This window comes from Channa argus, chromosome 4 (assembly GCF_033026475.1).
Source record: "Channa argus isolate prfri chromosome 4, Channa argus male v1.0, whole genome shotgun sequence".
Lineage (NCBI taxonomy): Eukaryota > Metazoa > Chordata > Actinopteri > Anabantiformes > Channidae > Channa > Channa argus.
Genome location: NC_090200.1, coordinates 22,073,672 through 22,185,521, shown reverse-complemented (window position 1 = coordinate 22,185,521; position 111,850 = coordinate 22,073,672). Strand labels below are relative to the sequence as shown.

Below are 111,850 nucleotides of genomic sequence, written 5' to 3'. Positions count from 1 at the left end.
AGCTATTGGAGCTAACGGGAGGAGCTGACTATAAGATTGTGGGGCGCAACAAGGTAGGGGTGGAAAGTTAAGTGTGGAGGTACACGATTTTTTGCCTTGTTCGGTGGAAATTATTTGTGAACACGTACTGTGGAATTACTACGAGAAACTTGTTCGTGGAATTAATTAAATGTTAAGTGTTTGTCATACGATATCTCTGGAGTGGACAATCTTTGGACCATCGGACACGAGTAAGCCCTTCCTCTACAGTAAATATGATACAACGCTTTGATTATATTGCTGGTATTAATTATTAACAGCCTAGTAAAAAGTAGGTCTATGTGTATTTACGTTACCATTAATAAACTACATAAACAAATGTTTAAATCCGAAGGTTCCACTGCAAATGTGAAAAAATGAACCTATCAATCAGTGCATAAATATATGTTACTGGATTAATGAGACATGCAAGGTGACATTTTGGCCTTAAGGTGGTGCAAGAAGCAAGTTTGAGTAAATTCAATGACAATTACAAACACATACAGAGTAAATTCTGATCTAGTCTTTGTCCTGTCAGTCCACCAGTACATATTTATACACTACACTAGTACTAGTACTGCAGGACAACCGCAAGCAGGATACACCTTACCAAATATTCTACAAACCTTTCTTCCAAAACATGTTGCCTTGTTTAATGTTTTCATGATAGTAATGGCGTACACAATAAGTACACAAACAAGTCTTTTACAGCTAAAGTTAAATCTTGTTTTGCAAATGATGCCTTGCAAATTGTATAAATACAGACCCAAAGACTTTTGGCTACTCTGTTGATTAGACCTTTTTTACAATAAAACTGAAAAAAGTAAAAGTTGTTTCCCCCATTTGTGATATTTCTGTGTGGTACAGTGCATATTAAAAATATTTAACACTTTCAAAGCTTCCACCTTTTTTTTTACATGACTGGATCATGTTTAATTTGACACTGAATGACAGAAAATGTCTCTATGCGTCAAAGTAAAAATAGGTATAAGTATTTAGCCCCTTTATATACATTTGGTGAAGCCTAGTGGTATTAGAAGTCACACCGCTAGTTAAATGGTGATCACGTAAGTGTAGCAGATGTTAAAGCAAATGTAGTATAAAAACCACCAGATGTCAGTTTATAAACTACACCATGCAGGAGGCCACCAACAAACATGTGACTCCCCTGAAGGAGTTCCAAGCTTCTGTGACTGAGATGGGAAACACTACAAATAACAACTATTGACTGAGTGCGTCAGCAATCAAAGCTTTTTGGGAGAGTGGTAAATCTTTTTGGTCATCAGACTAGATGTTATGACAGTGGATCCCAAAAAATGCACATCAAAGAAAAAACGACCATGATTCACAGCAATACCAGCATTTTGCTGTGAGATGAAAGCAAGCCCTGGATACTTTGTAAAGGCACAAGGTAAAATACAGGAAAATACTGAACAAAAACCTGATGCAGTCTGCAAGAGAACTGCAACTTGGATCAGATTTTATTTTCAGAACGGCAATGAGCCAACACAAACTGCCAAAGCTGCACAAAAATGACCAAACATTAATGTTCTGGACTGGCCAAGTCAGATCTCAGACCTCAAGCCAACAGAGAATTTGTAGCTGCATTTGTAAAGGGCTGCTCACTTGACAGAGCTTGAGCCATTATGCAAAGAAGAATAAAGTGAACATTGTAGAGTTTAGTCTGAGACTTATCCACACAGACTTAATGCTATCATTGCTTACATGCATCTACTAAATAGTGATTTGGGCTTGTGAGTATATGCATTCACCAATTTTTTGCTTTATAATCCTTAATGTAGTTTACATTTTAGAGTTGTTCTTACTAAAGGTCATAGTTTTATCTGTGGAAACAAATGTGGGTGCAACATATTGATAGTATATCCTGGTCACAAACAATTTTTATTTTCATTACATCATCTTTAATGAGGTAAATAGTTGATAAGTAAAATTATCACTGACAGTAATTGTTTTTCCATTTACAGCAATAAATACATTGATCAATGGTCATGAAAAAAGAGTTTAGAGGAAATGAGTGGTTGCCTTATAAAAATTACATGCACTTATTGTTGATGTTCTTACATATGTTCTTTCAAATACTTGGCTGTAAAAATGTCCCAAATAGTGAAAATTACCTCGGCAGTAATTGTGAGTCTGCGGCATTCATCGTTAACTGGGGTATTATGTAATACCATAACTGTTAAATGGAGCACTCATTACTGATGGGTAACATTCTTTTTGTGTGTTTCTGTACATCCTGTATATACGTATACTCCTAGAAACAATAGAAACTTAGTTATAATTGTGTTTTCTTGTCTCTGTTGTGTTTGTTGCTTGTGCTGTGGCAGCAGCTCCACATGCCAGAGTTTCTGTCGAGTTGTGTTAGTGCAGAGCTGTGTTGCCAGGGTTGTGTCACACATGGAGTCACCACAAGAGGGAGGGACTTAGGCAGCAGGACAATGCTGGTGTTTGTGCAACGGCCCCTGAGTGGCGGCTGGCTCTCTCAGATCGCTCTCGCTTGACTACCATTGCTGCATGCATTGTTGAAGTGAAAGGAACGTGGACAGCTTGATCCTGCCTGTGGGATGCAATAACAGAGGTAAGTTCACAATTCCCCAGTGCTATGGCTCTGTGTTGGAGGAAAATTAAGTTTTTTGATAACTGTCTCGTGGGGCGTTCTAGTGCAGATTTTGGGGAGGATGAGGTCTGGATACTGGAGAATTGCTTAGGGTGAGGTACCCTTGTCAGTGTTTTGGCAGGGTCACTACTGTGTGTGAATGGAGCTGAGCTGAAAGAAAGTTTCACAGTAAGAGGCTCAGTGAAAGGCATGTGTAGAATGTGACTGGGATATTGCAATGGAAACGGCAGCACTTTAGGAGGGGAACATAAACAGAAATATTTTGAGATGAAAGCCCTTAGACAGGATGTATGAGCTGGGCATCAAAAGCTATGCATGAAGATAAAAAAGATGAACAAAGCACAGAAGACATGAGGCAAGAATCAAGGTTTACTGTGTTAAAAATAGAGGCAGAATGGAGGTGGAGAGATTAGGGGAGAGATTAACTAGGGATCTGAGGAATGAGGAAAGTAAGGAAAGAAAAAGGCAGAAAAACAATGATTGAAATTGAAACCAATGCTGTGAACCCTGGATAAGGTTTCAACTGCACTTTCATTATTTGTTATACACATGAAGGCTAGACTACAAACTATTGTACTTCCAAAAAGAAAAATGTCAAACACATTGTCAAACCTCTATTCAGATCTGCTATTCAGTCCTTTATAAATACTGGATTCCAGTATAAAGAATACCGGGAAGCCTCTTATTTCAGGGTTGCCCTCAATGCTAAATCAAATAGTGTTATCCCATTTAGCAGGCAGATTACAGAGACTCAAGATGTTCTATCTTAGTATGTCAGTCCTGGGATATGCCTCTACATTTATGAATGATTACATCTGTAATTTATAGACCCTGATATATTAAAAATTTCAAGTATTTAAATTTATTTAATTTAATGTTTTTGATTTTCCAGGCAGTGGGGGGGGGGGCATTGAGTTTTGGTTTGAGGTGTAACAAAGAAGAAAGGCTGGTCAGAAGACCCAGAGCCAATATTGGTGGTTTTGGCCACAAGAAAAACCTGCTAAACCAGGGAGAAGAAGAATAAGCCAGTCCACTGCTGCCACATTAAAACAAGCATTGAGCTGCATTTGTGGAACAGGCAGGTGAGGGTTTAGCTCAAGGGTCAAATTTGGCTGTGTGCCAAAGTGTGGAAACGCAGAGGAAAAGGAAGAGGAGGAGTAGTAGCTGGCGAAAGAGGAGGAGGAGAAGAGTAGTGGGCCTGGACCCTAGACATGAGCAGGATGGCAGAGAAGAAATTTAGGTAAGTATCTTTACCTTGCTTATTTAGTACATTAAGTTGTATTTATACAGTAAGTAGAAGTGTTGCTTCTTTATAATGTTGTGTTTCTTTGGTTGGGGGAACTCTCCATGCGCTTGCTCTGTCCATCTTTATTTGTCTACGAATGTAGGTTATATTGCATGGCTTGTGTTGGTGACAATATGTAAATGGGTCTATGCATGCATGTGTGCGTGTCCATGTCGATCCCTTTGCAGCCTTCCTGCTAAGCTGATTAACGGGGGCGTGGCAGGTCTGGTTGGTGTGACATGTGTATTTCCTATTGACCTGGCCAAGACCCGTCTACAGAACCAGCAGGGTGTCCAAGTCTACAAAGGAATGTGAGTAGGTCTTCCCTGGAGTGAGTTAACCCTCAACTGTGTTTTAGCTTCCACATACAAAGAGAGGATGTTCATATTATTGCAATGTTATGAGTTAGTACCACTGAATGATACTTCTAAATGAAATCTTGTTTCTGCATGCAAAGGTGCAAAGCAAAACAATGCCGAAACTGAGAAACTTTAAAAATCGTTTCAACATATCTGTACCCTCCTGCTGATACAGTAAATTATGTTATGTGTGCTCTCTTATTAACAGCACTCTCTAATTTGAGCTATTCACAAGTCACATACTTTTCCACTGAATCTCAGTGGGTGGAGCAATGCACATAAACACACACTTCCCATATTTGGTCCAGTGTTGTTGTTGGTGATGGTGGTAAGATTCTACAAAACGTACTCATGGGATCTCTTTAAGGAAATGTCCATCTATATAGGGTGTGTGTGTGTGTTTTGATGGATTGGACTGCACATTGGGCATCACAATCATGGACTGTCTTCAATTTATATAAAACATAATAAATGTTCAAATAAATGCACAAAATATAGTTGAATCAGTTTTAGTGTGAAACTAAATCACGTTAACCCCGAACTGCACACATCTGGTGGGCATCAATAATGCTGGCTGATTGGGTGTGGCCATCCTGTGTTCAGCAGACTGTTGTTTTCCACTGTGAGTCAGAGTGGAAAAATAGCATAGACAAGTTTCTCTCCTCGAGGCCCAGTCATAAAGTTTGATTTTTTTTTTCTTTTAGAAACAAATAAGAGACTTAACATAACTACTGTTTTGTTACTATTGGGGAGCTGGGTAAAGGCCATTTTGATGATAATAGTTACAAACTAAGAAATACACCAATTGTTTTCATCTGTGTATCCATAGGCTGGACTGTCTGGCAAAAACGATACGGTCTGAGGGGTATTTTGGATGCTACAGAGGTATTGTTTGCATTTCCAATCCCATCACTACAACTGTGGGTTACTATACGTAAGCTTAATCTAGCCTCCTACGCTGTTGTTTACCTCGTGAGCGTTTAATCTTATTATCATAATGACCTGTGTCCACTATCTTTAGCACATGGTAGTAAACCGTAAGATACTCTGTAGGTTTGCTCTAATTGTGTACCCTAATGGAAACTGTTGTGTGCCACTGTCATCATCCTGTTTGCATTTTATTCAGGTGCAGCAGTGAACCTCACGCTTGTTACTCCAGAAAAGGCCATTAAGCTGGCTGCCAATGATGTCTTCAGGCAAAAGCTCTCCAAAGATGGGTAACGTGATTTTAAACTCTCACTGATGTGTCATATGATGTAACTAAATTAACATGAAAAACATCAGTTGGGTCAAGCTGAAACAATGCCTACCGGTAAATACACTGCATTATATAGTAAACACACCTATGGGTTATAGGGAAAATGAGGGTCTAAGGATGCGAATGTTGTTGGTGTTGTACAGACTATAAACCCCACTGAGGCAAATATTGGATTTGGGCTATTTAAATAAAATCTGATTTCATTATTGAGTTGTACACCTTTGCCGAATGCCAGCAGCATGAGATGATGATGTATTAACTTATTTTTTCCTCACACTGTATTTGCAGTCATTTGCCTCTGTGGGGGGAGGTACTGGCAGGGTGTGGGGCTGGGACTTGTCAGGTGATAGTCACCACTCCCATGGAGATGCTTAAGATCCAGCTACAGGATGCAGGAAGACTCGGTGAGTTACTAACTACATTTCAAACTTTTTACAAAATATATAGTAATATTACAAATATTTTTCAATCTTTATAGCATAAAAGTGCCAGATACAACAGTTCTGGCCGTGAATCAAATTGGACTCCCTATATTTGTATAGTACATGATAAAAACTTCATAATTAATGCATTATCCACAATGATTCATTATATATTAACTTTGAATGACAAAGATACTGCTTCTATTTGCTTTTCTGTAACATATAAGGTAAATGCTTCATACATGACCGGAAAGCCAACAGCAGGTCTTCTTTCGTTCATTATTTAAAAGCACACATAATGATGGCTGCACGTTTAGTCTGCATGTGTGTGTCCCCTAGCTGCACAAAGGCATGCCCCGACTCCAGCTCAGGCAGCTGCTCCTGGTCCAGCTTCATCATTGGTGGGCCCCCCACCACAAGCTAAGCCAACCCCTCCAATACGGCGCTCGGCCACTGCCATCACAGTGGAGCTATTGAAGACTCGTGGTGTAGCTGGGCTCTACAGGGGGGCAGGAGCCACCTTAATGAGGTCAGACACATAAAACCTACCAAACATTCGCAATATGTAAAAATTATATTTTACTGTTTGCTTAATGTTGCTGCTGTCCCTCAGTGTATGACATTGTATTTTACACATTGCTGTTATGCAAAACATTATCTATCAAGTACATGACCACCAACTTTGTCCAACTTATTCCACTCTACATTGCTGCTTTAATACGATTGCATAACTGATGCATGGATTTCCCAACACCTCTACCAATCAACACTGATCAATAGATTACTGCAGGTTAATCAAGGCCATAGCTCTCTCTATCTTCCTGTACCTCCCTTGTGACTTCATCAATCACACCCTCTAGTCCTTATTTTTGGTGCTAATACTTAAGATATCCAACTTTTTTCTCCTTGCACTGAAGTTAAACTGCAGTATTTCTCTTGGATTGTTTCTTCTGCATCTAATTTCATTTAACAATTTCTTTGAAAAATGTTTTTTCCAGGGATGTTCCCTTCTCAATGATCTACTTCCCACTGTTTGCCAACCTTAACACACTGGGCCGGAATACAGCAGGTGTCCAATGTGATACACAGGCCCAGGCTCCATTCTGGCAATCCTTTGTGTCAGGCTGCACTGCAGGCTCAGTGGCAGCTGTAGCTGTAACCCCCCTGGATGGTGAGTGGGGAAACAGTAACGTATAGCATAAAAAGATACAAGTAGAGATATTTTTACTTTGTGATCGTCATTCATGGGCACAGTAGTGGGTGTATGCTTTGACTGACACTTGTAGAAATTATCCATAATGAAAGTTCATTTTTTGTTTTAAATTTCTGTACAGTCATAAAGACTCGTCTGCAAACATTACAGAAGGGTGAGGGAGAGGACACATACAGAGGAATTTTTGACTGCACTCGGTAAGGCTACAGCCAGTGAAGGAAAACAATTTGTTGCCTAGACAACAATTGCTTTTTTCAACTTTGTTCCTTCCTGTTTTCTTTGTACTCTTGCAGGCGCGTCATGAAGCGGGAGGGCCCAAAAGCATTCCTAAAAGGTGCAACATGTCGTGCTTTAGTCATTGCACCGCTTTTTGGCATTGCTCAGGGTATCTACTTTCTTGGGGTAGGGGAATCTGTGCTGGGTTTGCTGGGATAGCGGTGCTTGGTATTGTGGTTGCAGTTGTGTTTCCTCTGTACACATAATTTACAGTTTCACTCCACAGTTAAATAATGACACAACTGAGGCAATAGTGAATACAGAGAGAAATGTTCACAATCTGCTAACCAAAGAAGGAAGAATGAATGAGATATGAGGAGGCTCCACTTACTAATATGTGGACCAAAATGTTCAAACTAATCTTATTTCACCATGTCTTTACATGCTGTCAGCAGGGTCCCATGTATTAAACAGGGTCCTGTGTATGTGTATGTGTATGGCTATGACTTGAGGGTGTTTCAAGTTGCCTGGGCTATCTTGGTGTGCTTGCTGCAATATGTCTGGAGCTGTTCCTTTCAATCTGTCTGTGTTGTAAGAAAAGGCTGCTGGATGTTGTTTGTGGCTGCTAATTAAAATGCCTGCCAATCTGACCATTAGTAAGGTGACATTGAAGAACTGTACATCACCAAATGTAAGTGACAAACTCTCCTTTCAATCTTTATCATGGTATTGCTAACATTGCACCTGTAATGTTACAGTCCGAAATTGGTATTTGGGTTCCCTTTATATTGCAATCGTTTAGACATCAGTGTTTGATGTCTTTCTTTGGAAGATCTTGATCTCCTTCCGCTTCCCTGTTTTGCATTCCTTCCACTCCATCCGTGAGGACTGACTCGTAATCTTCCTTCCCTCCCTTGGAATGGGAGGTACCAGAGTCTGAGGACTTTTGATAATCTTAAAGTAATGCTTTAATCCCTGTATTAGTCTACAATATACCTTAACCCACATAGCCTTGACTTCCTCTTCTCTAAAGCTTGGAAGGGTTTAAATAAAACCCATGAGAAGCCTTGGGCTGATTTATTGCTTAGTTACACATGATGCGCACAATAACCATAATGATTCAATTAAAGCCTTATCAATACATTTAGTTTCTAATGTATCAGAATAATAAGTCTTAAGTTAATTCTGTATAAATTGTGTTCAAACATTGTTTGGGTACCTTAGTCTAATTATATTAGTTAGACCCAAAGAGGTAGTAAGGCAACATGTCTTGCCAATTGTTTGCCATTACTAAAGTCCACTGGGTGGCACTAAAAGTTTTTTTGGTTTTTTTTGTACATTTTTATTGAAAGATACACTTTGATGTAGCTAGTGTATCTAGGCTACTACATTATACTCATTGAACATAGCCTTAGATCATTTACAAGCTGTAAATAAAGACCTCTCTTATGTGCTGATTTCTGATAGAAATTTATTTCGTTTTTCTATGCCCATATCCTTTCTCTGCACAAACGCACACACACAGTCAAACTTATGAACATATTAGGAAATCATTCTCATAGGTTGTGGTTTACAAAACAATGCAGGCCATGTACATGTAGAGAAAATGTGCATCTTTGGTAAGCTTTATCTGTAGCTTTGGTAATTTTAATCATGTAGTATGTACAGAAACTGTTCACCTGAAACAACTAAAGGAATACATATGTGCAATACCATTGCAATTTCAAACACCCTTTTAGACAACCTTTGGAATAGAGGGCACTTAAATATAAGTAAAAGTGCAATGAACAATTACTAAGTCCATTGGTAGAAATAGAAAAGTTTTTTTAATGCATCTCTATTATCCAATGAACAAAGCAGGCTTTTCTTTTCACCTAATGACCAGTAAGTTTATTGTACGGACTCTAGCTCACCATCGACTGTGGTCATCTTAAATATTTTACCCATCTCTGAGTCATTTGTATCCGCTGCTAATCCAAGAATTTGCGGTTGGGGTTCGCACCAAACAATTTCTCTCTAATTTTGGGCATCATCTGTCAGAAGCAAAGTTGTGATAGTTATTACAATGCATAACAAACTCAAAAGAAAAACATTGATACATTACTGATGCTTATGAAATTGAAAAGATCCACCTTTTTTATGTGCATGCATTTTGAAAAAGATTTATATTTGGATTCATATAATCTATTAAATTGAGTTATTTGTGGCTATATACAGTGGAAATATAAAATAACCACAGAGGGACAGTGCAAGAAGAGAAACTAGTAAGGGAGGCCCCACAGACACCTATAACTCCTCTGAAGGAGTTACAAGTTTTTGAAAATGTATGCATGTGGCATATTCCGTCTATTTCCTGATAATAAGTTTACTGTACTCCATATAGATTGACTAAATCTATATTGACTAAAAGAGGTTCTTGTATCCATCCTCTGACTTTGCTTTTTCAATAATCTGTTTACAGAGTTGGAGTGTTCTTTGGTCTTCATGGTGTTTTTTGGCCAGGATACTGATTCACTAGTAACTGGACTGGATGCAGGTGTATTTATAATCTAACCTTTTAAGCACATTTACTACACTCAGGCAGTCTCCATTTAAATAACTGTGACTTTGGCAACTCAATGGCTGCACCAGCAATGATTTAGTTGAGTTACAGGGATTGAATCATAATGCACTCTTATTTTTCATTAATTTAGATTCCTTTGTAAAGATCTGTTTTTCTATATCCAATGTGACTAAAACTTTACTTTAATTACCTAAGAAAACAAACCCAATTTAACTATGGTAATGTGCTGACATGACGATTTGGTCTGTCACTTCCAGCTGTCCCGACTTTGGAAATTTTGGCTTGCAGGAAATATCTAGCATATTCTGCTGCTCCCTACAGGCAAGTAGCACAAACTGCTATTATTTTGTTTCGAAAAAAATATTTGGATGTTTAGATATATTGTCAAAGTTACTCTACCTGCTGTGCCAAAAGTTCTAGCCTGCTCTCCAAAGTGTTGGAAACTTTGATTTTGCCATTATCATTATACATTTCCAATCCTCCGCAGCTGCAATTATGAGAGAAAAAAATTGTGCTTAGGTATGTATTTTCTTCACTTTTCTATATTGTAGTCATAAGAAAATGTAGGTAATCTGACAATACACTTTCAAACTTAAAGTGTAAAAGTTTATGTTCAAGTACATTCAATCATCTTACATGGCTGATGGTAGAAAACGTTGCTGGTCAATTCTGACTTCAATGTTTCTTTTCACTGCCTCTTTGTAGATAAGGATACTCTTAATAACTGCAGCCTGTCATTTAATAGAACAAGAAAAGGACCATCAACTATCATGCATGTCACAAAAGATGCAAAATGGTTGCAATGCTCTGTGCTTTTAATAAATAAACTGCTACAATACTATATGGTACAACATTATGGTCAGCTCAGCCTCACCTGAACCAGTTCCACATCCTGCTGTCGGCAGCGAATGAAAACTTTAGGTTCCAGCAGTTGATAGAATCCCTAAAATGATAAAAAGCACAAACTCACAGAACATGGTGAACCGCCAAACCAGGCTGTAGTTGGTTTATCTGTGTTGGTTCAATCCCATTGAGAGCAGGTGAAGAGTTTACCTGAAGCACCAGGCCTTCCAACAGGGTGGCGTATCTAATAGGGTCCTTGACAATCTGTGCAAGTCTTTGATGGGCCTCATTCAACAGATCCTGAGAGAAGTTTACAAGTAGAAAACAGAAAAGATACAATTTTACCGAATAATTTAGATTACTTTAAAGTAATAAATGTCTCTGTGTAAACAGACCCATTTAATAATAAATATAAAGTTGTGCGTCTACTGAATATTATTATTTAATTATCTGAGAACAAAAAGTTAGCCATATTCAACCTCCAGGTGACCTTTGTGAATTCACCTAAAATGCACTATAACCTTTACAGGTGAAATTGATTTGATTTCTCTAAACTTTTGAATGCACACGTCCAACTGTTCAATGTTTCTTACTGCATGACATGCTGTTCTCTAACAAAGTGATTAACCGTGAAATCACAACAAGATCCCTAAATCAATCAGCAAATGTTCTGGTTTATTGAATGAATTTGTATTTAAACAGTCCTCTTCATCATGCTGTTCTCATTTACACATCATGAGACCAAGACAACATCTAACAATTGATCAACGGGATGTTCACAGAGGGAAGTTAACACTGAGCTTAGAGTGTCATCGACATGTTGCAACAGAGATGCAAAGAGACTGGAAGAGTCACAGAAAGGCATAGAAGTGGACGTCCTTTTGCCACACCCTGTGCTGATGACCGCTTCATTGTGAACAGTGCCCTGTTGCAGAACCAGATAATTAATCAACTCCAGAAAGCTTAAGGAGGTGAGAGGCACTTGAGTGTCACGTCAGACCATTCGAAATCTCTTACATCAGCACAACCTTGCTTGACAACCTGCAAACAAACCTGACCACACTACCAGGCACAGGTGTCATCGTCTTGCATGGGCCAGGGAGCATTTGCGCTGGACAAGAAACCAGTGAGCTTCAGTGCTGTTCGCTGATGAAAGTCAATTCACACTGAGCAGAAATGATGGCCTCCAAAGCTGTTGGAGACGTCAAGGAGAGCGCTGTGCATCAGCCACTGTTGTCACCAGACGAGCCTTTGAAGATGTAGGAGTTACAGTCTGGGCAGGTGCGTCTAGTCAATACAGAACTGCCCTACACCTTGTTAATGGTACAGTGACAAGCCAATACTACCTGAATAACATCATCAATCCAGTCATTATGCCTGTGCATGAGTGATACAGGACAGATTTCATCTTCATGGACAAGAAAGCTCTAGGTCATTGAGGTTGCATCATCAGGAAATTCCTGCTGCAGGCTGGGGTACATAATATGGAGTGGCCTTTACTTTCTCCAGACCTGAATTGCATAGAAAACCTATGGGAGCAGATGAGTTGTTGTGTTGAAGTTCGTAACCCCACACCTCAGAACCTCCATGACCTGAGGGGAGCTGTTTAAGAAGAGTGGAATGCCCTGCCTCAGCAGACCATAGGTTGACTTGTAAACAGCATGACGCATCATTGTCAAGTTGTAATTGATGCTCAAGGACACATGACAAGATATTGAGAGAGACATCACTGCTAGCTTTTGTTTTCATAAACTGTTTGAGATGACGATATTACCATTGCATGCTTCTACTTGAATGCCCTACTTTCATGCTTTAATATGACCTTTTTACATTTTCCACAAATTTCACCCGAAACTCGAATATCCTGAACTTTAGTAGTGTATGTGCAAATCCATTGGGTAAGGGTGAGGAAACCGAAATTAGGTTTAATTTGGGAATAAACAAGACTAGACTTATACACCAATGGCAAGTATAATTAAAGCTCCAAATAAGATTTATTAGAAGCATGCATCTGTATCAATATTCTGTGTGTAAATGTCAGAAATGTTTAGGTCAGATGTATAACAACAACAACTGAATTAACACGTGAGCATGTTTTCTAACCATGATCATGTCATCCCGGGCCTTCAACACCTTTAGCCTCGCTTGATTCCTCAGGTTTGACATCTGACTGTATGGAGTGGATGGGAAAAAAAAAACCTTAGTCAAATAGCTGCACACATTAACATGTAAAACAGTTTCACAAGTTATCTCTAAGCATTACATGATTCTTACAACTCACAGATTTTTAATTCTGCCATCAGTACTGGCTTTAAAGAAGCAGAAATGAAAACACTACTTAATTTTTTATGAAAAAAGTTAATGACAGGAGGGTTTTGAGCTGATGTTGTTGGCACATCAAGATTTAAAGGGTACCATGATGGAATCACGAAAAAGCCAACGACTTTGAAACAAATTATACAGTTTTAGATGCAGCTCAGTTATGCTTTTTTCCTTTCGCCTTTGTGAAAGTCGAGGTTGATGAAAGCCTCTATTGCAACATCTGAAGTGAAAACTGCAATTGCCTCGTTGCTATAAATGTTCAGTGTCTCAGTTTATATTAATATAGCATGTGATCCTTTTCTTTTACATCAAGTCTATAAGATGTAGGAAGGCAAATGTTTGTCATTATTTGGTTAAGGTTTGAAAGAGGGAAGGTGCCCATTTTTAAGTATGAATCAGAGGTTGTGATGTAAACATACTGCATTATATTTTCCCTTTTTTTTTAATTTATGTCTATAGAGGTCTTAATTATACTATGATTAATAAACGAATCAACATATGACGAATAGCTCACATTTTCTTATGTTGTTCAATCTGCTTTTCCTTCTTCTCATAATATTCCATGATTTTGACCCTCTGAGTTTGCACCAAACGACCTTTCTCAATGTTGAACTCCTCCTCTGCCTGTAAACAGAGAGGGAATGACAAGTCCCTTTAGTGTTCCCCGAAGAGAAGGTCACATGACTGACAGACAGCTGGACAACTCAATTAACAGTTACCTTAGCATCAATTTCCTCAACTTTTTCACTGGCTTCTTGCTCAATGAAGGCCATCATGTGCTTGATCTGCCAGAAGGAGACAAACCACAAACGGGGCGGATGATCCACAAGATTCAACCGAAATCAATGCGAGAGAAAAACTTAACGTTAAATATGTAGGAGTAAACTCTCGTGCACGGTGTACAATTTACAGACCCTGTAACGTAAACGATATAAGAAAGGCTGTAAAATGTAACAAACACTTTTTTTTCGTCTCTAAACGTGTACCGTAAATGTCAAATGACCGAGATCTGACAGAAAGAGAAAACTTGGCAGTGATGTTAGAAAAGTTAGTGTGAGCCTCGATATGTAACGAAAGCGTGAAAAACAAGTCAGAACGGTGGTTCACGTTTTAGCTTTTCAGCTAACAGTTACAATTGTTATTGAACTAAAGTTACTCAGTGAGATAAACATGGTCACACGAGCCAAACACTTTCAATGTTACCTGTTTCTGAACGTCAGCGTCAGTGAGCGCCATGTCTGTTCTTTAATAAGTTTTCTTAGGGGGGGAAAAAACACCACGTCTTGCCAACCACTTGTAAAGCGACCGTTTTGGAAAGCGGACCATGCAAACTTGTTCTCTTGTTGCTGGATTCGCGTCGAGCACGCGACACAACACGGGAAGGGGACGTCCGGTTCGAACTTTCAAAATAACACATGCACGCGGCTCCTCGGAGTTTGAAAGTAAGCGCATTTCAATTAGCCTATAGACCCCAGTCACTGCAATTTAAAAGAATCGGATTTAACTGCAAGTTTAATGGAATTGACACAAATATTCAAAAATTGCTATATAGAGTGACGTTGTTGCAAGTGCGCAGCATGTGGTGGTGACACCAAGCGCAGGCAAAAGGGCACCGTTACAGTCCATTTCGTGTAAAGGTAATTGTACCGGACACATACGCTTATTTTCAGTGAAAACAAATGGAGCGCCATTCAAATCTCCGCGCTCTTGGAGGCGAGGTTGCTAGGATACGCCCGGCCATTACATGAAATATTTTCACTTTAATATTAGTGTTACTTCAGCCTTTTTGTTGTAACACCGGCAGCCAATTAACGAGAGTGTTATTTTGAAGGTTTTGACAGGAAGGTTGTTGTTACAGTCCCACTAGCTTGTAGCATACTTGTAATGCTAACGTTAGTACTTCTGTCTATGCCAGTGGTGGGCTGCCCTCTCTCCAGCTACTGCTGCAGTTGACTGTGTCGTACATTTATATTTAACCTGTCATTTGTCAGCACCTGATTGCCTTTGGACCAGGACGGTAAGAAATCGACTAGTTATGATCTGTATTCAACTTAAACTAAAGTTATCTAACGTTGAATAGCACATCAAACGCGAAATGTGAAGCTAGCTGTAGCTTGGATGTGTTTGAAATTTAAAAGCAACGAGTCGTTCTGCCAAAAACGACAATTACTTTTTTCTTTGTGCAATTTGACATGCAGATCACTATGCGCGGTTGTTAAATGAATATGACCGTAGTTAGAGCATTAGCTTTATTATAGACTTACGGGGCCGTGCTGTCATTTTGGAAAATGTATGATAATTGTCTTTACTTTTATTCACATTCCGATGCCTTTTATCAAAATGGATTTTAAGAGTAGAACATTGATATATAACAGCTGCGAGGTTCTGTTACCCCATAAAGCAGCAAGAAGTTTTATTTTGACAGTTTAAGGCGGAAGTTTTTCTTTTTTATTAGGCAAACTTGACACTAACCTTACGTTGTTGGTCCGCGTGGTGTCACCTAATCTTTGGAGGGCGATGTGAGCAGATAAGCCTAATTTAAACATTCGCAAGTCAGTTAGTGTCTTCAGAAACCTAAAGTGTAAACAGCAAAGCAATTTGTATCCATAAAACGTGTGTTCCGTAAAGACCATTATTGAAGGATTTTAAACGCCACGTGTATTTTGTAGGTTGAATTTGTTCATGATGTAACGTTAGGTACAAAATATACCCATCTTAGAGTTGGACATATTTTCTGCATTTTAACCTTTGGTTGTCCAGTTTGGAACCGCGTAGGTTCAAAGGCACTTAAAAATAATTTGAGAATTATCAATGTTTAACCTCATCAACCCTTTGCCAGATGGGTTACAACGGGGGGCATAGGACATTGAGTGGGACATCTCGGATGTGACAGAACTACAAGTTACAGATGTTTTACATCTGAGTAGGAAATGAATGAACCCTACACTGCATTGTTTGTCACAGTAGCTGCTTTTTCTCTGGCTGTTATTTTCCTCAGGTAAGACGTCCAGTAATAAGAATGAATGTGCCTGAGAATCTGACAATGGCGACCTCAGGCTCCACCTTTTCTGCCACTGTGCCAGAGGGTTTTCATTATGAAACCAAGTACATTGTGCTCAACTACCTGGGAATGCTGCCTCTTTGTAGATCACAGACTGCAAGTACATCTCAAGGTGAGTGAAAAGTCTGACATATAAGTCAGATCCTCACACTTGTGCCGTCACAAATAGAGTTGTGTGCAAATGCACACACAGCAGTAACAAAATGCATTCAGGGTGTGTAGGCAGGTTACCACCTGTTTACCAGCTGAATAAAGCTGTTTCTATTATTGACACAGAAACACATCCACTGGTGCCTTAAATTAAACATGACATTGATGATGCAGCCAGCATTTAAGGCTCAACTGCAGTCCTTCAAATTTGGTGTCCAGAGTCATTGAAGAATGATTTGGCTTGCACAGGCTTTAATAGTAACCACGTGCAGTTGCCTCAGCATACACCATGCATGCGTTTTATGTTATTCCCTACAGTATGTGCTCGACATACAAAAACACAGAGCATAGTCATTTGTGAAGAGTTTTTGGCCTGTTTTTCACTTATGTCACATTTGTAATTATAAATCTGTGTGTGATATAATCTTAGTAAATTGATTTGTCAACCTAAATCCCACACTAGCCACCAACACGCAAGGGGTCATATTTTCTTCAGTAAAGCCATGGCCAGAGCCCTATAGTGGAGACATAAATTGAATTGACCACAGAGAGAGAGAGACACATTTCAATTGAAAGGTGAGGACCACTTTTTAAGTTAATCGGTCATTCCCTATGTCATAGTATATGAACAGAACTATCTAATAAAATGTGTTTTAAGCAAGACAATCTGAAGGAGAGATGGTTAAAATGAGAGTCAGGGAATGTTTTCTCTATTTCCTGTCCCTTTTATTGTTGTGTGCATACTTTGAATGGGTGGAGAAGGGCAAATGAGCAGCTGATCCCTGCTTTCCGCTTGACCTGGTCCAATTTCTGACAGCTTGTCATGTGTAATCACCATTGGATTACTCAAACGTCAATGGACCAAAGAAAAATAGTTGGCGAGTTAGCTGTCTTGGTGAATGCTGAAACAGCACAAACCCCAGGAAAAATCAGAACGGGTCCTCCAATAGTGTTCATGTATGAGCTACAGAGAGTGAAAAAAGGGTTGCACAAGTGTCTTCTTGTTGACTTATAAGTTGGTTTGCTAGTGTTTCATTTCCCACTTTTCATTTCATTTGTATTTCATTGCTATTGGTCGGTAGTCACCAGTTTAGCTATGTTATTTCAAATGAACAAAACTGAGTCCATATAGAAATGATCGAAGTGTTCAGAGTTTTCCCCTTCTTTATAAGATTACTACTGGACTGGCTACATTTAGAATTTGTTTTGTGTGAATGTGAAAAATCATGGTTATACATCCAACCAGGTTTGTGTTTGCATAGTCTATTATTTCCCCCAATAGTGTAGATTTAATCTTGTAAATAATTAACATCAGTCTGGTGGCTTGTATGCATGTGGTGCATACAAAACTTTTTTCCAGGCTTAGGTGCAGCAAATACTGCACCTAAGCCTGGAAACAAGTTTTTTCCTTCCAGGAAGGTTGGTGTTTATACATGCACAAGAGGTTTGTATTTAGTTATGCCAAGTGTTAAGACGTCATCTGCTCAGCATTGTGCTGAAATCATGGAATGACTCATATTTCCCATTGACTTTTATGTATTTTTTTCATTATAAATAATACATAAGCACTGTGTATACTTATCTTAAACTCTCTGTGAATGATAAATACCATTTTTTTTCAAGTCTCACTGGAGAACTAAACTTTCTTATTAAATCAGACCTTCCCAAAAGGCAACAGAAAAACATAGTTATAATAAATGAATACAAACAAAAAAGAAAACTCACATATTTGATGCATAAACAGAAATTGCACAGGTTGTTTTTGTAATATGTTGTAAAGTGCTGTTTAATATTTTTTTTCTAGGGTTAGGGGCTCAGAATTGCATCATTTCAATTAATGTGCTTACAAAGGTAGCGGTAAAAAAGAAGAGAGATAAGATATTACAGTATGTCACATATTTATCTCTTTCAGGAGATTCCCAGAATGAGAGAGAGAGGACTAGAATGATAAAAGAGCAGATAGAGGAAGAGCTACGAAATTTGGAGGATGAAATTTCTGCCTGTAAGTGCACACAAACACACACTCAGCTCCAGTTTTTACTCTACTTAAAATGTGAATGTTTTGTGTAGGCATTTTAGTTCTGCTGCAGATACACAGTCACTCCAGAAAGAAGTAAAACACTTTTGCACACTTTACAATCATTGTAGATTTTTTGTCAATGTGCAATAATTGTTTTTTTTTTTTGTAATAAATTTCCTTTCATTTCTAAAAACATATTTTTTACTTTGTCATTATATATTATTGAGTGTAGACTGAAAGACAAAATTGCACTTTTCTCAAATTTTACTATGTATTGAAGTGGGCTAAAAGTAAAGCATATGAGATGTTAAAGCAGATCAGACATATAATTGTTTTTGTCCATTCCAAATACTAAATTCTTTTCTGTTAATTAAGAATCTAGAAGTTAGTGTAAGGCCATGTAAATCATAGAAATATGTGCTTTATATGTGGGTTTACAGCCTTTTCCACTATAGGCTTCGACCACCACACTTCACAGGTATTCTGTCCAGCCAACCCAGAGATCTCGATTGAGGATTGCCTTGCTGCGATAGGAGACCAAGTGGTCAGAGAGCTTGACAAACATCTGTCTGCAGCAGTACACACACTCCTCGCAGGGTCAGTTTGCAGAACTGTGACTATGTTTGATACATGATTTCTCAGTGCAGTGCTGATGTACATTAACTTCACATTACCTTTTAATAGTTGCAATGCCAGATTTGCTTCATTGGTAAATGTTGTGAGATAACCGTAAGATATATGTCACATGGATACATTATTTGCACCACATTATTTCCTCTCTAAACCATTTTTGCTATAGTCTAACAGATGAGATGGCTCCCACAGTCTCACGTTGTACGGTCAAGTTAGAAAAAGCATTGAATTTTGCTTTAAGACTGGATGAGTAAATGCTATGATCTGACCAAATGACATGAAACATCTAAAATACTTTAATAATACTGTGTATACAGATATATTCAAGTCCTAGCCATTTACACATCCGGTAAACCCACATTCTAGCCTTATCAACACAATCCCACGTACACAGTTTTATCTTTCATTTGTTTACTTGATGCACATTCTGTCTCACACACACACACAAACATGCATTTAGTCACTTCTGCTGTTCTAAATTAAGTTTAGATCTCCATGAGTCTCAATGAAAGGAATGTTCCCACTGTGTTCATAATCTGGATCCAAATATGCTCACTTTTTGCACTTAATTGGAAATATGTGCTAGCCAATGTCTGCTTTATCTTTCTTGTATTGTTAGTGGACACAGATTTAAAAAATAAAAACTATTGTAGATTTCTACATGCATAAACAACATCTCGTCCACCCTGTGTTTTATACCAGTAATGATGTCTATGCGTGTTTCAGACCTTTGGACTACCAGAGATTCAGAGATGCAACACAGGCTCTCTCCACACACACACAGGGAGCCTGGAGCAAGGTGAATCATGCCATGACTTACTTCTCCCCTTTTTGCAAACTCCTGATGAAGTTAGTCAAGACATGCAAAAAGTGCAGAATTTAAGCTGCTATTTATTGCACTTTGCTAACTTAGTCCTGCCTCTTGCTATTATGTTTCCCCTGCTAGTCTTTATTACTTCTACTCCTGTCTCCCAGGTGCTGGTGCCTTTGGTGCTGCTTCAGGCTTTGCAAAGTGAAGGCCAGTCCATGACAACTCTACTGCATCTGGGGGTGCGCTTACTAGAGGAAGATGAATGTGACTACATCCTCCAGCAAGGGGGTTGGGTGAGTTTTAAGCATGCAATGGAGGAAACCACTGTGTGCATACCAGTACACATTTTTTTGTCAGTCACATGGAAATCAAAAGTAATTTCCTGTTTTTTGTTCTTTAAAATATTTCAAATGGCATATACACACACACACACACCCACACACACATAATGCCATGCAACTACTACCTGGTGCCTATTTATACAATATTGGGCAGAGGTAGATGAAACAGAAAGTTGGCTTACAGTGAACGGGAGAAATGCTTGCACCATACTCAAAACAGATGCATAGAAGGTAAATATCACATTTGGCCAGACGAGGGCATCAGTGACCTACTGGTTAAATAGATTAAATCCCCAGCTTCCGGGTCCCTTTTTGGGATCTACAACATCCACATGAGCACACAAATTAAATCCACATAATACTGGAATAATTATGTGTGATAAAATATAAAGTATAAATAAATATAAATTTTTATGAAAATTCCACAAGAGATTGTCAAAAATAAACTGACCATATTTCCATATAATCAATATAACTCTTTATTAAGGTTGTTAAACTCTAACTTTATTGATCGGTTTTACTTATTAGTATGTTTTTTATTAAATACACTAATTAATAGTTTAATAATAATAAACTAAACCAGCATCCCCTGTTTCAATCAGGAGTCTTAAGGCTGCAACTTGATGTAAATTTGTACGTCAGTTATTATTCTGTTAACAACATTCAGTCACAGTTTCGAAAATATATTTGATTGTATTCTGTTGTTGTGTCTTGCACATTTAATAAGGTAATATGCTTCCTCACCTATCTAGTTTTGAACTTGCAGTTCAGCTTTGCATGTTGTGACTTATCTGTCCTTAGGTGAGAACACTCTGATATAAAGCAACTCTAATGTGGTTCACAAGCACTGATGAAGGGATAACCAGAATGTCTCTATTCACTATGCCTACACTTGCCATGTTTTATATGTAACTTCTCTTATGATTTAGATTAGATTTTTTCTGCAGTGTCAGTGATGATATTGGTGAGGCATAAGCTCTCCATGTTCTAATAAGTGGAACACTGCATCACAGTTTTTGAACCAGGTCACGCTGATGAACGGTCACATTACCTAACGTGCAGGTCAACAGTACCTCATTGCCATAAAGCTCGGCTTGCTTTTCATGTAATATAACATGAACACACTACACGGCTCCAAACAGAGCTACATTCTTGCTCTGTGTTATGTCACAAGAGATGGTTGGATGATTGTATGGGGCAGGGTCAGTAATGGAGGGATAGAGAAAGAGAGAGAGAGAAGGGAGCACATGAAGAGAATGGCGCAAGGAAGGGAGGGAATACGAAGGAGGGGACAGGAGAACGAGATGAGAGAGAAAGGGGTGGGCATGGTGAGCCAGAGAGAGCAAAGTGAAACCTTCATTAGTTTGACAGCTCCCTGCATGCGCACTTCTCTCTAACTGGCTTTGTACCTCCACTCCATCTCTGCAGCTCCCATCTTTTAACTATCTATTCAACCGTACACCAGTGGATTTTAAGACTTTGCATTAAGGTAGGATGTTTTCTTTGTGACAACAACGGGAGAGTTAGCTTATTGGCTTTGAGATACGTGTGTGTTTTCTGAGAGAGTGAAAAACTCATAGCTGAATAAATCTTTCCTAACAGTCTTACCAGCCTTTGGTTGTTTAATATGTTCATGTAAATGATAAACTATACAAATTAACATCATAAGAGTCTGTCAAATAGTAAATGACACATGGCAAATGATATAAAAAAGATATTAAACTGCTTTAATATACTGCTACTGCTTGTTATATTTATCCGATTTATTTTTTCATTCTTTAAAAGTAAACATAAATTTAAAGTCTTAAATGCACAGATTAGTGATGGTTACTTTTTATTTTACACTATTTAAAAGTAGCCTGTCCTCCTCGAGGACATTGTTGTGTCTATAGTACAAGTGTTGTACCATGCAAGATTTTGGTGGCTCTCATAATCGTTGTATGACAAACACTGAACATTTATTGCGTCACACATTCCAATTGAGCGAATAACAAAGTAATTTCACACATTTCTCAAATTAATTCCTAAATCCACAGAACACGGTAAGAAACTGTGTAGTAACTACCTTGTAGCTCCAATACCTTTTATAGTCCAATCAGTCAACCAAACATATTTTCCTTAACAACTGGTTAGGCAAACTCAAAGGTAAACCTCAAAGGCAAACGCTTCAAAGGCAGCCATGAAATGTCATTGATTGCATCAACATACATCTTAATCTAACTAACCTTAAATAAGTGTACAAAAAACCCTGCAAACCTGTTTCGGCTCATACAGCCTTCGGGAGATACTTTTGAATACAATAAGGATCATAATGACCCCAATGTGATGTTCATTTCATTTGACAGGAACAAAACAAGCAGCCCCTCATGCACAGGCAGGGGGTTGGGTAAGAGGAGGACATGATGGGGAGGGGTCAGGGGAGAGATTAGCAAAAACATGGCCTCTATAGTGACAGATTCTAGTCTATGCTTGCGTGCATGCTGTTGTTGGCAGTTGGGTAATGCTGTCTATTTGACAGTAAAATCCTCTATGAGATCTTAGTGTGCACATCTGTCAACTCAAATTACAGTCCTTGTGAGTGTAATGTGAGTTGTAAAAGTGGCACACTGACAAGTGCATATGACCTCTAAATAAAAGACATACACTATTTTACTGCATTGGCTCTGCTGTGGTGGAGATGTTAGTGCTTCTGCCTCACAGCTAGAAGGTCCCTGGTTTAAATATACCTGTTGGCTACAGTGGCTTTTTGTGTGGGGTTAGCATGTGGGTACCCCGGTACAACCTGACCCGAGTGGACCCTGCCTCTTGTCCAATGAAAGCTACGAGCTCCAGCTCCCTACAACGCTGGACTGAATAAGTGGTTAGGATAATGGATGGATGGAAAAATGTATGATTTTACTGCGTACTTGATAGTGAATGATAGTCAAAGCAGCAATAAAGCAACTTCCATAAACTGTCAGTTTTACTGTACATTAGTAATAGCTGCTGCTGCTGCTGCTGCTACTTAGAAACAGTGATGTTGATGATATTTTAAGGACAAGGGGCTTTAAATGTTCCAGCCTGGGCTAAGTCAGGGCAAGTTACAATAATACAGTCACCCTATACAGTGCAACAGTGCTTTGCCATATTATATAAGCACCCTTTCATCAGCTTCAGGGTCCAATAATGTGCATCACTGTTCCACCCCACTAATGTGAGACTGGACTAAATTGAATTGCTTGTACAAGCTGACGAGGAAGCCCCCAAAATAACTCATAATCCTTTAAAAACGTCATCACCAGGGGCTTGACTGGCCCATGTGTAGCTCACTAAAAACTTGCTGCAGCAGTAATACACTGGAGGACCGCCAAGGTTTACTCAGGGCACCCATCCATTTCTCTGACCCTCTGTGTTCCCATGAGTTTCACTGTTGTTCCAACACTCTTAATGGTGACTGGCTAAAAACCAATATTTAGTTATGCAAATCCCATAGCTGCACACAAAAATGGCCCATTGCTTCATTTAAAGGGTTTATAGTGCAATATATTGTATCTGTGATGAATGTCTTTGGAACTTAAGGTGATAAGAGTGTCATAAAAAATAAATTAATTAAAAGAATATTTGCTTCCTCGTTACTTGTTCAAAAGATATGGCTGCACAAAGAGAACTTAATTGAGGATAAAATAATATAATTGTTTATATTATAATCAGCAACTTTTCTCTCTGGATGTTTACTACATGGTAACCCTCTCCTAGTGCATCCTGAGGGTAGGGTTTTCTGAAACTCTTGCACTCCCACATGCAAATCAGCTTATGGGGAAAGAAAATGTTGGATAAGGTTGGAACGCTGTAAATGTAATCTTTTTACTGCATCCTAGTTTGCAGCTGCTCTGCACAATGAGTGTCCTTGTAAGGGGAACAACCATCACAGCATGAGCATGTCAACAAAACACAAAAATCATGTTTACATCAGTCAGTACTAATTTACATACTGTATAAAATAAAGTATGTGGAGCAAAGGCAAATTCCTAACAGAGACACTGTTGAGAATGTGATGATAAATTATGTTTTCAAATGAGCAACCTTTCTTTCTTACACACCCTTCGATTTTAGACCAACATCTCTGATCCTGTCTGTTTAAATTTCATCTCTTCAAGTTACGTTAAATAAACGCATTGCAAGACAACAGATGACCCTGCTAAATTATTTGTAACCCTAAACTAGTTCATACACTGATCCTTGACTCAGCAATTTGTCTATCTACAAATCTACTAAATGTACCTTCTAAGGCATGTGACAGTTTCAGCTATACAGACGACCTGCCTATCAGTCAACCACATTCAGACTGATAAATCTCCCAAAGAGCAGTTCCTGAGGCTGACTCTTAGGCATTTCAGAATAAAGAAAGGGAGGGAACAACCCAAACGTAGGGATTTAGTGTTCCAGATCCCAATAGGTGGATTTGATGCCAGTCCAATCAGAGAAAGGAATATATAGTAAAACAGCACAGAACAGCCCAAGTGGGAAGAAATGGTGGATAGGCATAATGCATGGCACTTAAAATAAAAGAAAAAATCCATTTAATTTGACCGTTTTAATATTTTCAAATGTGTGTTGTCACATTAGCAAAGCCTTCTTTTTACTTAAATGAATTTTGTTCAAACAAGCTGTACTCTTGTGTGAGACACCCACTAGTCAAATGACATAACTCTTACATAACAGGAGAGAGCGGCTTGCTTCAATGCTAGGTAGCAGCTTCTTGCCACTATGTGGCGTAAGAGGCTTACTGAGGGAATAAACTACATTGTGCCTCAACTCTTTTACTTTTTTTGCAGCATTTGTCTATACCTAGCATTCTGATTTGTTAAAGGTAGTTTAGATTTTGAGAATGTTCTAACCGCTTTCCTAAATTTCTAAGTTGTTGTTAATAGTTTTTTAATTTGGGGGGATTTTTGGGGGGTAAAATAATCTTCCATAATGTCTCACGTAAAGAGCAAACAACAATAATTCTTACAGTATCACCACCAGTAGAGCCTATAGAATGTATTAATCTCTGTTCCTGTCTGTCTACCACAGGGTGAAATATTCCGGCTTGTGCCAGAGGACAAACAAAGTCTGACCATCGCTGAAGACAGCAACGACATTTACATTCTCTCAGGGGAGCAGCATTCGGACCAGCTCAGCACTCCTTCATCGCTGCTCTGCACTGGAGACACCAGCAGTGAGCAGAGCTCCTGGCAGACAGAAAGCTTGCCTGTGTCTTTGGTTGGCCACGAGTCTTGGGCACAGGTTAGTGCAATGGACCCTGAAGAAGTCAAGAGCCTGGACAGCAATGAGGGCGTGGCCATGGCTGAAGAGCGCAGCGAAAACAACTCCTCAAACTCTGATATTGTCCATGTGGAGCGCGAAGAGGCTGAGCTGCTGGAGGAGGGCTGTGAAGTCGCAGCAATAGGGGAGAGCATGATGAGTGTTTTAGGTACAGAGACTGAGCTGGCTGAGCTCAGGGAGGAATTTAGGGACCAGACTCCACCTGTTTCAACATCAGCTGCAGCAGATTCCACAGGTTCAGCCTCTTTGATTTCATTAGAGGAGCCGGTTATAATAGCGACACCTGAAACCTTGTCAGCAGAGCCTTCTCTCATCTCTACAGAAACAGAGTTGCCACCCTTGGACCTAGGAAGTGCAGTTCTCCCTCCTGCTGAGCCAGAGCCTGCAGCACCGTCACCTGTTCCTGTAGTAGAACCTGATCATGAGCCAGAAATAGCTGCTGCCACTGCCCCAGTGCCTGCTGCGATGCAACCCCCATCTTTAGCCAATGATGCTCTGACAGCACCATCAGAGATTGTAGCCACATCAGAACCAGGTCTTGAAGCTGAAGCTGAGCCGGTCACCGTGCCTCCCCAGCCAGGACCAGAGACTGTGGCAGGGCCAACTGAGGCTCCCCAGGTTACACCTCTAATCTTAAAGCCTGTAGAGGCCTCTGTAGAAGCACCAGGTGGGGATCCTTCAGTCCAGCCAAATCCATCATCAGAGCTTCCTCCACTCCTTTATGGAGGGGCTGTGTTGGTGGCCCTGGCTGCTGTAATGGTAGCGGTCCTAAGGTATGTGAGGAAGTAGAAGTGCATCAGGGGGCAAGTTATAAAATGTTAAAGGTAGAAATAAATGTCATAGCTCACACATGGTGAGAGTCTTTGCAAACTATATTGGATTTAACCAACAAGGTAGATTTTTTTTTTTCGGGTTGTTTTTAAGTTTTTTATGCTATTGAAGTTTTAAAGTCATCGAATTTGTCATCCTGGATTTCACAATCCCATCCTCAACCTTCCTGCTGGGAGCCCTGACTGCTTCACTTAAACGTGTACAAACACAAAAGGGGAAACAATGCTCTCCTCTGTACACATTGTTTTTTCTTTACCTTATTCCCTTTGGGTTTACTTAGACCCTTATATTTAAATTCTTAGGACTTCAGCCGTTTATCTGCTAAACAGTTTAGATTTTTTCTAACCATTTGAGTCAGTGTTACTCACATGGAAACCATAGTGTCGGAGGTTGATGTGTTGGTGTGTCCCTGGGCAAGACACTGAACAGCCCCCCCTCGACAGCACATTCCCTCCCTTATTTGCACAGTGCTGGTCCCAAACCCGGTACAAATTGGGGAGGTTTGCGTCAGGAGGCACATCTGGTGTAACAACTGCCAAATGATCCGCTGTGGTGACCTTGAACTCACAGGATAAGTCGAAATGACACATTTCGCCTTCTGGTACATGATTTCTTTTTCAGCTCTCGTCCTATGCAACTAAGCTGCATTTATTTTCCCTTTTAACTGTGGTGAGCTATTCTGAAACTTCTTCTAATGTATGATGATATGGAAATGAAACCAGTAACTTTGTTTTATTTAATGTAAAACCACATCTGCCACAAAACAATCATTAGTTTAAATTTGTGCAGAATATTTTTGAACTGCATGAAGGATCTGTATTACTTTACATGCAATCTTGTTAACTAAAAACATTTAAATACACTAACTGTGCATTGCACTTCAGGGTTGCAAGAAATTATTTTACCAGAGTAAATCTGACTACACTGTAGTCACATAATATTGAGTGTTGCAATTGTTTTTTTCCTATTTGATTCTTAAGGTTTCTTGAAGTTCTTTTTAAAAGATACTTGATTGTTGAATTGGCTACACCAAAGTCATTGTCTAAACTACATTCTGTTAGTTAAGCAGGAAAATGTCAGCCACTGCTAACAGTTACCATCTCAATGTGAGTACTATTATTCCAGACAAGAACACAAGTAGGAATGTGACTACAGCACATGATTTCAGTCCTTCCTTTCAATGAGAATGTATTTCATAGCTGAATTTGGCCAGTTGAAAAAACAAACAAAAAAACAACACACTTATGCAGGTAAATTATTTTCTTAAACAGTCTCGATGCCTTTAGTCCTCTGTATTTTGCATTTTATGCATTACTCTTAAGTCCCTAATTATTTCTGCCGTACTTGACTCATGCCACAACTTTCTAGACCAACAAGAGTTTACAAGTTCCACACCTTCAAGTAGAATGAGACAAAGGCAACAAGTTTTTCAGTAACTGTCAAAACATCAAGCAGTTTTAATGTTTCCCTCATGCATAGGAAATGCTGTTTTAAAATTTTGGTTTCAAAAGTATCTAAAACAAATGGTTATTTAGACACACTTTTGCTATGAAATTGTTTTTCCACGGATGTGTCGCCAAGCTAAGTTAACTTTCTTCAGTCTCTGGTCAGCCAATAAATTATACCAAAAAAGTTCATAAACAGGAAATATGGAATGCCCCCTGGCCTACCTCAAATTCAACCTCATGTCTTGTGACAGTATAAGGAAGACCATTATAAATATATTCAATTTCAGTTTTTCTCTTGCAAATAAAGTTGAACTAATAAATCAGGAATGTTGTCAGGACATTGCACGGGACAGATACAATACCATACAGAAAACATGTTTCCCTACATGTCTAGCATACAAGGGTATCAAACAATGACTGCTTTCACGGATAATGTTTGAGAATGAAGGAGAAGTCAGAAGTCCCAAACATGACACATGACCTTGGGTTTCCTACAACCCTGTTCAAAATGAGAATAATAAAGAGACATTTATAAAGGAAAGTCTGTGGTGGTTTTTGAAACTGCAAATCTCAATTATGCATTTCAAAAAGTAATATTTTTGGAAATCATTTATTTCAAGATTACATCTTAACTTCTAGGAAATATGCATGTTATGTATCTTCCAAAAGCAAAATTAGTTGAATACACAAGTTCATTTATTTTAGGTATAAAATAGTTTCAAGCAAGCAAGAAAAAATACAAAACAATTCAAACAAAGAAATGAATAACATTCAAGTGTCAAACTAATCGTTTAATTTTCCCTTTTTTAAATAAGACAGTAAACTCATTTGTCACTTTTCTTTACTTGGAATTTTTTTTTTTTGCTACTACTGGCAAGTCAATCGTTCTTTCACAGTTGACTGGTCAGGAAGAGCAGATGCCAGTTTCAGACTTGACTGTATTCCACCGTGCATTTCTGTTATTTCCTCCTGATCTGCAGCTCTAAAATCACCTAGCCCATGAAGAGGAGGTGATGTACTGCAGTGCAGTGTAGAAGAGGTTTCTCAGCAGCCGTGGGGTGTGTTCACACACCCCCTTCACTAGGGTGAGAGTAAGGGCCATAATGACTCGCTCCTGGGGTAATTGCTCGAGACCCACACAGAACTTCATCAACTTCTCCACCTCCTTGGCTAGGTAGGATTTCCATTGCTGAAAGTAAAATAATAGGAATGAACACATGAAGACAGTGGTTTCTACTATTTTAATATTCAGACTATTAGGTGTGAAGCTACTGTTCTGATTAGAGCATCATCACTAGCACAATTTGGTGCATGGCATTACTAGAGCATTTGTCATTTCTTTTTAGGTTTTGATTCTCCTTGATTGCCCAACTAGTGGATAATTCAACTTAAATTATTAATGCAGAAATGTTCACAGAAATGTGAAATGTTTTGCTTCATTGTGCAGTGCTATTGATTTACTATAGACTACTGCACATGTGGACAAATTGATCAAATATGCAGAGCCCTAAATAAATGCAAGGTTGTCTATAATTTTAAATCCCTTTACCTGAAACCTACTATTTTAAAATAAAATAGTTCACTAAAAGTGAACTTTAATACTAAAAGCAGAGGCACCATTTAAAAACAAAGTTGTGTGCCTTATTTAGGCCAAATTATTCACAGACTTCATTCATTTTAACTAAAGTTGCACGTGAAAAAAGTTTTGACTTTGCAAATATGAAGAAAAATATTCTATTTCACAGGTAATGACCATAATGTCAAATCAAAAATTCCTATGCTATTAGCAGACTCACAGTAACTGGAGAAGCTATTAAGTTCCTTCTCAGGTTTTGAGTAGCCTGAGCCACGATGTTGTGTTCAAGCTGGGCGGCAATTTCTCTGAGCCCCTCTGCAACCTGCTGAAGGGCTTCTGCTTCATGGTGTCCTTCAGGAAAACAAGATTGCCAAAATATCAGCCCACTGCAGTCTGTCAACTTTGTTTCTGGATTTAAGAGGGCAGCGGAGCAGTTTTCCATAAAACAAACAGCATAAAACCCCGTTCAAAACGTACACATAGCTCTAAATTTTTCACAGCAGTCGCTTCCTGTTTTCACTTTGAGTCAGATGTTTTGCTTTAGTAAGTGACATTTACTAAATAGGATAATTTTATGGGTTAACAGATGTGTTAACTTACAAATTTATCTGAGCAAGATCAATGTTTACAATTATTTTTGATACAGCCACCAAAACCTGTTTAAACAATACCCCACAACCTGTAACAAGCGTAAATAAGCACACCTGATAAGAGTAAAATGTTGTATTTTAAGGTAATTTAGTAACTCACTTTGCAGGCCCACTGAAGGCAGAAGATCGTCGACCTGAGAGACAATGTTGGCGCTCGCCAAGTGTCCATCAGTTTCAAGGTCTCCATCTTCCCCAGCATTTATCCAGGGCCCATTGCAGTTTGTGTCTTGGGCAATGTACTTGCTTAGAGAGATGAGCTCAGTGCTGTACTCTACATTTCTCGTGTTCGAGTCCGTTTGAAGAAATGCAAAAATAACCAGGACTGCGTTTTGGCCACTGGTCCGACGCTCCAGGTTTTCCATCGGTAATGACTCTTGGTCTATGTCAACATGGATAAACTAGTTAAAGATCCTCTAAACAAGAGTCCACACTAGCGTTACAAGAAACTCCTTATTTCAATTAAATCATTCCTGACATTAACCTAATCGAGAATACAATTTAAAAGATCCATATAATATAAAGCTGACATCTGTGAAGCGAAACAATCGTTAGCGGAGTTTACGTTTGCTTAGCCGCTAAAGTTGCGGTTAACTGTTAAGAAGTAGCTTTAACGTTATTGCTGATGTTCTGTCTACATTAACTAAAGCTGGTACTGTAATTAGAAAGGCTAAACTGGCGCTAGCTAAATACGTTATGATACAACAGTTCGCTTAACTCACATTAGATTTTTGCGCCAGGAGCGCTGGCTTTTGTCCGCACACAAAACTCTGCAACTGGCACCGACAACCGAGGAAAATAAAGATGTTGAGGGTCTTACATACAGTTGAGGATTCTTTAGGGGGAGGAGAGGGGGGTCACGTGGTTCAGTTGCCTTAAGATACCGTCGGAAATCCCAATTCCGTCAGATAATTTTACCGCCCTGGTAGGATATTCGCATTATATTTTTATTTCAAATTTGCCACCAACTGCAATTAAAAAAACAAAAAACAAAATTAAAACCAAGTTTGTAAGTTATATAGTTGAACGTGCATTTAAACTCCTTCACCTACGTAGTGTATCTTTGATTTGTCTTTTTATGCTTAAATTTAATATATGAACAGTTTACTTACTAATATTATAAAAACTAAAAAAAAAACCTAATAACTGAGCCACTTTCGGGTAAAGTAATGTTAAACGTGACCTTAGTGTGTCCAAACTACTACAGGAACATGACCTACAAAGTCGGAGTGAGTAAAAGTGGCCTGTAGGGTAACAAAACAGTTAAAATTAACTCACTTTTACTTCCTAAATCCGTTCCTAGTCGCAGACGACACACACAAACAAACACATACGTCTGCAATCAAAGATAACAGCAAAGCGCTCTCTGCTGGAAAGTCCCTTGTTCAGCTCCGATTGATTTTTAAAGCTGCTTTTGAGACACCAAAATATGATCGACTGAGGTTAGAGACAACACTTGCAGAGATGAATGAAGTTAGAAAAAGTCCATCTGATAAAATGGTTAAAACGTTTATTTAAAAAAAAAAAAAAAAAAAAAACTAAAAACAATTCCAAAGCACTCAAGCCTTTCAGTTATATTAGTTCACATAGAGGGCCATCCCAAAATTGTCCAACATTTCCAGTACTGGCGCTGTATAGGAACCTTGTAATACTTCTAATTTGGACATGTTGGCATCTTTACTTAAACATCATTGCAGGGAAAGTCACACTGTGCAGGGAAAAGATCAGGCATGTGGGTCTCACATTGTCCCTTCACGGTCCATATCCAGAGCAACCAAAGCTCATGGATCGTGCCATCTTCCTACCAACAAGCAGCTTTCCTGCTTTGGGCAAAGACCCTAGCTTAGCAGGGGGTTTAACTCCAACAGTGCGGTTCTGTTTCGGTGACAAAGCTGCCTGACGGGCCTCCTGGAGCTCTCTGAAGATAAAAAAATTAGTTAACGCAGGCATCAATGTGCAAGTAATAATACATAAAAGGTACAATTTGTAAAGGTTAAAAATCAGAAAGAGGACAGACAGACTACTTATACATTGTCATAAGAAGTTTTCAATTAAATATAAACTGCACCACCTGCTGTGTGTGTGTGTGTGTGTCTAGCTATAATGTAATAACAGCTTCAGAAATTGTATTTTCCTTTAGATGACTTTGTATTTTAAGTAACAATACTGCCATACCCTTTATTATCCACTCTTACTTTTCAAGCATGGCTGTCCTGAACTTCTCCACATTGAGCTCTCTGCGTAGCTGAGCAGCCAGCCTCCCAGCCCTCCCTTCCCTTAAGACTGTGTGCCTGCACAGCTCCCTGGCAGATGGCCGCTTTGTTGGGTCTGGATCCAGAAACAACTGATTAAAAACAAACAAAAAACAATTTGAACAACCAATATACAAGAAAAGCATTCAAATACTTTGGTTATTGCATAAAAATTGCTAGCAAGCCAAATTAATATCAGCCCAAAGAAACGTCTTTATATCTTAACACCTGAAGCAGGTTTCTGAAAGGAAGAGAGAGGTCCTGTGGCAGCTTGGGGAGCTTCCCCTCTCTAAGGCTGTGCCACTCATCTCCGTTTTGAGGCAGCGGAGGAGCCCCAGCTGCCAGTAGCATTGTAAGGCCTAGAGCAAAGATGTCTGCCTTGGGGAGGTGGCTGTAATCCTGGGGAGCAGAGAACACTTGAAATGAACACTTAAAACAATGCAAACACATTTCCCCCCCTTAAAAGGTGCAACCAACACTAATGGTTGCATAATTTTTTTTACCTCATGCAGAACTTCACTGGCCAGAAAGCGGCTGTCCCCTTCCTCAACTTGAGGACTGTGGGTTGAGGTCACATGACCGAGATCCCCTGTAGAACACAGCAAAAATCAGAATTGACAGCAAACAAAAATGTGAGGTGATAATTTAACATTGCATGTAATACCAATTTTGTAAATGACTCCTGCTGAAGTTCCACCATAATCGTCTTCATCACTGTCTCCCTCTCCAACAGCACTCGCGTTGGGACGCTGACAAATGAATATATTACCTATAGAGAATCAAGGCTGAGGTCACTTTGAAGGTTTGACTGGAGAAAATAAGAAATGCAAAGTGAAAAGTGCACAGGGACACCTACTTGGTTTGATGTCCAGGTGAACAAGGCCTGAGCTGTGAATGTACTTAAGACCCATTGACACTTGTAAGAGCAGATCTTTTAATTCTGGCTCTGTGAACAGCTCACCTTGCACCTTTCTCTGTACAATGGCATCACTGAGACTTCCACCTGTGACACACAAACACACGATGACAGTATGAAAACCCCGGTTGAGTGTCTCAGCTAGTTTCTCGTTTTATACTCAACTTTTGATGTGAATATGAAGCTTACCATCACAGTATTCATTCTGAATAATCATGTGATCATCCTCTGCCCAGGCCGAATAATAGCGAACAACATGAGGGTGGTGCCCGAGTACAGCATGTGCATACACTTCCTTTAGGGCCACCTGCCTGGGAGGATATAGAAATGGTCATGGACAAATTTCATCAATTCATGCATTTCAGTCACAAAATATGGACAGATCAGTGTCTGGAAGAGAGAAATAATGTCGACTCACTCATTGGCAGAACCTGCGAGGGGCCTCCGAGAGCGCTTTATGGCGTACAGGCAGCCATCCAGCCTCTTCACACATTTGTAAACTGCCCCAAACTCGCCCACACCAATGCACTCCAGCTCCAGGAACTCACTCTCATAGCGTGACAGCATGAAGGCTTGGACAGCTCGCCTCTGCCAGATAAACAGATGGAGGCCTTGAGGTACAATCAGACATTTCTAAAGGAGGAACACACGTCACAAGCTCAGACTTGATTTTCATTACAGCCTGTAGAACATGTTTGGTTTTTTGATATGTCACCAAATATGGAAGTGCTTCCACCAGGAAAGTGTTTTGTGAGAAATCTGACAGCTCTCGTCTCTTATTGGAGATTCCTTTAAGACATCCCTACGTAGGACTGGCAGCATGTAATTTTGGACAGAACACGAAGTGAGGAGGCAGCTAAAGATGACAAAGCCTGATAATTACATCATATCAGAATTATCTGAGAGGAAGAGTTCTAGTCACCATAAAGCCTGATAAAAATAGCTATACCTTTGGTGGGAGAAATGCATCATCATCCTCCTCAGATGATGTTAGGCTATGTTTCAACCTGAAAGATAAAAAGGGGCCTTTAGACCTGTACTCTGAGCTGTGCTGCTTTAAAAAACTAAAAAGGCAGGCCTACATTGTGTGTCCGGTAAATGAAAACAAAAAAGTAGAACTCAAACTATCAGTCCTCATAAGCAATTCGGCCTTTTGTGGACTGTGTGTGGGGGGTCAGCAATCACTTTGTTGTTTAAAAAAAAAATAAAAGTCTGTTTGATGTGAGAGAACATTTAAAATCTTATTAAACCTTTTAGTATTTCATGACAACAAACAGTAGTTACCTGTGACCATGTTCATCATCATCATCGCTCCTCCAAGTGTTTCTCCACTGCTGCTCGCTGTTCCTGCGCACAGTGTCAGGGGTGAAAGGATTCACATTGACAGAAGGTGCCTGGATGAGGTTTGCAGCCACGGAGGCAAAACGTAGGGTCTTCTTATGCCGGCTTATCTTAGTGCTGGAGAAAGGCTGGGATGACTTAGACAGCAGACTCTACAGGGGAATAGAAAAGAATCAAGTGGCCTTTTATGTTAAATCGCTTTGATTTACTTAGATAAATCCTCCGAACACATCAGGGGCGCACCAAGGACAACCACTAACATTATTCCCCACCTTGGGCGTGCTTGGTGAATCACAGAGCCGGAGTTTCCTCCAGGAAGCGTAAGGTATAGGGCTGTTGCAGTGTAAAGGAGACGACAGGGCGTTGCTTCTGCCGTGATGGCGTTGCACTTTGGGCGTCCTCCACGCAGAGCTCGATCTGCTGATCCTGGAGGTGCAGTCATCTGAGCTGTTGTCGCTGCTGCTCCCCTCCTCTCCACAGCTAGAGAAGTCCAGCTGCTGGCTGATCTCGTCAAACAACATGCTTGGGGCCTGAGGGTTAGCAGAGCTTTGCATTAAAATGTTCGATCCTGCATTGAATTAGCCCCGAGTCAGGCTGTGCTGTGATTTGCAGAGTGATCTTAAAGTGTACCAGATGCTTCACATGGGGGTAATAAATGCAGGCACCACGGTGTGATTTAACTTTGAGTAATGTTGCATGGTTCTCGTGTATACTCACGATCAAGCCGCCTTCAGCCTCAAGAATTTAATTTCGTGCTTTATAGTTAAGTTAAATAACTTCCTGTTTAAATAAACTAGCCACCGTGTTAACCTATAACACCACGGCAAATACGGCTCTCTGATTGGCTGAACTGTTCATAAACCACACACCTGAGTTCTAAGTGGCCGTTAATTGTATACAGCACTAGTACAACAACAATATGATTTTATATTAATGAAAGGGAAAATTACAAATTTACATACAAATGAATAACATGAAATCTGATTAATGTATGACTTTTTGAATAGTATGTATGAATAAAGCTAATAGCCCATGACCAAAATTAGGCCACTGTATGGCCGAATGGAGCTGGAGGCCGAATAGTAATATAGACACGTGGGCGGAAGTAATCGGCGTCATCAAAACAGTGAGACAGGCGGAGGAAAAGCAGTCGTCAGTGGATGTGACACGCTTACAAATACACAGAAAACAACCCAGCGAACAGCAGGAAAATATGATCCGGTTCCAGCCTCGCTTTTAGTCTGCTCGATTCACCTGGCCCTTGGACTTTCTTTGCTAGTTTCTTTCCATTGCGTGTCCACTGAGGCAGCTGCGACATGGTGGAGCAGTCGGATCGAGCCCCGCTGCTGGACTGGGAGGAGATCCCAACGCCCGATCCGAACCAGGCGGCCCCGCCGCCGCCTCCACCGCCGTCGGAGGAAGACGCACCGCCACAGAAAAGTTCGCAAACAGGAGGGCGGCGCACAGGGACAGGCATTGCGGCTGGTACAGGGTGGAGCAGCAGCTCCACCACCACCACCTGCAGCCCTACGAGGAGTGTAACAGCTGTTGTTGCCAGCGGGGACGGAAGCTCAGGCCGTCCGCGAACTGAGCTCTTAGGGCCCGCTTGGATTCGTCCAGAACCCCTGGGTTCTGATCGTAATGTTCCCTTTTCCGGACTCTCGGTGAGGGATCAGTGGGAGGAAAAAGACCAGATTGTGGCTGTGTTTGTGGTTACCTTTGATACTAGATCAGGTAGGACTAATTAACCAAATGACATCACATGATAATATTGTTCCACTTTACCACCTAATATCAATCACCTCCGTCCGATTTGATTTAATGTATTAATGTAATGGGAATTATTGTGCTGTGAGCCAAGCTGCGACTGTCAAACATTTTTAACTTAAAGACCCATCTAAACTGACACTTGACGCTCACAATTGGTGAAATATCCAAATTTTGATGGCGAAACCCTAACAAAACAAGTCATTTCCGTTTTTGCAATCTGTCAAGAGCAACAGCTGAACAACTGAAGATCAGGTTCATTAGTGTAGAATTACATTAAGTGTATTGTATCATTTGCATCACCACAGTTAAAATATGCACAATACAAAATGAATAGATGATCAAACAGGGCACAAGCCCAGGATGCCAGTTCAAATATGGAAGGAATTTCCACTGTCCCTGACTTCCACAGGAAAACACATACAAATTTAGAGGAAGTGGTCAGAATGAAAGTAGACTTATGGGAAGTAACTTCCTGTTTTATTTTGTTTGTTTGTGTGTGTGTGTTTGTGAATGGCAGGGAATATGTTAGAGTGGTGCCTGCCTCATGACATCAACCTAGATGGAGTTGAATTCAAGTCAATGGCCAGCGGTTCCCATCGCATCACCAGCGATTTTATGTATGTACTTCTGCCAGCCCATGAAAACCAGTTTTAGAGGGGTGGGAGTGGGGGTCTTTTCAGTCCTTGCCAGAAATCTGTCACTCTTTGAATAACTCCTATTCTTTGGCTTTGCTTAGATATTTCCGTAAAGGCTCTTACTTCGGCCTGGCTTGTTTTGCCAACATGGCCGTGGAGAGTGTGCTGGAACGAGGAGCAAGGATGAAGTCTGTGGGAATTCTGTCTCCCTCCTACACTCTGCTTTACCGTTACATGCACTTCCTGGAGAACCAAGTCAGGTAACACATGCACTACGTGTGTGTTTGTGTGTTTATTTTTATCCCTTCTGTCTTTTTGTTATCTTTGCCTCAGACTATTTGTATGCCAATAACCTTATTAAATCTTTAGCAAGCTGTGTTTACCAATTTCTCTTCATGTGCCTTGTCTTTTGTCTTTGCTTCTTTGTTTGAATTTTTCTCATCTATTAAATATGAACCAAGAGTCCCAGTCACAGCCACTGTCACAGGAGCCCATTTACATGCAGTTTTTGTATGAAGTCTACGGAAGGAAAGTGGAAGAAACCTTGGTGACCGCTCTCTCCTCCTCTTTAACTCTGCTCTTCTGCTTCAGTTGTCTCACGAAAGCTTATCTCCTCATTGACTATGTGTAAATGAAATGACACAGTATACAGCTTGCAGTTTATGTGTGGTTACTGTGGCTTCACATCACTCTGCAGCATCACACAGATGTCTCAGACTGAAGTTGTTAAAACAAATTGAAAACGGGGCATTTATGTAATGTGAGTAGCCTCAGATCCCACAACGCAAATAAGAACATGCTAACCAAGCACCGTCAATACTGAATTCACAGTTCTTGTATGTATACTCCCCTTTGCAGTGTACAGCAGCCTCTAAGACTCTGACTACCTGTGCCTTCAAGGCCCCAATGAACACATAAAAAACCCCTTCATCCTGGGGCTACACCTGTTACCTGCTGTTCCCTACTGGGTGTAATTATACAAATCTCCTGAACAGCTCCTCAGTCTTCTTTCTTTCCTTTCATTGCCTTGCAGACACCAGTTGCATTGTCCCGGCCAGTATTCTCCACTCGAAGCCTTCTATGAGGATAAGAAAGCTGTTCTTCCTCCCACAGGAAACGGACTGGTCACAGCTTGTCCCACCTGGAGTGTGACCACTATCAACCGCTGCATGCACCCAGAAATGAAGGTCTAAAAGCAGCAGAATGCACTCATATTGATGGTTATAGCATGTGTACTAATTCTTAACTGCCATAAAATGCACAAACATACACACACATAAATAAACAAGTATGTGTGCCACTGTTTGCTTTCTTCAGATCACCCACCCAGCTGGCTGCATGTCCCAGTTCATTCAGTTTTTCGGGGAGCAGATAATGGTGCTGTGGAAGTTTGCACTGCTTAGAAAGCGACTCCTCATCTTCTCTCCTCCACCTGTAGGTGTGGTCTGCTACAGGGGTGAGTTTTCACACAATCACAGTCTGTAATTTAATCTGCTAGTTGTAAAACAGATTGCACCTTTGTTTTTCTTTGGCTTAGGTAGTAATAAATATGCTAAATGTCACAACCAAAGTGTGGCTCTGTTTTTTATCTCCATGGAGACGCTTCATTCAGTATGCACTTGTGTTCCCTCAGTGTACTGCTGTTGCTGCCTGGCTAATGTGTCTCTACCTGGGTTTGGAGTCTCTGTGCCTGAATTACGGCCTTTCTTCTATATCAACATAGCTGACATCACTGCCCTGGAAACAGAGCTGTCCTATGTGGCCTGTGAGTAAATCTTTTATGTAACCGGTTGACTGACCAGTAATATGTGCAAAGGAATTTTTAACATCCTCTTCATGTGTTTCAAGGCACCACAGAGAAGATTTTCCAGGAAAAGAAGGAGCTGTATGACGTCTATGTTGATAACCAGAATGTGAAAACACACAGAAGCCATTTGCAGCCTCTACTCCGGCTGAATGCGGCAGATAAGGAGAAATACAGGAAGCTGACTGAACAGAGGTACACTTACATTCTTATCTTCTTTTTGGATGCACTAAAGACAGTTATATACAAACTGAAATTGTCCACTCAAAAAATAACAATGGACTCAGGTTGTGTTGGGCTGCAAGGAAAATCAGTGACTTTTACCAGCAAAACTACAGGTTTGAGCCTCATGGTTTTCAGATTTCACTAAGCCATATGATGGCTTTCTTTGCAGGCAACAGTTGCTGTACTCTCAGGAGGTGGATGGAGACTGTACCTCAAATGAAGAGGATCTTTTCATTCTGTGAGTCCTTGACAAATATATTCATAGCTGCTAATGTACCACTGCTTATTATTTGGCGATGACAGGATAATTCATTATTTTAATGCATACACTGATGTCTTTAATCTTGTCATAGGTTCTTCATGGAGCTGAATAACCGCATCTTCCAGACCCTGTCAGAAGTAGCAGCAAGCACCGATCCCACCCTCACTGCTGAGCACGTGAGAGCCATGGGGCTGGATCCTCAGGCCGATCGCTCTTTTCTGGTCCATTTGCTGGAGGTGTACGGGATTGACATCACGGTTGTCATAGACAACCTCTGTTGCTCTTGAGCCTGAATCACTAGATGTCACTGGATTATATGTGCCTTCAAGGCCCACACAAACGCATACACACACACGCACTCACAAACACAAGACACTGACGACACTGCCTCCTCTCTGGGGTTTCATCTGTTGCCTGCTGTCCCCACGTTGGTGTTTGTCTCCCTTCTGTGCATCTCATCTGACCTGTTGAGACTGTTTGCAGACAGTGTGGGTGATATGGACACCCTACGTTGGAGCCCCTGTTCACGGTAGCTGAGGAACCACACTCTTGCACGTAGTGCCACTTGGCAGCTGGAAGCTCCTACAGCCATTCACATTTTGTGTCACTTAGTACTGTTTTGTTTTGTGTGTGTACTTTTGTCAGACTTTGATTCTGGCCTTAGTGTCTAGACTAAATGGGAACTGGATAAAAATGTAAAGTCTTGGTTGGGTCTAGTCATCAAAGCAGGTTGGTCGCTCATCCAATACTTTGAAACGTTAACAGTCCTGCAGCTCACTTGTGTTTTTTCTGCAGAGAAACTTTGAAGGATTCCAACTAAATTTGTATGTTTCAGACAACTTTCAGTGGAAATTCTCTTTAATGTCTAAGTAATTAAAAAACTTTAAAACCTCTGCAGCAATACCATACAAAGATGTTCAAAAGAAAAATGAATTATTTATCACAACTTCATTTGCCTTTCAGAAAGAAAGAAATAGAAGCCTCTTGAAATTATCAGCCTTTATCATGTTTATCCAACCTGACAGTCATATGTATTTTTCAGTTTTTTACTATTACACATGACTGCAAGCAAGAGGCGAGGTGACCCTAAAATATATTTGTTTATGAGTCTGATATTCTCTTTTTATAATAGGGATGGTTAATTATTATGAGACTGACTCACATGACCAGGAAAAAACTATTTGTTCACTTTTATACACCTTCAACATGAGGTCGATCTGATAATGTGTCTCTGTTTGATCACAGAAAGTGCAGAGGACCTGCGTTCTGGAAAGTTTTTGTCGTGTGATACGTGCAATTGGTTGTAACCTGCATAGGGATTATGAATGTGACTCTGACACTAACTAATCATGATGGGTGCACCTTGTCCAACACTGGACTCTTTCCCTAATGCACACGATGTTCTTTATGCCATGTTAATGACTTGCAGTCTGAGCCAGCAAGTGGTTATGAAAGTTGGGGAGTTGGGGGTGGTTGTGCATATGTGTATGTGTGTTGCAATACTGTACACTGGCTTTTATTATTATTATTATTATTTTTTAACTCAAACCAGAGGGTGGTTCAATAGCAGAAGCTAATTAATATATTTCATTCGATCCTATTGAATGAAGAGTCCTTAATGAAGCTGTTTGTAGTTTACTTGCTGATCAGCTTCAAAGCTATTTTTTTCTGTTTGTTTGCATGACAAAGATCTCTTTGTGTTTATGGAGATCTGGTTGTGACACACTGGGCTGAGCAGAGGCTTCTGCTCATCCTCTAAGGTCTGTGCCAGTCTTTTCATCACAGTCCCATTCAGAGAATCCAGCTCTAGAAATGGGCCAACTGTGTGTCTTTTGACAGACTGGTTTAGTTCGTCCATGGAGTCGCCAGTCAGAATGATAATTTGTTTCACGTTGGAACACATGGGGCTGATGTTTGAATTGTATAAATTTAAAGTATTGGTTCTCAACCATTTCATGCCCCTGCCCACTATGAAGCAAACTAAAACTAACCTCTGTCTTTACACTTTGATTTTCATTGTCATGTTGAAAAAAAAAGCTCTTTCTGGGTGTGCTCCCCAGGTTGTGAACTGCTGGTTTTATAGCTTGTATTGTACTTTGACTTGAGCACCCACTCACCCCCAAAATGTTTCTGGGTTTGTTAAAACACTCACGTGGTTTATATGAAAAAAAGGGGGCACTTAAGCTTTGTTGTTTAAATGGGGCCTTATGAAAATGTAACTTTCTCAAATTCTTCTGCACAGTGACCAACTCATCACTGTACGTCAACACTGTGTACTGAAAGATTGAGTACATTGTCCTTAGCACTTTTGAATGTCTCCACTGCAAAACTGTTGACTCGATTTACTTGTCAGCATATCTATTACTTTGCCTCTAACGGTGTTTGCTTTACAGGTGTATGTGAAATTCAGAAGAGAATGTACCCAACACACACCACTGTATAAAATGCCTTCTTTGTGAATTTCACAGATATGTACCAGCATTAACTAAATACGGTTTCTGTACAGCCTGTCATTCTAGTGAATGAACAACAGCAAACGTATTGCAGCAACACATCTACTTGGTGTAACCGTTTCCTTCTTGGTTGTAATGTAAGGTTATTCACTTAATAACAAATGTCTCCACTTTTACTAATGTGAAACACTGTAGGAGATGTCAGTAATGTACACATAAGTTCAAAAGCATGAACAACTGTTAATTTCACTGTACTGCCATTGTAAAACTATAAAATATTGATACAGGTTAAATTATATATAATGTGCTGCTTCTGTGCCTCTCTTTTAACCTTCTGATTACGATCACTCCTTCTATTGCTTCCTCAGTTAAGGTCTAGGTCAAAATGAAGTCAAGATATACTGTCTTCTATTGTGCCAGATTTTTCTAAATTGTATAAATTCCCCAACTATATGGAAATGCAATACGAAGTTGTTTTAATGCCCGTATTGTAAATACAGTATATTTATAATTCAGTTGAAAGGTTGGGGTTTATATGTGAAATAAGAATAAAGAAAGCAACTACTCACTCTAGCTGTCAGAAAAGAGAAGTATTAAACAGCATACAATACGTACTGTAGCTCAACTGTACTGATTACATTAGTTGCCTGTTGCCTAAACAGCCTAAATATGATAGGAGCCCTGAAATATACCCACCAAGTTAATCCTGCAGATTTGTTGCACCATCTGTCAGATCTGACTGTTCCATGCTATAGCACATACTAAATATCCCACTGGTATAATAACACCACTTTACAGTGAAATGGACTTAAAATGTTTTTATTGACGAAGTTCAAATTAGTCAGTAAAGTCCATTTAATAGGACAATCTGTGCATAAGGAACCTGACTTTAAAATGGAAAGCCCTGGTCCTATCAAATACAATGTCTTGTGATCCAATCCTCCTAACTGTTAAAATTACATACAACTCAATATTTTGTGTTTACATGCAGTACAACAGACAGCTCGGTAAGCACTTGACCACTTAATACAGCATCTAAAGCAGATGTGTTTTGAAAATGAACATGAGTTTAGGGCATCTGGTCCTTCTGTTTTTCCTTTCTCTTGAAATCAGTTTTGTCCCGCTTCTTCCTTCTGGTTTCATAGTTTTGTCCTCACTCTGTCTGTGAGATAAGCTGCTCTCTACGCTCTGCACTGATGAAGAAGCTTAGTTTCCGTGGCAACAGCCTCACCTCTACTGGCATGGCCTCATACTCCTCATTGTCAATGTTGTAGAAGCCACTGGTGCCCTGGGGGGTTAAATATAAAGACAGAAACTAGTACAGAGAGATTTAGAAAGCAAAATGATTGATGTAATCTCCACAGGTCAGATTTGCTTTAAGGTAACAGCATAATAAGGATCAAATAACTTGACAATCTGACCTCTGGCAGCTCCAGTCGGCAAACACTGGCCTCCAGTTTTGTGGAGTTTTTAGTGAAAACAGTTGGGTCCTCTTCTTTTTTTTTGCTAAAAAAAAAAAAAAAAAAAAAAAAAAAAGAGAGAGAATATGGACATTCTTTGACTTTCACCTAAAATAAACAGGAATTGTGTAAAGCTGTTCTTTGTTTACTGCAAACTGTTAAAAAAACTGAAACTACAGACCCAACGGTGATGAATTCGCCCACAGTTAAGTTGTCAGGCTCTGTGCAGATCATCAGGGAGTCATTTAAGCGCTGAACATTCAAATTGAAAAAAGGTATATAAATATATATAAAAGAAATCAAAGAGGCAACCAGCATGTTGTTTATTTGGCTCATGTGTTACAAATATTATTATTTTTGGACTGACCCTCTCCACTGGGTTTTTATTGTGCGTTTGAATAAACAGCTCTACTGTCGACAGCTGCTTTTCTTCCCACCTCTCCGGCTCTTCTACTTTTGGAGGCTCTAAGCAAACACACAAACACAACCTAAAAATATAACCGTAAAACTCACAATATTTTGGGGATTTATTTGGGATCATGTTGCCATGCTGTGATCCAAGTAGCATCACAGTCAAACACATACTCACCTTCAACAGGGGGGTTCCAGTAGTTTTTGAGTCTATAGATGATGCGGTAGAGCAGATTTGGTCTTGGGGGCTTATGAAGGGGCAGATCAGGGGGCCGAAGGGTTGGAGCCAAGTACGACACTGAAATGTCCTGGACCAGAGGCCATTCCTAAAGGTGAGATTTTGTATCAATGTGGGAAAAAAACAACACATCAGTAGCTACAGAATTAGCTTTGTCTTGGGTGACAAGAAAAATGCAACAATAATCTGATGTTTGTTAGAACTAATTTATCGTTTCATGTTTGCATAAAAGGAGCTGATATTGTTTGTGTAAAACCTTTAAAAGAAAAAATACAGCCTTACCTTTAGAGTTCTAAACCAATGTGCTGCATTTGTTTTCAGTGGTCCAAGGTACCAATATCTATGTGCAAATATGGCTGATTAGGCTTTTGTATGGGGATTACATCATTTTAATCCTTCTTACCCATAGTTAAAAAATAAGGATAATTTTTACTTGCTGATTGTTGCAGCCACATCTCTAAAAGCACCCCAACGCAGTCCCATCAGAGCAAAGACTGGCTGCTCTTTCTCACCCTAGAAACATGCACATACGCAATAATCAGCACATATAAAAAGTTTATTACCTTCATGCATTCTAAAGTAGACAGAACCAGTTTCTCACTTTGATTTGTAACACATCCAGAGGTACTGTGTCTCCCTTCAGAATGGACAGTGTCGCTGATGTGATGTCTCTGGAGAATGAACAGAATGAAAACAAGATTAAGTTAAATATGAGGTAACTCGTGTGTATTCACTCTGTTGAACTTAACAGACTTATAGTGCATCACAGGATTGAGTGATGAGAGTGTGCTATTAGTATGACACTAATCAGATACTTACTTGACCTTGTTATCACTTAGAAGATGTAGACTTGGACTCAGGGAGTTGCGAGAGCCCAGTGGAATAAACCCAATCGGTACATTACTGAATTTATCCTGTAGTCAAAACGCATTTATAAGTTAGATTATTAACAGAGGTCCAAGTTTAGTTAATCAACCATAAACCAGTGACAAATCCACATAACTGTGTGACACCTACGTGATCTTGCCTTCGCAGTAAGCCTGTGATAACCTCCTGCACAGTGCCATCGCCCCCAGCCACAATCAGCATGTCTGTCTGTTCCATAAGCTCTATCAGCTTTTTTGCCTGGCCTTCGTAGTCCGTCTGTAGAGAAAAATGCAATAGATCAGTGGTTTTTAATCCTGGTCCTCAAGGACCCCTACTCTGCTTGTTTTCCCACTAAACCCGCACTGCCCTCTGCCGATTACCTAGATCCTGTGTTTTTAGGCAATCATAAGCTGAAAAATACCAATTAACGTTGTCTTCCAGCAGTCCACCCTCATCACAGTTGACTATACACACCTGATCCAGGTGATCAGCAGTGGGTGTGCAAGATTATTTGACAGGCAAGATTCAGAATCACTGTAAAAGATAACTATTACCCAAGACAGAAGAATGTCTACTTAAGCCACACATAACTGACTGAGCCAAGGAGAAAAAATTAAATCATACCTTTACTACTGTAATCTCTACACCAGCCAGGTGTAAAATAGGAGCAGCATTCTTTTCAAACAGGTTGTTAGCTTTCCTGGGAACGTTTTAGACATAGAGTTGAAAATTACCACAGAAAGAGATTATGTCTGAAGCAAAGACTGTCAGTGAGTGGTTTCAGATTTCTGTTTCCTTACCCTTTACAAGCTGCAGGGTTTAAGATCACAGTTGCTTTCTTTAAACGCTCCCCTGGAGAGATCTGTTGACGCCCAAATTCCTAAAAAATATTGCTGACAATTAGGTTTAGAAAGGCTGAGCTAGGGTGGGGTGTGTAGGATGTCTTCAGTTGATTATTTAGGAGAAAAAATAAGTGACATCTTACCCTGGCTACTAGACAAGCCTCTCTCCGCAGAACATTGTCACTAAAACGGAACAAGACAAACATTTTAAAATACAAACAGACAAATAAAAATAGAATGTATTTTTAATACAATCTATTTAATTCGTGGAAATAATGTAACTTGAGAAACCCACCAGTGTTTACCATACAGCCAGTACCCCCCATAAGACAAGACGCAGACAGCAAATGTAGACTTCTTCCAGTGATTTCGCAAAGTCCGAAACACTTTCACCACTCGAGCCATGGTTCTGGTTAAAATATTACTAAACCCTCTACTTTGTTAGTGGCTACATTTGTATTTTTCTATCACAGCGGTCATAATTCCACAATTGTCAGACTAGCATGGAGGATTTAGTGTCACGTCAAATCACTACGGACTGAAACAACCCCATGCGGAACCAATATTGGTTCCGCATGAACCACTTTTCTTGTTTTATGAAACTATAATAGAAATTAAATTTGAAAGAGTCGCTAAAATATGAACTAAACCAAAAAACAACAAGGCCATTTAAATACTTCTTGAACTAGTCTGCACAGGTAAACTACAATTCCCATTGTGGGCACAAGCGGTTCGAGGACCTCGCCTGAATAATTTATACATAATACCGGCAATTTGTAAAGTATGTAACTCAGTCTAATTGTCAAGTATAAAAATACTATTAGAATTTGCTAGTTTTTGCTAAGAAATTACAACCGACGCTTGTTTACACAAATGATCATTTTAAATTTTACACCGGCATCAGCTCAGAAGCTTCTGTCCAGTTTTCCAAGAGTATCATGGCGGCGCAGATGGCGGTAAATTCAGGTATGAACTATAAATCTTTAATTAAGTAACTTAAATGTCCTTTCTCACCATGAATAACTGTTTATTATTATTTTAAAGATAAGCACATACATGCTTGTGTTTTAGCGGTAGTTTTGTCTCCCGTTAAATGTTTTGACCACATGGTGCTGGATCGCTCCGGACTCGGGCTGCTATGCTAATTGAACGTTAGCCTGCAAGTGAACGTTAGGGGTGTTTAAGGACTGACAAGCTGGTAAAACAGATTTTAACGTTCATAATTCCTTTCCACATCAAAACTGAATCCATACATCTAGAATCGTTTCTCTGAAACTGCAGCCGCAAAAGTGTCAGGTGGTCTAGTGTACGTACGTGGAAATAAAACTGAAACAAACTAGGAGCAAGCAAGAAATGTTTTGCATCATTGCGTAGTATATTTTAACGTTATTTGGTTTGTTTTGTTGTGCTACGCCTAATAACAGCTCATGTCTAGGTTGAAAACATACTATAAATTAAATGAGTCTGGTTTGTTATGACGTTCCTCCCGTCGTTGTCGGCTGGTGGTATTTGGTCGCATTAAAGCTGTACATATTCTACACATTTTGTCCTCCTACGGGCTTGTTATGCAATTATAAATGAATAGAGAGTGCAATGTAATAATGGACCGGAATAGTAAATATATATGTGTATATCTCTGTGTTGGCCCAGAGATAGTCTGGAGACCTGTCCAGGCTGTACCCCGCCTCTCGTCCAAAGTTTTTTAAATGAGTTCTACAATACACGATTATTGATTGCATAGGAGATAATTTATCTGCCATATATTGTCAAACTAGAAAGAGACCCTTGACAAAATTCAGTCTGAGTATGACATTGTCATATATAGGATAGATAACAATTTCAAGTACGGTTATAATAAATTACGACTGTCGAGGTGATAGAAGTAATTTCTGTGCATGCATGTATAATGAAAAAAAGGCTCTTTTTAAAAGTCATGTTTACACCTAGGAGCCAGTCTGTGGGGGCCGCTGAAGGAGCTGTGGGAGACAGTGGATGGGGCTGTGTTGAGGAGACAGCCAGAGAGTGTCCACCTCCTTGACCTGCAGCTGAAGAAACACAAACCACATTTTCTCTCACTCTTTAAGAACCCGGTGAGAGAAGCACACCTTATAATCACTTAGATAACGAATGTAACTTGAGATTACATTTTAATGTACCAGAAAGTTTGTAGTTTGTACCAATCTTAATTTCAAGACGAACTCAAAAAAGGAATCAATATAAAAAATGCCTTTCAACATAAGCTTTTTTACTCCATTCTAGCAAAAAGAACAGGACAGACGCTTCAAATCATAACAATGCATTGGTGTTTGTTAAACACAAAACAATATGGTGCTAAATTAAAAAAAGAAATGATATACCACAATTAAAAGGGGTTTCCCTTTTAATTCTGGTATATAATTTCTACTGCTGTCATTATCATAGTTTCTGTGCCTGAGAAAAGCGTACGATATAGTTAGGTGTGTGTTTCTCTAGTTAATGTCTATCTCTCCTGCTCAACATCCTCTTCCTTATGCTGAAAAGAAAGGATGAAAAGATGATAAGAAAATTTCAAAAAAATCATCAGGTATAGCTTAAAGAAATCCAATGAGGCTGCTGCACATACAGTATTCTCACATTCACATACACCTGAGAGTTGATAACTTCTTAATGATCATTTCACTCACATGCAAAAACTCTTCATGTGCAAATTTTGGTATTTTTATTTATTGTTTTACACCACAGATTCTGGCAGAGTTCTTTTGTTTTTTTAATGTCAAACTATGTGTCTAGGACGGCCTCTTATTGGCACATTCCCTAGTGCCTAATATGGTCCCTTCTGTACTAATGGTGTCATATAATTTTGGTGTTGACTACTTATTTAAGTATTGAAAGAAAACCTTCTTGGTGCAGACAGCAAAGTTTGGTTATACAATGTGTGCTTAGACAGTAGTATCAGTAGTGTCTGGTTACTTCATTTTCAGCCAAAGAGTGCTGAACAGAGAGAGAAGGTTCGTAAGGCAAGCACGGAAGGCATCGCCATTCAAGGTCAACAGGGATCAAGACTCCTTCCAGAGCAGCTTCTGACAGAGGCCTTCATCCTGAGTGATCTGTTTGATATTGGAGAGCTGGCAGCTTTGGAGCTTCTGTTGGCAGGTAAAGTGGACAGTGAAAGATTTTATTTTATTTTTTTAAGAAAAGCTTTCACAAAATCAGGCATTTTAGGCTGCAACATTAACAAAAAGGTCAGTTAAATCTTGGAGGGATGGATTATGGTCTATTTTGTGTGACAAAGTCAGTATGCAGATTAGTTTATAGTAGCTATTTTGATTTAGTTTGCTAAATGTCTGCTAAATGACTAAATGTAGTTTTGTTGGACCAAAAGTGTAATTTTCAGATAAAGGTTTGCTCAATTTCTATTACTACACACATTATCATTTCACACAATTTCATCTATGCTCCAGGTGAGCACCAGCAGCCCCACTTTCAAGGTCTGACAAGAGGATTAGTAGCTGTGCTGCTCTACTGGGATGGAAAGCTTTGTATAGCCAACTCTTTGCGCACACTGATCCAGTCACGCCATGGCAAGACCTTCACCCTGGATCTAAGGTAAAAATTGCACATTCTCTGCTCTAAAAGGTTGATTTTATGAGGTTACTATTGTCGGGTTTTGATTTCTTTTTTAATTTATTTATTTTTCTTCATATGTTCTGTTCTGTCTTTTCTTACTCAGTGGAGAACTGGTGGCTTTGACAACACGTTTTACAGATGAACTGATGAGCCAAGGTCTGACCAGACGTATCTTAACCTTAGTGTCAGAGATCAGTGTGACACGTGAATTTGAACGGCTGCAGAAGGAACGGGGTCTGGGTAATGAAAAGCACAGGAAGGAGGTGGGAGTAAATCTTTAGTTACTTTGCAACACACATTTTACTGGACTAGTGCACTGTCTGAAGCTTTTTGGATGAAAATCATCTACAGATATGCAGTGTAGGAATATACTCAGAGGAATTCTGACAAGTTTTTAAGTCCTTTTTTTGTTTGTTTTGTTTTAACTCCAGGTCTCCGATCTCATCAAAGAATGCCGACAGGCACTGGCAGACAGCTTGTTTTCATGGACCTGCCAGTCACCATTGACTAAAGATGATACCCTGGCTCTTATTGGCCACTTGGAGACAGTGACCGCTCAAGCTGATGGCTCATTAGATAGTGTGAACATGGCTCTCGTCATGGCACTTCTCTACTGCTTAGATGTCAGCTTTATAGAGCAGGGGACTGAAGATAGAGAGGGTGAGAACATGTTGCATAGTTATGTCAGTATTTTTTTGGTTCGATTGAAGTTACCAATTCAATTGCGTAAGAAGTACATGTACAAGTAGATGTAACTATATATAAGAGTGTTGTTAGTTTTAGTATTTTGCTTTTACTTGTAAAGGGTAAAGGGTTGTATTTGTGTGTCTGCAGATCTTCTCCAGGTGCTGCCATTGCTCACAGAGAGACAGTATGTATCTGCAGTGCACAGTCGTCTGATGGATGGCCAGCCATGGAAGCTTCCGGGCCTGCAGGCTTTGTGTCGGATGGCTTGGGCTCTGTCACTGAGGGTCCTTTCCCAGCTACCGCAGGGATCAGGTAAGACCTGTTTATTGGAATGCAATAACATGGTCTTCAACCTGTTTGAAGTAAAGCTTATCTAAAAGAGTTATCAAAGATAACATTTGTTTCAATGTTTGTACATTTGGATGTGTGTGTATGTGCAGCCCTGGTTGAGTTCACTGAGGCAGATGAGGCTCTGGCTGACCAGGCTATACTGGGAGATGTCTTCCTGTTTATCAAGGAGGGCATGCTGGCATGTGAGAGTTTCACCCAAGAAGAGTTTTACATCCGCCGTGTTCACTCGCTTATTACAGACTTCCTGGCACTCATGCCAATGAAGGTGAGAGAAGTCATAGATGTCAACTTCCAAGGTTTTCATTTAAGTAAAGTATTTATTGCTATGGGATATCTGGGTTAGTTTCAGGCTATCACCAATAGATATGTTGTTGCATGTATTTTCAGGTGAAGCAGCTGCGGAACCGTGCTGATGAGGATGCCCGACTGGTCCACATGTCTCTACAGATGGACAGTGAGCTTCCATCATCACTACGCAAGGACTTAGACAACCTCATGATCCTTGTTAGTGATTTTTAAAAATCCATGCACTTATACAAACAACAGTAAGAAATTAGCTGATGACATTATCAAGAATTGAGAAACTGAGAGCAGAAGAGAATAAAATTGTCGTGTGTCAGAGATAACTTTTCTACCCAGCCAGTTCAAGGGCTGGTTTGCAGGCAATGCCTACTTTGGAGCCAGTTCTTTGCATTTCCTAACAATGTAGACTCTTAAAGCCAGGAGCAGAATTTGTAAAGATGCACTGTAGTATTATGCCTGTTGTTATATCTAATGTTATTGTTGCTGGGGAAACGACCATGTATACGGTGATGATATGGTTTGATGATGGCTCTCCAGCCAGTTGAAAACCAATCTCATTCTTGAAAAGTTGAAGCACCTCTGAGCTGGCTCTAGCATCAGTTCAGCACTAGCATCTAGTTCAAAAAGATATTAATGTATTAATTTCTGCTTTGCCTTTGCAGATAGGAGAGTTTTACAGTAAGGACACATTTGGGCTTGAGCTGGGTCTGGAGTTCTGGTGTCCCACAGAGTCTCTCCAACACACATCTCTGCAGGGATCCTATCTGGGTATGGCATTGCAAAGGCCTCCACATAAACAGGTATGGACGATATTTTCTGCAGTCTTGTCATCAATTTTTAAACGAAGAAGCTGGATCAATTTGAACTTGGCGGTCTTGAGAAAAGCAATTCTTTCCTCACTTTTTTCTTATTCTAAATTTCCTTTAATGTGATGCAGGTAGTTCTGTCCAAGTTTGTGCGTCAGATGGGAGATCTTCTGCCCTCCACTCTCTATATCTCCTATCTTCGTATGCTAAAAGGTCTTGCCAGTGGGCCTCAGTGTGCCCACTACTGCTTCAGTCTGCTTAAAACCAATGGAGCCACACACAGTAAGATCAAATGGTTTCCACATCTTAAGCAACTTTAGGAATACATTTGGGCAGTTTTGCCTTTATGGAGGAGTGATTAATCAGATTTTGGGGTGATCTTGAAATTTTGGCCACTAGAATATTGACTATTTTTGTTTTTAAGTGTTTAAGTGTTTTTTTTCTTTAAGTATGTATATCTAGAAATGTTCACATCCTAATTAATTACTAGAAACCTCAGTGGAAAAGCTTTTAGTTTAGTTTAACAAATGAGGACCAACTAATAATAAGTACTTGTATGCAGGTGACAACATTCAGGGAGTTTCAGGCAGCCCTGTGTCCTGGGAACATTTCTTTCATTCTCTCATGCTCTACCATGAGAACCTGCGAAGAGATCTTCCAAATCCAGATGCCGCACACTACCGCCATCCACCACTAAGGGGAATCACCCAAAGGGAACTGGAAGGACTGACTTCATTTTTGCAGTTACTCACTACCATAATTACATGGGTATGCAACAACATTCACTAAAAGGGATAGGAATATCGACTAATGTATTCTAATATCCAGGAGCTGTAACTCTGTTTTTTTCTTTTTTTCCCTTCTCTCTAGAGTGAAAATGCTCGTCTGGCATTGTGCGAGCATCCCCAATGGACTCCAGTTGTGGTAATGTTAGGGTTGCTGCAGTGCAGCGTTCCTCCTGTCCTGAAGGCTGAGGTCCTGAACTGCTTGGCAGCATTTGGGAGGTCACCAGAGATTGCTGCATCACTCTGGCAGTCACTGGAGTACACACAGGTTAGGCTTTCAAAATAACTACAGCTGATATTTTGCATTTGTCGTCACCTGATCTATTACCTAGACCTGCATGATATGGGGAAAATCTGCGACGTGTGATAACATTGACCTCAAATTATTCCAAATAGAAGAAATGTTATAAAAAATAGACATTAATCACTGGGGGAATGTAAAAAGACTAAAATATATAGCCTCTTGTGATATTATTCATGACTAGACAGGTACAGCTGGTACAGGGAGGGGGCTGAAGTGTTGGAGCTGCTGTCAGAGAGAGAGAGAGAGAGAGAGAGAGAGTGTCCTTCAGAACTTCTTTAAACAACTTGTACTGTTGTTTTACTTGCCAACTTTTATTGAGCGTAATATAGAGTGTAGACTTTGTCAGCTCCAGAAATGGTTCACCTTGGCTGGAATGTCTCACTGCCTGCTGTTCTGCCCTGCCCCACAGAGACAGACAGGAGGGAGAAACTGCACTGTCAGTGCCTATGCATACTGTAAGATCTGCTAATGTCACTTGCCACTTGGTCCGATACTGCCCTTGTGTATTCATACTCATAAGACTTCTCCCACACAACACCTTATAGCCTGTTAACCTCACGTTGGTTGAGCGGGTTGGTAGAGATGGAAGCTGTTTCTGGTTTGAAGCTGTTTAAAGATAAGTCTGCTAAAGTCTTACAATTTACTCAATAACAGCCATTCTGATATTTTTCAAGCTTATTTTAAACATGTTTAATACATGTTTAAAACATCAGCCACAACCAAGGGAGATCTACAGTAACTCGATCACTTTATTTTACAAGGATATTTTATCTCTATATTGCACAGAAGAATCTACACTATGTTTTGTCATTGAATTTTTTTATAATTATCAACTTGTTGTTTTGAAAATCTTTTTGTGTCACACCTTCTGAATCTTTGTAACGTGCTTTTCTACCAGATACTTCAGACCGTCCGAGCCCCTGGACAGAGACAGGCAGCTGGAATCGAGGTAAGTGAATGTGGAGCTGGATTCTCCTTTTTGCACCCTGTCAGTTCTAAGATAGGCAAAGAAGATCATTAGTTGGTAAATAGATGTCGAGATGACTTTGCGTGCAACAATACACTTAAATATCTCCCTTTGGGCATTAGATTGGTTGAATTTTTTAGAAATGAACATCATGTTTTGATACAAAATAATATAAACATAATGGGAGTGAGTTTGCAAGATTCTGTTGATTCTCTTAAGTGAGTTTTCAGACACAAAAAACTGACTTTAATCGGTTATTCCTGTGGAAATGACTAATTCAAAAGTAATTTTACTTTAAGACTGGTGAGAGATGGACATTTAGGCGGCAAAGTATCTGATGTTCTCCCAACTTGCAGGTGGAGCTGAATGAGATTGAGTCGAGCTGTGAGGAGTACCCTCTGACACGAAGCTTCTGCCACCTGATCAGCACATTGGTTGAGAGCAACCTGCCCATTAACTTGGGTGCAGGGCTACGTGTGCCAGGCTTCCAGCCCTACCTGAACTTCTTGCGTGACTCTGTGTTTCTCCCCTTCCCCACCAGAGCATATCGCCGCCCTGCTGAGAAGGTAATAGACTGCGTAGTGCTCTACTGTTGTTTTTACAAGGTCAAGAGATTTAGTTACAGCATCTATTCTCTTTGAACTACACATGCAACTCTTCATTTTTATTTAGACTTTTTTTTTCTTCTTTTTTTTTTCTTTCAGTGGGAGGTTGCTGACTCTGTCCTGGAAGTGTTCCACAAGCTGTTGCGGGACTATGAGCCCCAGCCCTCAGACTTCTTGCCGGAGATGGTGGAGTTGCAGGGTGAGCAGGTCCCAGCCCACAAGCCCCCTGGCCACAGCATTATGTTTCATTTGCTCAACGACTCACCCGTGCTGGCACTCTGCCTCAGTCTGCTGGAGGAGGGTGTACGCCAGCTCGACACCTATGCACCTTTCCCTGGTGAGAGAACGTACACTGCTGCTATTAGAGGAAGAAAGACTGCTTGTGTGTGTATGTGCTTCTTCTAAAGCCACATTGGATGACTTCTCCTCCCACACAGGCAAGAAGCACTTGGAGTCTGCGGTCCAGCACTGCCTCTGCCTGCTGGACCTGGCTCTGCAGAAAGAGGTGGTTTTCATGGATCTCCTCAGGGAGAGCCAAGCCTCCCTGCTGGTTTCACCTTTAGAGCAGCTGCTCCAGGGGGTCAGCCCTCAAACCCGAAGAGCAGATCACATTGTCAGTATTGCCAGGTAAGAACATCCAATTGATAGCACAAACTGTGGTTTGGATTTTTGTATCTCAAGTAATAACATTTTTTTTAAGGGCCTTTGGTCACAGAATGGTTGTAACTAAGTAGGGAACTGTGTTTACCCTGGCAGGTATCTCTACCACAGCAGCTCCAACCCAGAGGCTGCTTTCCAAAGTGCCAAGATCTTGCGACGTATTGCCAACTACCCCAACATTCAGATTAGGCTGGTTGGAGATTTTACACATGACCAGGTATATGCTGATCTGAGGTTTTTAATATTTTTACAAATGCATTTACCACAAAGATGAATAACATTTCACAAGCAGATTATTCATTTAGACACCTGCATGTGAAATATACTTTTTTTTTTTTAAATTAAAGCTTATTTATATTGCTAAATTATGCCACCGTGTAATACTGAAATCCAAATGCTTTGGAAGGAATTTTAAGAAATAACTAAAGTATGATAGTGAACTTCACTGTTGTGATGAGTTGAAACTTGGCTACAGTTATGTGTGTGTTCCTCAGGCTGTGAGTGACAAACTGATGGCTGGCTTTGTGGAGTGTTTGGACAATGAAGAGGCAGAGGAGGGAACTGAAAAAGGCGACGGTGAGAGAGACATTCGTTATTTGTTCCTTGATGTCTGTACGTATTTGACTTAACTTCTGTGGTTTCTGTGGCTGTTAAAGCTAAACATGTGCAATAACATCATGCTGAAACTCAACTTCTTTGTAACTGTTCATTTCTAGACTCTGAGTCTCAAAAGAAGGTGTCGAGAATTCGACATGAAACCCAGATCCATATCCTGAACCTGCTCATCACCTCCTTGGAGCTGAAGGCACCGAATCTGGCCCTTTATCTTCTGGGCTATGAAGTTAAGAAGCCTGTGTCTTCTACTAACCTCCAGGACCCAGGTCAGGATCTGGCCTTAGCAGTTGAGATGAATTGTGTGGCTGTTCTGATGCTGGCATCATTTGTGGGGTTAAGATAAGTTAGAAAACTTTTCAGATTGCCAGAGTGTTACCAGTTTGTGTACTTCACAGGTGTGTTGGGATGCCCGAGGAGCTGCCTGCATGCCATTCTGAGTCTGCTTCAGAGAGGCACTGAGAAGAGATCAGGACCTGTACTTACACAACAGGCACCACACCTAGCTGAACTATGCTACCAGGTGCTGTGCATACTGTACTCCAGAAATGAGGGGCTTGGACACAGGCGCCTGTCTATATATTGAGACATGCAGCATTGTAACACATTCACTTTTGCAATTGTCTTGTTAGATGGATTTAACCTAACGAGTCTTTTGACTGTTTATTTATGTCTTTCTTTCATTGTCATCCTTTCTCAGGTAATCTACCAGCTGTGTGCCTGCCCAGACACATCTGGTCCTACCATGCGTTATTTGAGGACCAGCCAAGACTTCCTGTTCTCTCATCTTCGGCATCTGCCATTCATCCTGCCCGGTGATTATAGGATGGCCATTCATGTCTTTGACCCTAAATTAATAATAGCAAAACCCTTACAGATGTGATGAGTGATATGCATGAAACAAAGAGGCAGGAAATTCTGGAATATTAATAGAAATTTGTGGTTCTATTGTATCCTCACTGAAAGGAAATGATGAATGAAAAAATTATATTCTGGGGAGATCACTATGCGGATATGAAATAGAATGACAGACGTCTTTAATTTAGTATAGCTTAATTTCACTGATAAAGTGTGTTAATTGTTGACATAAATGCAATTTATTTCTTTTTTCTTTATTGCCTCAGACAACCAGATCGCTGCTCTTTCCCAGATGTCTTGGCTTATGAAAACAGCTGCAATTGAGCTGAGAGTCACCTCACTGAATCGTCAACGTTCACATACCCAACGTCTCGTGAACCTCCTGCTTGATGATCAACCACACACACAGCATACAGGTATGGAATGCATTATCAAACTTGTTCATAGCTGGTTCAGGTGTCTTCAATTCTACCCTGATATGGTCACAATATTATTTTCACTGAACAGGTACTGTACGTGTTAACAGCTTTTAGGTTTAAAAGTCAGTTTAAATTCAAAGAAGCTAATTTTACAAGAGCCTTTAGGTACAACAGTAATGATCACACACGTAACACCCATACTTCTCAAACCTGCATTTACCATGATAACATAATAAAGTTTAAAGTATAAACCAAAGAATTGTTTTTCTTCAGCTGATGGTGAATCAGGTATGGAGGAAGACACCAGATCAGTCAGCGGCTTCCTGCATTTTGACACTGTTTCTAAAGGTTTGTAGCATTTTAATACATATTTTGTCAGCAAAATGTAATTTTCATTGCAGCCCACTTCACAAATTGTGCTCTCAGATCTGTTATAAAACCTGTGATTTAAGGCTCTTTTCTTCTTCTTCTTTTTTTAGTAATACCAGATTGTTTATGACTTTCCTTGTTTGATGTCTTCAGTTCGCAGGAAGTTGCTAAGTGTGCTGGATGCCATTGATTTCAGTCAGGACATGCCTGAGCTGCTACAGCTGGACTTCTTTGAGCGCACTCAGATTGAGCAGGTGATCTCTAACTGCGAGCATGTCAATGAGCAAGGACACACTGTGTGCAATGTTAAGGTGGGTTTGCAGGTGTAATGTTCTATCTCTGAAGTGTTGTTTGAACTTTTTTTGGTCTTCCATTGATTGCTATGCTATAATACACTTTTTTTGCACAGCTTCTTCATAGAGTGCTGGTTGCTGAGGTAAATGCCCTGCAAGGAATGGCAGCCATTGGGCAGAGGCCCTTGTTAATGGAGGTGAGTGACCTTAATTATTTCTAATATAACAACAAATTGTGTGAAGTGAAAAATCAAGGGGAGCTTAATGCCTGTTTAAAATGCCACAGGGTTTTCATTACTAGTGATTAGAATTGTATGTAGATGCTTGAGATGTTTTTCATAATGTATTTTTCCAGGAGGTGAATTCCATACTGCAACAGGTGGTGGAACGTAACCGCATCCGTCGAAGTCTGAGTGCAAAGCGACATGCGCTGCAGTCCTGGAGGAGCCTGGTTGAGACACTGCTGACTGCCTGCCCTGCTGACCTTATACCTGCTGATGACAGACAACTTATCATCAGAGACCTTCTGCTAGATCTGCATGATAAGGTCAGTGAGGACATTTGTCCCATTGAAGGTGAAATTATTGCATATATTATATCCAAAAAGCCATTATGCTCTTTAAATACACTAAATTATTGAAAGGGTCTGATAGGCAAAATTAAAAATTCCCCATTATCATAGTAAGAATAATTTGAAGGGTATTGCAGCTTCATTCAGTGCTCATTAATATACGTGTATTGAATCATTCAAATCAGTGAAAACATAACTGCTAATGACTTCCTGCAAATGTGGATTTAATAAATGGATTTATTAAACTTGTTAAAACAACTGTTGCCCTGCACTGTGTAGGTGTTGTCAGAGGATGCAGCAGGAGAATTGATGCCCATTGTTGCCGGAGCAGTCTTCACTCTGACAGCTCACCTCAGCCAATCAGTGCTGTCTGAGCAGCAGCAGGGAGTGGGGCTAGAAACATCCTCAGGTTTTGCTTCCATCGCCAACTCTGCCCTGCACCTGATTCTCCGGAAGTTGCTGGATTTCATCCTTTGTACTGGTTAGTGATGACCTATCTCTATAACAAATTGTTATTTCTCACACTGGGTGTGTTGCTAGGATCAATTTTGGTTGTGTTACATTTAATAAGGTGGTGGATACCAGCGACTGCGTGCTCACCTGTATGGCTCTCTGCTGTACTACCTTCAAATCGCTCAGAAACCTGAAGAACCAGACACTCTGCAGACAGGTACAGAAAAAAAATCCTAATTGAACAAAAGTCAGATCAGTTTGTTGTAAAATTGTTACAGATATTGTTTAAAAACTTCCTCTGCATCTGGCAGGGAAAGCAATGTGGGAGCGTCTCACAGCGCCTGAAGATGGCTTCTCCAAACTGCAGCGCGAGAACCTGGCTATAATTGAGAGTTACGGCAAGGCCCTCATGGAGGTTGTGTGCAGGGATGCCTGTGATGGCCATGAAATTAGCAGGGTAAGAGCCAAACCCAACGCTTTCTATAAGCATATGACTTATGTGCTTTTCCAAAACCGGATAAATTCTTATATTTTACCAGCTGTAACATTTTGAGTTACCAGCAAAGATTCAGCAAATGTTTAAAATGTAAATACAGTATTATATAAAATAAAAGATCACGTAGATCGTTTATTCACATAGATCTTTTATTTTGATGTCTAGTTATGATGGTACGACTTGTCACTTACTTTGTGATCAGATTGTTATACTGACTTTTTGGTTTTTAATCCTGAACAGAAATTCTTGCTGTACATTTGCGCATTTTTTCTGCTGCTGTAACGGAAAATTCCACACTGTGGGACGAATAAGGGTTTATCTTGTCTTGTCTTAATTTTGCAATTGCTCTTGCATTTGCATTAAACCCTAATAATTTGTCTGACTCACACAGTCATGTTGGCTGATGTGCCCTCATCTGTTCTGACACGGCTCTTAAAACTCAAACAGATCGTTGGGTCGATCTCTGTTCTGAACAACAACAACAGCACTTTAGAGATGTGGTCAGTGTAAATAGTGCGTGTGTGTGTCATTTATGTATTGGCGGTTTATTGAAGCTATTTTCTGGGAAACTTGTAGGGTCTAACATTGAGGAGCAGAATTTAACTCACCAGGTGTCAATTCCCATAAAAAACACCATGGCAAAAGTAAGTTAGAAAAGGTTTTGTAGAATTGAATTTGTTCGGTCATTCGCTCATTAACACTACATGGTAAGATGTCAATATTTCCTCAAATGTGAAAATGGCAATGGACAATGTTTGTCTGAGTTTCTGTTGTTCTCTGTGCTGTTTTGAGTTTGTAGAAAGTTGCGTTAATCAAACTAATGTTAGCTTTGTTACATGTAAAAATGCAAAATCTGTAATAATCTAGTAATATTACTCCAAGCCTTGTTATGTGGGAGGGGGGTGTGTAATATTTAGCACAATGAATTAGCTATACTAAAACTCAAAGTCTGTAAATCCTTCACATATTGTTCACATAAGACATTTTAAAACTGATGTTCGTGCTAATTCAGCTTTACTAAATTATTCATTATTGTCTATATATGTTTTGATACTTTTAGTTAACTACCAAGTTATTTGGCGTCAATGCAGTTCTACACTGTAAGTGACCTTCATTAGAATAATTTAGCAAAAACTGAAAGGTGCAATAAGAATCTGTTATGTTTATTTTCACTTTCCTGGTGCTACAAGTGATGCTGTGGTCATGCTGCTCCTCAGGATGCCAGAACATTGAGAATTGTAATATAAATGCACCTATTGCAGAGATTCTTTTCCCCTTTTTCATAGACTAGGCATGAAGACAAGCAGCTGAACTGCTACAATGTGCCAGTTTGTCTCTTGTCCTCATCTAGTCCATAGACATGTAGTCCTCTGACTGTAGATTTCTTCTAATTACACATTTTGTCTGTTCTTTTGATCATCCTTCTCGCCTCTCCTGGTCTTTTAGATGTTAGCACTGGCGGTCCTGGACCGGATCCTATCCATAGACCGTCAGAATCAGTGGCTACTTTATGTCTGCAATAGTGGCTATCTGCGGTCAGTGGTGGAGAGCCTGAGACAGGATGACGCAGCCCTGCAGACCCTGCTCACACCTCAGGCACCCCTCCTCAAACCACTTTACATCTATGAGAGCAAGATGGTGAGAAAATAATTAGATGCTGTTCAAGGCCCTAAAACCCCCATATAATCAGTGGTCTATCTAACTCTTTTGTAAGCACAGTATTTTAAAAGTTACAAACTGAAAAATCTGCCTTGTTTTTTCAGGCTTTTCTGACTCGTGTGGCTAAGACGGGGCAGGGAGCTGTGGAGCTGCTGCGCTGTGGGCTTGTGGCACAGCTGAGTGAATGTCAGGTCTTTGATATGGTACCTGACAGTGACACAACCAGGTATGGGTGTGTAAAATTAAGGAGACTGTCTTGGTAATTTATTATTTGCTTATTATATTTAAATTTTAAAACTGATTCCACCTTACTGCTCTGTGTAAATTCTATTGTTTAAATTTATTTTTATATGGTTCCCTTCATTTGTGTCTGCGTCCTTGTAATATACAGCTCAATGAGGGACCCATCAGGCTTTATCCCCAGCCCTAAGGACCGCTACAGGCAGATTCTTTTACCAACGTTGAGGCTCTTTCAGGTGATTCTGACCTCTACCACCATGAATCACCAGCAGGGAGCAGCACAGGTCAGCAGAGTTCTTACATTTATAAAATCACTCACGAGTGTCAAATAAGTATATGATGGACAACTTGAACTTGCATTGTGTCTTAGTTCGGTCTGTGTTTTCCTGTGTCTGTGTGTGTGCATGCGTGCGTGCAGGTTCTCCAGTGGCTAATAGTCCATGCAGACACCATTCAGTCCCTTTTGCGCTGTCAGGAGCTCACTATGGGAGCTCTGCAGGAGCTCTCTTTGCTTACTGGCATAATCAGCAAGACAGCTCTTCCAGGTATAGAAGAGTCTGTAATCATTTAAATCACTTTAGTATGTGCTAAATACTGTTTTCACATATTTTCACAAATCAGTGACTGCAAATGGTGTCGTTCATGTAACTGCTTGGTGTTTCAGGTGCTCTTGAGATGGGTGGAGAAATCAACAGTGCTGCTCTTATGGAGTTCCAAGGTCACATCAACAGATTTCAGGTAAGAATTAATTAAATTTTTTGTTGTGTTCTGGATGTCTGCGATGTTTAATTTCCGTTAGTAATGTGTCTCTCCTTTTTTAGCGTCTGTGTCTGTCACTGCTTGGCCGCCTGGCAGGGAGTGAGCGGGAGAGGTTGCTAAAGCAGGCGGAGATCACTGCACCCGGAGAAACAGCAGAAAGGCGAGAGGAGATGGAAGTGGCCATGCAGCAGGTTTGACAAGAAGTGTTAATTCAGAGACATGCCAGCTTGTACACATTTTACATATAATAGCAGCTATGTATTTTTAATATCAAAGTATGCTGGTACAATTTGTCATTTTAAAATACACAAATCTATAAGTGGCATCAGAGTGGAATTTAACTCATTGTTTGTAATCTGATATCTGCGGTGGATGTTGAGGTTTCTTCAAAACGTACTTTTTAAACAAAAGTACGTTCTGAAAGTTTTTCTGACTGTTCAGTACATTGATCCTTGTGAAAAGTGCTTGTAAAAGTGAATATTTCTGCACTGCTGCCAGTGCTATTTAGTGTATATATGTCCAGGATGCTTCCACTGCAACTCTCCACATCAAGATAAGTGTTAAGCTAATTTAAAATTGTATCAAATATGCACACTGTGACTTCAGGTCAATGCCAACAAGCACATAAATATAGGTCTTTCTTTTTTCACATGCATGTTCCGTTTCCTCTAAGCCATGACTTGTTGTTTTTAGGTAGTGTACATATTCAGTTTGAAGTTAGCTATACAAATTGAGGCTACAGTGTTATGTCTCCTCTTAACTGCACAGATACAGGATTCTTTTTCAGCTTACAATTTCTTCAAGGTTGCCAGGTCTGCTTGCAGTAGTTTGGTTTGTTACAAGATATTCTCAGTGCGTTCCTTTAAACAGGAGGAAGTTGCCAGGTTCTCCAAGAGTATAATGATTGTCACTCGACTAACATTTGGAAGAAAGTTATGAAAGGCTCACTGAAACAATGTGTGTGGAATCAACCATTGTGCATTGTCATGAAGAGGTGGTGTCCTCTGTTCCCAGGTGTGTGCTAACATCATGGAGTACTGCCAGACCCTGCTGCTGCAGAGCTCAGCCCAGGCCCAGTTTAGCATCTGCCTCTTCAGCCCATCAGGCAGCGAGCCAGCTGGCAGGGATGGAGGGCGCACAGGTCAGTGATGTTCTGCCCCATACGAAAGGAGAAAAACAACACCCAACATATTTAAGTATAAGCGCTGTGTTGATTCTGAAAGTCTTTATCAGTGTCTCAAAGCTGATATATAACTAATCAAAATCCAGAATCTATCAATCTGTGTACCTAGAGGTTATTTTGCTCAAATATTTGTCTCTGGAAACATTTATTGGCCTTTTTAAATGGTTTTAATGGTTTTACCTGTGACTATCATAAAATTTATATAGACAATAATAAAAAACAAATGTAACTTGACAGGTAAATATTCGTGAGACTGTTGGTAGGGCCAGCATCAACACATTGCAAACACAAAGCTCCAGCATCAAGGATGGCTGCATAAGGGTTCAGAGAGGAAGAAGCACAACCGCAGGGGAAAGCAGACATAAAGTTAATGACATTCAGTGGTGACATATACTGTGAATGCAAGGAGAGGAGACTAAACAGTTGCTCCACTTTTTTTAAAGATCTTTCATCCACTTTGCCCTCTATGGCGTACTCCCGGGCCCCCAGCCTGGGTCTAGTCCTGTACCTGCTAAAAACCAGTGCTGCAGAGTTCTTCCGATTCCACCAGAGTCACAGACAGAGCCTGGGCAAGCTGCAAAACCTGGATCAGCTTCCCCCTGAGGAGCTCAAGGAGGTAATATTGGACCAATACACTAATTCACTCCGCCTCACATTCAGTTCTAATGACAGACCTTCTCTCTGTAGCTGTGCCAAGGGCTGGTGTCAGGCCCAGGAGGGGTGGAGAAAATCTCGTCAGTCCAGAGGAGCTTATTGGCCAAGAGACGGCTTGTCCAGCTTATCAACAACAGAGCCAAACTCCTGGCCCTGTGCTCCTGTATCCTTTTGCCATTTGATGGCTCAATTTTGCCTACTACAACTGTGTAACAAGATGATATTGAAAAATGTTGTTTCTCCAGTCCAGAATCAAATAACTACTTTCCTCTTGTATGACATTTGATTTCAGGTTTGCTTTGCCTGCAGTAGTGTACAGTATGTTTTCTTTAGGGAGTCAATCCTATCAAAAAGTGCTGTGAAATCCCTTAACTTGCCTCTTTCTCAGATATTATCGAGACCTGTTTATTCTTACTGTGGCGCCACCTAGAGTACTACTTGTTACATTGTACACCCACAGACCCTAAAGACTCCTTGATGCCTGGAATCAGTTTGTACAGATCACGCCTTACAGATGGTAAGAAAATGAAAAATTTCTAAGAATGAATTGCAAATAATTTTAAAATTGGTAGACATGGTAGAACTTAGCAGGTAAAGTAAGATCAGACTAAAAGGTTGTTGATGTATTTGTTACAGGCTGTGAAAAGGAAGTGTCTAACTTGATTGTTATAATCCGTTGTTTTAGACTCATTTGGGGGACTGCAGACAAGCGGAAGTCGTGGTGTTGGCCTTTCTCGAGTCAGCCAGCAGGACTTAGACCTGGTAAGAAATGGTTACAATCTGTTACAATGAATGTTTTGACAAACATTTTGTGTCAGTATCGATATACTGACATAAATATACATTGTGTGTACCACCCACGTTCTTCTCAATCCATTTGTTTCTTCTTCTGTTTGTGTGGGTGCAGCTGAAGAGCGACATGGCTGCGGGTTTCGGAGAGGCTCTTCAGAGGAAGCTGCTCGAGGTGGAGGGCTTGTACAGCCAAGTTCGCTCGCGATACACATTTATCCAGGCCCTGGTTCGCAGGATCCGTGGCCTGCTCCGCCAGCACAAAAGCTGAGGCAGACACATACAAAGACTGGCCTAGGCCCTAAATCTCAGTTTCTTATTGAATTAAAACTTCTGCTCAGCACAGTTATTAGCAACTGCAGAAAACTACCAAGGACTTCAATTATTCAGTTGTTCCGACTCGTCTCCTGGTTATCGTTGGATGTTTATACCATTGATGAATTCTGTGTTACCAGTCCCAATTATGATTGACTAAAAGTCTGCAAGGAGCATTTCCCAGAAGCATGGGAGGCTTGTAGAACACCATTTTTTTCCTTCTGTACAATTTAATATTCTTTTGTTTGCTTTTTAAAATTTCTTTAGTAAAAATAAACATTTTCTAAATCTCTAATTCTTGTGTAATTCATTGACAACACACACCAGAACATCTGGACTACAATAATTCTTTGTTCTCCATTGACATATAAAAAGGTACTTTATTACTATTTGATGTCACAAGATTTAAGGGCTTTCCTGCAGAAGGTTGACAACTTCTCACAAACAGCAACTACAGCCTTCGCCAATTTTATTTTTATGTGTCTGTCTTGAGTGACTCATTGTGAAAATCTTATCACAAGAAGCAAAACAAGGAACCAAAACAAGGTGTTTGTCATGTTACTTTCATAAGCAAAGAGACAAGAAGTGTTAGGCGACACTGACAAGCTTAACTAGACAATAAGCCAAACTATCACTAAAACAGGATTACAAACAGGCTTGAAGCACATAATATTTAATCGTGCTTTATTTTCTTTGAAGATACACTTTATAAGACTAAAGTGCGTAGCTCCTCCAACCTTTGAGAAGGGGAGGACACATAAATATCTGGATATACATTCAGATCTTATAGACAGATTTTGTGCTCTTGATTATTTTTATTTAAATACTGAAGAGGGGAGAGGGTCCAAACAGGTGACACTCAGTTAAGCACCAGCAAAGAGCACAGGGAACAGTCTCAAATGGGACCATGTGAAAGAACACATTGAAAAATATAGGCACATTCCCCTCAAATGCACACAAACACACACACACACATACAGTCTGTTCAGCGGTGTAACTGGTCACTGTCACACTGAAGACCCCGAGGTGACATGTTTGATGAGTTAGTGGAAAAAATATCTCAAAAAATAAGTTCTGCTCACTGCACTTCTTAGCGGACAATAGGGAAAGAAATTTGTGCTACTTTTTAACAGATCATGCTTGTGATTCTCTATAAATTACTTTTAAATAATAAAATTAATTACAGCTATAAAAACAAATTTACACATCATTATCACCAGCTTGCTGAATATGCGATTGTGCTGCATTTGCATCTAAAAAGAAAACTTTCCTACAAATATAATATGGATCCCTGCTCATCTCTTTTCACACGAACTATGATCTATGACTGCCCTGTAGTTAGACAACCACTTATTGTCGCTTTTGCATACGCACTGATCAAAACCTGGTGGTTTTAAATTGGGGAACAGTGGTCAGCATATTCAATGCCGACCGTGTTTGATCAGCACGGTGCCCGTTCTGACCACTTTGGCCACAACATTAAAAACACCAAATTAGTGCCATCATCCATTATTTATGATGCTATATGTAAATCCACAATGTCTGGGGCCAGATTTGAAAAAACACACCAAACATACAAACTGAAGATGATCACCTTCCTATACTGCTTCTACCGAGGTAACCATACCTTTATAGGGTCAATACACTACTTTTACAATTGTTTTTGGAAATTATTGCCAAACACAGTAACGCAACTGTATGATTATACTAAAATTTCTTCTGTGGGGTTTTTTCTTCTATCAGTGTTATCTTGAGTTAGGCTTGAGATTAGGATTGAAGTTGAGGAGTTTAGAATATAAAATAGGTATAACAAGCAGGGTGGTCTAATAAAAGGAACAACTGAGTTGCATTATGAGAATTGTATGATCCAGCACTTAGTACATTTAAATGTACTAAGTGTTAAACATTAAGTTCTGCTAGTTTGTTTTGATATGAAAAAAAAAACATCTTTAAGTTTTAACACACTCAAAAACAAGTCTAAAATAAAGACCACCACTTATACGTGTTTATTATTAACCTCTGGCTGCTATGAGCAGGGTCAACCTACTGTAGTATTGGATTTATAAAAGAAATACTACATTAATGTAACCAAGCATGTTCCTTTGTCAGCGATTGGATTGATTAGCCATAAACAGATATTAATGCTGCGGTATTTGGAAACTGAAGAGGCTAATCAATTATATTTCTGAATGAAATTACTGTATCTTAATATGCAATGCTTTTGTAAATACAAAATAACACACACATAGAAGATTATATCCTACCCTTGCGTCCATTGTGACCATTTTTGGATGGTCAGTCGTCTGTGCATTTACCTGGGAAAACTACAGGGCAGGTGCATCGAATTGCAACGTTAACACATTAGAAAACGTGCATTGAAAGTTTGTTTACACATTTCAGACATTTTCACGAAGGGATGAGAGAGGAAGAAAAAAAGATTATCAATTAATCATCTTTTCAAATGAAGAAAAGCCAACTTAAAATTATATTTAGATGTTTTTATATGTTATAGAAAAAAAATGGGGCTGATTTCTGTACATTTAAAAACAACAGTTTCTTTGTGAAAAGAAAAAAAACATTTATACTGTACGTGTACACACCAAATGTCCTCACATCGTTTACAATGCGATGTGTACATACTGAATAATCCACTGGCTCAAGAGGAACTGACAGAGGTCCATAAAGACTGAATTTGCACTGTCCTTAATAGTGCCTGTTTAAAAAGCTCATCAGTCCTGAGTGGCCCTTGTGCTCTAGTGTTGACTGCTCCGAACATGTCCTTAGAAATCCAGCATGGCTCTAGCAATGAAGCCAAAGTTCTCCTGTGGTGGTATGAGAAAATCCGGGAGACAACTGGGCAACAATGACAAGAAAAGGCAGCTAATCCAGCACTGATTTTTCCCCCCATTTCTGTCTTAAAGATTCCAAGTAAAGGACAGCAATGATAAAGTTTCTGTTCTGTATGCTTGTGACATACATTTCTTCACAGGCCATCTGATTACAAGCTCTTATGTGCAATCAGTCCCCATTTCTTGTGTGTTATTGTTGTCCGTCACATTTGCATTGCTCCCGTTGGTCTGGGGACATTCTGGCACCTCTCCTGTCACCGCCACTCGAATGACTTTCAGCCAGCGCTTCTTTAGTTCCTCACTTTCAGCAGCAAAGTTGTGGATGGACTTAGACTGGGAGAGGCGGAAGCTGGCTGGAGGGTCTGTGGGCCGAGTGGTGTCATCCACAGAATAACCAAGCAGAGGGATGGTACACTGAGCCTTCACATCCTGGAAGGAAGGCCACAGAGAAGAGAAGGTCACCTTTGTAAAAATGCCAGTTAAATGAACATACAATATCCAAGTTCTGCTTAGCCCTTTTTGGTGTTTACCTGTGGAGCTCCATAGAGGTAGAGCACCACGGACTCCTTCTCAGGGATGACACACCACACCTTCTGCCAGGGTTTATTCTTTTCACAGTACTGCAGAAAGCTACATATGATGCTGCTGCCTGTGAACTGAGCTGCCTCAATCTGCAGATGGAAGACAAACACAAATCAGTACAATAACAAAACCATATCTGGTGTGTGTACATTTTTATCTCTCTCTCTCTCTTAAAGATCCTAATCACCTCCAAGATGCCCTTCTTCTTGCCCTCAGTTACTGTTTCTCCAATCAGGGTGGAGAAACAGTCTTTGCAGACTTTATTCATCTTGTAGTTGTCATATTCAAGGTGTGTCTTATAGTCTGAACATTTCCAGCACACCACCTGTTGGAAGAATAAATCGAAGAACTTTGTCACTCACACTTAGTGGTGAAGGCAGTATCTGTATTTTATAAAATCTAAAAAAAACATGCACTGACATCACTTGCATCTATTTAGGTGCAGATTTAAGGGGAAGTACTTAGTATTCATTCATTCAGTCATCAGTATCCATTTTCACCGTTGGGGGAGAGATGCAATAAATGTCACTGATCTGAGCAAAATAAGAACACCCCACCTAATGCTAATATTAGAGTGCAACTTACAGCCTTATCAGCACACCAGGATTGGAAACTACAAGTAACATATAAAAACCTCGCAGCCACCTGATTACCACACCGCTGACTGAGACGCCACATGCCAAAAGTAACTGTAGTATTTTGAAAAGACAGTTAAACAACACCGCTTTGGTAGAAAACCATCTCATGGTCAGTGAGTGGGCAGTGTGTCTGAATGTGTAAAACTGTTTGTCATGTTTACAGTTGTAGTCAGTGCAGTGCTCTCTCCTCCACCTACTGTACACACTACATGCCTAACATCAAGTTCACTTACATAGCCGCAGGCTCTGCAGTGGTGTCTTCGCCGAGTCAAAGCATTGAAAGGCTCTTTACACTTCATACACATTGTGACTTCATTGTCGCGGATCCAACGAGGGGCTCGCTTTCCCAGCTCTGCTTTCTGCACGGAAACAACAGCATATTCAGAACGACAGCAAGAGAAAGGCGTCAACATTTTAAAATTCAAATTGTGTTGCCACACTGACCGACACTTCCTCCACATCTTTTAATGCATTCTTGAATGACTCGTTTTTATGCTGGAAGATCTCAATGGTCTCCTGGAAAGCCTGAAAGATCAAAACAACAACCTCATCAACTTCATTCTTCAACCACATGTAACCAAGGGGGGAAAAAAAAAATAATTATGAAAATCTCACTATGTACCTTAATCCAGTCTGCCTTGTCTTGCTCTGAGCTGAGGAAGAAAAACAAAACTGAGTGAGCAATAAAATCAGTCTCAAGTAGAACTTGTGTAAAAATTCTCATAACACCAAGTTATACCAACATAGCAGTTAAAAGTAGTGACAGTTTATTTAGAGATTCTGACCATGGGTGTGATCATTTAGGTGGTCTTTGAAATTATACTGTATGGGGTACAAATGACATACAATTATATACATAGCTATGGGACAGATTTTGCAATAAGACTTTACAGATAATAAACTTTTTATAAATTTTATAAAAAGATTATAGATTATAATTATAAAGATTATAAATACTTTTTAAGATCACTCTCTCATTTTGTTGTGTAATGTGCATACCTGGCCTGTAACTCCAGTGTCCTCTCCTTCCCTGACACCTGGAAGGTATGAGGGTAGTCCTCATTGCTTGATTCCAGGACTTTCATGCCGTCTATGCCTATACGTGTCCTCACCGTGTACTTAGGCCCTCCCAGGCTGAATTTGGGCACACAGTACAACAGCATGTTGTTGAACTGGCAAAAAAGAAAGATTAAACACATTTTAGTATTTGTAGCAGAGCATGTAAGAATATGAATCAGAGATATTCTAGTTTTTGGCGTTTTTTCCCTTTGGTTTTCACCAACGGGGCCAATCCTAAACATTGCACGTAACCTGAACTACACAGAAGGGAGACATTCGGTCTGGAGCTAATAAGAAACAGCCAAAACATAATCACATCATTTGACAATCTCAGTAATTTAGAGTTCTCTTCATGTGCCCCCTGTGGGTCCTTACGCAAAGGTGGGCAGGGCATGAAATGATTCACTTGTTTCAATTGAGTTGTGCAGACAAAGTCTAGCCTCAGCATATTTCCCTGCAGTGTCCTTCATTATACGAGGAAATGTTTTAGTGCTGGAACGATTCTCTCACCAGTAAAAGGTATCTCTCCATGGCTGCGGTGTTCCTGGCTGCCAGTTTCAGGATGTGGCCCTCTTTAATGAACTCATTAGAGGGATGGACAATGTCCTCTTCCTCCCCCAGCATCTCATATATTTCCATCAGTTTCTTGAGATTCTCCTAAAAGTGGGAATTGATTTTTATTCCAATGTTAATGCGTCAGACAGATGTAAAGTCTGAAGAACATGGTTTAAAATGTGTACTTACAGATTTTCGTATAGCGGAATTTGAATGAGTAGCTGCTGTGGCGATAATTTCTAATGATTCTGGGGAAAAACAACAAGTAGATCACATTAACATTTGCTATAACCCCCATTATTGACACTGACCCCCCCGAAAAAACGTTACTATTCATTACTTTCTGAATCTCGCCGGTCAGGGTCATCCTGAGGCAGCTTCTTCAGATAGTCTTTAAGCAGCATTTCATATCGTGGGACTCTCTGCACAGGCTCCAACATGTGATGCTGAAGCGTTAGACAGCCACAGGCCTCTTGACTCTGCCCAGAAATAACCACAAAGCTTGAATTCAGCCTTTCTATGTATTGCAGCGTATGTTAAATATGTTTATCCGTTTATTTTATATATTGACAGAATGTTGCTTTTTACATTCGTCGTTTCCTTGCAGCGACTCAAACCTCTTCCTAAGATAAAAGTACGGTATTTTAGATTAAACTCTTCACACAGTGCTTCACACAGAACACACCTGTATCTCCAGAATGATAGCCTTGAACTGAGGTGACCGCTCAGTCCATTGTTTCAGCAGCTCCATGGCATGGTCAAAATTTTTCACATACTCAGCGTACATCTTGAGGAAGGGTGTGAGTTTCTGCAGGATGTCCCCGATGCGAGGCATGGATGCCCTGCAGGGAGGAGACAGGAATCGTGAATTCCTTACTGGTGGATTTGTGGATGGTTTTGAGTTTGTTGTTTTGATAACACTAGTAACTTTAAGCCTCCACATGAGGACGATTTATTATAGAGTAGTTTTGATTTCAAACACATTTTTTTAAATTTTTGGACTAAATTTCACCATTGTCCCATGCGTTTCTCCAGATCTGGAAGTAGAAACTGGCTGTGAAAGGCGTGGATGGAGGTGATGTTTGAGAAGATGTTCTTCACTACGTCCACAGGGAAAGTGCCCTTATTTGCTTCCTCCATTAGTGTAGCACAGAATACCTGCAGACCCACATACAACATGAAATTGATACTAAGACAATAAAAATGCAAAAGTCAAGTTAACCTTCCTTGTCATTCTAACAACAATGTTTCTCTACTGTAGGTAATGTGGTCAAAATAGAGAATATAGTGAACCAGAACTTTCATCTTTCAGAGTTCCTCACCTCGTCCAGAAGGTTCAGTCTTGCCACGTAGGCCTTCTCTGTCTGCAAGAGCTCACTGGCGATCTTAAAAAGCTTTTGCTCATTTGTCTCCTGAAGAGAAGGAAATTAAATAAGTAAGTAAGTAAGTCAGTCATGATAACATCATAACATGGTAACAACATAAAAATCTGATTCAACTCATTGAATTTACACATGCATTTATTTCCATATCACTGTCATGTGTAAGTAAAGCGTCTCATCCTGCCTGCAAGTTTCTGTTTTTTCCAAGTTTCATGTTAGGATTCAAATAGCAATCACAGTGTGACTAACACAGGTGATGCATTTATTGTATTGATTTAAATTCAATGGCTCAGTGACTTGTCTCCTGTTTGAGTTCAGTCTTGTGTTAGATGCTGTTTTGCTGCTGCAGTGGCATGTAGCACTGGTGTGCGCGTCATTAACACTGAGCTGATGGTGGGCTGGACTGCGGCGTGGCAGGGGGCTCTCAGAACAGGAAATGAAAATATGGGAAAAAGGGAAATGATACCAAATCAAGGCAAAGACATGAAAATAGGTTCATTTGAGAGGAGCCTGTTCTGCGCAGATCTGGATACCGGTGATCAGCACACAGTGCTTCTGCTTTGTTTTCTGTCCAACGTGATCCCAACTTGCTCTGATGTCACACATACATACGTTCATATGTTGTCCCACAGGTGCCACTGTGAGATCAAGGCAGTTGCAATTTTTTGGTGCCAGGCACGGCACTTCCTATCTACAGAGAATACCACCTCAGGGCATGATGGGAAATGCTTGGCTCTTATCTGATCTATCAGCTGATTGCTTCAGGTTATGTGAAATGTTTTCATTTGATTGGAGCGTTCACTATGAAGTTTGATTCTCAGAACATCAGCTTATATTACAGATAGTTCACATACAAGAGTATTGTAGACTGCCTATAATCTAGTTTTACAGACACCAAATAAACGTAAATGATTTAAGTCTAAATATTAAGTGACACAAACATGTTTGGCAAGTGGGGTGAACAGATACCTAAAATATTAATAATAATGCAGAGATGTTTTAGCCTTAAATATTAGACAGAGTAATAATGTCGGTGTATTTCTTGTTTTTCTTTTCTTGGTCTAGTTTGACTGATTGTTTGCGTAGTTTTATTTCAAATCATTCAGATCATTTTTAAACAGCAACAAACGGATACAATGACTGCGTTTCATGAGTTTAGCCACCTCATTCGAAGTATTTGACTTATATGTAGGTAAATTCATAACATAATCATCTCTGTAGCATTTAAACATTGTTCCTCTCATATACAAGAACAATTACAATTGCTGCAGATTTAGTACAAGATGATTGATATTGTACTGTATTTAACATGCATTAGACCTCATGAGAAGAAAGTATTTCCTCTACAGACGATAGCTTTACTAGTCTGTCTGTCTTGACATGCCGCCACCCCACCCCCATCCCCACCCCACTATACATAAATACGAGGAAGCAGTATATTCCTGTAAAGCACTTATGGCCTCACATTTCCACATAATTCATTTGTCAATATACCTGCTACGGTTTTTAGTGAGTTTCAGTAAAATAATTTTCGTGAAATTGCAAACGCCTTTTCAGAATATACTATGTTTTACAAAATGAAGAATGCATTTTATTATGTTTTCTCCATGAAACACTGGTCAGTGGAGAATTTGAGTGCTATAGGTTAATATGCACAGAACAAAAGTCCAGTGGAAAAAAGAAAACAATAATACTGGATTTGTTATCTGGTACTTTCCGGATATCTCCAGTTCATTCCAAATGCTACTTCTGACAGATTTGGTTACACATTTTCTAAAATGAAAAAAACTTGAGACAAGCTTTGAAAAATCCAGTGCATTGTTAAAGATTAAACCAGGGTTCCCAGTCTTTGTTTCTTTGCATCCCCATCACAGGTTTCAGATCTCTATAAGTTGTTAGCAGTTCCACCAAAGAGTGAAACTTCTCAGAGGGTGTCATGTTCATGTTTTTCACTTATATGTTGTATTTCCCTTTTCCCGCTTAAAATGCTGAACTGATAAAGAAGAATAGATTTATGAATAAACAAACATTGACTTATTTATATGACTAGCAGATATTATTAATCTGAAATCATGTTTTGACACTTTACGTACTTTTTGCTCCATTTTTTTGTCTACTACTTATTCATTAGCGAAACATACAGTTCTGAGTAAGGCACTTCACATCACCTCTGTCTTTGATATGTGCTATATAAATAAGGATGCCTTTCCTTTAGCTGCTAAAAACTCCAATATGATGAGCTATATTAAGCTGAAATTCAACATCCTGCTGAGTGATGAGATAACTCTCAGTTTCATTACTATAACCTTTTTTAGAGTCACATTGCTATCAAAATAATAATAAATATAGCTGCTTTGAACGCAAATGCCCAAGTCTGTTGCCCTTGATATCACTTGGATTTTACCCAGCCAATCTCCTAGTGCAAAGTCTGAATTATCTCCAACCGAGCTCGTTTGTGAATAAAGGATTTAATACTCCAGACAATTCACCATGAGTGAGTGGGCCTTCTCAGTTGTGAGAATCTCACACGTCTGAAAGGGAAACTCCTGACAATGTCAGGACCTGACATGACCTGACAGACCTATGTTAACTCTGAATGCCTTGATTAGATGGAGAAAATCCACAATGAAGTTCAGAATCAAGTTTTAAATTGACAAACCTTGTTCAAGTAAATATTTCACTTCGTATCAGTTGATGTTACAGAGAATTAGTTTGGTAGTGCTCATATTGCATCTCTCCGTCTCTGATAATATTGAGACTGCACGGCTTGAACTTAACCTGAGGCATTTATAGTTGACACTATAACACTACAGGCCCCCATGGGAGAGGTTGCTGAGGCATGAATTCAGCTGCCCGAGCACTCAACATCTGTTCTACCCCCTACTGCCCCCACCCCCGAGACACAGTGACACAGAACACACAAACTTGTTTCTATGTAACTGTAACTCACACTGTTAGAGTGAAGCGGGACTGTAGTTCAGAGGATTTAACATTAAACTGAAAGCCCACCCACCAATTATCTTAAGTGCTTATCCTCTTAAGGGTCTCAAGGTGCTGGAGCCTGTCCCAGCTGTCGTTGGGTGAGAGGCAAAATACACCCTGGACAAGTAACCAGTCTATCTCATGGCCAGCACAGAGAGACATACACAGACAAACATTCACACTCACTTTTACACATATGGCTGATTCAGAGTCACCAATTAATCTAACATGTATGTCCTCTGACAGGGGGAGGAAACCCATGCAAGCAGGGGGAAAACAAGCAAACTACACACAGAATCCCCGCAGCCAGCAGGTGGATTTGAACTGGGGACCTTCTAGCTGTAAGGTGGCAGCACTAACAACTCTACCAACATGCGCCAAAAGCCCAGCATATAAGTAAATTGCAGTTTGTTTGATAGGTTGCTTATTAGACTGTAGCCACAGCAACAAGTCGTGTGTGTCAGCATGTAAATACTCGATGCAAGAAATGTAGGCCTAAATCACTTGGGTGCAAGGGGGAACAAAATGCAGCAGAAATATGCAAATACCTTATGGTCTGTGCTCCCATCTTCCTTCCTGTGCATGCTTTCTGTTTTACTCCCATTGTCCTCATTCTCAGTGTGGCCTTCTGAATCAGTCCTGCCTGTGTCAAGAGGGGAATGATCTTCACACTCTTCAGTACGTTGGTCCACCACATCTCCATTTACCAGGCCGACAGTCTCTATCCTCACACTTTCATGCTCCTTCTCCTCCTTCACCTCCTTCTCCTTGTCCTGCTCCATCTGCACTAGCACCCCGTTAGCTGCCGGTTTGTGGCCATCCTGCTGTGGTGAGGTCGGCACAGAAGAGTGCTTCTCCTGAATCACGCCAGTGTCCGTTTGCTTCTGGTAGGGGCGGTGAGCTGGGCTGCAGCTGTTTGACTTGTTGATATGTTTAAGAGGCGAGCTGTCTCTCTTGGTCTCTGTGTTGCTGGAGGAACAGAGGAAAAGGCAGAGGGGAAGTCAATCAGCATAGCAAAAGCCCAGAAAGAGCTAACTAACAGCCTTCCTAAATAAAGGAAACAAACAGCACAGACATCTTTTCTACAAGAGCTCAGTTCAGTGGTGGCTCAAGTTGGCACACTAATCTGGAAGTGTGAGACACAACAGCAAGCACAGCGCTTTTAGCACTTGATAGTTAAAAATAAAACTGTGGACATACACAAACCTCCCTTAGTCTTATAAGGTTGCTGAGGCTGCTGTAAGGCACAGGAAGTATGGGTGTGCAGAAGAGGCACAGAGGTACCATAATGAGGAGGACAGGAGGAGTAGGAGGAGAGGTACAACACTACCCCCAAGAGACCGATGATGTCCTACTTCCACACACGGAGAAGCTGCTTTATATATTGTGCTGGAACATCTTAATCAATCTTTGCTGGAATATGAATGAAATGGAAAAAGCTGTTTGAACTGATTCAACAAATAAGATGCAGCGATGGAATAGAAGTTAGAATTACACAGAAATACACACAGACACGCACACAAGCACATACAATGTCACCATTCAGCTGCTCTACATCCTGTACTGGCAGTAAATCCAGCTGTTTCCCTCCAGACCTCCTGTGTTACAACAAACACCACCTTACAAGGGCTACTGTTAAGCAGCCCTTGCTGATCTTACTTACTCCCAGATCAGTTCGGGGCAAAACATGCATCGCTGAGAACATAGTCAGTTCTATAGCAGAGAAGAAACAAAAGACATTATGTCCGTAATCCAACCTGCACTGATGCAAAAAAAAAAAGAAAGAGAGAAAGGAATCACGCAAGCAGGCGATTCTTAGCCTTAGCTGTAGCACTGAGCGTTACTGTGCTGTTGGAACAGGAAGTATGTATAAATAGAGGAACAACAACAGGCTGGTGAAACACTCAACAGATGAATCACTCCTAGCCCATTAGCCACCTGAGGAGTTAGAACAATGTTATATACACCTCTCAGAGGAAGAGTGAATAATACCGCAATAAGCGGTGAGAGACATTTAACACGGCGTTTCAGAAAAAAACGTGTGTGGTGTGTAGGTGCACAAAGCGATTCATCTTCGCACACAAATAGCACAACATGTTCCATGATAATCATCTTTTTAGATGAGCTGAATTCTACAAGATATAAGAATAACTTCACTTGCCACGTGGGAGTCCAGGTGCCTTTAAGGCAGCAAAGCCTTGTGCGAACCAGATTAGTATATTAGTAGGCTAATTCTGTTCTCAGAAGCCACGGGCCTTTCTCTCCTTTCTGTGCACAGAGCCGTACAGGGTGAATCCCCACAGCTCTGCAGTGTTTCAATGGCAAAAATGAACCCGATGACTCTGATTAACTTCATTTTACATTCACATATGTGATCAAAAGGTATGGAGAAGCCCGAGATTCTGCACAGGTTTGTGTTTACAGCCCAGTGATGAGTTGCAAAATGAGGCTGTACTTTAAAGAGAGGATGACATTTTGGTGGGCTGCTAGTGCTGACTGAATATTTTTGGGCTGTACTGTATGAGCGGTCGTGACAAGGGAACCATTGTTGTGTCTCACACCACCATCAGTGGGCCTCGTTCACTCAGGTGACACTACAGCTCCAAAGAAAACTTAGTGTACCTGACTTTAATAAAACGTGATGCACAAAAAAAAAAAAAAAAAAAGGTGGACCGCAGTACATGTCAAATCCTACAGAAACCTTGTACTTCTTAGATTGAAATTAGTCAGCACAGCCTTTTGTGCAGAGATTGTGTAAAAGCACACCCAACAGATTGCTTAAATCGTCATGTAATAATGAGGCAACAAGATCAAAGTCCAGAGATATACGTTAATCGAAGAGATCCTACCTCATTCTGCGGGGTTTCATCTCACAACACAGAGTGCTGTCCAACAACTGAATGAGGAGCTGTGTTTTCCCTGGCCTGTACAAATCTCCTTTCATCCCCTCACTAACGCTTGGCTTGTGAAGCACAGGCTAATCTACAGTTGTTCAGTCTGCAGCCCTCGTCTGAGTTACATTTACTGAGTCAAACCAGAGGGCTTTTATCGACAGACTTCTGCTTTTCCTCCTTGAAATAGACAGTACAGGAAATGTTTGGAAAGAAAAAGTTTTCTGGTACTGTGATTACAACAGTGTGAATAAGGTAATTTCATTACAAAAGCTTTAAATGATATGGATCAATTAAAAAAATGTTTTGTATAATGCTTTGAATCTGCTACATTTCTGAAGGAATCGATGAAGTAAATAATAAAACCTATAAAAATGACAACTTCTTCCACAAGTCCTTCAGTCCTTTGACCACTTCTTTACAGCACATTCTCTTCCTGCATTTTCTCTTTGGGAGGGGAAATTACACACACCACCAGCAGAAAGCGCTCATACCTGTTCTCCTCAAAGCGGCTGATGAGGTCTGACACTTTGGAGTGTTTGTCCCTTTGTTTCTCCCTGTTCACAGCTCCTCTTCCTCCACCTCCTGCGCCTCCTCTTCCACCTTCCTCCTCCATGCCTAAAGAAAGTGGTGGTCTCTGGATTCGGCCCAGCGGAGATGAGAGCTCGGTCACCGGGCTCTGGAGATGCGGTGGCTTTGGCGGCACTGGGAAGTAGATAAAAAAAGAATCTTAAATGATGGTTACTGCTTTGAGTTTATATTTAGGGACAATTTCTCTGCAGTTTTGGTTTTAAAACTGTAGGTGGTGGTGTAAGGTGTCCCAACTGATGCCACACACAGGAAAAGCTTCGGAATAAATGGATAAAGCAAGTTTACTAAGTTTGCTAAGTTTACTTTTCTCCTAGATCATTATTTATTTACAGCAACAGAAAGTATGGAGCTCTGTTTTATGTGTGTAGAATGATTCACTTAGCTCAAATAAAAGAGGAACATAGTTCAGGGTTCACTGATCTCTGACCAGCTTACATAACTATATTCACGTTTTCACAGTTTCCAGAGCACGTGTGTTTCTAAACATTAATACAGTAAATAAGCAGAATATTAAAGCAGAAAAACTGTTACACTGAAACTTAACAGTCACACTCTATGTGTCAGTACCCTCACACATGAAGCATAGACTGATAGGCTGTGACAGCTGTGTCCTCTAACTCTCACACTGTGCAGTGTGTTGCTACATTTTTGTTATGTACCTTGTGGTTTACACTGCAGCCAAGCTCTGTTGCCAGAGCCTCTTCCATTGAGCCCTCCCCTTTTCTTGTCAGTTGTTCCACCACCTGCCCGCTTCAGACACGCCTCCACGCTGGGACGGTCGCTGCGTTCACACGCTGGGCTACTGCCTAGAGCTTAAGGACACAAAGACAAAGGGAGAAAGCATGTCTGTTATTACAAGATCAATGTTTAATTTAGCGTCCGTTGTTTCACAGTTGATAAAATCTGAGTGATATTACAGATTATGATTAGATAATGCTTCCTGAAAACATTGACAGGATTTGGGTTTTATTTTTCCTTCTATTATATATGAGGGAAATGACATAAAATGTGGGGAGGATGTTTACAACAACAAAGGACCCTAGCTTACAAAAAAACTTTCCAGTGGTCCGACCTTGTCTACAAACGATTGTGTGCCAATAGCACATATTGTGACACCTTTTAATGAAGTCCATGTACCATTTTAGTATTAAATATTTTTTTGCACTTTGAGGGTGTATAGTTTCCTTCTCCTTGTTGGAGGATAAGCTCCGTTAATAAAGCAGCTATCCATGAACCAGGGTTTGATTACTGGTTCCTAATGGGGCCACATGTCCTTGCGCAAGATACTAAACTCCAAATTGCTTTTTGTGTGTGTGCGTTTATTTGTAAGTTGCTTTGGATAAAAGCTCCTGCCAAATGCCTAAATGTAAATATTCTCAGATGCATGATGCATCACAGTCACGGTTATATTTCGCTTATCACAGCGATGCCACTATTGGATAACCATTCTTGAAACTCCTGAACCATCCTGCACTTGTGTCAAGCTTCATTTAAATATTAATGACCATAACTCAAAATGACATTGTGCATTTAAATATTAGTTTTAATTTTAAAAAAGTGGAATGCAAAATATCTGTGACGTCAATAGATATGTAAATGTAGTGTAACAACTGATCCCAGTTGGTTAAATCCCCTTAATCATCACAGACAAAAAAGGTCCAGAGAGCCTCCTAATGAATTCTGCACTGCAATGTTTAATATTATGTTCAAGGGTACACAGAAATTTTCCATTTCACAGCCTTGTTTCGGTTTTATTAAAACTTAAAAACTAGTCAAAGATTTTCAAGGCCTGGAGGATTACTGGGCTTTTACACAAATATTCTTTCCATGAAGCTTCAGTGTGTTGTATAAAATGAGAGATTAAATAATTTGTCCCTCACTTCATCTCTGCAGACAATCACATCCCATACAATTTACATATATATATAGTGCCGCAAATGTGTTTATGATAAACAGTTGGAGGCTAAAGAGACAGTTCAGTTGACTATTTGGCTAATGAACCAGTGGATGATCAGCACCAACGAGGCTTGTATCCAACCGGTTCTGTTTAGACAGAGCAGAAAGACGAATTTAATGGAGTGACTGATGTCCACTAGCAGTCTATCCCTCTCTGACCCCACCGCCAACACCACCACCCTGTACCCACACAGACATTGAGCCTAGTAAGACAAATACCTATTCATGGATCTACACTGTCAGTATGTAAACTCATTATTTTACAAGCCATTAATCTATTAGTTCCCATTTAAGGTGCTTCTGGGTAACAGGTGTGTGTGTGATTTAGCAAGTGGCACTGATGTATAAGGGAGGATGCAGCAATCGATGTAGCTCTGCACTAGGCTAACTTGGATATGGATAAAGTGTGTGTGTGTGTGTGTGTGTGTGTGTGTGTGTGTGTGTGTGTGTGTGTGTGTGTATACTGTAATCTATTCCTGAAGGTGAGGAAAGGAGCATAAAGCACAAAGACTTTCACTTTCACAAAAACTAGAACTACATTCTCTTGTGTCCTTTCACTCTTTCACTCAAGATTGCAGTAAAAAAAATCACAGAAAGAACAGTCTTGTCAGGTATCTGGCACTGGTGCTAATTCGTAAAGTTTTTTTACCATAAATTATTCAGAAGAAGTAAAGTATTAAGTTCTCGAAATACCAGGCTCCCTCAACCAAAAAGCAATTACATATTTAAGACAATTTATCATCAAGTGAAATACTGGGACAGAATTGAGACAAAATTTCAGAAAGTTGTCCTCCACCTTAAGCTATGCATTAATTTACATTTTTTGACAACAGCAACAGTAGAAAAGGATTTTTTTACCTTAGAAATCTTATAAAGAAAACAGTCAATCAATTATTGGAGCCAATGTTTTTGATCATGAAATTACCAATTTTTACTCTTCCTTCAGCTTTATTTTTCTAGGTCCTCACATACTAAGTGCTGTTTGTCAAATGATTGTTGGGGGAAAACCTCACCTCTAGCCAAATTCTAATTCCAACCCCAATAAGTAAGATTTTAAAAGTGGATTGTCAGTGTCTTTACACGAAAACGTGTTAAATATACCATTCAAATTGCAAGCCCTAAAACCAAAACAAAAAGTTTAAAGATTCATCAAGCATTTGTCCTGAATCAGTAATCCTCAAACAGAAAGAGAGAGAGAGAAAAAAAAAACTTCCCCAGAATCATGTGGTCACAGTTTCTATTTTTACAACCTAACCGTAATGAAAGACAACAGCTCTAGCAAATTTCTGCGTGATAATGGTCCCACACTGTGTTTGGGAGAGGAGACTTTCTAAACATGTCTCCAAAGTTACCAATCAATTCTGAAGGAGGCCTCAGGAATTTGTCTTGGTTATGTGCTTGGCTTCCCTACATGACCACATTAAGAGATAAGAAAATATCCAGCAATAAGTTATACACCATATTATACATACTGTAGCCCAAAATGAGGTCTCCACATATGGTATCTGTCCTGGAGATTTGCAGGGGGTTCAATTGCCACAGCCTGGCTCTGCCTCCCAGACCTGTTATTAAATGTGTCAAGCACCAGTCCCCATTGGGACTTGTGCAGGTATTTTAAGTCTTACTCTTCAAGATTCAAAAAGGACATGTAAATAGAGATAAAAGTACATAAAAGTTATTTTTCAATTTTGTAAAAAAAAAAAAAAAAGGTTTAAAAATAGATTCTTTAACTGTATCTTAGCCCAATAAATCACAGCCATTTCTGTTACAGTAAACTCTCAAGGATGAAGTTCCTTTCCCAGAAGTAGTACTTGGCAAAAACTACAGTTCCTGGTAACATACTTACTCTGGCATCTTCTCTTTTAAGAATGGCTTTGCACAAGTGAGAGACTTCTGTGTAGAATAAATTAGTAGGAGCCAGCCACTATGCTGCTGAAACACTTTGATTGTGCTTTTATATCACTTAAGGAAAAGGAGTCCTGTTATCTGGAGCTGGGACTAAAAGAAGAGCTTCTGATGGACAAGAGCTCCAAGAATGGCCATTGTTGAATGTAAGGTCACCAAATATCCTTACATTCTCACCAATGATAAGACAAGTGCTTCTCCTAATCTGCTTTTTATAGAAATTAAAACACTGATAAAACACTGCTCCAGGAAGTGACGACTTGACCTTTGCCTTGGTCGTTGTTGCAGGATAGTGAGATTTGCTCTCATGAAAACTAGTCTGTTATTACATTTATTTCACTTCTGCATTTAAAAGGCACCATCTCAACAAAACAATGCATAGTGCAAATAGTTAGGGTGCAAAAAATGACAAATACACTTATAAAAGGTCAGGCGACAATTGTGTTGTAGATGAGGCAGATGAGAAAGTAGAGCTTGTGCAAAATATCTGCAAAGTAGCCAGTTACCCAGAGCTATGTCACATTTGTCACAATATACTTCCTGTACTTTTACATGAAAAAACAGAATCTATGTTCTGTGGTGTGTGTTTGTCTATGTTTGTGTGTTTTGGTGGAACTACACAACATTAATCAACCCTACCCCCCATCCACACTTCCAGCTCTGCCATGTCAAAGCAGCAGAGAAAAGAGTTTACTGGAAGCCTGCAAATGAGGCTGGCATAAACTCACTGAACAACGAGGCCCATCCTTCTGACCAATCAAAGAAAAGAAAAGAATTTTGCTTGATTAGTAATTACATTAGCATTATGTATTGTAACTGGTATCTATAATCAAGTGTATGGCTGTGCAGAGGGAGGTGGAGCGTAAAAAGCGAAGCAAAGCAAACCTGTATCAGAGCAGGAACAGAGAGGGGGTTCTGACTGTCACGTTGCACACTGTAGCTTTAAACAACTCTAGTCAACCAACTGTGTATTTGTGTACAATGATGAGGAAGTTACTTGTACTTTTATGGGTATTACTGTTCATTAACAATAATAAGTTAGGTTTACAATAATACGTTTAAAGGCAGTAATTAATTGCTTTTCATTACGTTGGTGATACTTTTGCAAAACATACCCACACAGTACAAAATATGTCAAATATAAGGTAAATTAAGCCCGTTACAAAATACCTGACAAATATCACCTACAAATCCCTAAATCAATTTCAAACAATTTTCATGACTGGTTAACCACGTAGTGCTTTCACACACACACTATCCAAACATTTATACATGCAACTAACAAATCCTAAAGCTAAACCAAGTGCGTTTAAGAAAAAATGACCTGCGGCTGAGCAGCAAGCTAAATAATCACTCACCTCTTCATCTCTTCACCTCTTTTGAACTACCTCAGTCAGAAAATGTCCAGGCTTTGACTGCTGATATTTTCCACACATCCTCCACCACTGACTCTGCTACAAGCTGCTTTAGCATGTTAGCATGCTATAGTAAGCTACCAAAAGTAATTAGCACCAAAGGTACAACTAAACCATTTATTAATGAACCAAATGGAAAAAAATATCATAACATTGGAGTCACAGGTCTAAAAGATAAACAACAAGAAAAACCGACTACCTGGATCAGGTGTGTTCAATCAATCAACAGTGGGTAATGCAGGGTTAGTTGGAAAACAAGCAGAGCAAGGGTCCTGAGGGCAACTGAGGGCCACTAGGATAAACAAAGCTTTTTTGAATTCATTTACATGGAAATGCTTCCAAAATCTGTCAAGACATTTCACTCAAAACCACAAATATAGTCCTCAGGCTGACACTGCAGGAAAAGTCAGGACAATTCATCTACTGCGAATCCCACTACTTTAAGCTACACTGCATAAAGTAGTTGTTGAGTGGATGGACTGATATTGCCATCTCTTGAGCCACGTAGCCATTGACTTGATGAGCTTTTAAAAACACCACAAGATTAATGATTTCAGCCAGCTCACTGATTCATCCTTGTCCTCTCAGCACTGAAACCATCACAATCCTCACGGCTTTGCAGGTGCCTGTCAGTAAGTGAACATTCAACATAGTTCTATCACAAGCTCATGACATCACTGCCTCCCTGAAGCACTGTCACATGTCACACCCAAGCTGTCTTATACTGTATGTGTTCCTCGTCTCACTCTCATTCTGTCCCTGCACCCAAAAAAATTTGGGCAAAATGTTTGCTCATATACTGGTGTGGGAACACCAGGGACGCAGCTGTCAGTGTGATGTAGTGTCCCCACCGTGCCATCACTTAAAGACACTGCAGGCCAAGGAGTGTCACAGCCTGCAAGCAAAGCTTTGTCTTTGCTCACTGTGGCCCCACATCACAAAGAGTGTGTGAGAGGACTTTTTTATAAAAATTCTGCTTTCTCCTAAAAAAATGCGCTGCCATATTGAACATTGCACCAGTGGTTTATACACAGCTACAGCAGTGGCAGAAATTTTTTTTTATTAAAACCCTCCATACTTGAGAGTTTAAGTGCCCTGTTACATGGTGTTTAAAGCACAAAGTGTAGAAATGATGTGTGACAGGGATCTGCTAAGTATATGTTTAGATACATTGTCTATTGATAATGTTAAAGGCTCGGCCCGTTTTACAGCGTAAACATTGCATGACACACATTGTGACATTATCATAATCCAACATGAGAGCAAGCACATTTGTCTGTTCCATTACCAAAAGGTGACTGTGTGGTTTGCTGCAAATGGTCTTATATAAAAAGGCATACATCTAGCAAGACATTTTAGAAAACCCCACAGAATGAAATAACACGAGCAGAGAAACTCACCCAGTACTTGAGACAGACAGGACAACAACTGTAGAGTCTCTTCAGACGGGGTTCAAGCAACGGGTGTGAATGTATACAGTATGTGAGAAACCCAGAGGGTTACTGAGTTTAGCTTCCATATGATGTTCACAGGCAGCGCCACTGTTAAGTGACTCAGCCCAGAGAGGAGACTCACACAGATTCACTGGACTCCTCCCTTAATCTTACTCACACACCCCCTATTTCAATTGCCTTTTTAAAAGAACAGAGCAACTCAATGTGAGACAGGCAGAGACACAAACGCAAGTTAAAACCCAAAAAACAGCACAGACCAGCTACGCATTCTTGCACAAAAATCACTTCACTCTCATTAAGCCAAATAAACAGCAGTAAATAGATCGGGTAGTATAACATTTATGGCATTTTATATTCAATACTACATGTGCAGTGGTGCTAATTTGATTTTCTTTAGATCACAAATGCATGTAACTCCAGATCTGCTTGTGCATGTAACAGAAACTAAACTTCTTTTTCTATCTACCCCTGACTATCTATCTGTTCGTGTGATCAATGATCACACAGCACAGTTCACAAGCCCGAAGTGTCACGCAGCAGTTCTGTCGTCTGCCTTCAAAAATTGAATTGAAGCCAAAGTCTATTATCTTAAACCAATTTGAGCATTAACTTATCCTTCTCAGGCACATTACTTGCAAATATTTAAAACCTTAAAAAGCAGTGAACAAAAAAATTAATAAATAATGGCACATATAGAACATACAAATAAGTTCAAACTAATGTCAAATCTTTACGACATCTAGGCAGAAATTGGAAAGAGCACACATGAAAATGAAACAAAGATCTCACAAACAGGCGATTTATTAACGAACAAGTTGTACCTTTTGCAGAAGTCAGCACAGGGAACTGCGACTCACGCTCCATGTTCTGAATCTATTGTGTGCTGCAGAGCTGCTCCCTGGTGTTTGTGACAGCCAAATGCAGAGGTGCTTGCTCTTTTGAGTAACTGCTCTACGGTGTTATACATAAACCATCACAAACACGCACACACATAAAAATAAAGCCCCAAACCAACTGAGGAAGCCTTGACAGCTGTACCACAGTTTGTCTTTTTCATCTTGGTATGTCACAACATATATATGTGTGTGTGTGCTTCTGTTACACGTACATATTCAAACACGTGTGAACAGTACATACAATGTCAAGCACCTGCATGTTCACTCTTGTGATGTGTCAGCAAAGCAGGCTTAGAAGGAATGGCAGTCGTTATTCATCTTTTCCATTAAACCAGTTTGACCAGTAGAAATTCTATTAGCTGAATTACCATAAAATTACTAAAATGGCAGTAGTAGTTCAGACAAAGCCCAGCTTCATATTTCAGATTCATATCATTCCGGTCAGACAAATTAAGCAACATTTTATGCTTCTAATGCTAAATATTAAGCTTCACACAGAAAAAAAAACTCCGTATGATTTTGCAACTGCACTTAGTGGTGCAATAACATGTCAACTTCTGCAGACGCATGCCACTTTGTTTTTGACACGATTAACTACAAAGCTGACAGTGATATTCAACATCTGACCTTCATAGGGCTGCACAGAAGTGCAACTGCTACTTTATTTTTAGTGACTATTTTATGGGAAATCCAGGAAATATTTTTTAAATTACAACATTAAAAATACAACTGGACAGTAATTAAATTTCCATGCTTCTAATTTTTGATGCTGAATCCATCCTACTAAAGCCTTAATGAAAGAACATGCTCTGTAGAGAAGCAGCACATGCATATATATTTCACCAATTGAACTGCACAGATGACTTAATACGTTGCAATATTACAACAGTTCTTATTCTTGTCTGACATCCCGTTTATGCACATGAAAAAGTACATATGTGGTTATGCAATCTAGCCATCTTAACTTGGCTCATGCACCTCAATTAAAGAAACCTGGTTTCCTATTTACATTAGGTTTAAGAAATTAGGTTACTACAAACAGATACCTAGGTTTCTATTTACATTCTAAAAGTTCCCTTTTTATATAGTCATGCTTGAATGGTACATGTTGTGCTCTGACAGTTGTGCAAAGTTATTTACTCTGTGAAAGAACGCTATAAGGCATTTTAAATGCTTTCTTAACACAGTCAAATTGGGAAAATACTTTCAGAAGCAAATGTTTCAGACAGTGTCACACTAACAGCTGCCCTTCACCTTTCTTGCATAGTGATAGACACGCAACACATACTGAAAGACCAACACACAAAATCCAGTTTCTATTCATTTCTGGTGCCCAATATAACTTAATGAGAAGTGTTAAAGTAGATATCTGGCCTTATCTTGGCTCATTGTGTACCCTATTTTAGCACAGACAACTTGTGTGCGCGCACGTGTGTGTGTGTGTGTGTGTGTATGTGTGCATGTGTGGGACATGGTGACAGATAACAATTACCACTGGGCACAAGGGATTAGCCACTTCTGTTCAACTAACCAGACTTTCATCAGATTAACTGTGCCTCATCCCATAATCTAAAGGACAAAGTGAGATTAGAACCCTAGTGTGCTCTAAACTAGGGGAAATTGGGGAGACAAAACTGTCTGTGGTGTCACCAAAAACAGGATGGGGTGAGGGGGGAGCTGAAAAAAACAAAAATAAAGAGAGGTAGATGCTTGGCAATAGAGTCAGAACTTGACACGTGTATTAATTTAAAGGGTAGAGCTCATTAAATTCAGGAAAAGGTGAGAAAGTGATTCAAGGGTACTAAAGAAGAAAAAGGATGAACGGATAGGAAAGATAAAAGCAAACAAAGTATAGACAGATGGAAAAGGACTGAAGAGATAGAAGGATTTACAGGCGTATAAGAACAGAAAGAAAGGAGGGAGAAAGAGAAAAAAAGTGCAAAATAAGGTGAAAGTGGGGTAAGTAACCATTCATCACTAAGACACAAACTACACACACACAAGCTTGAAATAAAAATAGATCAGAGAGCAGCAGCTTTCATTACACCCCTGCATAGCTGGCAGCTGCAAGTACAAGTCTTCATACTGCTGTTTAGAGCATCATCCTGTATCAAGCTCGTCTTAAAGTTAAATTCACTGCAGCCATATTTTATTAAAAGCTGTAAAACAAATCTCACTAGATTTGGGGCAACTCTCATTGTGATATTGATTTTGAATGCAAATATGTGCAGCCCTCCTGCTGTGAATTAGAGGTGTTGGCTGATGAGTAACAAACCTTTGCATCTTGATGGAGCTTGTAGCAGCACTACTTCTCACACATTACGAGAAGACAGTGAAGAAGACAGACAAAAATGGACTGCATTATCACAAGAACAAATTTAAACAGACAAGAAACCACAAAACATGAACGATATTTTTACACGGCTACTGTGTGAAAACCATACATCTTTGAACTGAATTAGATGAGCTGCTTGATTTGAAAAAAATGTGTGAGAAAAAGGGATGAAAAAGAAGGAAGCCGACGGCTGTAAGGTGAACGAGTGCAAAACTTCCTACTGTACCTCTGGACTGTTCGATTTTCACCGCCACGCAGGCCTCTTCGTCAGCGTTCTTAGACTGGAAACAGACAGCTTTGTCTTTTCTCTCTGCAACAACAAATTAAAAGATTCACATTAAAAAGTAGCCGACGGACTTGTTTTTTGAAAACACGAGCAAACTTTGAGAAGGAGGAGGATATTTTAAGACTCGACCTGCATGTGCAGCAGGAGCTTCAAGCTATTTCAGGCAACCACATGTTTTATTTAAGAAGTGCACCCACTCAGTGCTACAGAAAGAGGAGATGAAATGCGTAAGAAGAAAAAAAGCCATCTCTTCACATTTTTTAAAAGCAGCTAAGACAACACGCTGGGCATGTATGAAGCTGGCGGTCTTGAAAGCTACTGGAGCGCTCTTCTAGAAGCTGCACTTTTCAACATCAGGAGTAGACTTGTGTTTGTTTTGAGAAGGAATATACCACCCCTTTGGAGACAGAAACCCTAATTAGTCTGTCTGTGTTATATAGGGCATCATCTGTAGGTAGAGCTAACACAATTTGAACACAGCCATTTAATATGCACATACAAGATTAAAGACAAAACAAAAATGATAGGTTCACATGAACTTTAGCAAGCCCCTGCTGGTGCACACATACACACTAACATGTGCTCTCTCTAACAGTCTGATCTAATGCGAAGCTGCCGATGATCAATGCAGCTGCTGACATGCACCAACATGTGCAGCACAGCAGAGCAAATTAAAGTTGAGCAGACTACATTCAGTTTTCCCTCTCTCCAGCAATGTGATGACAATTGATTTTAGGATGAAAGATACGAGCAACACAGCAGCAGGACATTGTAATGATTATACTGGCATAAATGTAGGGCAGTTTGACCAGTAAACTGAGGGATTATGCATTTTTTCTACATTCATGTTTGAGAATTAATGTATTTTTTATTCAAACTAGGGACTTATTATATATTTTTATTTCATGTATGTTCCCTGTTATTCTGCCACTTTACAGTGAACTGGTTCTAGTGATAACAATTTTGGTCTGTTGGTTCACAGGGAATTCTTCCAACTAATTTTTAATGGATAGCAATTTTATGCAAATTTATGCTCCCCAGAAGACCATCAGACTTCAGCAACCCCCTGACTTTACCTAGTGAGGCAATATCTACTGGATGAACTGACACAAAATTCTGTAGTTAATGATGAGTCCTATCGAGTTTGATTTATGACCCAATACTTCTTTGTGTTTTATGCTTAATAGAAAATGTGAGCAAGTTAACACAGTAAGATGGTGAACATTGTCAACATTAGTGCTTAATATCACCACTGACAGCACATTTGCATGATCACATTATCTTGTAGCTCAAAGTACCACTGCAGCTACAGCTATCAGTATGTGTTATTTATTTAACTTACTTAAATAGCCAAATTATTTTTTTCGTTTTTATTTTGTATTTAATTTATCTTATCCTAATGTTACAACATCTTCAGCCCTATTACTGCTGTCACTTTTTTTTCAAAAAGATAAAAAACAATTCTTTCTTCTTATCTTATTAGTTCTTATTTCCACATAAATATGCATAGAAATCCACAGGCTACAGATTACTCTAAAAGCTAAAAAGGTATGGAGAACACAGCATGGCAAGAATATATAACATAATGCAATTTGCACTCAGTATCCGTTACATACTACATAATAATACAATGACGAAAAACTTAGATGACATAATGGAGCGTGAATAATGCTGCATTACAGAAAAGTGGACAAACTCAGCATGGGGCTATTCAAACAGTCAAGATGAGGTACTGATGACTTTGTGTATGTGTGTGTGTGTGTGTGTGTGTGTGTGTCTGTGTGTGTCTGTGTGTGTGTGTGTGCGCGCGGGGGGGAGGTACCATATTCTGGCTCAGGGATTAAAGGAGGGCTTTCTCTACCCACCATCTGGACTCCTCATGACAGGCCTGCCAGCTGTTCACAAACACATACATCTACTTTGAGCATATATGTTGAACACAGTTTTGTTATACAAGTTCCATGTTCAGCAGATACAAGCAGCTTATCAAAACCAATACATACAATTTATACAACCTAACTATTGTTAGACCCCTCCCTGCAGACTGTGGTCAGTTGTCAAATGTCTATTGTTTCTTCAGGTAGGGGAGGTGTTACTATGTCAGCACTACAATCACACATTCAGCAAAAATGTCACACACATTATAAAGACATCCATGACAACATTTATGAAGTATGTAAGGTGGAATCCCAGTGCGTGGGAGACAACTTCTTCAAAGATGATGATATATGTCATTGGTGAGAGTCTACTGGTCTGGCTACTGGCCTGATCCCAAACTTCCTCTTCCTATCTGTAAACTTCCATTTTCTGTTAGAAAAGTACAATAAAAATCTGACAGCTGATAGAGAAGCTGACAGAGAAGAAATCACATGCACATATCCAAATAACGGTGGGGGAAGCTGAATAGTGGTCAGGCAGTATTTGAGAGGGTGATGTGAGATCCAAGTATCAACCCAGTCTAAATACTGAGAATGGCACTGAGATACTGTTGCAAAAGAAGTCTCAAACTGTGTGAACACAAACTGGTGAGAAAAGAAAGATAATACAGAGAAAGAAACTGAAGAATTGACAATGTGGAGTCATTCATAACCACTGATGTCTGGTGAGTTTACTGTCAGTTACGCAAACTGCACAGGAAAAGGTTATTATAGCACTACTGATACATTTCTGTCATGTCATGTCAGATTATATTGAACACTATCTGCCAACTAGGAAAACAATCTTCCTGTTTGCCTCCTGTTTGCCTTTGGGTTTTCAATTAAGCAACAGACGTGGCAAACTGCAGCAAATGCTCAGAAGAAGACAGTCAAGAAAACAAACAAACAAAATAAAATCTATTAACAAAACTGTTACAACATCAATACAAACTGGTGGTTTGTACTTTACTCATATCAAGCTGTAATGACAGCAGCTGATCAGAAGAATGGTGGTGGCTTCACAAACAGAAAAACAAATCTTTCATCTTTTGCTTCTCACTTTTATATACATCAGCCGCATGAAAGACAGGCTCATTGCTGATGGACAGATGGGTGTGTGGCCAAACACCAGATAAGCTATGATCTGAGTATTAAAACAAAAAAATGACACCTCATAGTGTCTGTATGCTGTCACAACCCAGGTTTGATCTCCTCTTCACCACTCTTTGAAATTTGAAATAAAAAAAATGTGGAGTTGTAATACATTATGGATTCCCAGCACAAATAAAAGATTAATACAGCAAGAGTATCACTGTGCAGCAAGGATATATGAGTTTATAGTTTAAGGATACAACCAAACACTGACATTGCTTATTCTTGTGTTACACACCTCATTAAAGCATCAAATGTGTATTAAGAGCCTCTAACAAATGCTTAATTAAACTTTTCATGATTTGTTGCCAATAAAAAGTCTTAGTTGTCAAGAACTTTAACATAACATAACATTAACTGTAAAGACAATTTCAAATTATAGGCATTAAAACGCATAATGAATTTCAAAATTTAAGAAATTAAATAATAAATCACCAACATCATTTACCTTGACTCCTTTTTTATTTCCACTTATAAAACATACTGCAGAAACAAAAAATCCTAAAAAATTCATAATCACAAACATATCCACATATGTACTGTAAAAAAGTTTAGTTATTGCGGATATTTACCTACTTTTTCTGGACACTGCATGAAAAAGACATTTTAAACACTTTAAATAAAGACTTTGTTCAATTCAGTCATGTTAGTTATGTACATATCTTTCCCTCAACAGACAGGCTGCATGTTTGAAATGTTTTTAAGGTGACTGGATCCATGCTGATGGATACTCTTGTCTAGCAGCACCTGTGTGTGGGTTTCTCTTAAAACCAATAATTCCTCCAGTATTTATTTTCTGAGCGGTTCAAAGTTGAGTGCTCACATCGAAACACTTGACTGAAACCAAAACAAACTGTATTTGCCCGATGTTCTTGAGATACCTGGTTATATTGAAAAAAACTAAAATAAAAGCACATGTTTTCAGTACCTGGGAGCACTCCTCTCCAGTACAGCTGGATTTTTCCCGTCCTGCCGACCACACGATGTCTATCCATGTCAGAACCTCTTCAGCTCAGTTTTGTCAGTAGCTATAAGGAAATTACACTGATTTCTTTAAGTGTCCTTGTCGTCATAAATGTATTTATTGATCAAAGCCTCGAAGTACCTGCCTTGTCTCTGTCACTGTACAAACCGGTTCCCTCTAAAACACAGTCACTGGGTGAGTGAGAGAATAGCAGGAAGGGAGGGAGAAGTCGTCAATCAGGATGTTGATTCATGATCACTTTACCCAGTTTCATTACAGTGTTATGATAAAGAGCAATAGCCAGCAATCCAGAGCAAAGTCACCCCAAGGTGATAGGAGAGAATGGAAAGAAGAGAGAAAGGAGAGGGTGGAAACACTGGAGCTCACTTGTGAGGAAAGCTGGAGGATAGACAGACACTCATGTGTGGACACGGAATAGGATGAAAATAAGCAAGCTAGTAGAGTGTCTGCCAAATAACATAATGTTATTGAACTCATTTTCTACAATAATGAACCAAGTTAAATATTTCTTGCCAATTTCTGCTCCTGAGCCAGTGCATTCTCAGTGTTTTTTTTTATCTCATATTAACTGTGTTACACAAATCTTACTCCACAAAAGACCCCAAAGCCCAATTTAAACCTAATCTGAATCCTGATATACTGCAGCAGAAAATGAATTCTACATGTGAAATTAAAAACCTAATTCACAGAAGAGAGTCTGCACATATCATCCTATAATGATGAAAAATGGATAATCTTTAAATATATGAAAATGGGTCTTTTCTGCACACAAGAACACAAGAATGCGAAGTAACCTCAGTCTCATTTGTATGGCTGCCCTAGACTGAGATAACTACCATTCAAATGCAGCTCATAAATAATGGAAAGGGGAAAATATTTTAATATGCCAAGTCACACCCCTTTAATCATAGTGAGGTACAAGCTGATGGTGTGTGTGTGTGTGTGTGTGTGTGTGTGTGTGTGTGTTTGCACATGGCTTTCATGCTTGACACAGAAGAGATTCGGCTACCGAATGAGACCAGATGCAGCCGTCTCCCTTCGCTCCGATCCTTTCTTAATGGACAATTACCGAAGAGTTATGGTTTTCTGTCACAATCATAATAGAGTGAAAATTAAAAGGCCTTGTAAAGCTTTTATGTGGTCAAGGCAACCAGATGAGCCCCACCATTTCAAGCTCATACAGCAAGCATGGACATATGATGCAGTTTCCTTTCCATCTAAGGACTCGATTCTGCTTCACAGCATATGTACAGTGTGGTTAAATGCAACACTTACTCTCCATTAAGTTGTGTTTGATCTCAATCTCTAAACACAACACTGACATATCATCATGTCTTAAGTTAATGTTGCAAATGTGATCTATAGACACATTTTTAGTAGTTCTCTGTGATTGCAAGTCTTTAGCAGCTTATTGCTCCACTGTAGTCATCGATTTGTTGCTACCATAGTCTGTCAGCTGTATAGCAAATCCCTTTTCTCTAAAGAAAGTTCTCTGAACTGAAAGCGTGTGAACCAAAACACATGAGCTTATGCTCCAAATCCAAATTAATGAGCTAAAAGATGCTACAAAGCTCTTGAGAGCATAGAAAAAGTTTGTAGTTGGGTGATTTCACACTGCACATAGTCATTTGAGCTGCTGATAATGTAAAATATTGATTAGTGCAGCTTCAAATGTTGTAAAGTAATGAATTTTAGCTCTTTGGGGCTGTTTTTGCTCAAACTACTATGTCCAAAAGATGGCCGTAACGTAATAAGAAGTCATTCCAGACCTAGTGGTAAGGTACAGTATTGTTTTACCTGGAGATGTTATTAGTTCTTAGTACATTTGAGCAGATTAGAGTTCCTAGTGACTAAATGCAACTAAGCTTCATCCAGAAAATCTTCCTCGTTAACTACAGAATATCCTGTTCACTTTTCCACAGCAGTCCTCGCCACATTCCACTTACTTAAACATGTGCCTCATAAAACTTGAACACTATGAGCAGACGCTGACTAATGTAGTTCCCATACAGCCCCAGCATGTGAACATAAGCTTTTAGCATGATCTGAACATGCTCTATGGCCCTTGCCTAATGAGGTCAGGCCAAGTGGGTGACTTGCTGTGCAGCGAACCTTAACGGCAAACGCTTCAAGTCCGGACGCCCTGTCCGTATCTCAGAGAACACATAATGGAAGAGAAGAGGGAAAGAAAGGCTTGTGTTACTTGGTTGTCAGTGCAGGGATAATTATCCTCCAGAGAGGAAGACTGTCTTTACTGAAATACTTCAATGTGGTCTGGTTTTCCAAAAACAGACAATTACTTCCAAAACAGATCTAATTAGGCATAAAACCTGGATCTGTTCAAAAAAAGACTTAAAGAGAGTGATGACAGTCCCATAGTTGAGATATAGCAGCAGTATAGAGATAGTAGACTCTGAATGGTGACTGTGACAGGGATCGGCTGATCGACTAAGAGTATGCGATAACATCAACAGTCATTCTCTCACTATATTCCTCCTCTTTTATTTCCTCAAACAGCCTGTTGTCTCTTTATCTTACCTTCTTTGTTCTTTTACTCCCTCAATCTGCTCCTCAAACCCCCTGTGACTTGGCATTCTACCTTTGGAAAACCGATCACAGCTGCTGGGCAGTACCTCCCAAATGTGTCAATCAATATCTTGTCTACCCGACTGACACAGCTGACTGGGCCCCAGCAGAGCTGCTCTGTTCATAAATGAACAACATTTCTTATTAACAGCATGCTCTTTAAAGATAAGACTGAATCAAATGTTTTTTTAATGTTTGACAGACTATGAAAAGATATGTGAAAAACAGCTGCAATCTCAGATTTGTATAAAATCAGTGAGGTTAAACCCCGCAGAGCCACATGTCCCAAGGGCACATTTTCCTACAATCTGGCTATGTTTCCATTCAATGCCACTGCAGCCCATTTTCAGGAAAAATGTTTACAAAAATAACCTTTTCCATCAGCTAGCTAAAAGTAAAGGACTTCCTCTAGTTAAAATATAGTGCTGTCTCCAAAAATAACTCCATGAGAAACTCTCACAAACTGTTGCTCATGAGCGAGTTATTATTACGCCACTGGGTACCACTCATTTTGTCTGATGCTGGAAACAACACAGAGATGCACTTGCTAATATTGTAATTCACAGGGTTAGAGCCACAACAAATGCCTTGTGCACAAGAAGAGTGACAGCACATGACATTTCAGAAAGGTCATGGTTGGACAGATATTTTGTAGACAGCATTTAAGGAGCTGATTTCTGTAATGTTATGCATAGAGTCAGAACAGCTTCAAACGAATGATCATATAAATGATCATATAAACTGCATCTCAATGTTTAACCTGCAAACACAGCTTAAACTTTTATTGAAACTCCCAACTAATTTTCTGTTAGCTACATCTGTGCAATCAACCTTTGGTGTTCTGCACACTAAAGTAGTGTGGATGGGCTGTAATAAAAGCCATACTACAAACAATGTTTGGGGGTTGATGCTTTTAATTATGCCATTGTAAAATCAGGAAAAACAAATGTAAGAGACTGGTTAAGTCTAAGCTGCAATGCTGACATAACCTAACAACTACACTTCAGTTTTTGAACACAGCCTTTTTCAACAGTATGCCGCAAATTTATTGGGTGTGTTGAGATAAGTACATTTTTTAAGTAATTTCAAACAATCTATTATCTGTTTTTCCAGTATTACATCTTGTAGCAGCCATTAAAAAACACAATTTCCCATGCACCTTAGGCAATTGCAGTCTAAATAGCAGAAGAGGACAATCTTCTGGTGAGCAGAAGGTACACTGCAAGTTCAGACATGTCTATAATTAGTTCAGGGCAGCCAGAGATTACAGCAATAATCTTGAAACATTAACTTTATAAGAAATAGTTGAGAAAATTTATGGATGTGGACAAAACCTTGTGCAATTACTTAAGTACCCTCTCTGCCACATTGGATCCTATTGGAATGGAGGCAAGCCTGAACGCATCATAATGACTTTGATTCTCTATAGTCGTTTAAAAAAAAACAAAAAACTTAAAGCTTAAAAATCCAAATAAGACACAGATCTCACATTTTTCTTTTCATCCTTCGTCTTCCATACTTGTAATAATATTAAGACTAAGTAGCCATCACTGCAAAACAAGAACAATGATGTTTCTTTATTCAAAGTCTTCTACACAGATCATTGTGAGGATTCAGACTTTTCTGAGATGTAGTATGAAAATGGTCAGATAAATTCAACAATTTCTAGTTTAAATTTAAATATTTCTGATGAAATTAATTTGTATATCTTATATGCCCATATGTTTATTTTTTTTATTGACCCCACTGAGGAAACAGTAACCAACAGAGATTCATTAAACAGATTTGATTCATTGCATAATGGATGAAGAAAATAGATGCTGAATATAATGCTAATAAAAAAATGTGGCTAAAGACTTGGGACTCAAACAGGACCATTGTGCTCAGTATGAATGAGGCACTTTGACTTGAGACACTGGGGCCCATATTCTTAGCTCAGAGCTGGAATGCACAGAAAACCCTGCAATCCTGTAAGCAAGCCTGCAGACGAGCCTCGAGCCAAGGTCGAGGCATTAATGAAACAGAAAGAAAGAGTGAGGAAGCAATATCTAACAGGTAAATAGTCTCCTAAATTAAATCTGTACACTCCATATTGAAATAACAATGCCAATAAAAATCAGTCACCTGCTCTTCTGCAGTCATTCACACACACACACGCACACACAATCAGCATTTTAGGTGTGTGTCATGGGAAACAGAGCTGAAAGACAAAGCACTGTACACAGAGAGGACAAAATGACAAGATGATCAGCCGCCACAACACAAACCAGTGATGCTTACACAGTGAAAGGAAGCAACACTGTACTTCACCATTAACATAATGAGAAGGAGAATAAACAGAAAGATAAAACAACATTTACAAAAGAGAAGAGGAAGAGAAGCAAAATCAGGCAAGGTAAGATAAATCTAATGATGACAGGGCTTTAGCTGGTAAGAGAGAACATGGCACAGAAGACATGGCTCTCTTCAGTATTATACATAGAAACTACTAGTGGGTTTATTTGGGGGGTGCAGGAAGGGCAGGATACCCAGGGTCCACACTCATCAAGGGCTCCCATAAAACAAGTTTGCTGTTGTTATTCATAGTTTACTCCAAAATTTAACAGTGTTGGGCTGGGGCAGAGTAAAATGTTTATTGATACATTCAGACCTGTGGCATTTGCTCTTCTTGGCATTGACGTGATGCTGATGTTGTTTGGCGGCTTGCGTGGATTATTGTTTTGCATGGCTCATTGTTTCCCACAGACTGATAGGATAAATGTTAACAAAGCTACCAATGTAGGCACATAACCTGATGTAATAAGAAAGTTAGGCTTCAGATTTAATCATGTTTGTGCTCATATGAACCTAAGTATTTATTGTGATGAAACATTTAGCACTAATCCTCCTTTTAGCTTCTCTTTAGAAACAACATCCTCTCTGCTTCCTTTAAGGCACATTCCCTTCACATTGTTATTTATTGCATTTCCACTTCAATAAACAGCATAACGTGGATGGTAACAGTAAAGATTTACATCTGCCTTTGCCTACCGAGCCATTAAAAACATCTACCAGAGTTTGTCCATCTGTAAAACTGTGGAGCTTACTGGTTCATTGACTGGAACTTGATAATGTTAATGACCGAAAGACGTTTTATCTAGTGAAGATCAGCCCTGATCTTCTGCATAACAATTTTTACTGTAAAAAAAAAACAAAAAAAAAACAGCAAGTCTGCCCTTAAATTTACGCTGACTAATATATATTTAAGCCACAGAAGCCTCACAACAGGTAAATAAGACGTTCATAACCTCCCTTACATCCCACCTGAGGATTTGTTTAAGGGACTTTGTTTAGCCTGGAGGAGCCTTCTTACTTGGACCACACAAAGACACAGCAAGGACTGCTGAATGGTCATCTCCACTGCAACACTGTAACTGATAACACTCATGCTAATACCTGCCTTGTATGGGTAAACAGGCCTTAGACAGATAAGCTGCAGATAAGTTAATGGGTTAAATGGGTTAACCCAGCAGAACCCAGTCAAAAGAGTTATAGCGAGAGCAAATTGTGGAGTAGCAAATAGAGACCAAAGAGAAAAAAAGCTTGAAGCATTCTTTCTTTTTCATAAAAAGTTATTTATTGTTCCTTAAATACATATTTACTGACTTACTGATCTTTGCTCATGTTAAGAATCAAGATGCAGTGCAGCAACTGCACACAGCCAAGGTTACATCTATCATTAACAGATTATGTTACAGCTGTAATGACAAGGTGATTCAGAATCATAGTTTTGTTTGTGCAAGGTTCAGTAACTACAGGCGATGGTATACGCACCCGCACATACAGAAGCTTTTCCACATACACACAGGCACACACACATTTAGGCTTGCATGTTTTCCCACAGCTCACTGTGGACAGCTGAGGCCGATTACACCAATCGTTGCAAACAGAATTAACTGAAATTAACAGCAGTAGCCTCTATGTGCACATGTGTGTGTGTGTAAGCTGCAGATCTGTAGTAAATATCTTGACACAGCTTGCCGCTGAGAGGCTCAGTCTACAACGCCTTAAAGAAAATTAATAGTCTCCTCCAGCCGATACAGCTTAGTCTGCTTAGACTACACACAGAGCTCACACATTGACACACAACCGCCAGTGCCACACTTAGCTACAACACCCGACAGAGAAGCATCCTGTGGTGAGACCTAGGGTTTGTCTTTTGTGATGTGTGCTCCTCCCTTTGTTAACCATCCACCTCACCGTGCAATGTATTTCTCACTGTGTATATGATATAACCAACAGTGTTAGTGTTTTAGTGTGTGTGTGTGTGTTTGTGTTTGGTCACCCACATTTTGTCTTTCAGGTCTTTTAACCTAATGCCTGATAGCTGCTTTGTGCACTATGTAGATACAGTGTGCTCAGTAAAGCGATCTAAAAAGAGAGAGAAGCACTAACCTGGTTGGAGGTTGCGTTTAGAGGGAGCAGCAAGGTGGAGTCCAATGAAGAAATTAAAATCCACACAGATAGACTGAAGTAAAAAGACCTCTCCCTCCTCTCTCTCCTCCTCTGGGCTCTGTCGCTTGCACTAGCAGCTTCAGGCGTGTGTGAAACTGCTGCCTCGCTGCATTGCTTGCATCCTCTTTTCCTTCCCCCGTCTCTCTCTCTCTCTCTCTCTCTCTCTCACATACACACACACAGTCACTAACACACATTCGCACTTGGTCAGTCAGTGACAGACTGTCTCCCCTTTTTGCTCAACCTCCCATCTTAATGCTTCCCTCTCCTTTTACCCTTTCCTCTCTGCCTGTCTGTCTGTCTGTCTCTCTACAGCGAGTGAAGATAATCACATTCCAGTGGAGACGAGGCATATGGTGGGGGAGCGACCCCGAGTAAAGCCCCCTCTGTGTGGGAGTGTGGCGCATGGACAATCAGTCCCATTGTGCTGGATGTGGGGAGGGCCGGTGAGAGGGGAAGAAGCCATTGGCCGCACTCATCTGCTATCCCTGCTGTTGCTGGTGGCCATAGCATATATAGATGCTGAGTGTGACACAAAACAACTCCCTCAGGGAAGACGATGGGAGGAGGGGGATACACAGGCAAAGCAGGGCGTAAGGAGAGAACGATGATGAAGAATCGATCTGTCCATTAGAGAGGAGATGCTGAAGTAGAAGTTATCATTTGTCATCTTCAATGTCTCTCAGTGGGTTGTGTGTTTGAGTCCCCTTCTCCCAGGGTTCACACTGACTAGTGCAACATAGGTTGGGGATAGTGAAACCTAAATCCACCCCCTCATTTCCCATGACAACCACATCAGTAGAACTCCCCAGAGAAGTTACACAGCGAGATACAAGCAACAAGAACAAAAAAATTGGATGATTCTAAAACAGCTACATACAGTAACCACAATTATGTGAAAAATTCAAAGTCATTTACCAAGTCACATGATGTGCATGGAGCATATGACTTATTTGTCATTCAAAGTTTTACTCAAACCCAAAAGATGAAATATACAGTAGTGGCATACAGAGACAAACAATCCCTAAATGAATACGTTAAAATTTTTTAATTTAACGTTAGTTTTCCACTTCTTGAGGTTTTTGAGGTTTGATTAGGTCGCTCTTTATTAGACCATCTCAATGCACACGCTTATTCTGCAAAGGTTTAATGGTACCGAGGTGGAGAATCAGTCCCACTAGCTGTTTACCTTCATGTGTCCAACTACCAACACTTACAATACACTATCAAAAAGCACATTCTTTTATATTTTCTTTTGCCTATTTGATGAAAATTTGAAATACTATAATGATTTGAAATAATATAATGAATAGCAATGGTTGCTAATTTATGACTATAGCACAGTACTGTACCTGGTCACGATTTGAGTCTTATTTTTGCTGCCCCCAGTCAAGTTAAGCATGCACTAGTCAAGAGCAATCCAAGCATAAAGTCTGATTCATGGTCAAGTCTAAAATTTACAACTCTTGTGCAAGCCGTCAAAATGTTTCATTTCAGGAACTAACAATGTTTTAGTTTGATGACAATGCACCTTTTTTTGTTTTTTTTATTTTGCATGTTCTGGGTTTGGAACTGACAACATGAGCAGATAAGTCAGTCAAGTCACATAATGTTGCCAACAATTAGGGAACTGCTTATGTGTTTAGCTGCTGTGAAAAATCATTAACGAATAATGAATTTTATTTGAATATATATGTTTTAGTTTGGCACAGGCAATTTGTAAAGAGACTCAGATGTATTGCTATTCACATCTTCTTCCTCAGACTGTCAGAGCTGTGCTCATCAGCAGAATACACTTAACTACAGAGCAGAGAGGTCTCTCTTGTTGTTGGCTGGAGGGGTTTAGGTGTTGTCATAGTGATAAAAAGCAGTTGACCTTGAAATGACAAGTGCTAGAGCGGCAGAGAGAAGTCTCGCTTTCACAACTTGTGTGAGGAAACATTCTTTCTACAGTGCATAAACAAAGCCAGTCACACCTCTGTCACTCAGCTGAAAACAAACTATTTTTATCACAGAGCCTCACTCTGTCCATCTCTTTTTCAAATTCAGACTGGCAGCTCTTAACACATACATTAATCCTTACTTCTATTTTACTTCTTTGCTGACCTATTTCTCTCTCCTCTTTTCAGCTCACTTCTTAATTTCTAAATTTCCTTTAACCACAACTGGAAATTCCTTCAAGGGGCCAGTAATTATCTGAATAATTATTTACCACACATAGTGTTAACCCTTTACAAGCAGCGTTGGATATGCAGACCAATTAAAAAGAAATACGTTTGGCGGGCATGCTCATAGCCCACATGTACAATATACATACACTAGTCTCCCACATACCTTGATACACTCCGAGTCTGTACAGGCGTCATTACACATCAGTGTAATTAGTGACCAGAGAGTCAAGAAACCAGTAACTGTTTCCAGACCCCACCATCAGCAGTATGTGTGCTCTGTTGCCTACATGTCTCTGTTGGCCTTATTTCTGTGTGTGAACCACATAAAAGAAAAGTGGCTGTTACAGAATTAACGAATGCTGTGTTTCTTCCTGGCCATTTACTGCAGAGCTACTTCCACCAACAGGTCAGTACTGCTGCTCAGGGGACCTACTGCCTGCACAAAAATTTAGAAAACTACTTGTTGAATTAAGGTACATATTTAATAATAAAAAAGCAAGGCAAACCAATTTAGTCAATTTATTGAAATGCTAAACACAAATAACGTGCTGCACTTGTTGTGGCCAGTGTTGGATCATAATAAAGAAAAATCATAATATGTACATATCACTCAAACATTTCAACACATTTTTACAAATTATTTAGTCTCTTTTGTTTTGTTTTTGATTTGTTATTAGTCTATAGTGAGAGAAACCTGAAGAGAGAGAAACTGAGTGGGTATGACATGCAGTAAAGGTTTTAGCAGGACTCATCCAACCAGGATGTTATGGCATGTTCTGTAACCTTTAAGCTAGAAGGCTGCGAAAACAAAAGTATACATTACAAAGTATTTACTGACCTAATTTTAGCTTGACCCTAGTGATGGGCTGCCTGTGCCTCACTCAATCCTAAATTTCCTAAAGTAGACATGACTACAGCTTGTACATAAACGGAAGCCTCAGCAAAAGTAAATGAAGGAAAATGTAAATAAATAAATAAATAACAACAGCAGCAATAATAATAATGTTATCTTATTTATTATTTTATAATAGCATAACATAAACAAAATATTTATTAATATATTATTTATATCAAAGTGATTTAACCTGTGACATATCTGATGTTGTATGGGCAATAATTGATACTGGTCGGTACAAAAGACTTGTGTGGCCATTTAAGCAGGAGGACAAATTAAAGCCTAGGTCTCAAGACAGAAGCGTATTGTATCTGTGATAGTGTTCTCTTGGACTGTGTTTTCTCTCTTGATTAGCTCAGCCGACTGGAGAGCTTCTCAAGAATTTCTACTTTCAACATCGCTCAAGTGCACGCCTTCTGTTTCTGTTTCTTAACTGTGTTAATAATGTTTAAAAAAGAACAAGTGTCATCCTACTTCAATTTCAAATAATTCAATATTTACAGTTTATTTGAGTTCAGTTCTTTACAGTTTCAACCTCAACTTTCTTTTATATTTTATAAAATTACATTTATTCATGGAACAACAATATATGTGCATATATTTTCTACTGTCCTTTGCCAAACTACCTTCCTCCCACTCATCACAGACACACACAATGCCCACCTCACACTTTATTCTATCTCCTTGCTTCTGCAGCTGGTGTTTCCTTAAGCATCTTACATCCTGTGTCAAATCCACCTACTACTCATTCACTCTTCCATCTTTCACCAGCCATCTCTTTCTTCTCTCTCTGGCCTCGAATGCAGAAAGGCCCTAGGCCATTACCCACTACATCTCTTTAAGCATAGAGTTGTTGGTCTCCCACACACCCCCACATACACACATCATTAATTAAACCTGTAAAACTTAAAATGCATGCACGTATGCATGTTTTTTTATGCACATGCACAAACACACACTAAGCTTTTGAGCCCCACTGTTTTCATTTACTCTCTCCTCCTCCCAGTGCAATGCACACAATATGAAGGTTGATAATGAAAGATGGGTGCTGTAAGCACACATGCGCATGCACGCACACATACACATACACAAACAAACACACACACACACACACACACAAGCTACAGGGACACATCAAGCAACATATAAAAGCTAATTTCTTGTTTCTACAGTAGCAGTTGTCAGGAGGGCACCTTGTCATCCTTGCCAATATGCTCCTAAAAAAAAAAAAAAAAAATACAACTTTGCTAAAATCAGTGCCAACTGTGTGGAGCTGGTCCTGCTAACACAGCCAGACAAAAGGATTTATCCAGACACAAAACTGATTAAAAAACAATTAGTTTACCGAGAGCCTCTCAGCACGGAAGACACTTAGATGCTTTCATTATCTACCTTATCGTTCTCATCTTTCCTCGCCGTAAACACATAGGCCACTATAATCTGGCCTGAATTAACAATAACAGTTGAAAGGATCACTAAGACTGGTAAATACCTCACTATTTTTATGATTGTGAGTGTATCAGTAACAGTATGTGTGAGAGTGAGATAGAGGTAGAAAGAAGGATTGCCCAATACACACACGATCGTTGTATTAATATTGTCTTAAGTAACCTTATTTAAAAAAAAAGAAAAAAAATGTATTAAGTCAGGTGCTATTTATTATTATTATATATATTATTAAATATATTGTTATATCTAGCACTGATTCACCAGTCTTGGTATGGAATGTATGGAGTTAGACTTCTACCTCCTTCAGAGTGCACCCATCTTTCTACTCTGCCTGTTTGCATTATGATTCTGTGCATGCAGTGGGCATCACCCCCTGGCTAAAAAGACACTGTAGGTTCCCCTTCAGATCTTTTAACCCTCAAGGAGAGCGATTTCTTTATAGACTACACATACTTGGTACTCTGTTCTAACTGATGACCAAGTGGGAGGCTTAGATTTCAGTTATGTACAGTCTGAAGCCTCAACATTATGAACTTGAAAGTCATACACCATGAATTTAGCCTTTCTAAATCTAAGGACTTCATTACTACTTAACTGTTGTGAACACTGAATTTGGTTATGTCTTTTTTTTTTTACTCTTTTTCACTCTCATGGTTTGCTGAGACACAGAACACAGCCACTGTAGTCTCTGCGACAAATGCATTTCTCAAGGTGTGTGTGAGAAGAGAAACAGAGAATGGAACAATGAAATAAATAGTGCTAGGAAAATAAAGAAGGCAGAACAACCAAAGCAACACTCATCAAGTGAAAACAAACAAAAGCACTAAATTTAGCATGTCACAGTCAGCATTATCTTCACCTGATTACCTAACTTACTAGTGTGCCTCTACACTCAGGTGTTCATGCACAGTCCAATTCAGTTAAAACACGCTGTGCTGCTGAAGTTTGAGCTACTTTACAGCTATGGTGCATACGAAAGGAAGCAACAGGTGAGGTTACTAAATATCTGTGTGAACAACCACTCAACCCCTCAATGGGTACAGTGTTACAGAATAACAATACTATACAGGAAAGGTGGATGGAACAAAGATGTGTATAGTCTTACCACACATGGGGCTAAAAATAAAACCCATGCTTTCAGAGTGGTGCGCCTTTTTAATGAGTCATTAAAAGGGTTTACACAACACAAATGGTGTGCTATAGTTTATAATGATGATGATGAAACTTTGAATAAATAACCAACTATTTAGTCCACTGTATTCATGCAGTGACTGCAGGATGCTTTTCTTTTCTCAGCTGTTGGTCATTATGTCTCATACACATCCTTTATCAAGGCAGACAGCTGAGAACTGGTCACTGCTGGACAGCCACGAACACATGGCCTTCAGTACAACAAAAACACACATAGTAAAAGGAAAAATCCCTGGGGCCACAACTAACACATTACATCTGTTATCACCCTTCATAGGTTACAGCACCATATATAATGTGGCTAATTGTTATTCACGATATAAAGAGATGTATTTTTCAAGATTTTCAAGTTTGTAGGTTATTAAATAAAATTTTGCTTCACTTGATTCTTACATGTCATTTATCCCTTTCAGATCCTCTCAAAAAAAAGGATCTGACATCTAACACTGAGGCTGATAGAGTCATAATTGAATTTTTACTTTTCCTGGACTTGAACCTTACTAAACAATATTTCTTCATTAAGGTAACATCAGTGCAGCTTTAATTGTGATAGTTTTATCCATATTACCTTACTACTGCTTATAATAATTATATGACTTACAGAAGCTATTAGCCACTCTGCTCACCTCCTAAAAGAACAGTTCACCACAAAATAGAAATACCAGCATTATTTGTAAGATCTCTAAAAAAATTAATTGTTCTAATTTTCTAACTACTTTTTGAAGGCTATAATAATCAGACAAAAATGTAATCCAAGTGCAAAGACACTGACATTGACAAGTTGTGTTATTACTAGATGTGACACCCTCTCCCACGTTGAAACAATGAGCTTGGTGAAAGGACCTGGGGCTGCTTGTTTTCCAAGCCTTTTCCTTCCTGCCAATGAGAATGAAGGCAGAATGCCTCACACTGTTTCCTCTCCTATGCTATTAAATAAAGGTGACTCACCCTTGCACATTAACAATGCACACCACCCAAAGGTAGGTGCACAGTTCAGGGTTTGTGATGTTAAAACACACAGATACACACACAGTATTGTTGCCCTGCATATAAACACATAAAACACCAGCAAAGTTGGGTAATGGGTCATCTGAGACTTTGCCAAAAGTCCAGAGTGGCTCGCAGAGGGTCTTAAGAGGGAGGACTGGTTCCCAGGCCTCTGAGAACAAAACTGTCTTTTTTTCCTGCATGGTGGATTTAAATTCTCCTTCACAACTCTTCTGTATTGCTCCACAGCAGCAGGCTGGTCGACATGGAGACCAACTAGCAGCTCAGTGTATAAGTGTGCATTTGCCAAACATTCTTGATGATAAACCACTTGTTGATACGCTTTATAAAAATTAGCTGTTGTCTTGTGCAGATGTAGCAAATCATGTTAGAGAAAACAAATCAGCAGCAGAGTGTTTAAAAATGGTGCATGTGGGAGAGAAGCTAGATGATAGCATTACAAAATTAATCTTTGATAGAAAATAGAGGTTAACTAAATGCCAGTCAAAATAAAATGCGAGAACAGTAGGGATGAAACAAGTCATGGGAATGTTCAATGGTATCAAAAGATGAGTCACAGTGAATGTTTGTGAAACAATGGAAAGAATAAAAAGCACTTTTCTTCCATTATGAACAAGACATTGCATCGTTAACTCATCATTTATTTTTCTTGTAAAAAGCCAAATAAGGTTTCTCCAAATCTTACCATAACAGCAGAGTAGACACATCTTTGTGTTTTTACCTTTCTGGCTCCAAAACCAATACTTGCGACGTCGTTTCATTTTGATTCCAGAGTCTTTTATTTTGCAAAGTTATAAAAAAAAAGAGAAAATACCAACACAAGTTCTTCTCCTAACATATATATATTGAACTAATGACAGCGCCCATCCTCACTGTGTTGCCCAGCCTGTAAGCGTAACCTACCCGAGGCAACACCTTTCAGGGGGGACCTCCAGTACCCAGCGGCCAGGCAGTCCATGCTGTGTGTGAGACGACAGGTAGTACGTGGTAGAAACATTGGAGAGCAAAATTAAGGTTTTATAAAAAGAGGAGGTCAAAGAAAGCATCTGACAACTAACACTGAAGTTGCACTGGGTCCTAAAATGCACCTTTGTTTGGTACTTTCTCCACTTCCTTCCACCACCTCAGCCTGTAGGAGAAGCAGAGGAGGCCCCCGCTGGCAAGATGCCCTGCTGAAGTTTACGGCTCAAAAGTAGGAAGACAGCACTGATCCAACAACAAGATGGCTATTGTCAAAACGGGATATCCTCAGTTTTGCAAAATTAAAAAAAAAAAAAAAAAAAAAAAAAAATGTTTTGCTTTGCACAATATATCGACATCTTCCTTTCTGTTTGGTTACTTCTTCAAAGTGTTTCCATTGCTTTCAGGCCATCATCACAAGTTGAAGTTCTCTTTTTCTTAGCTCACAGTAATTCTGGGAAGAAATGTAGAGGCTAACAATACCAGTCAGGAGCGGGAAATGACGCATACTGTCAGGAAGTCAGGCAGGCCTGGATAGTGCATGGAAAAGAAAAACAGTCTCCAGGCTGAAATACAGCAGATAATTTTGCTTCCCTATTGGTTTGGTATATTGGCATTTAGAATAGATGCTGTCCCTGTTTGCACTTCATGTGTCAAAACCAGCTCATAAGCAAACATTTGAGAACAATCTCGCCCTGAATTTCTCTGGGAAGCAAAGATGAAAACACATACAGATGGTTATCACCAAAGGAGTGTAATCAGGCCTAGAGAGTTTCTTAGATATGTCTACATAAACACTCCAAAAGTAGCTCAGTGTTTCCTCTCTCCACCTCACTAGTTTTCCTCCAGGCATATGTAAAACATTTCTGAGAATCAGAGGAACATAAAGTTTCTAAGTCTTTCTGAGTCTAAATAAAACACACAAAAGAGTATAATATACATACAATCTAACAAATGTGATGATTAATTCTTTATGTTCTAAGTTTATTCTGAGAAGCTGTACAGTATAATGACGGGTTATAGACTGAGAGGATGCCTGTTCTGCAGTACAAAACCCTGCATACATCTTGATTACACACTGAGCATAAAGTCTGTCTGCAGTTGGTGTGTGAAACACTTCTTTGGGCTTTACTCCACCTGCTGGCCCATTCGCAAACTTCAACATCGATCCTAAATACAGATGATTATGAAAGTGTGTGCAACTGCTGAGGAATATTACACATCCACGCACACATTAGAGTTTAGTAAAATGTTTCAGTAATCTCCTGTTGAGTGCAGTGTGATTATGAAATGAAAAATCCAATAAAATCCTTCACACCTCCATGCATGACATTGCATCCAATCTTGTACGTCCTACTCAAGGGAAAGATTCAGAGAAGGGAAGTAATTCATTCATTTCCTAATTTATTAGAAATATAAGTATTAGCAATGAATGACCACTGTGGTGAGGTGTTATTAATATGTTTACGGTTCACAGCTTTGTTCACTTGAACATAGAAAATACAGTCAACTTGCAATAATCACACTTGGCAATAGACACATTAGTTATGTGTGGTATGCATAGAGCAGTGGTCCCAAAGCATATTTGACCTTTGAACAATTATACAAAAGACAGTAGTTAATGAAATCAAAAATATTTGAGCAATGATGATCAGTGCAGTTTTCATTTACAGCATACTGACACCCTCTGTCAGGACAAGACTTTTTCCTCATGCCTGGATCTAATTACAGTTTTGAAGACAACATTTATTAAGTCATTAAGTCACCTTGAGCATGAAACTCTGGCAACTAGACTCCGTTTGTATCTTATCGCGTTTGTGTTTCTTTCACTAGAAAAACAGATTCAAGAATACCAACAATAAAATGATATCTTCTCTGTATAACGTATACATCATAATGCTGGTTGTTTGCTATTCCTCACTTCCTGGTTAATTCACTCTGAGAGCTAAGCTGTAAGTTTAAATGTGTGAATACCAATCATAGTTTCACTTTTAAGACATTGCATAGCAATTGCTGTGTTTAAAATTTGAATTTGACATGACTGCTGGTCTTTTACAGCACCATATATAGACACAGACCACACTTCATGCTCACAGTTGCACCTCGAGGCAAATTAAGAGTAAAAAAAAAAGAAACTTTTTAAATGTTTTTGGATAGTGGGAGGAAACTACACTACCAGAAGGACACCAACAAATCTATAAGCCAGCAGAACCCAGACCATTCTTACTGGGAAATGATCACTGCACCACTGTTGTTGTTTTTATTTGCCACTGTTAATATAAGAACATTGACTGATGAGTAGAATATATCACAGATACACTATCTGACACTTTTTCAAGATGATATACAGCAGGCAGTATGGTAACTACTTTCCAAATGACCTTTAAAATTCCAAATACCAGTCACACACAAGTGATGCTTCTTCATATTTGAAGTTTATATTAATGCAGAACAGGAATGCAGGCACATAAAAGGGGATCATCTTTAAGCCATCATGAACTGAGCTGCACAAGTAAACTACTATTGCCTGAAGTGACCTAAAGCCAGCAGAGGACAGTGAGAGGGTTTAGTTCAGGCTGAATGAGCATCAGTGCAGTAAAACAATAGCTGTAACAGTAGCCACACTGCGTCTAATTCATACAGTCCCACTGCTCCTTTCTTAGAAGACTGAAAACAATCAGCTCCTTTGTAGGAGATGGATACAGCTGTCCTCACACTAATACTAGCTTAGATTTCCTTGGCCAAAAGCTATCTGACTTACAATAACCAGATATATTTTATTCAATGCGAGTTATGCCGAGACAGATACTTGGGCACTAAACTGTAGAATTGATGTTTATAAAGCAATTACATTGCCATACCTTTCAGAGAAAGGAGACTGTTTGTTTGTAAGATAATGTTTCCGACAACACAAAGGACAGAGACTCAGGAGTAAATGAGCTGGACTGGAATGAACTGGAAATGTATGATAACATACAAAGTCTTTATATTTAGATGTGTATTGCACAATTGCAAAACTCTGTTACAAGAGAGCAGGATAACAACTTATTGCGGCTTACATTCAAAAGATGACCCACTAAAATAGGAAGCAGGCCTACAGACTTAATGACTTGCTAACCATATGTTCAGAAGGATGAGAGCGATGAGATTCCAGTGACCTGGAAGTATAGAGGCTAGATGACAGAATATGGTTAATCAATAAAAGTGTAGTGCTGCTTTGCTGCAGTGCTTCATAAAATGTTTGTGGTCTTGCGGAAGAAGACTATTTAACTGTGTCAGGGGAAAATCTAGTTATACTTAGTTGGTTTGATTTATGCAATAAAAATCAAACAAGGCTCATGAACAGGTTAGCAACATACGATTCCTAGTAGAATACCAAAAGTGGGAACATGTGAGAGATGATGACTTAAATTTACAGTACATGAAGCTGACAGTGATTCACTGACAGACATTTGTGGGTATTTTATTATTTACCAAACTTCCTGCCTCACAGCCTCACACCTGCAGACCTGTGCGACTGCAACAGACTGGTAACCAGCCATCTGTGACTTATCAGCTACAGCCACCTTGCCTGATCTTAACAATGACACCACACCACAGAGCAAAGTTCACATTAAACTACAAGTACACTGCAGTAGGGCTTAGCTGCATGTTTGTACTAAGTAGAATTGCAAGATAAGACGAAGCCATGCCAGTGCTCCTGTCTACGTGGGTCATGCCCAGACAGTTCACACTGAAGAAGTACTAACATGTACTTGAATCCTTGTTTTCTGAGACCTAGAGACAGGCTGCAGTTCTGCTAAGATCCCTTTGCATTTTTACAAAGATACACAGAAGACTTATTTTAAATGTCAACATCACTGAGATACAAAATGTTCTATGTATTGAGCCTGAGAGTTGTATCCTGAGCAGAGTCATCTCCTGTAATGTGGTGTTTCCCAGAATGAGAGGAAAAAAGCCCTCCAGCAGGGGAACGGTTGAACAGGCTGGGTCTTGCCTTTGCAACCTTCATACCTGCTGAGCACCCAGTAAGTCAGCACTGGTGTGTAAACAAGAGTCATATATTAGGTGTGCAGATGTCTTACAAGCTGGCAGTTCCCTGCTTTCCCAAAATGACTGACCAAACACGTGATGCATAACATACAAGTCATGGAGCCAGGTAAAGCTTCTTTAACATGTCCTAACTCTTTCCGTTTACTACTGAACCAAACAGTAGAGGGGTGGGGCACATTGAAGGTGTTATTAAAATATACAGAATATTTTATACTTAAAATATAGAGTATATTATATTCTATATGTACGTGCAGATGCAAAAGTACAGGTTAATAAATAGAGTAGGGGAGTGATAATGGTTTTCCCTCCATTCCTCAGAAACTCACCTTCTTCTGCCTCCCAACATTCCTGACTTGCTCCTTTCCTGCGAATAGCGACTCTGTTGAAGCTGCCCATGTTGTTATGAGGCACTGGCCGCTCCAGCATTGATACGCTTCACCTAAACGTCTTCAAAGTGCAATTCAAACGAAAGTCTCTGAAACGCTGCTGTCGACTCCTCGCGGCGGTTAGCTCAATAGTTATCCGCGTCCAGCTGCGCGCTGCTGCTGCTGCTGCGACCGCGCGCCAGAGACAAATCTGAACATCTTGTGCAGGGAAATAGCGAAAGTCAAAGCCCTGAAGGCACACAGGAGTGCAGAAAACAGCTGTACACATGGAGCAACTTCATCCACTCCTCTCTCTACAGCGTCACCTCGCACCGCCCTTCTCTAGTCTCAGCACAGCCCGTCTTCTCTCCTCTCAGCGCGTGCTCTTCGCTGTTTCTACACAGTGGACGTACTGTCGGTCACGGCACCACGCACACTTTTTTTCTTAAGTTGTGAGGATATTAACATAATGACTGAACACACAACTAAAAGCCAAAACCAACTGCTACCCTAACCTCAAACTGCTGAACACATTCATGTCTGATTCAGGTATTTGGTAAGAACAAGAGCGTAACTAAGTATTTTTACTCAAGTATTGTACAATCAGTCAGTACATTTTGAAGCTAATGTACCTGTACTTAGGTATGTTTATTTTATGATAATTTAT

General features: G+C 39.7%; 9 protein-coding genes across 26 annotated transcripts; 4 read left to right on the top strand and 5 right to left on the bottom strand.

Moving 5' to 3' along the window:
• Positions 1-2,396: 2,396 nt before the first annotated feature.
• On the top strand, positions 2,397-8,921 carry slc25a18 (solute carrier family 25 member 18). Its single transcript, XM_067502976.1, has 10 exons — positions 2,397-2,617; positions 3,549-3,896; positions 4,130-4,252; positions 5,130-5,185; positions 5,427-5,517; positions 5,847-5,962; positions 6,320-6,509; positions 6,979-7,151; positions 7,315-7,390; positions 7,487-8,921. The coding sequence occupies exons 2-10, from the start codon at positions 3,868-3,870 to the stop codon at positions 7,626-7,628; spliced, it is 996 nt and encodes a 331-aa protein (XP_067359077.1). The 5' UTR covers positions 2,397-2,617; positions 3,549-3,867; the 3' UTR covers positions 7,629-8,921.
• A 291-nt stretch (positions 8,922-9,212) lies between these two features.
• Positions 9,213-14,508, bottom strand: atp6v1e1a (ATPase H+ transporting V1 subunit E1a). The gene is made up of 9 exons (XM_067502977.1): positions 14,341-14,508; positions 13,857-13,922; positions 13,652-13,761; positions 12,919-12,985; positions 11,026-11,115; positions 10,847-10,915; positions 10,609-10,703; positions 10,372-10,459; positions 9,213-9,442 (listed from the first exon to the last, which is right to left on the bottom strand). Exons 1-9 carry the CDS (start codon positions 14,371-14,373, stop codon positions 9,380-9,382), a joined length of 681 nt encoding a protein of 226 aa, XP_067359078.1. The 5' UTR covers positions 14,374-14,508; the 3' UTR covers positions 9,213-9,379.
• A 490-nt stretch (positions 14,509-14,998) lies between these two features.
• On the top strand, positions 14,999-27,698 carry bcl2l13 (BCL2 like 13). Of its 4 annotated transcripts, none has more exons than XM_067502973.1 (7): positions 14,999-15,154; positions 16,136-16,310; positions 18,261-18,350; positions 18,824-18,965; positions 19,728-19,800; positions 19,977-20,105; positions 25,209-27,698. In XM_067502973.1, exons 2-7 carry the CDS (start codon positions 16,157-16,159, stop codon positions 26,247-26,249), a joined length of 1,629 nt encoding a protein of 542 aa, XP_067359074.1. In that variant the 5' UTR covers positions 14,999-15,154; positions 16,136-16,156; the 3' UTR covers positions 26,250-27,698. The 4 variants fall into 4 exon arrangements, with proteins under 4 accessions (XP_067359074.1, XP_067359071.1, XP_067359072.1 ...); XM_067502970.1 differs by having other exon boundaries at positions 18,809-18,965; XM_067502971.1 differs by lacking the exon at positions 14,999-15,154 and adding an exon at positions 15,580-15,656 and having other exon boundaries at positions 18,809-18,965.
• A 161-nt stretch (positions 27,699-27,859) lies between these two features.
• bida (BH3 interacting domain death agonist) lies at positions 27,860-30,825 on the bottom strand. Its single transcript, XM_067502978.1, has 4 exons — positions 30,685-30,825; positions 30,066-30,344; positions 29,536-29,666; positions 27,860-28,928 (listed from the first exon to the last, which is right to left on the bottom strand). The coding sequence occupies exons 2-4, from the start codon at positions 30,325-30,327 to the stop codon at positions 28,728-28,730; spliced, it is 594 nt and encodes a 197-aa protein (XP_067359079.1). The 5' UTR covers positions 30,328-30,344; positions 30,685-30,825; the 3' UTR covers positions 27,860-28,727.
• On the bottom strand, positions 30,790-35,866 carry wee2 (WEE2 oocyte meiosis inhibiting kinase). 4 transcript variants are annotated; one of them, XR_010914298.1, is made up of 13 exons: positions 35,189-35,601; positions 34,744-35,001; positions 34,415-34,623; positions 34,080-34,137; positions 33,549-33,763; positions 33,320-33,441; positions 33,071-33,217; positions 32,879-32,983; positions 32,718-32,803; positions 32,443-32,613; positions 32,158-32,306; positions 31,241-31,880; positions 30,790-30,930 (listed from the first exon to the last, which is right to left on the bottom strand). XR_010914298.1 is itself a non-coding variant. In XM_067502968.1 (12 exons), the coding sequence occupies exons 2-12, from the start codon at positions 34,990-34,992 to the stop codon at positions 31,715-31,717; spliced, it is 1,677 nt and encodes a 558-aa protein (XP_067359069.1). In that variant the 5' UTR covers positions 34,993-35,001; positions 35,726-35,866; the 3' UTR covers positions 30,995-31,714. The 4 variants fall into 4 exon arrangements, 3 of the variants coding, with proteins under 3 accessions (XP_067359069.1, XP_067359068.1, XP_067359070.1); XM_067502968.1 differs by lacking the exons at positions 30,790-30,930; positions 35,189-35,601 and adding an exon at positions 35,726-35,866 and having other exon boundaries at positions 30,995-31,880; XM_067502967.1 differs by lacking the exon at positions 30,790-30,930 and having other exon boundaries at positions 30,995-31,880.
• dennd11 (DENN domain containing 11) lies at positions 35,788-41,932 on the top strand. The gene is made up of 9 exons (XM_067502974.1): positions 35,788-36,205; positions 36,759-36,858; positions 36,978-37,136; positions 37,910-38,063; positions 38,194-38,332; positions 38,510-38,641; positions 38,725-38,875; positions 39,075-39,143; positions 39,259-41,932. Exons 1-9 carry the CDS (start codon positions 35,788-35,790, stop codon positions 39,452-39,454), a joined length of 1,518 nt encoding a protein of 505 aa, XP_067359075.1. The 3' UTR covers positions 39,455-41,932.
• A 491-nt stretch (positions 41,933-42,423) lies between these two features.
• agk (acylglycerol kinase) lies at positions 42,424-46,099 on the bottom strand. Its single transcript, XM_067502975.1, has 14 exons — positions 45,734-46,099; positions 45,582-45,621; positions 45,397-45,476; positions 45,221-45,296; positions 44,747-44,872; positions 44,549-44,643; positions 44,331-44,400; positions 44,163-44,242; positions 44,012-44,069; positions 43,670-43,817; positions 43,448-43,545; positions 43,262-43,332; positions 43,042-43,126; positions 42,424-42,908 (listed from the first exon to the last, which is right to left on the bottom strand). The coding sequence occupies exons 1-14, from the start codon at positions 45,841-45,843 to the stop codon at positions 42,774-42,776; spliced, it is 1,272 nt and encodes a 423-aa protein (XP_067359076.1). The 5' UTR covers positions 45,844-46,099; the 3' UTR covers positions 42,424-42,773.
• A 248-nt stretch (positions 46,100-46,347) lies between these two features.
• On the top strand, positions 46,348-64,477 carry nup205 (nucleoporin 205). The gene is made up of 42 exons (XM_067500204.1): positions 46,348-46,404; positions 47,386-47,528; positions 48,399-48,570; positions 48,879-49,023; positions 49,148-49,307; positions 49,476-49,704; positions 49,879-50,043; positions 50,172-50,347; positions 50,470-50,586; positions 51,048-51,185; positions 51,323-51,473; positions 51,754-51,959; positions 52,062-52,244; positions 53,179-53,229; positions 53,604-53,813; positions 53,952-54,189; positions 54,290-54,479; positions 54,609-54,729; positions 55,007-55,088; positions 55,229-55,393; positions 55,523-55,647; positions 55,825-55,939; positions 56,249-56,398; positions 56,675-56,749; positions 56,924-57,081; positions 57,180-57,260; positions 57,419-57,610; positions 57,914-58,115; positions 58,206-58,304; positions 58,399-58,544; positions 60,030-60,221; positions 60,347-60,468; positions 60,634-60,766; positions 60,901-61,027; positions 61,147-61,220; positions 61,304-61,432; positions 62,256-62,382; positions 62,868-63,040; positions 63,112-63,241; positions 63,467-63,595; positions 63,764-63,840; positions 63,986-64,477. The coding sequence occupies exons 1-42, from the start codon at positions 46,377-46,379 to the stop codon at positions 64,136-64,138; spliced, it is 5,979 nt and encodes a 1,992-aa protein (XP_067356305.1). The 5' UTR covers positions 46,348-46,376; the 3' UTR covers positions 64,139-64,477.
• A 372-nt stretch (positions 64,478-64,849) lies between these two features.
• Positions 64,850-111,446, bottom strand: fgd4a (FYVE, RhoGEF and PH domain containing 4a). Of its 12 annotated transcripts, none has more exons than XM_067500206.1 (18): positions 111,145-111,446; positions 87,899-87,982; positions 78,371-78,523; positions 77,615-77,825; positions 74,778-75,198; positions 71,188-71,277; positions 70,878-71,023; positions 70,551-70,707; positions 70,206-70,344; positions 70,055-70,113; positions 69,821-69,967; positions 69,251-69,423; positions 68,874-68,904; positions 68,696-68,776; positions 68,485-68,610; positions 67,801-67,938; positions 67,562-67,702; positions 64,850-67,460 (listed from the first exon to the last, which is right to left on the bottom strand). In XM_067500206.1, exons 1-18 carry the CDS (start codon positions 111,242-111,244, stop codon positions 67,191-67,193), a joined length of 2,667 nt encoding a protein of 888 aa, XP_067356307.1. In that variant the 5' UTR covers positions 111,245-111,446; the 3' UTR covers positions 64,850-67,190. The 12 variants fall into 12 exon arrangements, with proteins under 12 accessions (XP_067356307.1, XP_067356308.1, XP_067356309.1 ...); XM_067500207.1 differs by lacking the exon at positions 111,145-111,446 and adding an exon at positions 106,709-107,008; XM_067500208.1 differs by lacking the exon at positions 111,145-111,446 and adding an exon at positions 106,491-106,678.
• Between the last annotated feature and the right edge of the window lie 404 nt (positions 111,447-111,850).

What these genes read in the sequence shown, in the direction of transcription:
- slc25a18 (XM_067502976.1), top strand. Translation starts at nt 3,868, where the DNA reads ATGAGCAGGATGGCAGAGAAGAAATTTAG. An exon ending in GTCCAAGTCTACAAAGGAAT is followed by an intron (nt 4,253 to 5,129) that starts GTGAGTAGGTCT and finishes GTGTATCCATAG; the next exon opens with GCTGGACTGTCTGGCAAAAA. An exon ending in GTATTTTGGATGCTACAGAG is followed by an intron (nt 5,186 to 5,426) that starts GTATTGTTTGCA and finishes CATTTTATTCAG; the next exon opens with GTGCAGCAGTGAACCTCACG.
- atp6v1e1a (XM_067502977.1), bottom strand. Translation starts at nt 14,373, where the DNA reads ATGGCGCTCACTGACGCTGACGTTCAGAAACAG. An exon ending in ACGCTGACGTTCAGAAACAG is followed by an intron (nt 13,923 to 14,340) that starts GTAACATTGAAA and finishes TCCTTCTGGCAG; the next exon opens with ATCAAGCACATGATGGCCTT. An exon ending in AGGATGTGGAACTGGTTCAG is followed by an intron (nt 10,704 to 10,846) that starts GTGAGGCTGAGC and finishes ATTAAATGACAG; the next exon opens with GCTGCAGTTATTAAGAGTAT.
- bcl2l13 (XM_067502970.1), top strand. Translation starts at nt 16,157, where the DNA reads ATGAATGTGCCTGAGAATCTGACAATGGCGACCTCAGGCTCCACCTTT. An exon ending in GTACACACACTCCTCGCAGG is followed by an intron (nt 18,966 to 19,727) that starts GTCAGTTTGCAG and finishes TGCGTGTTTCAG; the next exon opens with ACCTTTGGACTACCAGAGAT. An exon ending in CACAGGGAGCCTGGAGCAAG is followed by an intron (nt 19,801 to 19,976) that starts GTGAATCATGCC and finishes CCTGTCTCCCAG; the next exon opens with GTGCTGGTGCCTTTGGTGCT.
- bida (XM_067502978.1), bottom strand. Translation starts at nt 30,327, where the DNA reads ATGGAAAACCTGGAGCGTCGGACCAGTGGCCAAAACGCAGTCCTGGTT. An exon ending in GCCTTCAGTGGGCCTGCAAA is followed by an intron (nt 29,667 to 30,065) that starts GTGAGTTACTAA and finishes GTTTTCCTGAAG; the next exon opens with GACACCATGAAGCAGAAGCC. An exon ending in TAATAGCTTCTCCAGTTACT is followed by an intron (nt 28,929 to 29,535) that starts GTGAGTCTGCTA and finishes TTTTACTTTCAG; the next exon opens with CAATGGAAATCCTACCTAGC.
- wee2 (XM_067502968.1), bottom strand. Translation starts at nt 34,992, where the DNA reads ATGTTGTTTGACGAGATCAGCCAGCAGCTGGACTTCTCTAGCTGTGGA. An exon ending in ATGCATTTCTCCCACCAAAG is followed by an intron (nt 33,764 to 34,079) that starts GTATAGCTATTT and finishes TTCCTCCTTTAG; the next exon opens with AAATGTCTGATTGTACCTCA. An exon ending in TCACCTGGACATCAAACCAA is followed by an intron (nt 32,984 to 33,070) that starts GTAGGTGTCCCT and finishes GATTCTCTATAG; the next exon opens with GTAATATATTCATTTGTCAG.
- dennd11 (XM_067502974.1), top strand. Translation starts at nt 35,788, where the DNA reads ATGGTGGAGCAGTCGGATCGAGCCCCGCTGCTGGACTGGGAGGAGATC. An exon ending in AGAGCTGTCCTATGTGGCCT is followed by an intron (nt 38,642 to 38,724) that starts GTGAGTAAATCT and finishes ATGTGTTTCAAG; the next exon opens with GCACCACAGAGAAGATTTTC. An exon ending in GAAGAGGATCTTTTCATTCT is followed by an intron (nt 39,144 to 39,258) that starts GTGAGTCCTTGA and finishes ATCTTGTCATAG; the next exon opens with GTTCTTCATGGAGCTGAATA.
- agk (XM_067502975.1), bottom strand. Translation starts at nt 45,843, where the DNA reads ATGGCTCGAGTGGTGAAAGTGTTTCGGACTTTGCGAAATCACTGGAAG. An exon ending in TGGATGTGTTACAAATCAAA is followed by an intron (nt 44,243 to 44,330) that starts GTGAGAAACTGG and finishes GCATGTTTCTAG; the next exon opens with GGTGAGAAAGAGCAGCCAGT. An exon ending in CTGGAACCCCCCTGTTGAAG is followed by an intron (nt 43,546 to 43,669) that starts GTGAGTATGTGT and finishes GTGTTTGCTTAG; the next exon opens with AGCCTCCAAAAGTAGAAGAG.
- nup205 (XM_067500204.1), top strand. Translation starts at nt 46,377, where the DNA reads ATGGCGGCGCAGATGGCGGTAAATTCAG. An exon ending in CACATTGTCAGTATTGCCAG is followed by an intron (nt 54,480 to 54,608) that starts GTAAGAACATCC and finishes TTACCCTGGCAG; the next exon opens with GTATCTCTACCACAGCAGCT. An exon ending in ACACTGTGTGCAATGTTAAG is followed by an intron (nt 57,082 to 57,179) that starts GTGGGTTTGCAG and finishes TTTTTTGCACAG; the next exon opens with CTTCTTCATAGAGTGCTGGT.
- fgd4a (XM_067500206.1), bottom strand. Translation starts at nt 111,244, where the DNA reads ATGCTGGAGCGGCCAGTGCCTCATAACAACATGGGCAGCTTCAACAGA. An exon ending in AGCCGCTTTGAGGAGAACAG is followed by an intron (nt 75,199 to 77,614) that starts GTATGAGCGCTT and finishes CTGTTCCTCCAG; the next exon opens with CAACACAGAGACCAAGAGAG. An exon ending in AGAAGAAGGGCATCTTGGAG is followed by an intron (nt 67,703 to 67,800) that starts GTGATTAGGATC and finishes TTCCATCTGCAG; the next exon opens with ATTGAGGCAGCTCAGTTCAC.